General features: G+C 32.5%; 7 protein-coding genes, 2 long non-coding RNA genes and 1 other non-coding gene across 14 annotated transcripts in view; 5 read left to right on the top strand and 5 right to left on the bottom strand.

Moving 5' to 3' along the window:
• The window catches only part of LOC133185197 (glutamine synthetase-like), a 6,213-nt gene extending 5,474 nt beyond the window's left edge, over window positions 1-739 (bottom strand). Inside the window, exon 1 of one of the 2 annotated variants that reach the window (XM_061320292.1) lies at window positions 680-739. The gene's annotated coding sequence lies outside the window, so the exon portion shown is untranslated. Of the gene's footprint in view, window positions 1-417; window positions 460-679 lie in introns of those variants that run through there. The other variant, XM_061320298.1, reaches the window with a different exon arrangement.
• Window positions 740-1,018: 279 nt separating this feature from the next.
• On the bottom strand, window positions 1,019-1,089 carry Trnag-gcc (transfer RNA glycine (anticodon GCC)). The gene has a single exon. It is a non-coding gene; the product is annotated as a tRNA-Gly (tRNA).
• Window positions 1,090-3,411: 2,322 nt separating this feature from the next.
• LOC133194793 (uncharacterized) lies at window positions 3,412-9,059 on the bottom strand. The gene is made up of 7 exons (XM_061330704.1): window positions 8,999-9,059; window positions 8,814-8,837; window positions 6,138-6,470; window positions 5,812-5,919; window positions 5,457-5,532; window positions 4,892-5,050; window positions 3,412-3,658 (listed from the first exon to the last, which is right to left on the bottom strand). Exons 1-7 carry the CDS (start codon window positions 9,057-9,059, stop codon window positions 3,610-3,612), a joined length of 810 nt encoding a protein of 269 aa, XP_061186688.1. The 3' UTR covers window positions 3,412-3,609.
• A 3,466-nt stretch (window positions 9,060-12,525) lies between these two features.
• On the bottom strand, window positions 12,526-23,282 carry LOC133185111 (serine/arginine-rich splicing factor 6-like). Of its 2 annotated transcripts, XM_061320172.1 has the most exons (7): window positions 23,138-23,282; window positions 22,895-22,906; window positions 16,045-16,085; window positions 13,981-14,091; window positions 13,675-13,829; window positions 13,028-13,102; window positions 12,526-12,870 (listed from the first exon to the last, which is right to left on the bottom strand). In XM_061320172.1, the coding sequence occupies exons 1-7, from the start codon at window positions 23,256-23,258 to the stop codon at window positions 12,702-12,704; spliced, it is 684 nt and encodes a 227-aa protein (XP_061176156.1). In that variant the 5' UTR covers window positions 23,259-23,282; the 3' UTR covers window positions 12,526-12,701. The 2 variants fall into 2 exon arrangements, with proteins under 2 accessions (XP_061176156.1, XP_061176164.1); XM_061320180.1 differs by lacking the exon at window positions 22,895-22,906.
• Window positions 23,283-27,362: 4,080 nt separating this feature from the next.
• On the top strand, window positions 27,363-37,167 carry LOC133185228 (ADP-ribosylation factor-like protein 1). The gene is made up of 6 exons (XM_061320334.1): window positions 27,363-27,429; window positions 31,698-31,832; window positions 32,084-32,165; window positions 32,781-32,892; window positions 33,223-33,401; window positions 36,701-37,167. Exons 1-6 carry the CDS (start codon window positions 27,426-27,428, stop codon window positions 36,729-36,731), a joined length of 543 nt encoding a protein of 180 aa, XP_061176318.1. The 5' UTR covers window positions 27,363-27,425; the 3' UTR covers window positions 36,732-37,167.
• Window positions 37,168-49,179: 12,012 nt separating this feature from the next.
• On the bottom strand, window positions 49,180-103,045 carry LOC133187432 (uncharacterized). Of its 3 annotated transcripts, XM_061322840.1 has the most exons (5): window positions 102,974-103,045; window positions 64,285-64,432; window positions 53,406-53,528; window positions 51,679-51,828; window positions 49,180-49,456 (listed from the first exon to the last, which is right to left on the bottom strand). In XM_061322840.1, exons 3-5 carry the CDS (start codon window positions 53,473-53,475, stop codon window positions 49,242-49,244), a joined length of 435 nt encoding a protein of 144 aa, XP_061178824.1. In that variant the 5' UTR covers window positions 53,476-53,528; window positions 64,285-64,432; window positions 102,974-103,045; the 3' UTR covers window positions 49,180-49,241. The 3 variants fall into 3 exon arrangements, with proteins under 3 accessions (XP_061178824.1, XP_061178977.1, XP_061178900.1); XM_061322993.1 differs by lacking the exons at window positions 64,285-64,432; window positions 102,974-103,045 and adding an exon at window positions 64,189-64,233; XM_061322916.1 differs by lacking the exons at window positions 64,285-64,432; window positions 102,974-103,045 and having other exon boundaries at window positions 53,406-53,719.
• On the top strand, window positions 93,224-98,101 carry LOC133187376 (uncharacterized). The gene is made up of 3 exons (XR_009721187.1): window positions 93,224-93,291; window positions 95,080-95,174; window positions 98,014-98,101. It is a non-coding gene; the product is annotated as an uncharacterized LOC133187376 (long non-coding RNA).
• On the top strand, window positions 98,568-99,527 carry LOC133187301 (uncharacterized). The gene is made up of 2 exons (XR_009721177.1): window positions 98,568-98,696; window positions 98,857-99,527. It is a non-coding gene; the product is annotated as an uncharacterized LOC133187301 (long non-coding RNA).
• A 25,662-nt stretch (window positions 103,046-128,707) lies between the features above and the next one.
• Window positions 128,708-130,574, top strand: LOC133194782 (uncharacterized). The gene is made up of 2 exons (XM_061330693.1): window positions 128,708-130,421; window positions 130,549-130,574. The coding sequence occupies exons 1-2, from the start codon at window positions 128,708-128,710 to the stop codon at window positions 130,572-130,574; spliced, it is 1,740 nt and encodes a 579-aa protein (XP_061186677.1).
• LOC133185170 (uncharacterized) lies at window positions 130,470-140,540 on the top strand. Its single transcript, XM_061320231.1, has 8 exons — window positions 130,470-131,627; window positions 132,275-132,469; window positions 132,618-132,827; window positions 133,682-133,882; window positions 134,999-135,348; window positions 139,413-139,509; window positions 139,622-139,701; window positions 140,214-140,540. The coding sequence occupies exons 1-8, from the start codon at window positions 130,604-130,606 to the stop codon at window positions 140,256-140,258; spliced, it is 2,202 nt and encodes a 733-aa protein (XP_061176215.1). The 5' UTR covers window positions 130,470-130,603; the 3' UTR covers window positions 140,259-140,540.
• Window positions 140,541-144,179: the final 3,639 nt, after the last annotated feature.

Here is a 144,179-nt window from a genome sequence, read left to right as displayed (position 1 = left end):
AAAAAAAAAATGAACATTTTATCAAACAGTTACTAGTATTAAAATTTTGTTTGAAATGTCTGCACATATTCCTTTTCTTTTCCCTGCACAATTCAAAACATTGGTTTTACCACGTGGTTTTTGTTCTAGGAGAAACTAAAATAACATTTAAGATACTTTTCTGAATATCACAAAATTTCTCAAAATAATGGATTGTTTGCACTACTACTACTATATTCTCTTCAGAGAAGTGGACAGGCTTTCGCCTACATCCACTTCTCTTCGCGAGCCTTCATGTTTTGATTCTGGAAAATGTGAACAGGTGACGATCTACACTTCAACTGACATTTCGAGTCAAATATGCCTGAATTTACGTAACAGACATGTTATTTCTATAACTTTAAAATAAATACACACAGCTATCACAAGAAAACAAACCTTTACTTGTTGGGTGCATGAGAATATCATTACTTAAGCGAACTACAGGTATTTACGTAACAGACATGTTATTTCTATAACTTTAAAATAAATACACACAGCTATCACAAGAAAACAAACCTTTACTTGTTGGGTGCATGAGAATATCATTACTTAAGCGAACTACAGGTATTAATGGAGTTTCCAATTTTCACTCCCAGTGAAGGACTGTTAAGTATTGTTAAAACGTCACAAAAGCTATAAATAATGTCTTTATTCTTACCTATAACCATGCAAAGGCGATGAATTCTGTCTGTTTTACAAAATACACATTCACGTCTGATAAGCTGATGCACACACTCGTGATTTTTAACCTGCACTCAATATTAAGTAGGTCTCTGCGTTATTTTTATTCTTATCTGTTTGCGGATTGCACTCACACATGAGATATATACAAGGATGATTTTAAGTACAACACAAATTTTGAAAAAAAAAAGTCACTTGATACAGTTTTCTTATAATTAACAATTTTTAATTGTCATTAAGTACAAAACTATTTCATTAGTTATTTTTAAAAAAAGAAATTTTTTTTAAAATTCACATTCATAAAGGCACAAAAAAATGCATCGGCCGGGAATCGAACCCGGGCCGCCCGCGTGGCAGGCGAGCATTCTACCACTGAACCACCGATGCTTACACTCGTTCTATTCAAGTAATGAGAAACAAAAAAAAAGTTTTTGATTGACTGTTCTTAGTGCCTAAGGCCATACGCAGACAGGTAAGTCACAATGCACGAAACTTTTAATTCATTATGTTGTAAACTTCTAAAATATACATTAATTTTATATAATAAACCAATTACGGTAATATAGCAGGAAACCAAGTTTAATGAACATGCGTATTTTTGTGCCCTTGAAAGGTTCTGTCGTTCTGCTTTAATAGAATTGGACAGACTTTCGCCTAGGCGAAAGCCTTTCCAATTCTCTTTAGAGAATATTAGTATTATACATAGGGGCTTGTCTTCCGGATTGTTAAATGTAAAATAAATTTTAAAAATTTTGAATCTTCTTTAAATATACTAAAAAGTTGTTAAAATAAAGATTCTGACACTTTCAGTCAAGAAAAAAAAAAACATTTAAAGAAGACGTACCACACCTACATGTATATACATAAACTCTAGAGTTAATATAGCAGGAAACCAGGTTTGATGAACATGCGTATTTTTGTGCCCTTGAAAGGTTTTGTCGTTCTGCTTTAATAGAATTGGACAGACTAGCATGTCAGTTGTCTTGATCAAGCGTGCCAAACTTTTACACGTTGAATACTACATTATTTATGGATTATCTGTTTGAATTCAATAAAATACATACATACTACTTAGCATATTAAACACAGAACTCCCAAATACCACCAAAAGTATTGACCAATCATATCGAACACGTTGAATGGTTGTTTACTACGGCATTTGTAGAAAATAGTAACAGATGGTAAGTCAAAGCCTGTTTTACGTCCTATAATCATATCATGTTCAAATGTAAATTGACTTGGTTAAGATAATATAGGAAAATTTACAACATGAAAACTAGTAAAGCTACACACCTAACAGTATGCAAGTGAAAGCTAAACATTACATGCATTTATTATTTTGTTACATTTTTTAGTTGATGTTCCCCATCTCTCGTTCAAAAAACTCTTAGCGCTTTGATGTGTGAACAAAAAGTATTGCAATAAAATAATCAAATGTCCTTGTACTATAATGATTCCAGAATTTTAAGGTATGACCATGCTTAGTTCTCAATTAGTCACTGTTGACATCACGTGACTTTAATTGTGTATATATACGGAGACTCCGCAGTCGTTTACGGTTATTCTTCGGATGCAGCCAAGGAGAGAAGACGAATGAAAGTATACTGGATAAAGTATTTTCAGTTATTAATTCCTCGCTTGTTTTCACATTTTGAGAGTGAATTTGGAAGGCCATTTAAGGTTTGCCAAACCAGTTATAAGGCCTGCCACGAAGAGGTTGTCCTCCAGTAAAGAGGCTAGCCATATAGTTTGTGATATCGTCTGCATTGGCTGACCGCTATACTCATTGTCCGTCCTAAATAAGGCATCCTTCAGTGAGTGTAGTGGTTGAAGGGCTATCACATATACTGTCCGTCCTGAATAAGGCATCCTACAGTATATGCGATAGTCTGAGGGCGACTAGGCTCTTATTTTAGTGTTAGGTTAGGACTACCAGTTAATTAATTGTTGCTTGCCTCTGATTATGATGGTGCTTTACTAGTTGATTTTAGGTTAGGACATATTTGTATATTTCGGCAGTCCACTAAAATCAGACCAATTATTTCCAATCATTTAATGTTGAACTCCCCAAACCCTGGAATTGACCAGGTACGACCCCTGTGTTTAATGTAAATACGTTACAGTACTTTGAATCGGGAGATTGATATTACGGGCTTTGAATGACCACATGTTGCTGTTTGCAACATACTCACTCATAAAGAGAATTCAATACGATTGGTCAGTGCTGTCAGGGGTATTGTTGGGTTCTCTGTTTTATATAAAAAGTAGAACTCAAATCACTGAAACCAAACAGTCAAGCGAGAATAGAAGTAGAGCCTCACTCTCTCTTCTAACTTCATAAAATCCCTATATTTCAGCAAAGTATCTTTGCTAGTCGCAGAGAGTAAGCGTTTGAAAAACATTGCGACGAATTGTGCTTTCTTTTTTGTAAAGAAATGAGCATGTTTCAGTAAAAGTCGACTTCTTTAAGAAAGACCACAAAGTTCCATTCAAACGAAAAATTTTACCACTTCAATGTGTATCATTGTAGAACTTGTACCACAAACTCTACTACAAACTTCACTTCTGACAGAAGAAAATTAACCAAGTAATCTTTAAAAAAAATTATTCTGTTTAATTTATTCTTTAATATGTACCGCCGAAATATGGCTGAAATATTGCCGACTCGGCGTAAAACAACAATAATCAATCAATCTTTAATATGTTGTTGAATAATGATAAGGTGATATGTTAAGCCATGTGGCTTAAAGAATAAATAACAACAAACAATAACCATGGCAATCAAGGACAATTCTTCTGGAAAAAAAAAACATTTGAAATAAACGTGGCAATATTACTTTTAATCGGTTGTGTTTTTGGTAAATGTGATTGTATGCCCTGTACACGCCTTTTAGGTAGAGTTGAATATCAGTGGTTGTTGATAGGAACTATATATCCCATATCATCTTCAAACATTCTGTAAATAAAATAAAATTAAAATAAGTAAGATGAAATTTATGATACGATTTCAGATGAATTTTATCGTTATTTGTTTTTATTTGACCAAAATTCCAGAAACAGCATCCATCTTCCTAATATTATCCTTTGGTACCAGCAATTATTCTTTATGTGAATGAGAGAGAATTTCTTGCACACATTACCCGCATTCCCATTAAGTTAGTATTATGTGAAAAAGAATACGGCCTTAACTTCACTTACACCGGTTTTATTTTGAAGAGGCACATCAATCTTATCAAATTAAGGTATGTCACTCGCCAGCTTTTGAGAAAAAATTAAGTTTGGTCAGAACCTCTTACTTCAAAATTATTTATTATAATTCCATTTTTATGACATATTTGAATTAAACAATGAAAATTATACAATATTCAATTTAAAAACTGCTCACAAATTTGTAAAGAAACAAGATTTATGGGGGATTATTTTTTTGTGGAAGAATGATATTTGGAAGAACATGCTTCAAAGTCTACACATCTGTTTGATTTAATATCTTTAAACTTAAGCCCTATATATTCTTACTTGGAGAATTTTTTTTTAGTATTATATGCTAGGAATATTGAATAGAGGTTTTAATATTTTTAAAACAAATTTTACACATTCACTCAACAGAATTTGGCTAAAGATGAAGATATATTTAAAAAGTTAAGATAAAATGTACATTGTTTTTCAGCTGAAAATCTCATATTTTGACCATTATGAAATTACACGATACTTTCAACCGATCAGCATTTAAGTCATAAAAAAGCTTGATACAAGGGAATATTTTATTGTCTTTTTAGATTTTTAATACCTAAAATATGACATTTTTAGTGCAAAAAAAGGTCACACAATAATTTACGTGCATTAATTTGCAGGATTTTTTCCAATACTAATTATTATTCAAAGTATTTTATATAAAATAAGATTATATTTACTGCCGTGATTGATTTCGGTAAAATATGATAAAGGTTATAGTGATTAATCTAAAAGTTACAATTTAAGTGCAAAAAAGTCAAGTGAATTGTACCATTGCTCTGTAAGATGCACATTGGTCCCCAATTTTCTTGGCAATTTTGAGTCATGTTATATGAATAGTTATCTAAAATATACATCTCAAAAATCCTTAATATAGCTCATGTCCCGAGTGACATACCTTAAGTTTTGTCTCTTTCAAATCTTTTATAGTAATTTTCGTCATTTAAATTTTTTTAACCTGTTGTCGTTTAAAGCTGAATATGATCCGTTTAGTTCTGAGTAATTTACAGATAGGTTTAGTTCCGTGTAGACAGAGCCGATTTGTGGGGGAGTCGAATTGTGTTGTTCTGCAGACCCTACATCTGGACCAAGTTTTCTATCTGACTTATTCCACCTTCTGAAAGATATTTAATAGCTGCATCATATTTGAATGAGATAATTTACTTTTCTATTCTTGGCTATTTTCATGAATGTAGAATTCGAATTATTAACTATAAAGTCAAACTGTAATTGGAGACAATCATTATGTTACGTCTTCCAAGGTTTTTGGAAAAATCTTGATATTCGTTTCTTTAATGAATTTGTTAGTTTAGTTCTTAGATTTAGGCATTTTTAAATTATCTCAAGTCATCGTTGATTCTCACATTTTCGTTCCTTTGCCAAAAGCAGCCAACAAAGAAAAGTGAATTTCGTTTTAAGACTCCAAGCTGGTGCAAACTTCATAATACTTGCTGTTGAATAAGCTGAGTTAACAATATACAGGAATCTTTTTAGCTTCTGTAATATTTAACTATAGATGTTACCTTCTTACGTTTAAGAGCACTGCTGTGAGAAGAAACATCCCAATAACAGCAACTCCAAAAAGTGAAGCAAACACAACTGCAATATACATATTAGTAATATAAATGTGAAAATCATCAAATGGAATAAGCGATTTTTATTAAGTGTATAATGCTTTTTTATCCTATAATGCATCGCAGGAAAAGATATTAAATCCTGTGAATTCAAAAATGTTACATTCATCGGTAATTAAGTAATATCTACATAATCAGAGAATACTGAATGCTTCAATTTAAGACACTTTTTCTGAGATTGTGTTCTTTACACAAATATATTTTCAAATCTATTTTCAGATTGTTCGTTTTTTATTTAAATAACCTGACAATCTTCTTTCTGTAGGAGAACCATCTGTTGGTGGTTTCTTAAGAGTTCTATCCTCTCCTTCGTACACGAGACTGCAGGTTACTATGAAATTGTAGGAATCGACTAAATGTAAAGAAAAGTACAGATTTAGCAATGGTTTATTAAGTTGTAATAAAGAAGCAATACTACAGATGTCTATAAACTTATTGAAATTTCTGCACACTCTTTCTCAGTGAGGATTGTCATGACACACTTAGAATACTCATCAAACATTGCATGCGCATCGCATTACAAAAAAAATCATTTTCATTGAGATAAAGCATTAGAAAAATAACATATACCCGGACTCAGCAGAGTGAAGCAGTATCTTGTATTCCCGCTTCTTCTGGAGGGATCTGAAGTTAGTCTAACCGTTGAAGTTCCATTGGGTTTAACAATTAAACTTTCCAGTTTGCCTCCACAGTTCTTTGATTGCTTTTCGATCGTAGGATCTTTGTATTTAATCTCTATTCTTCGTCCACAACCTTTTTGGTCTATAGCCTCGAGCAGGTACTCGACTTTGCCAGTAAAATTGAAGTTAATCTTGCAACTGCATTGATACTCAATAATGCCGAAGTCTATTGATAGTTGATCCCCTGACACACTCCGTCCGCCACAACTGCCCAGAGTAGTTACTGAAAAGTAGAAAATATACATGTGAAATAATTCTTTTGAGAGCATAAGGTTAAAGTACATGTAGTATAAGATAAAGACAAGGTTTTTTTGAAAAAAAGATAAACTTGTATGTTTTTAGTGTGGAAGTACAGATTTAATATTTATCTCTTATGTATTTATTCGCTTTGGGATCATTCTATTCTTCTTTTCATCTAAAGTAATCTTAAATATTTTGTAATATAATTCTTTTGCGCATCGGATTGAGTCGATTTCTATTTTCAATTTCATTGGTTCATTTGATATTATCCTATAGTTTTAATTTACCTTGAGTATAAGTAACCGTTCAAACTAAGCAAAATTGGGCAGTATTACATTTAATAAGGAAACTATCTATCAAGCGTATATCAGCTGCACCTTGTGGTATATAACTATCATATTTATTTATTTGTTACTTTACTATAAAAGTTTTGAGTATGGCATTTTATTTTAATTGCAAAGTTTAAACGTTATTGTATTTTTGCAGTTAAAGTCTGAGTAATTTCTTATATTTGTGTTTAAGTTCAAAGTTCATTTTGCTAAAGAACATTTTTTTCTATCTAATATATGTATGCTGCATTAAACGGTAACTTATTGTCAAAGTTTATGAAACTGTAGTGTAAATTGTATTTTTCTCTAATTTATTCTTTATATCTGTAATAGGTCAATGTCTTTTTAAACTTCATTAAATAAAATGGCTACCAACATCTGATTTCTTCATATCATTCTTACTGCTCGGTTACATTAGGTAACTGTCATAACACACGCCTATTATGTATTAAGGACATATGCAATGTACATGGACATGTACTTTACAAGGTACCTTTCCCACTGATAATTTTCCGAGATATTTTTTAGTTTAAAATCATAATACCATCACATGTTCGTAGACAAAATATCAGCATATATTTCCGGGATTTTTGAACAGATATCAAATAATGAAAATCATTGCATTTTTAAAAGAAAAATTAAGGGGAAAAAGTTTCAGCGGATATCTCTCAAAAATTTGAATCAGGAATCAGTAGTGTATTACGGGACATCATAACATTGCACAAAAATCACTCAGTTATTGTAACTATTAAATTATTCAGGGAATATGAAATTAAAGTTCAAAACTACGTTGCGTATGTCCTTAATATATCAAAGTATATAAATAACTATGGCGTGATTTTGTAGGATGCCATCTACACTTGGGTATCTAAAGTCAGAGACTTTCTAAAAAGATATAAGAGGCGCAAAGATGGGAAGTTCCTTCAATTCTGTTGAGCGTGAATATTGTACATTGTATCGTACTTGGCAATGGAGAACAATCCAAATAACCGAGTGCATGAAAACAGGACATTTCTTGAACTGTTACCGTAGTTGTTCCAAACCATTCTCAACCATCTTGGACTTGGTCAACGTTCACGATAGGCAAGAAGATGGCGTTGAAAATGCCTGAACTAGTTTTTGACCCTAATTTTGCCATTACACAATATTTACAAGACCAGCATACATGGATAACAACACAAGGTGTTTTTTTTTTTTTGCTTTTGAGTTAGTGAAACCTTGATCAGCGTACCTTGTACCCCAATTTTGTGAAATTGTGAATGCGAGAGATCATTTCTATTTTTTTTCAGTCTTCCGAATTGACAAAATCTTTAAGTTCATTTTAAGAATTCACATGTTGAAGGAAAGGTTGAAAAGGAAAATTCATTTCTTCGAATTGCTGTTAATGGAGTCAATTTTTTCTATACAATGTGATCAACGATGAGTGATAGAGTGGCTGCTTTGGCATAGTTGCAGACCGGCTGTTGAATGATAGACACGAATGGACTACATGTACCTACCCCACTTCTGTCACCATTGTTACCAGCTGACCAAGCGTCGAACCATAGGAATGTCCATTGAAAAACAAAGCAGACATGTATTCTGCACAACGTTACATTTTTTCACTGCATTTGAACTTCAGTGTGTTCCTGGTACTACATGTCCGCACTCCCATTGGTTAACAATAATGCTGTTGTCAGAGATGCTTTTATCACCTTGCATTTTGTTTCTCAGGTATCATCTTCAGTAATGTAATTTTAGCAATTGTAATATTTATTATTTCGAAATAGTTAAAAAAAAAACAAGGGGATGCTTATATAATTAACTTTTACGAAAGGGAAAGGGGCACGACAAACGGTTGTGATAAGAGAAATATAAAACAATGCCAAAACTAGATAAAAATGTATAGTCATTCTAGTGGAAAAGACCAATATTATATAGATGTGGCACAAAGAAACAAATCAGGAAATACTTTCTCTGATATTTAAATGTTATTCTTTACCGTTAAGATCACTTACCATTTTTATGACAGGCTCTTTGACCTATAAAAATAAACAATTATAAACCAATCAATCACTAATTTACAACTGCATGTTCTCTTTTCTATTTCTAATTACTTTGACCAGAAAAAGAGTTTCCGAAGTATTGAGAGAGATCTCCACATTTATTTTCTAGGTATCTCATGCTAAATGTCGTCTCTTACCAAATACGTAGTAAATCAGTTTCAATTCAAATAGAAGAAGGCTGGTTACAATCAAAGTCATATCTGTCACTGGCAGACCAGTATAAGAGTTACAAATAAAGTTCTTCCGCTCCTTTTTAAGGGTTGCCTTCAGTTTATCAAGTCCTGTGTTGTTGTCACTTACTAGATCGGAAATTGTTGTTAGTGGACTTGAGTCTGATGTACATACTGGTGTCGACAGGTGAATTTTAAACGCCTTTGCTACAAAATCGCTGGGGACAAAGTTTTTGCTTTGCTCGTCCCATCGTCATTTCGTGAAGTCAGTAGGCACCAAGAGTCTCGCCAAAACTGTGCAAGTTTGATGCCTGTATTAAATGGTCCAATCACAGCTTGTTAAGGCGAGCAAGAATTAGAGAGAGAGAGAGAGAGCATAATATATATATATATATAGAGAGAGAGAGAGAGAGAGAGAGAGAGAGAGAGAGAGAGATTCAATGTTTTGTAGCTGGATATGGGATTTATTTCACGAGTGTGACAGATTTTTTTTTTATTTTCACGAGTGCGAAGTACTAGTGAAATGATAAAAAAAAATCCTGTCTCACGAGTGAATTTCATATTCAACTACAAGACATTGAATTTTCTGTTTATTACATTTTCTTTGATTTTCCCTTTGCCTCTGTCTTTTCTTAACATTATAAGTCTCATAGTTGAACAGTTGAGATGCCATAGCATAGCAATAGTGAGATTGAAAACATTCTAATATGCATTTTAGCAGCATGTTTGGGAAGAAATTGGCAGTTTTAGTCTCTATCGAGACGGTTTAGTTGCTATCTCCATCTTACGACAAACCAGAATTTATTTTTTTACTTACTTTGATATAATGATACATACATCTCCAAATGACATGTTAACAGAATCGGTAGTTTCTGTTCTTTTTTTCTTCCCCGGCAAGCAATCCTTTATCTGTTTATCTTATAATATCTTGTATACGTCTAAATGGACTTCAAGGATTTCTCGGAAAGATGCGAATGTTGTGTCATAAAAGTGTATTTTTAAGGTACAGTGGGTCTTTGCTCCACGTTTTGGTTAACCAAAAAATGTATATTTTTACGCAAACTTTGAGGATAATCTTTCAAATTATGGAACGAAAACCCACTCTTATCGAAAAATTGGGTTATAGAATGAGAAAACGATCCTTTTTGCCCTCTCCAGTGTGTGTATGCTATTTCATAGGCAAATAATTTCAATCTTTGTGAGATATTTGCAAACTGTCGACATTTTACACAAAGAATACTTTATTTTTCGATGAAATATCAAAGAAAATTTTGATATAATTGAGATTTAATTTTTCACCTTCACGTTTGTCGCACTATGGGCCTTGTTCGCCCATCTTCTTTGTCCTAACGATTTTCTAATTTGTTTAAACGAATATCTAATTTGTCCAAACAAATTTCTAATTTGTCTGAACAAGTATCTATTTTTTCCGAACACCAAACAAATACATGTATTTTCTTTGTCCTAACGATTTTCTAATTTGTTTAAACGAACATCTAATTTGTCCGAACAAATATCTAATTCGTCCGAACGAATATTTAATATGTCCAAACAAATATGTAATTGTCCGAACGAATATTTTTAGTCCCCTACCGGTGAATCCGGAGGGGGCTATAGGTTTCCTCTGAGTGTGTCCATCCGTCTGCCTGTCTAGCTGTCCCTCTGTCTGTCAGTCTGTCCCACTTGGTTTTCCGCACTTTTTTTCTAAACGTTTGCAGATATTGAGCTGATTTTTGGTATGCAAGTGAATCTTGATGAGTTACAGATCAAGTTTGCATTTCGTTCTGCTTCAAAGATTTTTGACGGAATTACGACCTTTTCAATTTTTCAGGGTTTTCCGCATTTTTTTTTTTCAAAACGCTTGCAGATATTGAGATATTTTTGGTATGTGACTTTATCTTGATGAGTTATAGATCAAGTTTACATTTTGTTCCGCTTCACTGATTTTTGACGGATCTATGGCATTTTCAATTTTTAACGGGAACCAGATTACACTTGCCGGTAGGGAACTAGTATTCTAATGCAATACTCTCAGAATGCTTGTTTTTATCTAGCCCTCAAGCAGCACCATTTTATCCAGGTAGAAAATGAGAGGAAACGGTCATAAGGGGAAGGAAAAAGGAACGACTTTTTTGATTACATTATCGCAATCATCATAAAAATATTAAATGTAATTTAATTAAAATTTACTAATACTTTGATTACTTGACTGTGGTATGGGGATGAATATAGGGGAAGAAATCATGTTTTTAATAAACATCATTTTGACTATTTTAAATGTAATAAATCTAAAGCTCTTAAAATATAACAAATATCTATGTTCCAATGTAGTATTAATTATGTTGTTTGCTTATTGTTGTTTAACGTACCTCTTGAGAATTTTTCACTCATACGGAGACGCCACCACTTGCCGGTGGAGAGCTGCAAATTTTGAACTATACTCGGCACTCAGGGCCATTGAGCAGTAAGGAATCTTTTTCGTGCCAGCACCTACTGCGACACGGGACGTCGGTTTATACGGTCTCATCCGAATAACCGCTCTCCACGTCCCACAGTGGGTTTCGAATCCGCGATGTAAGGATTAACTCCTTACTCCCTGACTCTAGAGCAAACGCTCTAACCACTGCGCCACGCGGGCTATATTAAATATGCATTACACTCAAATATTAAACAGTTGGTGTACATACAGGTCTCAATTCTACATAAACATTTTATTTTTTTAAATTCAGTTCCAGCAATTTTTGTATTGTGTTAGTTTACCCAAAACAAATCCTTTAATATCGCAAGTAGAAAGGCAAAAGAAGCGTTCAAGTTCTTGGTGCATCGAAGCCACTGAGCAGAATATTGAACAAATGGTGACATGAACATGCAAGACTTTGGTTCAGTTAAAAGTACCTGTTAAATGCATAATTGTCTCAAGGTCATGTTTAAAAATTCATTAGAACTTATGTTTTAACTCCCAGACTGCTATGTAATTTGATTCTACACAGACTACAAATATCCACATCATCTGGTAATCCATTCCTCTTTTTTGTCTACTTTCACTTTCTTGATACTTCAATGACGGTTTGAACTTTACTCATTTGTATAATATTGCCGAGTATGCATTTTAAAAAGATGGCAAACAATTTTTGCACGAAGATCTGATTTTGTTTTCTTTACATTAGTAAGTACCATGCTTTTTCCTCCCATTCCTGTCAGCTGCAACTCAAAGCATGCAATTTACTGCACCAGTTGTTTCAGCTGGAGTATCAAGGCTAAAATTGTTTAAAATCATAGAAAGGAACCCCCTCCCCCTTTCATACTAGTGACTATAGATTTTGTTAACTAACATAAAAATTTTAAAAAGTATTTTTAATTGTCCAGTTTTCTGAATTACTGTAACAGCTTTAAATAGCACTGAAACAGTGTCCTGCAAGACACAACTTTTGCACAATACTTGTTCTGTTCATGAGCACAGTACATGTACTTGCACAAACAAATGGAAAAATAAATTTCATTTAAAAACATTTATTATGAAGATATGTTTCCTAAAATGGTGAGATTTCTTTTTTAAAATGCCAAAACAGAAAGCATGACAATTGATTTCAAATGAAGAAAATGAACCACTGTCCTCTACACCACCGGTCACTACTGTTAATCCTACTGGCTTAATACAGAAACCGCTGGACTATTCGTGATCAGAGGCAGGACTGTTAGATCGTGATCCGCCCTTCGCATCACCACCTTCGTTAACTGGTGACCTGCTCTTTGACCGACTGATAGATCTAGAACGACTGCGAGATTTTGACATGCTCCTTGATCGGCTTCTTCTCCTGTCAGGACTACCAGATCTAGATCTACAATAGTACAGAAAGCTTAGCCTAAAAGGGAGACATCTTTGACACAATTAAAACACTACATCATTAATTCGTGCAACAGACTACCAAAATATGGATTTGAGGATTTCTTTTCTTTCAAGTGTTAATATTTTCCAATAACAAACATATGGCTTACCTTCTCCTATCCCTGCTTCTGCTGCGACTTCTGGAGGGGGACCTTCTTCGTCTGTATGGGGATCTAGACCGTGACCTAGAGATACATAAATACTGATTTTAAAATGAACAATACTCATATCAAAATCCTAGTCAAGCTTTCGGGGAAGATACTGCAGATTCCATATTTTCACAAGTACTTATTATCGTGAAATTACTCTTGAACGTCAAATAGTGAGAACAATAATTCATGAGTGGATGGTTGATCAAGGTATTTTGCATGGATTTTAGCACCATAAAAATAAAGCAATATTATTTTGTGAGTGGTGTTTCTTGCGAAATTACGCGATAATTATTTCCTGGCATATATTTTGGAATCTACATGAATCAAGGCATTTTAATAACATTTAAGAGGAAAAGAACTTTCTTGTACTTCAATTAAAGCCATTCTGGTCTTTTAGGTTACATCACTTTAGTCTTATTAAACATCCTTTAGTCCTAATTATAAACAGAACTTATCAATATCTATACTACAGAGTTATGGCCAACACAGGAAATATGGTATACATACTGATAATTTTTAAACGTTTTAAAGATGTCACTAGGTAAGAGACATGATACAATGTTTAGTCACAAAAAAACTTATCAGTATACAGTATTCATTAGTACCTGCTTCTTCTACGAGAGCCGTAACGTCCTCCTCCCCCACTCCTATCTCCTCCCCCACCTCTGGAGCGACGGAATCCGTAAGAGCTGTCATTGGGGCAGTCTCGTGCAAAGTGTCCAGTTCTGTGACAGCGATAGCATTCATCGTACATACCTCCCTGTTAAAGATTGGAAACAATGAAGAGTTAGGACAATCCTCTATGTAAGCAGTACCCATCGAGTCACATACAATTTCAATTGAACTTCTTTGAATACATTAACCAAACTCAATGTGTATCTGCTCTCAAACATTTTGAAAGACATACTTACACCACCTCCTCTTGATGATGATGAATATGGCCGTCGTGGATTTCCCTTTGCCCATTCCACACGAATACTAGATCCACATATCTCCCTTCCATTTTCATACTTTAGTGCATCCTAAAATAAGATGAATTTTTGTAACATTCTATAATTCTTGTTAATTACAGTCTTCTTTATCATGCAGAGGAGGGAGAATGAGATTACCACACAGCCACAACTGTACAAAGATAATTTTTACATTTTGGTTTCTTAATTATCTTTGGAAATTCTACAGCACAGTAAAACTGTTTAAGAAATATAATTCCACTAGACTCCAAAGATAAGATTGCTTTGAGAAAACAAAGCTTGAAGATTTTACCCTGAACTTTGGCATTGGCAACTATGGCAAACATGGCAAATGGCAAACAGAACATGGCTCATAGGACATGACTGACTAGGAACTGGCTAATGGGGCTCCCTATGGGTGGGCAGGCATAGGAAAGCATGGAGCATGAACTCCCAAATAACTAAGGAACCTGATGACCTGATCAGCTGCCAGGGAAAACAACTCTGGTGGAAGCTATAGTGGCCCGCTACACCAGTTTAAAATCGGTGATGGCAACAATGGGCTAATACTAAATTGTCCACATTCACAGCTAGGCCATAATGGTCGCACTGTCATTTTCATAGCAATCAATATTTTAATATACATACACAATACATTAGATATCTTTATCCTGTAAAAATAGTAATTGTGTGAATAAGTTCACTTACACCCATACACCATTCATCTAATTAAAAACTATTTAATCGCTTATTACAGTACTTCAAATTAATGGTGCCAAGTTTCCATCCCAGTAAAAGTGAAAAGAAAATTTGAATTGGATTAGCACTACTGGTTATGTGAACATGCACTAAAACACTGCCATCAGCACTGCCTTTCAACACACACACACACACAGTCTCTCCCTCAAACAGTTTTAGAATACATGTATAACATATTTCTTCCATGATGGAGCATTGGTTGTTCAAACCTGAAGCTTCAAAAGATTTTAATAAATTTGCTATTGACAGTGCACTTTGTACACAATAGTATCAGAAAATTACTTTTAATTTCTAAATTTAATGTCAGAAAATTATCACAATTTTTACAACAAAAAAAAAAAAAAAAAAAAAAAACATATCGAAAAACTTAACAGGAAAACTTTTTTTTCAAATGGGACTCAACTTGCTGTTGGAGAATGCAGTTACACTAATCCAAATTGCTATCAATATACTAATAAACATACTCCACCCATAAGTTTCTTGCATGACTTTTTTTTAAGAACAGAAACCTGTCATAACTTCCTAAACATACACCTGCACAGATGTGTGTTTCTTATAAAATATGCAATATCAAACACAATTCTTTGCAGTAATTTTTTTTGGCCCAATTAAGCAAAGGGGACTTTATGAAAAAGAACAAGAACTGGTCTACTGAAACATGTTTGTGTCTTTTTTTAACATAAAATTGTAAAAATATTCTCTTTTGTTAAAATAAGAAAAGTATTTGTCTATTCACATTAAGACTTTTACTTTGTGCAGTGTAAGAGACCAATGTAAAACTAATTAGCTTCTTTATCAATTTTTTTTTCAAATTAACATGAAAATTACTAAAAATTACTTTCAAAATTTGCCAATTTTTCGTTTCAAAGTCTCGGTCATTTGGACAGACAAGGGTCAATGGTTCACTGCATTGTGTCAAACTTCTCGGGACAGATCTGCATTTATGTACTTATTACTTACTTCACTAAACCTTTTTTTTTTAAGTCTGAGACAGTTCTTTGACAATTAAATGCATTATTGTACCTCTCTGAATCCCCTTGAAATGTGGTGATTGAACTAAATGCTCACATCCAAAACATTTGGATCACATGACAGGTACAGTAATGCATTCTGTACATCAGTGCGTAAATATTTAAAACCACTAGTCCTTGGGTAAAGCTATTCTATGCATTATAATATTTTAGATAAACAGTAACAATTTGAGCATTGGACTTTGATCAATATGCCATTTTTGCAGCTTTATGACATCACAGTATTGTTTTATACCTCTGCATCTCTTCTGTCTTCATAGTCAACAAAGCCATAAGCTGAAAAAAATAACAACATAATAAAGTGTGAGCCAAACTTAATAACATTTTTTCCAACCATTTTTAACATAGTTGAAATTGTTTATACTAATTTATCTTCAAAGAACTACAATTTCAGTAATAAAGCTCACACTGCTAGCTCTTATGACAAAGCCCGGGCAAAGAGAAAATTCTAGGGATGCGCGATTTTATCGGTATACCGGTATATCGCGATTTTTTATTGTGTGATACGTATCGTGATACGGAGACTAAAATACCTGTATTTGGTACATAACTATAAATTCCGGAAATTATTCATTTATTTGTTCAAACTATTGAATGACATTTACAGAAAATGTAAAAAATGTTGAAAACAGTTAAACAACGGCATCCAAACATGCTTTATATTAAATAAATAAAAAATAAAAAGGTAAAGTTATATGTTTATAGCATATTTTTTAAGAAATATTATGAAAATTCATTTGAAATTGTAGTAGAAATTGTGTGTATAAATATCACGATTTATCGTGATACGTTTGGGAAAAAATCGTGGTATATCACGATACGAAATTTCTGCCGATACCCATCCCTAGAAAATTCAGACTACTGCATTTTAATCAAATAGAATTTTTTTCTGGCAGTAAACTTCAGTACTCATTAGGGCTGTGTACTGACCAAAATATTTCGATATGACATGATACAATATTTTATAATGCGATGTGCGATATATTGGATTCTTTAACAAGTCTATCACTATCAGAAAGGTTTGTAAATGATTTAATGCAAAAATTTGATAAAAAATGGGTGTTTTACCACCAAACTGGAAGTTCATGACTTCATGTCTCACTGTCTTTACAAAGTACACTTCAAATTCAAACTTTAATGACTGTAAAACTAATATGTTAAAATATAGTTGTCTATGTATTTTGCAATAGTTAATTCAGATGTGCTATCTCCTTAATGCTTCTTTCATTATTGACCAATTTTAATTAAAACATAGGTAATCAGAGATTACAGAGCTCATCTCAACGAATGTTGTCTTTAAATAAGGCAAAGTCCCACACTAAACTAATAATCTAGTAGTGAGCTTCCCTAGATGCAACATTTATGCAATTTTGGTCTGATATGGCTTGCTGCTTGGGAATGGACTTATCTAAAAACTTAAAACTAGTCACTCATCCAGAAAATGCAAGTCAAATACAGCATCTGAAGCAAGTTTGAGAGTGTTCGTCCCTTGATGCATCATCCACGCAAGTTTGGTTCAGATAGGCCTTATAGTTACTTGGAAATGAGATCTGCTCCAAAAACTTCAACCTAGTCACTCATCCGGAAAATGTTGGTCAGATCCAGCATCTGAAGCAAGTCCAGTGGTATGCATCATCCTTAGATGTATTATCCTTGCAAGTTTGGTCAATATAGGGCTTATAGTTACTTGGAAATGAGATCTGCTCTAAAAACTTCAACTGGTCACTCATCCGGAAAATGTAGGTCAGATCCAGCATCAGAAGCAAGTCCAGTGGTGTGCATCCTTAGACATATCATCCATGCAAGTTTGGTCAATATAGGGCTTATAGTTACTTGGAAATGAGATCTGCTCAAAAAACTTTAACCTGGTCAGTCATCCGGAAAATGTAGGTCAGATCCAGATCCGAAGCAAGTCCAGTGGTGTGTATCCTTAGACGTATCATCCATGCAAGCTTGGTCAATATAGGGCTTATAATTACTTGGAAATAAGATCTGCTCCAAAAACTTTAACCTGGTCACTCATCCGGAAAATGTAGGTCAGATCCAGATCCAAAGCAAGTTCAGTAGTGTGCATCCTAAGACGTATCATCCATGCAAGTTTGGTCAATATAGGGCCTATAGTTACTTGGAAATGAAACCTGCTCCAAAAACTTTAACCTGCACCAAAACCTTAACCTGCTCCAAAAACATTAACCTGGTCATTCTTTAGCTGAAATTGCAGCATCTGAAACCTTGACTGGTACAATGAAACACACTAGAAGCATCCTCCATGCATCTCTGATTGGTATAGGGCATAGAAGTACTTGAAAAGACAAGAGGCCCATGGGCCACAGCGCTCACCTGAGTAACTTTGGCCTTGCTGTTTTTCACCCGATTTCCCCCCCCCCCCCCCCGTAGTACTTATTGTGGCCCCGCCCTATCCCCAGAGGTCATAATTTGAACAATTGGAATCTACACTACCCCAGCATGCTTCCAAGTAAGTTTCAGCTTATCTGGCCCAGTGGTTCTTGAGAAGAAGATTTTTCCTATATATTTCAATGTAAAACTTGGATTCCCTATTGTGGCCCCGCCCTACCCCCGGGGGTCATGATTTGAACAATTTAGAATCTACATAACCCCAGCATGCTTCCAAGTAAGTTTCAGCTTTTCTGGCCCAGTGGTTCTTGAGAAGAAGATTTTAAAAGATTTTTCCTATATATTTCAATGTAAAACTTGGATTCCCTATTAAGGCCCCGCCCTACCCCCGGGGGTCATGATTTGAACAATTTAGAATCTACACTACCCCAGCATGCTTCCACATAAGTTTCAGCTTTTCTGGCCCAGTGGTTCTTGAGAAGAATATTTTAAAAGATTTTTCCTATATATTTCAATGTAAAACTTGGATTCCCTATTATGGCCCCGCCCTACCCCCAGGGGTCATGATTTGAACAATTTAGAATCTACACTACCCCAGCATGCTTCCACATAAGTTTCAGCTTTTCAGGTCCAGTGGTTTTTGAGAAGAAGATTTTTAAAGATTTTTCCTATATATTTCAATGTAAAACTTGGATTTTCTATTGTGGCCCCGCCCTACCCCCGGGGGTCATGATTTGAACAATTTAGAATCTACACTACCCCAGCATGCTTCCACATAAGTTTCAGCTTTTCAGGCCCAGTTGTTCTTGAGGAGAAGATTTTTAAAGATTTTTCCTATATATTTCAATGTAAAACTTGGATTCCCTATTATGGCCCCGCCCTACCCCCGGGGGTCATGATTTGAACAATTTAGAATCTACACTACCCCACGATGCTTCCATATAAGTTTCAGCTTTACTGGCCCTGTGGTTCTTGAGAAGAAGATTTTTTAATGACCCCACCCTATTTTTGTCTTCTCTTGATTATCTCCCCTTGTGAGGGGACTTGGCCCTTCATTTTAACAATTTAAATTCCCCTTCACCCAAGGATGCTTTGTACCAAGTTTGGTCAAAATTGGCCCAGTGGTTCTTGAGAAGAAGTCAAAAATGTGAAAAGTTTACAGACGGACGGACAGACAGACAGACAGACGGACAGACGGACGGACGGACGACGGACAAAATGTGATCAGAAAAGCTCACTTGAGCCTTCGGCTCAGGTGAGCTAAAAACTGCTCCAAAAACTTTAACCTGGGACGCTGACGCCGAGGGTATTACATAAGCTCCCCCAACTTCGTTGAGGTGAGCTAAAAACAGTTAAAAAATTATCTTTGGTGACTGAAATTCCCAACTTTTTCACAGAATTATAAGAAAAACTGTCTGCCCAATATGTACTGGAAGTTATTTTGTCGATATGATACATTCCTGAATATCGATACATGTTGTTTAATCAATATATTGACACAGTCCTAGTACTCATAACGCACAACAAATATCAAATATAACTGCTTTTGCTCAAACTCTCGTGATATCAATCAAAAGTTCACAAATCTAACATACGATGTCATGTGACATCACTAGACCTCCCAAATGTCTTGTGCGGTTTAAACAGGTCCAGTCCAAATACTATTTTTACCTATGTAGCTACTTATAGCTACCTACGTTAAGTAGGTATTTAAACCTACCCCAGGTAGCTATTTTTACCTACTTTTTGCTTAACCTGCATTTTGTGGCAAAACCCAGGAATGGCGCAATATGGGAAGTACTAAATTTTTTAATACAGTCACAATGACAATGAATACGACAAAAATTTTGGCTGAAAATGATTACTTTCTAATATATGAATTTTGCATAAAAAAAAAACTACATCAATTTTCATTTCTGGTTGCTAACGATCAAAACCAAGTTTAAAATGTCTTACAAATCTGTATCGCTTTAACACTTATCTTCATGCATTCTTAGATGAAATGTTTTTGGGAAATTTTTCATGCATTTGTCTCCATTCTTCACTCCTAAAGTTTTCAAGTTAACACACTAAATTTTGCCATGCAAGTGCACAAGATACTGATAATAAACAACATCTGACCTGTTTTAAATATGTGCCTTATAATACATGTAATTATTATTTAATTTTATTTTCAAAGACAGGTAAAAGTAGGTAGAAGTAGCTACAAGTAGGTTTAAATACCTAGGTATAGCTATTAATAGCTACTAGGTAGAAATAGTCTTTGGACTGGACCTGTAAAGAGGCAGATCTAAGCAGGTCTGGTACAATCACTAGATTTAGCTACGTAGGTTGAATTACCTACATAGCTTTATTTACCTACCTGAAGTAGCTTTATTTAGCTACTACATCAAGCTTATTTCTTAAATTAGCATTTTTTTCCAGAAAGTGCAGAAAATGGCACTTTGATGCAGTGATAATTTTCAACTTTGAACTCATCTGAAAACAATTCATGAAAAAATCACTCTTGGAGATGTGTCTTTTTCTGCGCAATTGCAATCAAAGTTCTTAAAGTTTTGGGGCTATATACAACAGTTAATTTGTGACCTGACAGTAGTGATGGGAAATCGGAAAAAAATCATAATCGATTATCGGTAATAATCGGTTGTGCATAATCGATTAATAATCGATTATAATCGAATTTTTACCTTTAATGAAATAAATATTTAAAAAAGTTAAACTTATTCAGATTTAAGTTCAGACTTTTACAAAAAATATTCATAAATATTATTTTCCTTTTTATAAACTGGAAAATAAGAATTAATTTCTTTACTTTTAATTAAAAAATCTCATTAAAATATTATGAACTGGCATTTATTTAAAAAGAATTCTATTGAATGGGAATATTACTTATATTAGTCCCACCTTGCATTACATGTATTTATTTCTTGGAATTACGAGTTTCGAAAGTAGTTATTAAGAATTTGAACTTCTATTTCCTAATTATAATTACGTTTACAGATCGTCTGTACTGTTAACGTTTTCCTGTGTGTAGAAAACCTCGTAATATCATCCGTTTTCTGTTATTAGACTGACCCTATATTCAATCATGGCGGTGAAAATATCAACATGGCATGGATACCTTCGATATTTTAAACATTCATCACTACTTTGAAACTCTTAGCACGAGGATTTGGTTATAAAATTAAAGAATAAAAATATTATTTTTTGGCAGCGCTGTCGGCGACATATATTTTGTAATCGATTAGTAGCATCGAAGAGCTTCTAACGACCGACAACCGATCGTCGGCGACAATCGGTACATCACTACCTGACAGTTACTTCTTGAGTGAAATAACAAAGAAAACCAGTTTTGGTTAACATGAGCACAATGTGAAGTAATCATACTTATCCACGCCTCATCGCACACAAGGTGGTGTACAGCTACTCAAACTAGCATTTCTACTGAACGCTAGGGGGAGGCAAAGAACGATAACTCTAAATCAGCGGAAGTTGTGTCCTGTTGATATTTATTTGCTCGTGAGTTGACAAGCAATACACCAGGTCGCGAATTCTAGTTGTAACACTTCCCTGGTGTATGACATTGTCCGAACAAGGTAAATATAATTTCTGTAGGTTCAAAGAAAGCTATTTTTACTAAGATTTAATCAATTACAACTTGAAATGTTAACAAAAATCAATTTAAACGTGTTATGAATTCATCAAACAGAAAAAAAATTATTTGCAAAGGTATTTCTGCCTGCTTCAAGTTGCATCACCGATTAAAAGTTGCCAAATATAATTAGATATTTTTATGCAAAATCGCAATTTGAACAGAGGAAGCAATTTTTGTCACTCATTTTTTAAGTATACTGAAGCAGTGATTTGGTGTTTGATTACCTCCCTGTTGTTTATAGTTTTTTTCTATATACGTAACATATTTTCACGTTAGGTATGTTCTTTGCATTTTCATTACTTTAATTAATGGCAACATCTGCTTATGAATAAAATCATATATAGTGAATAAGTTTATTTTAAATGCACGACATTTTTTGATGTTCTATGTTATGCTATACTAGTACAACAAAACTGATTATAGATAGGAGTTATCCTTCCTAACTGAAAATTCATCTTTGCTGTCAGGTTAGATTATTTCCCGTGAGTCACAGATCGCTGTGTGAGGTAGGCTGTACATATAACTTGATTTTATGAAATCCAGAAGGTACTGAAAAAAATTTCATTTAGAATCTACAGTTATATGGAGACAGAGTAATGAAAAATGACATTTGACCTTAAAATCTTTCATTTTAATTTTTAGGAAGAAGTGCTACTCAAACAATGGAAATACATATTTTCCTTAAAAGTGTTCAAATGCAGCAATGTTAAAACTATCTCTGCTTTAGATTGCTTTTTAAATAATACGTAGAATAAATATTAGTCGCATTTACTTGCGACTTTTTGTCTTTTTAAAATAAAATGCAAAATTATGAAAAGTTGCCTTGAAATAGCTAAATAAAGCTACTTGAGGTAGGTAAATAAAGCTATAGTTAGTAATTTTAGCTACATAGCTAAATTTACTGATTGTACTGGAACTGCTAATTACTAAATTGAATACAAAATATAAATATATATACACAACTGCACTCGCCCTAACGGTCGCACCGTCAACATCTTTATTTAGAATGAGTATGATGAGTAATAAAATAATTCAAAAACATGCATGAAAAAGCAAAGTAGTAATTTTGTCTTACCCATTTCAGCACCTACAAAAGAAATAATTTATTTCAGTTTAAGCCACTTAGTGTTCAAATCATATCTTTTCCACGTAATCACACAAAATACAAATTATTAGTATGAGAGGTAATTAAATCAGAGACTCTCTCTCTCTCTCAGACATCATTTTCTAAACAAAACAAAATGGCTGACAAAACGTTGCTTGCACGCAGGCCCTATAATTTTAAGAAATATATTTCCAGACTGATATCTGTACATACCATATTTGACATCACATCTTGCTAACCGTCCGTATGGTTCAAAAACGTCTTCTAAATGCCGAGGTTGAGTGTTTTTACTGAGTCTTCCAATGAACAAACTGCCCTCTCCTCTGCGCGACATTTTGAGTTTGAGGTGTTATTTTCGAATCCAGATAGAAAAGTTTTCTTCGGATATTTACGAACCTACCACACCATGTATACGAATGGAACACGTGTACATGTATGTGTGTGCATATATAATTTTTCTCTCTCTAACATCTAGAATTGTTTTTTTTAAATATACACAAATCGGTCCATAAAGAAAATGATACATTTTTAATTTTCAAGCATATCATGCCGAGAAAGCCTTAGCAGTTTTTATTTGGGCGAACTCATATAGTAGTTGGGCATTTAGCCACTAGGCTCTATATTACTAGAAACTTTTAATTACTTAAATTTGCAATTTACGCTTATCACTTCCCCTAAGAGTTGAGGGGTGGATCCTTGACATTACAGGTTTTAGATAAATTTTTTTTACAATATTGTGAACTTCATTTTAACTAGATATACATGCATGTATTTCATTTTTTTTTTTTTTTTTTTTTGAATTTCATGATAGGTTCAAAATGCCATATTTGATATATTTAGATGTAATGAATAATGAAAATCGTTTTCCAAAGAATGTCTTTACCTTTGTACTTTGCTTGTAAAACCTAAATAATCATTCTATGTTATTTTTATATGTTTTACACAGCTTGCATTTGAAAAGTAAGATATTTTGTATACATGTACTTATTCACTCTAGATAAAACACTTAATTTTCGAAGCAACTAGTTTTTGCTTTAAATTTGAAAAGAATTATACCACGTATAAACTCAGTAAGCATTTCATCTGTCTACAAAGTACATCCTTTTTTCCGATTTCTAATATATTCGTTAAAAGCTGAGAAAAGTCCACAATAAAAATATGACAAAAGCATTTTGCAAAATCCAGTATAGATCTGTTGTTTCAAGTTCATCACACATAATACAGAGCTTCCTTTCAGCGTTACAGAAAGCCTTTAAGCTTTCCTTTCCCTTGACATCATGGCTGTGTTATATATATATATATATATATATATATATATATATATATATATATATATATATATATATATATATATATATATATATATATATATACTCAATTTATTTGCTATTCTCTTAATCCGTGATGCTTTAGCGGCTAAAATTTACTTTCAGTAGGCACGTGCACCGTAATTCTTAGCCCACCTTTCTCGATGCTTTCACTCAATGCTTTTCTTGTATAATCTATCATGTAAATTGTTTTTCAAAATGAAGTTATAGTTATATTTCAAAATATACGAGTTATATATATATATATATATATATATATATATATATATATATATATATATATATATATATATATATATATATATATATATATATATATATATATATATATATATATATATATATAATTTAATAAATGCGATATTGCTAAGGTGTTTATTATAGTACACTTTCCTAAAAATTACTCTCCAAACTCTTATTTAAATTTTTGTAACATTAATTGACAAATGCAGACTCCTGGAGATTAAATACAACTAACACATGCCAAGAAAAAGTACGCATTCCAGTTTTAGAGCGAACTCAATAAAAGCGGAATTAGCGTTAATCTGTGATTTTTCCCCAGGGAGATGTGTGCGAGGCAATTAATGTCAGCAGTCTTGAGGGAAGGATCTTAAGTTTTAATGGTTTTAAATTAAAGCTAGAATACTTATTATTTAGAAGCCTTTACACCTTTTTCTCGTCCTTTTTTTTTGGGGGGGGGGGTCCATGCAAATCATATGCGGTTAAAAAAGTAAAATAGAAGAAAAAGAAAGTAAAATAGATTATAGTAAACTAATTAATTGTTCAGTAAAAATTAGACGCCTTTCAAATTTTTCAGTGTTTCCATATCAAAATATTTTTTTCCTAGTATAAATTAACATCGGGCACGATGAACTTGGTTGTTGTGGAAGTCTCGCGCCTTATTTGTACCGGTAACTGACCAATGAAAATGAACTTAGTGAATTGTAGTTCCATACATATAAAATTATTATTTTTTCCTTTTGAATTTTTTTTTTATTTCCTTCCAGTCTAATTTTACAATTTTACAATTTTGGTACCTGTGTCTAGTGCATTTTACATATTTTGTAAACAAATAAAGGTTTTTAACAGGAACTATTTTTTTTCAGGGCATAGGAGGCTACTTCTTTTGAATTCTTATTTTTGTAAAAAAAAAAAAAAAAAAAAAAAAAAAAAAGTAATGAACTATTTCATATTGGAATAAGAAAATACAATATAATACATTATCAGTTAAGGAACAATGCAAGTAATTTGAAGGCAGACTTACATAGTCAATGTTTATCAGAAACACCAATGTGTGAACACTGTATTGATTCTGTTGAAGATGCTTATCATTACTTTTTCGCTTGTTCAAAATATACATCTTATAGAGATAAACTTTTTCAAAGAATTCAAAATATTACTGATTGTAATCAGGTTTCTGAACTGAAATTATTATTATGTGATAGTCCTGATCATGGACTCAATATTAATATACAAATTTTTGAAGCAGTACATGCATATATAGCAGCAACAAAACGTTTTACTTGAACACTGTCATTTAAATGTATATATAACTTTTGTCAATTTTTCCAAACCGGTACTTCATTGTATTTTTTTCCCGTTCTTTTTCCTCGCATTTTTTAAAAATGTTTGTTCATATGCAGTGTACGTATTTACCTTGACCTTGCTGTAGGGAGAGGGCTAAAATAGGCTATGCCTGCTGCCTAATCCCATTCACTTTATGTGAATGAAATTACATGTATGTATAAATAAAAAAAAAAATAGGAGGCTACTTCCTGGGGTAGAAGTTTATTTATTTTTTTTTACTAAGAAAACGGAAAATTTAGGATCCACCCCCTCAAATCTGCTGCCGTTAATTGTCTCGTCAGCGTTAGGGGAATATGGGTGATTTGCATCAATAACACTTTTATTGACTCCATCGCTGTGGAAAAATGGACGGGATTTCTTGGCATGGTCAGAAAAATTGTGTAGATACATGTATAAGATCATTGGCCTTGTCATGATTTGCTCTTTTTAGGAGCGTTTTTTTTTTTAATTTCTAATTATTTGTGCATAAATGATTTTAGAGAGTGTTACTTTTATCTATTTTTTATGGTATTCTGCAGATTTCATGCATTTCGCTCGACACAGTAAATCAACATTAAGTCATTTTCTGTCCAAATATATTATTTCAAAAGAATTTGATACATTGGCAATGAAATTCAAACAAACAGAAGCACGGAAAGGGGGGGGGGGGAGAGGAGGGGATGTCTTTTACCGTGAGTTTCGTTTTCATATGTGTATATAAGAGATCCGGTTAAACAGTTAAAGGCATTCCGTTTTTCATGTAGAATCATATACTCTACTAAAGCCTGAATATTTTCTATAATCTTTCTTTAAAAAAAAAAATTTCACAGCTGTTTTACAATTACATGTACCACATACAAGTGTATTTGTAGATTTATTTACAGTGGGTTAGAAATGATCATAAAAAGGTTTTTTTTAGGTTATTTTTCGGATTGATAGTATGGATTAGATCACAAATATTTCATTAAAAGATAATTCATCAGAAAAAGAAAGGCCAGGAGGTCTATAATTGGGGGGGGGGGGGGTCCTGAAACACCTGTGGTTGTTAGTCAAACATATAATTATATACATTGTGTATATACATGTACATTGTATATGACACGTTACAAAATATCATTTGCTTTCGGGTTAAAACATTCTATGATATATTTTGTAGATACAAGGTTATGCAAAAAGGTTGTTTGTTTTTTGTTTTTTTTTTAATTTAAAATATTATGAAGTAATTATTTACCACTAAATGGAAAGCTTAACAAGCAATTTAGAAAATGATAGCTAGTACATCTAGCGTGCCCGGCAGTTGTTTTTATGACTGATTTCCGTATTTATCCGATTAATAGTAACTGATAATTTTCTATACTTTTTTTGAGGGGGGGGGGGAGAGAGAGAAGAGAATACAAAAATTTAAATATAATTGTCCATTGACATATCATTGAAAAAGCAAAAACAACTAATGCTATCTTATATACCGTGTATACCGTCGGGAACGCAGTTTTGTGGTTTTTCATTCGAAATAAAGCCTCTAGCTTTACATATCACTTAAGCATGCGCAGAAATTGTGTACACGTTTGACAGATACAACCATACATCATACGATCATCTTCTTTGAAATGGGTAGATAAATAATTTTCTTTATATTTATGCAAACGTCAAAGAAAATTGTAATTCATTTATTACCTACAACCCAGCATATTTGATTTATGTATGCTTTGTTCTTAGCTACTATGTAACCCGAATTATCTCTTGAAGGTAGACAACTCCCCGATTCCCTTGTCCTTGGACTTTTTACATTTATCGATATATATGTACAGTTGAACAGAATAGCATCATACTTGTCAGGCACATTGAATTCAAATAACAGATATAAAATATTGACGGTGTTAATGTAGTTAGAGTAATATGTGTCTCGTGACAAGCTCCCTACCACGGAAAAAAGTCTTATATTTAAGAAAATGAGGTATCATTTTTTAACATCTCTTGAGATATAAATACGGGTTGGTCACGTGATCAAATTCCATGAAGCCGAAATCAGGCTTTATGGAATTTGATCGTGCGACCAACCCATATTTATATCCCGATAGATGTTTAAAAATGATACCTTATTACTTACAAATTAGTTAGAATAATCTAACTGTGTCTTGGGACAAGCCCTCACCACAGTTAGAATACGTCCCATGTACTTGCAATGTAGCAAATCGGAGTGGATCCACTCCGAAATGATTTTGAAGTATACAATAGGAGTTGCACTGAGAATAACTACCAAATTAATCATAACAAACCTTTCTGAGATTGTATATGCCTTTTAACCGAAAAAATAATCCATATAAAGACGAAACTCAACTCATTTTCTCAACCTTTTTTTTTTTTCGCTTCAAATTTACATGCCATGTTGACATTCGGAACTCTCTGGATTGATCATAATAAAAGCACTGAGTTCGAGTTATCACCCATGTTTATTTCGCTACATTGCAAATACACGGAACGAATTCTATCGTTAAACCAGGTCTGTAGGACAATATCATTTTAACGATAGAACGTTCTCTCTACTTAGAAATGTATGTTTACATTTGTGACTTCTTTATAATATATATTTGCCTTAGGCATGTTAGGATAATCTTTAATGCATGAAATGTTTTGTTTTTCAAAACTCAACTACACAAGTTTGATCCATTATGATGTCACTAAGAAACTACGTCGAACATTTATGACATGAGGAACCTGTGTTTATACAGTTATAGATACACATTGCTTAAATAGTGTTATATAAAAGAAAACATTTGCAAATGTAAATAGTTGCATTATAGCAAAACGGAGAAGGGTCATGTTAAATTTCCTACATTGACAACACACGATACGAATTTTATTAAACCGTTTGGGTCTATAGGACAATGTCAGTTTTAACTAATGAACCTTCTGTCTGGGTGTGACCCTTGATGCAAGCACAGAACTTTATGTGTAATTCTGGGTTTAGTGGTTGCAGATTATAGTTTTTGATTGACATGATTTTAGCAAGAGTTATTTCCTGTTGGTCATCATATTGGAAGTATACATGCCCGAATTCCTTCATTATTCAACCAATTTAAACTTGTCATACTGGGCAAATGGGAGAAGATAGCACAATTTTTCTTACAAATTTATGTTAACACAAGCTTCCTTTAATTTGTAAGTTTAGTATTTTGAAGATTTTTGCCCTTTTACTTCTGCCATACAAGTTTAAAATTGGTTGCTCAAAGAGGAAAATTCGCTCGTTTGACCTCCAATATGGCGGCCAATGGGAAATAACTCTTGCTAAATTCAGGCCTGTCAAAAACTATCTATTTGCACTCCAGATTACTCTCGTGTGTAATTCATTAGAAAAAAAAAATTATCAATGTATATTTCATACATGAAGAATGGGATAATATTATATTTCCAAGAAAAATATCAAACTTAACTTGGATGATTTTATTATGTTGACAGTGCAACAGTTAGGGTGAGTGCAGATACATGTGCTTACTCAGTTTCAATTAAGATCCATTCTTCAAACTGCACAGGACATTTGGTACATCTAAATGTAAAATAATCTGTACAAATTGCTTAGGAACACAAGCATCCAGATGAATTAAGCCCAACTGTACTAAACTAGAAATATCATCGCTTGTGTTCCCGAGAAAATTGTCTGGATTTAAAGAAGGGTCTGAATTACTAAAACAGACGTGGTATATATAAATATAAATTGTTCCTCACAAATTTCGTCTGGAAGTTGAAACGTTGGGATAAATGATATGATTTAGTTCAACAGAGCAAATGTACCAAGGAAGTTTGAAGAGATTTGATCTGTTCAGTTATTTTAACATGGCTGAGAGGTTGAAAGAAGAAAAAAACCCAGAATTTTGGACAATGCCATTAAAAATTGGGGGAAAAAAACAGATGTTTTCTTTAATGCACTGACTGACAAATGTATGACATCACCCACAAAGATATGTTATGTACACCAATGATATGGTAGAGAGATTCCATAATATTCTTTTTTTGTAACTCTTTAAAGGTAAGTTGTTTGCTATTCTGTAGCAACCAAATTGCTACAGTGCTCACAAAGAAGATTAGGAGTTTCTCAAATTTTTTTGAATAGTGTGTTGTGTAGATTTGAATAGAATTCAAATTTCCTGTTGGGTCACATTGTCAGTAGAGCGTGCCATGCAGGAGGCACTTTGTGTTGCTCAATGCCCTTGCTTAATATTAATTCCTTATGATTACATGTGTGTTAACAATCTGTTGTAATAAATTTTAGAAAGTTAACATGGTTAACATGGTAAATCCTTACCACCTTTACCCCAAACCATCTGAATTAACAAGCCCAGAAGTACTGCAAAATGTATAATCAAAACCAAGTGTGACATTATCGTAGGTGAAAAGCAGTAAGACCATTATTTCTTTCTCATATTTTATTAATTTTGAACATTATTAAGGAGGGATTCTTGTCTGGTTTCTGATAAGGTGAAATATTCAAAGTATATTTGCTTATATGTCTTATATATTTACATGTAAGTGATTTAAGAAATCATCATAGTTGTACAACTTTAAATAGAAATGGTAAACTAAGTTTGAAATATAGCAGGGACTATATTTTTTGCGGAACAACGGCGTATGAAAAAAATCTCCTTTTCTGCTTCTCAAAATTACCATAGAACAATGAATTTAATTATAAAATTTTAAACAATCAAAGATTTTAAAAAAGTCGGTGTAAGTAAAATTAATAATAAAGGACTGAAGTTTTAAAATAAATTAAATAAATATGATTTTCCAAACAAATTAAAATTTTATTAGTCTTTAAAAGCTTCCAATCTAAGTACAGATTTGAGCAAAAAATCTGTAAAAAGTGTTTTTTCTCCTTTAGTAAACAGTCAAAACTTTTTGTTTTTGTATCAATTTGTATCTTTGTATGATTCCTTTACCATATGTAAAAATAAGAAAAATTTAAATATAGGAAGCATATGAAAATAACTAAAATATCCTAAAAATGTAGGAAAAATAGAGGAAATTCAGATTAGCCAAAATCTCTTTTAGTAGAATTATATGTCGATTTGGTAGTATCATCTGAAAGACCCTTTATGGTAATACCTTTATACGCAAAACAAAAAACATTTAAACTTGAAATTGAAGTAGGCATCTCATGATTGACAACAGTATTTTTTAAAATTTTTAATGTGAAGGATAAAGATATGACCTTGACCTGACCTTGGTTCTAAAATAAAATGGTCAAATTTAATCTAACTGATACCATCACTTAGTGATTATGTCTTCTTGAATCTCTGGAAATTTCATCAATTTTTAAATACAAGAAATATGAGAAGAATCCCTCCTTAAACTGCAGCTGTAATCATTACTTGACCTGTGACAGAAACAGTCTACTATTTTTTTTCTTTTTTTTTTTTACAATGTTCATTGTGCTTTGATCACTTTGACTGACAATTCACTGGTGATATGGAGGGTAGAACATCAGTTCCAGACCAAATTATTTTTGTTAGAATCTTTATTCTTTAGAATGAATCATCAGAAGCATTTAATAAAGGGACCACCAGAATTTGTTTTTGCATCATAGTGTTGCTTACATTAATTGAAGTTATCTAGTTGACTATCTAGTGAAGCCAAATCAACATCGATCTGTACAGTATTTCTGCATGTTTTTACAAATTAGGCATATTTCATGAAGCAAGTTTACAATTTTTTTTTTCCAAAGAAGTAGGGGTGAAACAATTTGACACTAAAATGTAGAATCCATTTATCATGTTTATTGTCTGAGTTTGTATATCTGTGAAAATGGCTACTTTGAACATATAAATATACATGTAGTAAAGTAGAAAGTAATAGTAAAAATTACTGACTGGTTTATGCATTAACAGGTGGTATATGGAGTTACTTTTCTGGACTATTTGGATCAAGAGAGAGGAGGATTCTGATTTTGGGGTTGGATGGTGCAGGAAAAACTACTATTCTATACAAATTACAAGTGGGAGAAGTTGTCACTACAATTCCAAGTAAGTTGGAAAGAAATCATCTTGACTTCTTTTATGTTTTGAAAAAATCTTTGACAAATATTCCTTAAATCTCCACCTTTAATACAATATGTTTTATGAAGGCCATGCATTAATGATTAACACAAACTCTAGGATGTGTTGATCTTCAAGTTATTCAATGAATTCAGCATGTTCATAGCCTTAAATAAGCTAAGATATATATATGCAACTAAAAATACCCTATAATACTGTTTGTTTGTTTATGAATTTAGCTATTGGATTTAATGTGGAGACAGTACAGTACAAGAACTTGAAATTCCAGGTCTGGGATCTGGGAGGACAAACAAGTATTAGGTAAGTTACTATTACGTAAGTAACTATTAGATAAGTTGCTTTTAGATAAGTTGCTATTAAATAAGTTGCTATTAGTTAAGTTGCTATAAGATAAGTTGCTTTTAGATAAGTTACTATTAGGTAAGTTACTATTAGGTACATGTAAGTTACTATTAGGTACATTGTAAGTTACAAAGTAACTTAATAAATTGAATCTTGACAGTTGTGTGCTCCTGTTTTGATACCAGGTATTTGCCTTGATTATAGCTAAAGTTTAGTTTTCTTGGAGCCTTTTACAGTCACATAAAAAGAACATCAAATGGGATCATTGCATTCATATTATGGAACCGTGTAGACTAACCTGACTCAAGTCTTAGTATTGAACAGATAACACTGTTGAATGAGTAAACTGTGCTGTGGTTATTTGCAAGGAGATCTATGCAATCGAAGCACCAAATAGTTGATGACCCTACTTTTGCACTAAATTTTATGCTAAGATGCACATTATACTATACGGTATACTGCAACATGAATATGCTTGATACAAATGATTTATTATGTTAGCAAGTAATCCATAATAGGATTTAATACTTTTTTTTATTTTGAGTTATCTTTCCTGTTTCATGTTTGTTTCAGGCCATATTGGAGATGTTATTATTCCAATACAGATGCTATCATATATGTAGTAGACAGCATGGATAGAGAAAGAATGGGAATATCCAAACAAGAATTATTTTCAATGTTAGAGGTAAGGTCCATCTCAGATATATTATCTCAGTTTCTCTGCTGTCAAAATCAAGAAAATAAAAGACAGATGAAATGTGATTTTGTGAAAAAATATGTTTGTGCACTCTTTATAAGAAATATCTTTCAGAATATATACCTTTTTTTGTATAAAGACTTGTACAGAATTATATGCAACAGTCTAAAGAAGTAGCATCCGTTTTCTTAACAGCAGTTATTTCTGGCTTAACTATCATTGCAGAAATCCAAAGTTTTTGCATTCATTCTAAAAAATGGTGTAAATATGCATGCTACAGCTAATTCTTCTTTAAATATTTTTTCACTGTTTTTACAGGAAGATGAGTTAAAGAAAGCTGTCTTAGTAATATTTGCTAACAAACAAGACATTGAAGGAGCCATGACACCCAGCGAGGTAGCTAGTGCATTAGGCCTGACTTCAATTACAACACATAAATACCAAATCTTCAAAACATCAGCCATTAAAGGCACAGGACTAGACGAGGCTATGGAATGGTAGGTCCAAAATAAAACACTGCTTGCTTGTAATTGATTGTAATGTACATAAACTAAACGTGGAGATTTTTCTGTTGATTAGAAAAGTTCTGTGGTTTCATCATCAAACACAAATTTTCGTTGTTTTCATAGTAGAACTGAACCATGAAATTAGGTGATCAACAAACTACATTTTTAGCTCTACTGGTCAGAGACCAGAAGAGCTTATGCGATAGTAAGGTGTCCGTCGTCCGTCCGTCTGTCTGTCTGTCTGTCTGTCTGTCTGTCCGTCTGTCTGTAAACAATTTTTCAAAACGCTACTCCTCCTACAGTTTTGGTCCGATTTCAATATAACTTGGCACACAAGTAGACTATACTAAGATACATAATTTAGTGCATCGGTTTTTGATTTCGATGGACGGTGTTGCCATGGTTACTAAAAATAGAAATTTCTGTGAAATTCCTTTAAAACGCTACTCCTCCTACAGTTTTGGTCCGATTTCAATATAACTTGGCACACAAGTAGACTACACTAAGATACATAATTTAGTGCATCGGTTTTTGATTTTGATGGATGGTGTTGCCATGGTTGCTAAAAATAGAAATTTCTGTGAAATTCCTTTAAAACGCTACTCCTCCTACAGTTTTGGTCCGATTTCAATATAACTTGGCACACAAGTAGACTACACTAAGATACATAATTTAGTGCATCGGTTTTTGATTTTGGTGGACGGTGTTGCCATGGTTACTAAAAATAGAAATTTCTGTGAAATTCCTTTAAAACGCTACTCCTCCTACAGTTTTGGTCCGATTTCAATATAACTTGGCACACAAGTAGACTACACTAAGATACATAATTTAGTGGATCGGTTTTTGATTTCGATGGACGGTGTTGCCATGGTTACTAAAAATAGAAATTTCTGTGAAATTCCTTTAAAACGCTACTCCTCCTACAGTTTTGGTCCGATTTCAATATAACTTGGCTTACAAGTAGACAACACTAAGATACATAATTTAGTGCATCGGTTTTTGAATTCAATGGACAGTGTTGCCATGGTTACTAAAAATAGAAATTTCTGTGAAATTCCTTTAAAAAACTACTCCTGCTACAGTTTTAGTCTACTTCTAATATAATTAGGCATACAAGAAGACTATACTAAGATACATAATTTATTGCATTGGTTTTTGAATTCGATGAAGAGTGTTGCCATGGTTACTTAAAATAGAAATTTTTGTGAAATTCCCATTAAACGTTACTCCTCCTACAATTTTGGTCTGATTTCAATCTAATTTGGCACACAGTTAGAATACACTACAATACATAATATGTATTTCTGTTTTTTTATTTGAGTGAATGGTCATGGTTACTAAAAATAGAAATTTCCGTGAAATACTTTCAAAACGCTACTCCTCCTACAGTTTTCATTTGATTTCAATATAACTTGGCACAGAAGTAGACTACATTAAGATACATAATTCTAATTATTGTTGCATGTTGCAATGTTTCAAATCCAAGTGCTACTTTTCTTTTGTTATACAAACAGACCAGTAGAGCTACAGTCTCATCAGAGACTTCTGGTTACTTGTGATAAAATAGAAGTCCATAATTTTTTTTTTTTTTGGCCAGTCATGAAATTTGAACACAACACCCCCCCCCCCCCCCCCCCCCCCCCCCCGAAAAATGAATCATAATAGTTTAGTTATGATATAGTGACCATTTGTTTGTTACAAAGTAGAATTTATCCTAGGAACAATAAAATTGAGTTTTCCTTCTCTTGAGCATTCATATTTTGCCATAACTGCAATTTAAAATTACCTGTTTTAGAATTGCATATAACACGAGGACATTGTCTTCTTTTCATATCCACTTTGTCTAAATTAAAACTCTTACTTAACACATGTAGTTTTCATGCTTACAATTAAGACTTTGTAATGATTGCATACATTTCTTATTTATAGAAGTTTTTAGAGAAGGTTTTGGTATACATGTATTAACAATGCATCAAAAAATATAAACTTTAATTAATATTAAGCCAAGTTTTCAGATTTGTTAGCACTTTGAAAAAAAACTGTTTGTATGAGGACCTTTCCTTAAATAGATTATGTTATTGATTTAGGTGAAACTGAAATGGGGAATTCATATATAGAAGAAGGACTAGTATTATTATCTTTTTATACACAATATTTTATTAATATCATGATAATAGAGTGATTGTCACAAACAACAAATCGTAGATGATGAATGTTTATAACATCCTTCCTGCAGACATCCAGCCAGCCTGTAAATTACCCAGTAGATCTCACAATGAGACAGGCTGATTTCTGTTGGAGATTACTTCCTTAAGATGGGGGGTCACTAGCCTCAGTAAATACTGTATTTAGAGATGGTCACTCTCAAGGAAATAGCACATGGCCTTTGATTGGTCTTTATTATTGGTTACCCATTGATTTCATGGCAATAAAACTGTTCACTGGAAAAATGCTCAATTAGTCTCTCATTAGTGCACATGAGCAGTTGATGATACAGGCAATTTAGGGATGTGCAAGCATTTCTATATTAAGTCTGGAATGCAAGATGGATAGCTTAAATGATAAATTGTTTGTTATTGGAAATAATAAATCCAAAGCATTTCAGAATGTAGTCTTGTTTCTTCAAACAGCAGATTATGCTAAGATTGATGAATGGCAAGGTACTACTGATTGACAGTTCATTATTATCTGTAGTATAATAAATTAATTGGGATTGTTAAAGCTTGATATGGAAGTATTATTATGTGCAAACGTCATGGTTATGTACACATTATACAAGATTAAGATTTTTTTTAAGTGTCACCTTAGTCATGACATCCATCACATATTTTGTTGTATAATTGAGGGCACACTTTCATTTACTACAAATCACTTTCTGTGAAATTTATTTTTGCTTAATAATGAGAGACTATCTGCTCCAGAAATTTCATTTTCACATATATTTGTATAAATACAATGTAATTACTTAAGATTATATACAACAATAACCCTAATTTGTGAATTTTGACTTTCTTTAAATGGCAAATAGCTATCTCTCAAAAATAAAGTGTCACACAAATTTAATCTACTCATAAAGAAATACTTTTAGTTTGTTAAATATCATTTGTGTGAAATTACATGGAGATCTGCATCCTGATGAGATAGAATGTTGAATAAAGGTGAAGATCACATAAAGGTTCAAGGTCACATCAGTCAAAATACACTGTACACATACAGCTTAGCCACTTTTGATTTTGATATTGAAAGAAAAATTATGAATCTGAAAATAGTAACATTTTAATTTTTTACAGGCTTGCAAATACTCTAACTCAGCAGAAATAAATTAAAAAAAAAAATGAAGAATTCCAAGGATAGAAGATGTCCTCCAAAAATTGACTGAAGTGGAAAAAAAGTTTCACATCTCTTGCAACATGAACAACAAACCGTGCAACATTATCTCTGTGGGTTTTTAATGCAGATTGTATATTTCTGTGCTATGTATTGTTATATGACAATATTGTGGAATGACAGTGATTCAGTGACCAAGCAGCATCAAGCCTAAATGTTCAGTGGTATCCTTTCCATGTTGCTGCAAGATGTGTGGGGGATTTCTGGTTTGTAGTAAACATTACACTGTGAATTATATTTTATGTTACATTTTTCATATTTATTTGTGTGGATGTTGAATGAATGGAAATTACCATGAATGGAAATGCATTATTGTCATATTTTTTTCAATAAACTTAAACCTAGCATATTTAAGAATTATGTACATGGATATCATTCCTCAAATTGCTTTTTACTTAAAGTATATTTAAACATTATTCCTTTGAACCAGCTTTTTTTAAAGATATATAATTTAAGAAAGATACATGTACATAAAACATGTATTAAAATTGCTGTAAAAGGAAGATTCCCACTTTATTTGGACTTACAAGCAAAAGGAATTTTTGTACCAATATTCATGATTGGTAATCTTTATTTCACTTTGCACAAGTGACCTTGCACTGAAGCAGGAAAAAAAAAACCTCTTCAAGGGTGAGATAGAGCTGTGTTAAAATTCTGTCATTTACACTGAAAAGGATTAAATTGGATGCTTGGATCAGCTTTAAAAACATAACAGTAGCACCTCTTTAAACTGCTTTAATTTAAAGCGCATTAGTATTTCTTTTTAAACATCTATTTTCTAGATGTCAGGAAGTTGTTAAGGATTGACAGTCCATAGTTTAGGAATTCCATTACCCTCTTATTTATACCAGTCTTTATATTAAGTTTGCCAGGAAATGCATGCGTTTTTCAATTCAGTCGAATTCAATTAACTTTGATGGCTCGTACAGCTGTCGGAAATTTAACAGTAAATTAAAGTTGCATTGCCTTATCAATGTTAATAAGGTTTCTTTCAGAATTCTTTGTACATGCAGAACAGGATACGTATAACAGTATAAAAAGGTTGATGAATTGACATGGCCGTCCGGACTATTTAGATCCGAGATAAAAATGGTTTTGAAATGAGATTTTATCAGTTTATTTTGAGATTCAATAGGCTCCGTCAAGAAAAAAAATTAATTTTTTCTGTAAGCGATTCGGACATTAGGGTGAATCGGAGTACGTCTAGCTACATGTTCGCCACTAATAGAGAGCGAAAGAAAAATGCATTTAAAGACAAACTTTATTAATTTCACGTCACTTTATTGCAGATTTATATCTATCGTTTCTGAACTGTTGAAAGTTGGAAATATTTACCTGTATCTAACTGTATTCCAAATTGTGTTTTGGAATTGTTTATTCTTTAAAGTCCATGTACAATAAAATATAGACGAACAGTATTCAAGTTCAAAGTCAATTTAAACATTTAGATTGGGAACAGAGCAAAGGCAGACCTCCAAAAACAGAGGCGGGATCAGTTGCCATTGAGGTATTCAAGTTCAAAGTCAATTTAAACATTTAGATTGGGAACAGAGCAAAGGCAGACCTCCAAAAACAGAGGCGGGATCAGTTGCCATTGAGGAGTGAGTTTCCCTTGCCGACCGGTCAATCCCGCCGTGTGCTCCTTGTCATGATAGGGGAAAAACGAAAAAAAAATCCGTAGATAGTTCAGTGTGTAAATAATAGCCTAACAACTAGTATGAAGAAGTCAGTCAGCATTTGACAATGAAAGGTTGTATTTGCTTACAAGGCCATTGTATCGACCATAAACTTGCGAAATGATGGCTTCAAACGAGACCGTTGATATCACTGTTTCATCAGCTTGTTTGTCAATACAGTACTGTAGCTCGCATCGTTTTAGAAATTGTTCATACGCAGAGCATGCTCTTGCGTATCGAATCAACTGGGAGACAAAAACCCCATATGCAGGTGATAAGGGTATATTGCTACATAAGTAAGGGAAGTTGATGATTGAAAAATTGAAGACATCACGTTTATCATAAACTTGGTTGTTAGGTTACCTTTAAAGTCTTCTTCTAGTTAATTATCCAGGTATGAAACAAATGTGTCAGACTCTGAGGTATCTTATTTCAAGCTTACTGGGATATTTCGAGTCGACATATGAATGAGAGTAACTATTGTTAATTGATAATACGTCGTCAATATATCTAAATGTCGAGTTGGAGATTCTTGTGCTACATAAAAGAGATAAATGATCAGGGCTTAGAGGTGCCTCAGTGCTGTTCAATGTATTTCCCCAGCCTTGCTGCTAAACAAAATGGTTACTAGTATCCTGAAAAATCAACTTCATCTTTAATCAGTCAATTGTACTGGCAACAATGACAACTGTATCGCCGCCCTGCACTCTATTGCATTAAAGGACTTTTATCATATATATTTTTTTGTTGTTGTTGAATTTTTGCCATGAATCCATTGCCTCAGATGAGTTATAACTGGAAATATACTGAAAACAATATATTTGTAGCAATATTATGCACTTTTTAAGATCTGCAATTTAAATCTGGCAATCTGTCAATGACATATGCGCGACTCCTTGGAAGGAGTAGTATAAGAAACTGTACGATCTGGGGTGTTTTCATAACGATTTTTTTCACACTTCGGCTTGCTCAAATGTCATACTTTTTTGTAATGATAATTATCATAAATAACAAATATCAAGTATTTACAGTTTTGTCACAAAAACACTATATCGATTTGAAGTTACGTTTTATGTGTCAAAACAATGCTGTCAAATGGTTTTTCAAATTATCTAACATCTAAAAATATACCCTTGCTTCCGAATACATGTAATAGGTTTCAGTTTATTTACATTGCGTATCCAACATTTAAACACTTTATTTTGAAATTCCTAGTAGCTGTTGAAAATTAGCAATTGAAATTAAACGATCAGTAGATGATTCACGTTTTAAGCAGTTTGCAAGATGAATCTATTGATTAACAATCGAAAATGGAGAAATCAAAGTATTTTCTTTTTTAAGTGCTGCATTTAGTAAATGAAAGTTGGAAATTTCAGATACATTTGTATTACTTCCAATATCGAAAAATAAAACATTTATTAATTGGAAATACACAATGATAACAACAAAGCAATTCAAAATAATTAATACTCAACTAGAAAATAAGTAATTAACATTAATTTTTTTTAAAAACCTGTTGGTCCAAGATATAGATATATCAATAACATAGGTACATGTATAATTATTTTTTCAAGATTTAGATGAGGGAATACTAAGCAAGGACTATCCCCCGCTCTGAGACAATATATTTTTCAATTATCAAAGTTCAAAGAAAGGCTATATTTTTCAACAACGACCAGAAAAAAAATACACTAGTATTTTCTCTTTAACGTGATTTGATTCATGTATTTCATTGAATTATTTTTTTTGATTGATGATTTATTTTTAAATTGACAATTAAGCCTATATAGTGGTACATGTAAATGGGTTTATCGTAGCCATAAAAACAGATTTTTGAATATTATGAATGAGTCAAGTCTCCATTCTGCATAAACGTTTAAATGACTGAAAAGTGAGTATAAAATTGAAATTTTCTACGAACTTTGAAATATAGAAATGTCTGATAGCGGTTGATTGTCCTTTGCCCTGTACACCCTCATTCTTTACAATTAACATACTATAAATTTTGTGTATTTACTTTCACCTGGTAAATTCAAAATCAAAAATATTTACAGAACTTGAAATGAAGTCAGTATTAGATAAGGAACTGATTTTGTAGCAACAATACGAAAACCTGCGATACCATATATGTATCATGAAAAAAGGGCACTTGCTGAATAATCATGCGAAATGTGATACAGTTGCAGAGAAGTCACATCCATCTATGAATTTTAGATCCAAGTCAAAAGACTAGATTTTAGTCAAAAGAAATATTGGTAAATAAGGCTACAGGTTTAAAGTAAGGTAACGCAATTCGTACACGACGTATCTCATTAATTTCCATCAATTGATCTTCTAAATGAAATAAATGTGTTTTTCTCTCTCACGAGCAACCATTATACAGTCTTGTCTCTGGATCTAGTAGCAATGTGCTTCCTCTATTTTTAACTAATTGTTCAATGCAATCATCTATTATTACCTACAAAGTTGTCATCAAATAAACACAAATTATTTGCTCATAAAAATCAACGGTTTAATAACCCACAGTTTCCGCTCGTGTATAATTGTTACAGTAGCCCCTAGGAGACGTTCTTCCGGTAGAAGCTTAGAAGTAGAAACTAGTAAAATCTAAAAGGTCAATGTTACAACCATTGGAAATGTTCAGGAGAATTTTACGACTATTATAAAGTGTATTTCGAAGTGGCAATTGTTTTCAATACAGGTATTGTCTTGTCAATCAACAGTTCAATGGCAGTTTCATTTTCGTTTCCCGAGGGAATTATTTTTTTTAAGCGTAAGACTTTTTCATGTCCCGTCATAAATATGGCCAGGACATATTATAGTGTTTGTGCTGCCCGCCTGTCCTTCCTTCCAACCTTTTGTCCTTCGATCCTTCTGTCTGTCCGTCACACTTTCAATGTAACTGATGAAGATATTTTAACCAAAATTCATACACTGGTACATATTGGTGAGTAAAATACGATAGTGGCATTATTTTCTTACTTTGATCTTTCCTTTCACCTGTACCTCAATATTCCCTATTTTGTGTTTAACTTACTCTCTGAGTAACTATTCAAGATATTGTATCAAAACTCAAACACTGATACATACTAAATGGAAAGTTTTAAACAAGTTTCATTAAACTTCATATTAATACAAATTGGTGAGCGCTATTCACCTGCTTCATAATTTTCTGACTTTGACCTTCCCTATGACCTTATCTTCATTTTCAAAATATATTTATTTAAAGTTACGTATTTAGTAAGAGCAATTTTACCTCTGTCATAATTTTCTGACCATGCCTTTCTTTATGACTTTGACCTTCCCATGACCTTAAACTTTTTTTAAATCAAACTTCATAGACTAAGATATAAATTCGTGAGAGCAATTCAGTTGTGTGATTATTTTCTTATCTTGACCTTCCAATGACTCACACCCAACTATTCTTTCATTTTGTAGTTACCTAAGTTTCAAATGTAAAAGGTAAAAATAACGAACAGTGATCAATCTAAAAAAAAAATCGCAAACATTACAAATATGTGAAGAGGGTATAAAACATGGACCCCTGGAAATTCCACGGGAATCAGGGATCAGGTGCCTAGGAGAAGTATAAGCATCCCATGTTGACCGGCCACACCCGCCGTGAGTCCTGTGTATTGATCAGGTAGACGGAACTATCTGTAGTCGATTCAGTACAAAAACAAAGGTCTAACAATTGGTATGAAACAATTCAGCCAAAATACGACCCAATGATAGGTCATATTTGCTAACAAGGTCATTATAACGACCATAAAATTTACGAAATACTGACTATAAACGAGGCTGTTGAAATCCCTGTATCGTCAACTTATCAGTGAGTAACCTGCCTCGCCTTAAAAATTGATTGTACTCAGAGCAAGCTCCTGAGAAGCGAATAAGTTGGGAGACACAAATACCATAAGCAGGTGATACATATAGTGGAATATTACTACATGTACAGAAATAAGGAAGATGACGATGGAAAAGCTAAAGTCATCTCGTTTGTCATGCAATTTAGTTGTTAATGGCCTTTATCGTCTATAGTCAAAAAAACATCTAAAATGGAACAGATGTGGCAGAATCTGTGGTGTTTTATTTCAAGTTCACTGGGATATATCGAGTCGACATACGAATGAAAATAACTATTGTTAATTGATAAAACATCGTCGATATATCTGAATGTCGAATTGAGGGCCACAGCTAGTGTTTTCCTCTTCTCTTGTAGAAGTTTTTGAATAAATTCTAGTCCGTCCACGGTAGCTCAGTCGGTAGAGCCCTCGCTCCCTGATCGTGAGGTCGTGAGTTCGAATCTCGGCCGCGATTGACCTACGTCGAAAAAAAAAAAATGGGGAGCATCTGTTCCTTCGCCACGCGCTCGGCACTTTGAAGTGAAAGTTGCGGGTCCTTCGGATGAGACCTTAAAGATATACACGCTATAACTTGCGCTAGTTAAAAATAAAGTTGGAAATTTATTTATTTTGTTTACCAAACAAAGTTACGAAAATACTGTAAATTACACAATTGAAAATGAACGCATTATAAAGATCTCAAATTGTAATTATTTATTTTCCTGCTAGGAAAGTAATGCCTCTATTTAAATTCATACGTCATGTGACACCGTTACTACTTTTAGATTGATAAACAAAAATGGCGTCAAGAAAACGAGGTAGGTCGTGTGATATACAAAATAACTTTTGACATGGATGGCACAGTTTCATGCTTAAAGATACTTATCTTTGAAAACAACCAGTATTAACTATCTACTCTGTAATGACAGATATTAACTTTTATTCAAAATCGTAGTCACAATGCAACGTACCTCGTCGTCTATGATTTCCCGCGGACATGCGTGTCTATATCCTGTTTACGCACTTCCTTCATCAATATTCATGAAAAGGCTGAATTCTTAATTGCAGATCTTGCTTAATTGTTTTGTAATTACAACGACTTATATAAAGTTAAACTTTGTGGAAAGTAATTATTTTTTATTACACATCATGTTTCTCAAATCATTTAATCATTTTGTTTCACATAAAAAATAGCGTTTATATAGCGTGTATATCTTTAAAAACCAAGGTCCCGTGTCACGACAGGCGTCGGCACGATAAAGATCCCTCACTGCTCAATGACCCTGAGTGCCGAGTAAAGGTCAAAATTTGAAGCCCTTCACCGGTATATGGTGACGTCTCTATATGAGTGAAAAATTCTCGAATGGGACGTAAAACAACATACAATCAATCAATCAATGAATAAATTCTGCTTCATATGAATATAAAAACAAGTCAGCTTATAAAGGAACACAATGTCATCGAAATTCCAACACTTTGTTGGAAAACTTGGTTCCGAAGACTACAAAAATGTTGTCAATGAGGAACTCCAGCATCCTTTCAATATCAACTTCAGAGTACTTGTGTATACAATCAGAGTGGTTTTTAACGAAGTAATTTTGCTGATGACCAATCACAAGATGTGAAAATTTCCGAGTTCCGTTATTATTTATGAAGCAGTTGTCTATGATATCAAGAAGTCTAGATTTTAACTTATCGCGAGGAATTGTTGTATAAAGTGTAGAAAGTCGTACGTTTTGATGTTATAGACTTTTAAAAAAATTGTTGATTTTAAAGTTTCTAAAAGTTCTTTCAAGATTTTGAGGATTCACACCACTTCTAGAATAAGCTGTAGTACATCTGAAGTAAGGAGATGTATAACAGTAGTTAATGTACATAACTATAACCTTTGAGATGTACATGTATAGGGTAACTGTACATAGCTGTATGGAAATGCATAGCAATATTAAATGTACATACTTGTAAGTGTAAGGAGTTAATTGTACAGTGACACTAACTGTAATTGTGTAGGAAATTTATATATATAGTATTAACTTTAAATAAGGAGATGTATAGCAATAGTAACTGTAAGGGGAGTATAGCAATAGTTACCGTACATAACTGTAGGGAGATGTATAGCATTATTATATACATGTATACATAATTGTAAGGAGATGTATAACAATAATAACTGTACATGTATAGCTGTAGTAACTTAAAGTATGGAGATTCATGACTATAGTAACTTAAAGAAAGGGTATTTATAGCTATAGTAACCTGAAGTAAGGAGATATAAAGCTAGCTATAGTAACTTAAAGTAGGAAGATGTATAGCTATAGTAACTTAAAAACTCAAAGTAAGGAGATGTATAGCTATAATTACTTAAAGTTAAGAGATGTATAGCTATAGTTTGTTAAAAGTAAGGAGATTTATAGCTATAGTTAATTAAAGTAAGGAGATGCATAGCGATAGTTACTTAAAGTTAGGAGATGTATAGCAATAGTTACCTAAAGAAAGGAGATGAATAGCAGCTATATTACTTAAAGTTAGGATATGTATAGCTATAGCTACTTAAAGTAAGGAAATGTATAGCAATAGTTACCTAAAGAAAGGAGATGGATAGCAACTATGTTACTTAAAGTTAGGATATATATAGCTATAGTTACTTAAAGAAAGGAGATGAATAACAGCTATGCTACTTAAAGTTAGGATATGTATAGCTATAGTTACTTTAAGTAAGGAGATGTATAGCAATAGCTATATATATAGTTACTTAAAGAAAGGAGATGAATAGCAACTATGTTACTTAAAGTTAGGATATGTTTAGCTATAGTTACTTAAAGAAAGGAGATGAATAACAGCTGTGTTACTTAAAGTTACATGTATGATATGTATAGTTATAGTACTTAAAGTAAGGAGATGTATAGCAATAGTAACTTAAAGTTAGGAGATGTATATGAATAGTAATTGTATAAGGATATGTTTCTAATATTAACTGTGAAAGGAAATAGAAAAAATATACTTATATACTGTAATCGTAATAAGATGTATTTCAGAGAGCTTGAAAACAAAATTATTTTTTCAAGTTCAAATGTTTAATGACTAAACTTTAATTCTTTTAACAAATGTAGTTACTGTATGTCCATATATTAACAGTATAATCTCATATAAAGGGGAATACATTCAAGATTTAAGAATTCTGATAACCTAAATATTCTTTAAACGAACAATTTTGAAATCTAATTCAGACAGGTAAGTATATTTTTGATACATATTACAGTATGTATAGGCACATTAACTCTAACTGTTAGAAGATGTATAGAAATAGTAATTGTATCGAGTTTTATATTTTTTTAGTTTTAGTTCATGTCTACAGATGTTTTAAACTCTGAATGACTAACATTTTTCTGTTCTGTAGCATTGTACCAGAAACTAGATTTTTGGAAGCTTTCTTCCCTACCAAAAATTCCTATAGTTTACTATAGTTAACTATAGTTTACTACAGTGATAACTTTGACGTTAAGAAGACTACAGTTAACTATAGTGATAACTTTGACACTTTGATTTACTATAGTGATCACTTTGAAAACTTTGATTTACTATAGTGATCACTTTAAAACTTTGACTTACTGTAGTTAACTATAGTAAACTGTAGTTAACTATAGTTTACTATAGTATTTTTGTTAGCGTTATAGTAAAGGTTCAAAATTGTTTAAAGCATGGGCGCGTAAATAAGAGGGAACCTTAATGGAGTGTAAAACTAATTGGGAAAAAGTACAATGGATCTCTCCAAACATAATAAGACTGCGACGTGTTGAATGAACATGCAAACAATCAATATGTACTTTAGGAACATATGTCTTGATATTTCTGTAAATGCAAAAAACTAAAATTTTCTCCTAACTAAAATGAACAGATATTATGTAACCTCGCCTAAAGGGTGGAAATGGAATCAGGACGTGTCAAGGTGCAAGACAGATGATATTTAAAGACCATTCTAAATTCTTTGATATAATCGAGATATTTTTCACCATGTTTAGGATATTAAGGCGATAGGAAATGCCATCCATTGTAATTTTTTTATTAAAATAATACATCCTTGAACGACGTATTCATGTATATGTACAGTATGACTGGTAATTCTACGGAAAATAATATAAATCTGTTCAAGAATGTAAAGTTAGTGAAACATGCATTTCATTAAATCCGTTGGAATTTTTCATCTGTTCTGAACGAGAAACAGATTTAAACACTAAAAGTCATGTATCAAATAAATTTATTATCTAGGTATTTTCTAATTAACCCCCCTCTTTTATATAAAAAATCCCAATCTGAGAACAGAATTCGTTACATCAGAACATCTACTTTGAATTATGCCATCGAAACTTCAGGACTATCCACACTAAATTGAAAGGTTTCGCAAGCATTCTACAAACTGAAATTGTTGCTCCTGCCAATTTCTGTTATTAGAACAAAATAGAACCAGGTTTAGTGACAGAATGGATAGGAACTAGGCTGAAAAAGTATAACATAAATCTCAGTTTATTTAGAACAAACTACCTTCGTGTTATATGAAAATAAATAAATCACAGCTATCTTGATTAAGGCAATGCCGAGACAATGGCGTCATTAGTTATATTTTGAACATTTTTTCTGTTTATTAATCATCGTCAAATAAAAAAAGAACATTTATTGCACGAAAGCCAGAGAAGTCATGCAAAAGAACCGTGTGTTAAAACATTAAGTTGGCATGATTTGATGTTAATGTTGAAATATTATCGCTTTATTACAACGTCAATTTTGTTAATTATGATTATTATCCGAAAAGATTATATCAAGTAGAACGGAAATACTGGATGATGTTTCGCAAAAAACTAACATTTATTTCAGGGAAAGGGTGCGCAATAGAACACAATATACTTTCTATATTGACAATAGTCTGTGTATTTTAAATATTCTATTAACAAGCGTGAAGAAGTCTAAAATTATTGTACCTAAACTCTACCACATAACAGGGCATGCAATTCATCTTGCTTTGAAAGCTACAGGAGTTCATGAAAGCAAGATTTCTAGTGAATTGAATCCAAATGATTTACAACACATACATCGTAACACTTGAATTCCAATTTGATACTTGTTTCAAGTGTCTCTAGTTTTTGATCGTTGGTTGAAATTAGATATGCTAATCTTAGCTTTGCGCTTGAAGTACTAAAGTAGGCAATATTAAAGAACACACATATTTAGTGTTTAATGTTTAATGTCGATGTTTGAAAATTATCATAGAACTTGCTACAAACAAACCTTTTTCAAAATGATGAAAATTGATTCTGAATTTATGTTAATATAAGTAAAATGAATAAGTTTAGGCACATAAACTTTAATTTTGTTTTCAAGATTTCATATTAATGGCGATAAAAAGAGTGAGAACTTCGAACAACATTTTTAAAAAAATGCAATTTCATAATGTTTTAAGAATTTGATATTTTCATCATTCACAAAATTAAGAAAAACATAATATTCAGAAAAGTCTATTTAAATATATCCTCAAAAGAACCACATCATTCTTCGGGGATTAGACCGTATAAACCGAGGTCCCGTGTCGTAGTAGGTGCTGGCGCGAAAAAGATCCCTCACTGCTCAATGGCCTTAAGTGCCGAGTATAGGTCAAAATTTGTAGCTCTCCACCGGCAAGTGGTGGCGTCTCCATATGAGTGAAAAATTCTCGAGAGGGACGTTAAACAACAATCAATCAATCAATCATTCTTCGGGGAGAATTTCAGTCAGTGACAATTGCATTCTGCACTGAATAAGACAGGCTTGGCTCATTTTACTAAAATGTTTCTTTTTCTAGTGGAGTATATATACATAACTCACGTTTTTAACAATCGGAAAGAAAAGATTCCGACAAAAAAATAAATGTACATTACGGCACAGCCATAGAAGCCTGAGACTACACCCAACCTCCCCTCTCGATCAGATGAGGAGTTACGGGCCGTTTCGACTTTTTTCATCATCATTTTATGTTTTTATGATCCAGTCAAAAAAAAAAAAAAAAAAAAAAAAAAAAAAAAAAAAAAAATTAAACAAACATTTCATTAAAAAATCTTTTGAGTTCCATTGTATATTGTTTCATACTTAAAGTTGGTTAGAGATTTTTAAAAAAAAGTTTGTTTTATGATTTTTTCCCAGATTGATGATATGAATTATTTCACAAATACGTTATAAAAAGATATTTATGAAAAAAATCCAAAAGGCACATGGGTCTATATAGAAAGGGAAAGGGGGGTCGGGGTCCTATCCTCAGGCGCCTATAGGCACAGTGTCTGAAAGAGAAGAAAATTGAATGATAGAAAAATGTACCTTGGAAGTAAGGCGATATTCTTCGTGGCACCCACTGCTTTTATAATCTGATCATATCTAACAAATAGATATTTAATATAGACAACATATAAAAAAATGAATGTAAAGGGTGGTATTACATCACAATAATAAGTATAATTTGGCTGGTTAAGATCAAAATTCAAAAACGAATAATTTGATCTGACCATTGATGAGAAAAATAATCTCAAATAGCAGAGGGACAACAGGGTATTATCATTCATGTACAGTCTTATTTCAGTATGTATTATCTCGAACAAAAGAATACCATGTAAGGTAAATATACTGCTTACATTCAAACATTAAGAGGCTATGGAATAGTAATACGCAATTGTTTTACTCTACTTGATTCATTTTGATTACACACTGTCACTGTAACTGATATAACATGATTAACATCACTAAATTACATATAAAAATCCCCTTGAAACACAAAAACACGCGAATACATATATTCGTAAGTAACTGGTTTTCTCTTTTTCTCAAACTCTAGTTTGTTTGCAAGTGTGAAAAATTACAAAATGCAATGCATTTAATGTAAGTAGTGATTCTCCTTTTAAATAAAGTCACAAATGATACAAAAATAAGATAACCAATGAGATCGCTGTTGTAATGCTGACGTAAGGCCAACACGTGCCAGTGGCGTGGTTACAGTAGTCCGTATCACATAAGCAAAGTTTTGCTGCATGTCCTGTGATGTTCATTTGATGACAACCATTTGTCTCGTTGACGTCAAGACTTCCAATCCTATAGCAGCTTCGAATGATTCCTACCCAATGTTCTGTAAAAAAGAAAAACAGGAAAAAAAATCAAAAGCGCTTACGGATTTTTGCATGCAAAGTTGCACTCTACCAACAGCTAGCTCTCTGAAACTCGCCAATGAATGTTTTTAAAATTTGCCATAAAATTTTGTAATTTAATTTTGCATGAACAAAGTATGCAAACTTGAGTAATAGCATATACATGATTGGTTATATGAGTTTCATGACACGGAAAGAACTTTTTTTTGTGCCAAAAACTCATTAAGACATGTGAAAGTTTGCACATTTCTACATTTAAAAAAATCCGATAGAAACATTACAGCCTCTTTGTTCAGTACTATGAGTTGATTGTCTACAAGTGGGGGTCGATGTCGGTAGGTGATTATGGACGAGACTCGGTAACATATTTTATACTATTAGGCATTTAGACGACAATTTCCATATGAGTTAAAATAATGTAAACATGGGTTACACCCGTCGCAAGGAATGGTCACCACAAATGACAACCAAAGGTTGTTACAGACCATAGTTTGACCATTGTTATAAATTGGGTGGGAAATATCTGGAAGTATAAATGTACGTGTACTAGAAATATAGAGATCTCATAATGGGGTGAAAAAAATATATCATTAGTGTGGGTTATTATTAGGGATGTCAAATCGGTCAATTTTTGACAATCGGTTACTCGGACGTTTTTCCGATCGAGTACCCGGGTACTCGGTAAAACTGAAAATTTTCTTGAGCCCGGTTAAGCTCTGTTAAACCCCAAAGCTGTTTTTATCACGTTTATTAATTTATATAAACAGTTGAGTCAAAGGAAAATTATTTTTCGTACTAAATTTATTTATCAAATAAACACAAAAGGCACAGTTAATACATGAAAAATGACAAATGGTTTACAGTTTTTGTTTATGATCTTTTCATCAACTCAAAGGAAGACAATCTGTTGTGCAGGTTTGTGGTGATTAGACTAGCGAAAGGGAAGTAACGGACGTTGTTGGGATCGCTAGTCAATATTATTTCATATGACAATGTCGGTTGTTTCCCCCGTATACACTAAACTTTCTACGCAAACTTACTTTCAACACTTTTTTAATCTTTATTTATTTCTAAATATTTCTTCAACCTTGAAGTGGGGAGCGGCATTTCTATGCATGTCCGATTCGCTACCGTATATTAATTAAAAAATTTAAAAACGATTTGAAGATTATAGACCATACTTAAACTATGTTCACTGAAAACAATCATTGAAGCCATCCAAAAATTAGGATCACAATAGGTGAGAACAGCTGTGTACCAGGTGATTGGTCACTAATTACTGTATATACACAGCCACAGGCGAGAACGGGTGTTTTAAAGGTGTAGATGATGACACGCCAATTATCGTATGCATATTTAAATTATTGATAAGTTTTTGATAAAAATATGTACTTTGAAATAAGAAAAAATACTCTTCCGAGTAACCGAGTACCATTTTTAGTATTCGATACTCGAACGTTCGATCGAGTACCCGGTTAACCGGGTACTCGTTGACATCCCTAGTTATTATATATAGGAACATGATTGGAGTGTAAAGTTTTGCAAACAATTTAAAAAATGTTTTTTTTTTTTTAACTGAACATTTATGACTGCGTCACTATAATGTAATTATAAGAAATAAGAAAGTAAATAATGTGAATACATTTTAAAACGCTTTAATAAACATGATTTTTAAAAAAAAAAAAAATTATTTCTTTTTGAAATGTTAAAATTAAAAAAAAGAAGAATAAAACAAGAGAGAATGATCTAAATATAATCTATCAAAATTTGCTCTCTTGCCTTAAAGTTATTATCCTTATTCTTCTATATAAGAATTTGTTAACATCTAATTCGTAAGAGTAATTAATGAAGCCAAGACTAAGGCTTGATCCTTTTGTCTTGAAATTATTACTTTGCTTACTTTTTCTCTACCCTCAGCACCGAGTTTACAACGAACTTTTGAGCATGATCACTTTTCATTTTTTTCACATTTGATTTTTTTTGTTTATGCCTTGTTTATTTCTATTCTTAATTTTATTATTTTTTTGTACTTTGCAATCGTCAATTAATAAGGAATAATTTTAAGTATAAAAAGCCAAGTGCAGGGCAGTTATTTTTTATCATATTCTCATTCAGAAAACTAATGAAGCAATTGACATCACAGATAGTTTTGATATTTCGAAAACTTTCTGCTTGCATATATATAATTTACAAATTATAATACCTTTTCCTTTGGGAAGTTCTCGTTGAAGGGCACATTTAACGTCTTCCTCTTCTCCACTGCATGGCTGTGCTGTAAACTGATATGGTTTAAAGTACATGCCGCAAGCTGGATTCTCCAAATTATTACAGTGGTAACACTTCAAGGATACGACTGAAAAACATGGAAAAATCTTCAAATCATAAGAATATAAAGTTTAAAAATTTCAGGTTCCGCCAACCTTATTTGTTAAATGTTACTACCTACACTTTATTTCAACAATTTTACGGATATGGTGTCAAGAAGTATTATCATGGAATATGCGTTTTATGTCTCAACCACTCCTTATTTTTTTGTATTAAATAGGTTTGTAATTTCCTATGAACTTAAGTTTATGTTCTGATGACCAAGTGGTTCTTTCATCTTTGATTAGATTGAAGAAAACCATTATTAGTTAGACAGAGTATTAACATTCGCATTCCTCGAAGGTCATAAAGTAGAAATTGCTCTAGGAAATACATGCTGCCTGAAAAGCAGTACTCTAAATAGACTATGGTCACATGATTTTTAGACAAGTGAATAATCTGTCGACAAGCATGTTAGTTATCTGTTGACAAGAACTGTGAATTATTTGTAGGCAAGACGTGTGAATTATGTGTAGACAGGACACGTGATTTATCTGTAGACAAGACGTGTGAATTATCTGTAGACAAAACATGTAATTGTGTGTACATCATTTGAAAAATTTGAACTCGCGAAGAGTCTTTTGAATTACTTATATGGCCTCATACATATGCAACCATGCAAATAATTTTCCCTTTTACGGACATTCACCTTTTCTTTACACCAGATTGCATAATATACAATGTATCGTGTCAAATTTCACGAATTATATATATATATATATCAAGCTCAAGATCAATCTCTCTGAAATATAGTCATATCCTATTTATAGTTTATTTTATTGAACTTATACGCTACAAGTATGAATTGTATTGGGTTTTTTCAAAACTACGAACGATCGAGTATACTCAAATGTTTTTTTCTTTCAAACAACAACCCAATACCGAGCAATTGACTGAAAAGTATGAAGACAGAAAATTAATGTTAATGTTTTTTTTAAAGAAAAGCATAAACAACAAGGAGGAAAATATCGGCCATTATAAAAATGAAATGCATCAGCAAAGGAATTAAGACACAGCCATCTGGAAGTTTATGAAGGTGTAAAGATGCCAAATTGCTATTTATAAGTTCAAAGGCATATAAATCTTACCAACAGAGGTTTTATACATTGTTACTAATTTTATCTGTGTACTTTTACTCTTTACATCGAACTTTCCGAACCCTGAGAATCACAAACACAATAACAAATATCATAGTTGTTGTAGTTGAAGAGTTGAAGAAGTGAAGAGTCCATCAATGCGTTTCTTTTATGAATTATCATTGTAATTTGCAGTCTAAAAAATCATACTTTATTCTTTATAAAATTGAATGATAGATAGATGGATTTAGACTAAGATAATATCAACTGGATTGAAAATGATAATAAAAGCTAGGAAAAAAGTCAAGTTCACTTTCAACACGACATTTTATACAAAAATGTCCACTTCTTTGTGCTCATTCCTTGCAGAGTCATAAAAAGTTAAGAATTTTATCGATAAAAATCTGAATCTGAATAATCTAAATATGAATTCAAAAACACTTCTTCGTACTGTTTTATGTTGATAAATAACCTTTAACTTGATACTTACCGAATTTAATGAAGAAGCTGATAAATAAATATAAACCCCATCCACCATTTATCTGCATCTCACACACCATTCAGATTTCACTTCCGGTTAATCATAATTTATTATCCGACGGCAAGATCAGCCCTGTAAAAACATAAGAACTTGATTCTTAACAGATCAAAAAGTAAAGGCTGGTATTTTACACCATTCTAGGAGTCCTTTTGAATAACAATCAAAACTGAGAATTACGATAGAGCCACTACATGCTACAGTCTGAAAGGCTGTTACTCTGTATTGCAAAGGATGACAAATCAATCATACAGTGTTTACCATTAATGAGGGTGTAGATTTGGTGAGAAATATTGGTGAAAACAGTTATACAAAATGAAAAAGCCTGGCAAAAAGGAACAGGGAAATTGTCAGTTACAGAAGATACTGCAACGGACAACAAATCAACGAAAAACAATTACCATTCACATTTTATGGCGTAAGCTTATCGATTATTTCACAATTTTCAAAATACTATAAATAATGATAAATGAGTGTGATTGTCAAAATAACCATTTAAAATACTCTTTGTTTGTGAATGTGGGGATATTATTTCAAATTGCTTTGTGGCATTTTTTCTTGCCCACCTTCAGTTATGTGTATATTCCAGAATAAATTTGATAATCTGTTACAAATGCAAATTGCTGAGAGAAATATGCTTAAACGTGCTTATCTAACACAAAGAATTGTCATAGACTGTGAAAATAATGAATAAAACATGAGTATAAGTATATGATGAAGCTTCAACAATTTTTTTTTCACGAAAGTTTTTATTTTAAAAAATTAATTTAATAAATAGATTAATTAATGGGGGTTTCCACTGGCCTTTTCTCGTCAAAAATTTCCGATGTTTTGACAACGATCCATGGAAAGGTTAATTTATTTTTGGTTTATGTTAAATTACAAATACAAAAACATCGCCAATACCTATAGTTTCAATACAAATATCAGATACAAACAACAATACCAACAAATATCCAATACATGCAAAGACACTAAGTTCAACCAAAAGTTCGTTGGCCACAGCATAAGGCCAATGTAGAAGTTATATCTAGAATAAAATAAAAGTAAGCATCAATGTGTGCATCATTTAATTCTTCATCAAGTATTCATTAACTGAAGTTTTCCTGTAGCGAAACGCGAAGAAATGATTATGTTTTTTTCTCCTATTATCGCTATACAGGTAGTAACTTGCAGAAGCTTCTCCCATAATTAATTGTTACTTCTCTCTCTCTCTCTCTTTCTCTCTCTCTCTCTCTCTCTCTGTGTTTGTGTGTGTGGGTGTGGTTGTTCATAACATGTACACCTGATGCGATTTTGATAAGCTGCTTTCACCTTGAATGATTCCAATTTTCTACGTTTCAAATTGAACCAAAAAATGTAAGTAATGGGAGAAGCAGATCCCATAACCAATGCTCGTTAGTAACAGGTTTTCTCAAACTATTGTTCCTTACTTCCTTTTAATTTTCAATAGATACTTTTTAAACACTTGGTGGTCCCTTTAAAAATATTCTAAAAAATTAGGAACAAGAGTTTGAGGAAAAAAAAAACCCAGGTACTACAACTCGCGCTGATTATGGAGCCCATATTTCTCAATTTCTATTACTCTGTACATGAGAGATGCAAACGTATTCTGGTCAGTTATATTGGTATCCTTTCATTCAATGTTGAGGACAAATTACAAACTAATTTTTCAGAATACACACATATATATTTATATTTAACGATCATTTTTACAGGGTTTTTTGCAAGTCATTTATAGTTGCCTTCTTGCATGTCTCTGCTAATATTCAGTCCTGTTTAATAAGGCTTCTCTGCCTATACGTCTTGAAGAAAAATAGATGTTAGCCTCCTTATTTGCCCAGGGACTCCTTTACTGTGTAATTGCATGTCTGTAGTTGATATAAATAAGATTTTTGATTATATCGAACGAATATAGAGCACAAGAGAATGTTAAATGTAAACTTATTTGATTTCAGAGAAGTGAAAGTATATATATATATATATATATATATATATATATATATATATATCATGTATATATATTGGAAACCAGAGAGATAACAATGGTAAATATGTATTGGAATATACAGCTTTATGTCAGGGAAGTAGTTTTAACATTTTAATGATGTAAAAGAAATATATCTCACATTTGTAGGAAATTGACATTTAAGTACAGCACTGACTGAAAAAAAAATAATAGCGAAAAACATGCATAGTGTTTCATTTAGTTGTATGTTATCCTAGATTACGAGAGTACTGTTGTGCAACACATATATGGAATTGTATATATATATATATATATATATATATATATATATATATATATATATATATATATATATATATATATATATATATATATATATATGTACGTACGAGTATGGTTTTCTAAACAAGCTTTTTTTTCTTTGACGATTGTTCTTCGTTTACATCTTTCACTCATTAGAGTTATTGTTGCCAAGAAATCAGAACACTTTTCATATAAAGTTTATCATCTTTGCATTTATCCACTTCTTGTAACATTAAGACAAAAAGTTGCCTAAAGGTAGTATGTTCGAGAACTGTGTAGTTTTTTCATAGTAAATATAACTATATTGATATATCATTTATGATGGAAAGGGAGAATTAAAATTCTGTGTGAAAGTATCATGAACAAAGCATGCAAACTGCACATTGCCTTAAATCATCTTTATTGATTTTTTTTTTGTTTTATATTGATTTAATTTCATACAGGAAATTTATGCCAAACTTAAAATAGTATATATCCTATAGGGTATGATTAATGCCTGTGGATTAAATGTCAATTGAGTAATAAATAATTCAAATCAAACAATAACACAAAAACAAAATCTCAGCCCTTATTGGTGAATGAAGCTGACAAGGATTTGAAGTTTGGTAATTGTTTCTCTTGGTGTACATGTATCACAAAAACGAAAACAATGCAATTTCCTGAAAACTTATCCTACATCAAGCGACATTTTACACATATAAAAAACTTGACGTAGATGTCAGGATTTTTTAAAGTAACAAAAGTACTTAATGCAAAAAAATCAAGTATGTAATACACACGTTTTTTTCCAGCCCTTTAAAGAAATCTCTGACATTCATATTTTTGTCGTTTACTAAATAATGAATTATAAGGAAGGGAGGTCAACATTACCGCTACATTGCGAAAAATTTCAACTCATTACGGCTACATTTTCTCAAATTTTCGGGCGATCATTACCGCTACATTTTATCAAAGGGACTTACGTCGACAACAACTCATTACCGCTACATACCGAATCGGCCAACAATGGCACGGGCTATGAGTTCCATTCAATATAATTCACTCAGGAGAATAACAACACAACGGAAAAAAAAAAAAAAAACTGAAAACAAAATATGACAGTGGCAGAATTTCAAAGACTGTGTGTTTTATCTATGGATAGTGCTTAATTTTAAACTTTGCAAAATGTTTTATGAAATTTAGCAGATTTTAAATAAAAAATGAAGAAAATAAAAACATCCTGCTTCACCTCCCCATGTGAGCAGGGGAAACAGGTCTTATGCATATATATATATGTTGTACTGTACACGCATAAGACGCTGGCTAACGAAAGAGGCAATGTAGCGGTAATGTATACTTTTAAATGTAGCGGTAATGTATCCTTTTTTGTAGCGGTAATGTGCATGTAGCGCTAATGAAAATTTTGAAGATACGCAATTTTGAAAATGTAATGATACGCACCCCAAAGGAATTCGATGAATGAGTACTCATTATATATAATTCATTACTTAGTAAATGACACCTTCACTAAGCATCAAAGTCACATAGAATCTTTAAGATTACCAATTTACTGAAAAAGCTTAATATTGCTTTTTATTTAATCTAATTTTTGACACATTAACGGACAATTTTTCGCAGACATTAGCATACTATAATTAATAACCCCTGTTTCATTATACTTCAAATGCTGCACAAATGAAGAAGGAAAAAAATCTTCCTTCCATTCTGAGAAATTCTGGGTTACATTTTTAAAATGAAAGAATGCTTCTTTTTTATTTTTACATTTTAAATGAACGATGAAGTTAAAAGACAAGGGCACTAATCATGTTTGTGATTCTGTTTGAAGAAAATGGTTTATGACAAATATGCAAATTTTGTGATAAATATAGGTATTCTGTGAGATTTTGTTCCTTGGGGCATTTTATGATTTTTAGAAGATTATTATACTGTAGTTGAAAGTTTAATCTAAGGATGAAAAATAATTTTTTGAACAATTGAAATTATAGAAAAAAAAAAAAAAACATTAGAAAAAAAAATCCTTGAAAATTTTCTGAAACTTCATTTTATTAGTTTAATAATTCGGTTCGACTATTAACCTTCCTAATTTATTTGGTCGAGTCTGGTATAACGCACATATAAAAATGCAGTTCTGGCCTTGAATAAAATAATTTTTATGGCCTTAGGTTCGTGACGTAACAATATTGGTTTGTTTGTACACTTGAAATGTACAAGTGCTTGTATGTTGAAGTGCCATAACAATTTACCAAATGGCTACATGTTGGCAATAAACAAAAAAGAAAGGGACTGATTATCCTTGAACTTTTTGCTGAAGAGTTTGGGTTTGTACGTGATGGTTTGGCAATATGAAAAAAAAATCACTTTTATTTTTGTCTTTTTATGCACTTCTAGATTTAATCATTTAATCATTGAGGTCGTATATGTTTTTTAATTTTTGTTTTATTATTAATCTGATGAAAAATTACAACTTTTTTATGCCACTGGTCATAAAAGAGAATGGAATATAACACCTCATACTTGGAAATCGACGGAGAAACAATTCTTGTATGAGCGGAACGAATAACTTCACATTGACAAATCTCTAGCTTTTCATAATAACTTAACAACAACAACAGCAAAAAAAAAAAAAAAAAAAAAAAAAAAAAAATCACATTTCCACGTGATATATTCGAAACTTCTAATTCAAACCTCAACAAATGTTTTCTACTATTACAAACATCAAAGTTAGTGCACAATGAAGATTTTTAAAAAGAAATTTCTGAGTTAAGCATGTTTGAAAGCAACCAAGTGCTTATCAAAAGAGATTTCAGAAATGAATCGGTATAAACAAATATCAAAAGAAAATAAGGTAGTTATCTGCTTGTATCAAATAATCAATTAGTAGCTCATAAAATACAGAGCATGAAAGAGACACACAAAATATCTGAGATCAATGAGGAAAAAAGAAGAAAATTAATCATGTATACTATAAATCTATACATGTTCTTGCTCTTCTTTTTTCAGATATCTTTATGCATATTGTAGCTTCAGATCTTAATGACAGACAGTCACCTGGGGTACTACTGATGTGTACATGTTATGAATTTTATACAAAAAGCTGTCTATATGGTAAAATGGATGAAGCAAACTATCAGAATCAGTATTGATATAAAATTTTGATATGACGGACTGCTCGATTGAAAAAAAAAATATAGCACCTAGAGAAATAAAGAAGAAAAAAATCAATCTGGTTCCATTTTTGAAGAAAAAGACATTGTATAAATTACAACATATATTGATGCAAAAACTTAACCCAATAATCAGGTACATGAAAACGATAAATATGTGAAGAAAATTTCTGGATATTGGACATGTTTCTGATATAGTCTTTCTTATCTTTGTATCCGCTTCACCAAATTGTTATAAATTTAAAAAGACGATTATTATCATGATAGAAATTAAATGTCTTTTACGCATAGTATTCAGTGCATCCCCTTTGAGTCACGGCGGGGAAAAAAAGATACATTTCAGGTAAAATGGAATTAAAATTCGAAGCATATTACACGTTTTAATGAATAATTTATTTACTTGAATTCCTTAAAGAATTTGCAGGTTTTAAAATGAGTTTTTGCACAATAATGAACGAAGGTTTATTGAATTCAAAGCACAAAATGAAAACATGTGCATTTGCAGAGAACATGTTAATGTTACATACTTCTTTCATACTGATCAGGTCCCATACGTTCATTGACATACACATAGAATGATCAAATTGTAACCTTAAAATCAACTTTTACCCCAGATAGATGTTATAACCACAGATGAACATCAGAAAAGTGCAATTGTTTATGATTTCTAATTCAGATCATATGTATCGAAAATGAAAACTCATTCAATTAAATAAATGTGACAACAATAAAAATGGCGAGAAAATTTCAAAGGAGATGTAATAAGCGCTTATTGATTTATGTGCAGGAGATATGCCAAGAAAGTATCATTCTTCTATTCTCTTACTTCCTGTAATACAAATGTCTAGAATTGATTTGCATTAATCAGAAACAATATGGCCAATCATTAGAGAAGAGGGATATCTAATAATAAGACAGGGCACATAGTATAGTATAAGCATTTGCATTAAACTGTACCAAATATCCGTGTATGATGTTTATTTAAAAGCTTTCTTTGATGTTTCTAGACGTTATTTTTAGGATCCATACGATTGTACCTAGAAATTTCTTTGTATCAGTCGACAGGGAATCAAAGTGGTAAATTTCCATAAATTTCCATAAAAGTTTTTATACTGTTTTGATTAACCACTTCAAATGATTATAATATAGTTAAATTAACGCCGTGGGCAGATTTTAAGAAAACTGAAGTGAGAGTTGATAATGGAATACGATTGACTGGGCTTTGTCTCTTGACTTCAGGTTGAATTAACTATCCTCCTCCAAGTATATGAGGATGTTTTGTCAGAAGTTGTTGACACTTTGATATCAACATATCTTCAATACTTGGAACCTTTTTGCTATATATTTTTTTTATTAATGGTGAAGTGTGCATATGGTTCTATCTATCTATCTATCTATCTATCTATCTATATATATATATATATATATATATATATATATATATATATATATATATATATATATATATATATATATATATATATATATATATATATATATATATATATATATATATTAATGGAAGCGTTACTAGCTTGTACACTTTTATATATGTAGTTTCATATTGAATGGCGATTTCCTACATAAATATGCACTTTAATGACAAGGAGAAAAAAGTCCACATTCTTTGATTAATGTAAAGTGCTTGAGACTCACCTAATATAAACACAATTAAAGAAAATCATTATTACTGTAATTATATCACAGCATGAACTTTGTTCCCTTAGGTTTCAGAATAATTGAACATAATTTTGATGAAATATGAAGATAACGAACAGTAATCAAGCTCAAAAGTCCATTGAAACAAAACAAATTGGGAGCAGAACAAATACGGACTTCTAAAAACACCAGAGGTGGGATCAGGTGCCACGGAGGAGTAAGCATCCCTGACGACCAGTCACACCCGCCGTGTGCTCCTTGCCATGATCGACCAAACGGAAAAATCCGTAGACAATTCAGTGGGAAAATAATGGCCTAACAAATTGTATGAAAAAGTCAGTCAGCATTCGATTTAACCACAGACTGTACTTGCTGACAAGACCATTGTATTGACCGTAGAATTTGCGAAATGTAAACTTCAAACGAGACTGTTGATATCCTTATATTACAGTGTATCAACTTATTTGTTAATAGTTTGTATTGTTCTCGAAATCGTTCGTAAATGTACGTAGTGCATGCTCTTGCGTATCGAATCAACTGGTGAACATAAACTCCATATGCAGGTTATAATGGTATATTGATAAGGTATATTGAAAGTTGAAGATGCTGATATACATAATCTTAGAGTGTTTGTTGAAAAAGTGTTTCATATTTTGTGATACAACATCTATTTCCTAAAAGAAATTTCAGATACTCAATACAATTACAAGAACTCTAAATATGGTAAATCATAGGTAATCAGCATCAAGTTTGTCGGTTGAAAGTGTCGGTTATGAAATAACAGTTGTCATTGTGCTCATTTGCATTGACAGAACAATAGGACATTCGTGCAAACTTCATACAGATACCATACAGAGCCCTTTACAATCTAAAATATGTTTCAGGTCTGATAATGTTCTATATCCCCTGAACTGTAAAACCATATCCTTAAGATTTAATATCTGCATTTGCCAGGACCGGAATTATTGATGAATTGTCTACACCAATCTCTATCATTTTGTGTGATATTGCATACTAATATGCAAGCTACAATAAATACTTGGTATGATTTCTCTATGGAAAACATCCCGAGATTGCAATATGGAAATTTAGATTTTCAATTATAGACTTAGGTATATTGTTGATGATACTGAGGTGTGCTCTTTCCTTAACATGTATTTCAAAGTTGAAAGTCACTTAATTAGTGACTTCAAATTTGCATAAGATGTTCCTTATCACATTAAGATTTGTTGTGACCTTCACTGTAAAAAATGTGTTTACAATTCAAACACTTTTCTAAACACTTTCTTGTCACCTCCTTTTTTATATGTTTAATTTCTAAACATGTAAAATTCCTAAACATGTCTTAGAAAGTGTTTAGAATTTAAACACTTGTGTGCTTAGAAATTAAACATATCTAAACACATAAACACAAGTGTTTAAATTCTAAACACATAACAGCAGATGTGTTTAAAATCTAAACACATCATAAGTTTAATTTGTACCTGCAGAAAAACAAAACACTCTCGTAAATTTAGGCACAAAAAGTATATGTTTTTTAAATGCGCATTATTGTCAAAATTTTCAAAATATGTAACCAATATTAATTATTTTCCATAAAGCCACTGAACGTTGGGATATGTATTTAATTATACAATGCAATGGACACTGTGCGATGTACATGTACTTAATTTACACAAATAATGTAGGAGATGGAACTGAATAGATTTGATTAGTCTCAACAATTCAATCAGAATGACACATAATTTATAATGTACACATAGATAACAAACTTTTAATCTTCAAAATTATTAAGAAAATAATATTAAGCTGACAATTTAATATCAAAACTTCATTGAAAATTTTTAAAAGGCTTTATTAAAGAATTGTTAAACTAAAAATACAAAATGTATATTTATAGATATATTTATTATAATCATTATAATTTGAATCGGCTGCAGAGTTTTCCTCGTGTCAATCACAAAATATCAAATTTTATGAACTTTCAGCAAGTCCCAAAGCACCACATATTATAATCTATATCCCATCAATAACTGCCAGAAAGTAACCCATTTCGAATGCACGAGGATACCTAATTGTAAACACTGTCGAATTAACACAGTAGTCTTCAACAAATGAAGGTTTCAAAGTGTTGATTATGGAACAACAACATTGCAATTGGAGATGACACCAAGTACTCTGATACGTTGTATTTTTAGTTCGATCTGGACTACGTACGGTGCCTGTAGGAAAGAAAGCCAGATTTTAGAAAAAGTACACTATCACTGATATTTTACATTACTTAGAAAAACAAAATTGTTCAAGTCTTCGTGAAACTACACTGATATAAATATAGTTGTTTTTAATGACATTTAATATTATTTTCTCTCCTGCAAGTCTATGAACGAATTCAAGATATCTCAAGTCAACTTTATTTATGTTGCTCATCGTGGTTAACTAATGCAAAGAAGAAGAAAACAAACCTTTAATGTATTGCAGTAACAAGATGCCCTTTCACGTATTTCACTATTTCGTCATGGTTATCCCTTGAATTGGGTTGTCATAACTCTCATTGATACATCACCTTAGCTTGTTGTGTTTTCTTTGTTTAGATAGCCGCTCAAATTAACGTTCAAATATATGTGTGTCATTACCGGGAAGATAACTCTGCACTTTACAGTAAAATGTGTTTAATTTCTAAACGCGTTTAGATATAAAACATGTTAAGACATAAGTGTTTAGTTGTTAAACACAATACTATACACGTTTAGATCTAAACATGTAATAGAAGTGTTTATTTCCTAAACACAATTTTTACAGTGTTGGAAATAAATTTTCAAATTCTGGAAAACTTTACAGTAAACAAATTTTATTATTATGGATGACAAGTTGGAAGGAAAAACTTTATATCGACAGTGTTTTATTAATAGCACAGATCTTATACATGTAAAGTTTTGAATCAGACATGCAGCTAATACTTAAAGAATCTGGGAAGATTACTAGAACTTCAACATCTAGTCTAGAGGAAAAAAAGTACTACCGCGATTTAGATAGGACTAATGCTGTACAAAAATGCAATATATGTAAAGTATTTTGTGGGAAAACATCCATGAAAATATTGAAAGTACAATTCATACTGTTTGGTACAAAAATTTTTTAAACGAAGAAATTGTCATGTACTTTGCTGCAATCGTGATCGTTATTCAAGTGAACACCAAAGTGTTGGTTTTACGTCATTGATAAACTGATGAGAATCAAGTTTCTGACAAGCAAATGTCTTATGGTCATATAATTTGTCTTTTTATTTACTTGTTTAACTCTCTTGAACTATTTACAATTCTAGTATGTAAATGTATTTAATTTTTTCTACGTTTCTTTCAACTCCTTGCAACCACCTTAAATGAGAGCTGCGTAGGAATTTTTAATGCTTATTTATGTCGAATGTCATGTTATGTACATTTAATATATTCCGCCTCTAATAATACTTCTCATTAACACAATTCCTCTGAAAGGTGTTCAGTTCCCACGTTATCATACAATTGAAACTATGCTTTACCAAAAATGAATAGAGCTTTTAAAATAATAAATCTTAAAACACATAATTCATGAAAAAATATTCTATTTACAAACGTACCTATTTCAAAGAAAGATTTTTACTTACTTATGGAAAACATAAATCCTACCGTTCTTTTCTCTCACTTCAAATTTTTTTGTTAATACGATTATAGACTTCCAGATATTGCCACAGGCTCTGTACCTCGTTTACAGATATTGCCGCAGGCTCTGTACTCGTTTCCAGATATTACCCCCACAGGCTCTGTACTCGTTTCCAGATATTACCCCACAGGCTCTGTACTCGTTTCTCAGTTACACCACTCCTTAGTATTGGATTTCCCTCTATAATTCTGTAAAAGCAATATGACACATCTTTACTTTTACCACATAATAGATCGATCTGACTTGAGCCAGATTATCTATGTTTAAATAACAGTTAAGACGCAAAGATATTTATTTTGGAATCAGTTCTCTGTACAAGCATATGAAAGCTTAATAATATGACATTTTAGGAGTTCTTACGTGTCAATTGCAGGATTACTGCATGGTATTAATACATGCATCAAGAGTTGCTGTTTAACCCTTTCGGTTCATATGCTGAACGAGTACATGTAGGTTCCAAAAAAATATAATAATATTTTCTATCATTTTAACGAGTTTGAATTTAATGTTGAAATCAGTTTTATAGAAATTAATAAACAAAGCATCGTCTTGCTCGATTTCAATCTTGTGTTCATTCTTCTTCTAAACAAACTATAGAATTAAATCATACATTTCATGATTTTAAAACATTTGTTTTTCTTACATTCCTCATATTGTAGGAAGTAACCACAATTAATGCGACCAAATTTTCGAGCATACAGCATATATAAAGAGTTTTAAGATTAAGGTCTCCCGCACAATCCACAACTGAAAACACTTTCACATGGACCTAAAGCAGGTACATATATATCACGTATATTGTGTGTAATTTTTCGATATTGATTTTTTTTTTTTTTTGATAAAATAAGAAATTAAATAATTTGTATTGAGAGAACAAAAAGGATAGAAAATCAGTGACATTTAATTGAAAAGTAATACTCCACTTTCATTACGATCAATATCATTTCTCAACCTAGGGGTGATTTGCTAAGAATTTTGAGTATTTAATGGCTGTTTAATGAAAAATCTTCCAGTGTATTTGAAAAACCAACAATGAACAGGACATACACACACACACAAATACAAACAAAGAAACAAAAAAAAAACAAAAAAAAAAAAAAACAAACAAACAAACAAACGAAAAAACCCCCCCCCCCAGCAACTTAACAACAAAACTAACAAACAAAACCAGAAAACCCCAATAGAATAACGATTAACGTACGAGGAAAAAAGTGTATTTAATCTTAAAATATGTATTGAAAGAAGCAGACCGCCAGTTCTTTTTTTATCATCAGCAACGGCTAGCACTAGAATTGAAACGCAAGTGGTTAATTTAAGGTCAAGAAAGTATCAAGGGGGCGATTAATGCTTGAGTATCACAGATTCTAAATGTTTACATACTGTTAAAAAATTCCCAAATTAACTTTCCCTTGTCTTAACCAATATTTTGTAGGGTGCTCTCAACTTTCTTTTTGCATGGTGAACATTACAACTTTGAAAATGCATTTTTCGAGTAATATGATTCAACTGCCATACGCAATGAAGAATTCTATACAAAACATACTTTTAGTTATTTACAACAGTCTCTTGATGCTAAGCTTCTTTTTTTGTTGGATTAATGCAGCAAGAACAAATGCATTTTGTCTTAAAAATATACATTTCAACTTTAATTAGAATTCACAACGCTTTACAATTATCTTTTATATATATTCTTTCAGTACCATGGTGCCTAAATGTTAGAAAAACTAAAGAACACACACACAGAGAGAGAGAGAGAGAAAGAGAGAGAGAGAGAGAGAGAGAGAGAGCATTCACCTGCTAATGCTGTCTTAGGTGACTTGTCCTAATACTTCCATATTAGGTAAGCTAAAAAACCTACCTAAAAATGTACCTACCATTATAACCTACCTACCTTCTCTACCTGCGGACAGTGCACGATGTTTTATCGATATTGTTGACATCGCTGTATATAATTCAAAGCACACATTTACACATTCAGCTAGCATTGTCAGCTATTTCAACATCCCAGGTTTGGATGACATCAAATCGACATCATGTCAACATTGCACTCTCCTATTCTGATTACATTGTCGATACAGCAATGCTGAATAATATATTTGTTAATCTCTTTTGCAATGTTAAACGTTATCGAGTTGATATCTTGTCAGCATTGCATTCTTTTTTATTGTTTACATCGTTTACATCGTTGTCATTGCAATGTCGGACGATATCGAGTCGACATCGTTTCAACGTTGGATTCTGTTTTTTTGTTTACATCATTTACATTGTCGACATTGCGATATTGGTTCTTCTTTCTTGTTTACATCTTTCACTTCTTCGACATTTCAATGTTGAACGATATCGAGTCAACATCGTATCAATATTGAATCTTTTTTTCTTTTTTTAAATCGTTCACATCGGCATTATCGCAGCGTTAGACGATGTAAACTCAGTATCAAACCAACATTGTTTACAGCGATGTTGACGATGTAGACATAGAAATTATAAAATTGTAAAGATGTACACTCGATATCATATCAACATTATCTCTTATGCGATGTCGATGATGTCGGCATACAATGTAGAAATGATAACAATGTAGACGATGTACATGTAAACTCGATATCGCATCAACATTGTCAACATTGAGATGTCGACGACGTCAACATAGTGAATGAAAACAATGTAGACGATGTAATAATGATATCGATGTCAATATTGTCAACTTTGTGATGTTGACAATATCGAATTGATAAAGTGAACTGGACAGGAATGCAGTCATTGGTTATAACAGAACCTCCTTCCAACTTCGGTGAAATTCTCTATAACTAAATTTACAGTTTTAGATTGTAATACATGTACCAAAATTTCTATACAAAATAAATGAACCAAACAAATTGGAATGAAATCAGTATATCAGGCTTTAACACTATAGAAATTGTGTTAAGTGAATGAAATCATGATTATATTTGAAAGAGAGATAAAATATATTTATGGCATTAACAATTTACTATTTTACATACTTTTTATTCATTGAAGGAGGATAAGATATGGTGTTCTAGTGATGAGAGGATTATGGAAAGCAATAAGCAATTTAATGGGTAACTGGGCTATCAAAATACTTATTGCATTGATATAAATGAAATCATGATTATATTTGAAAGAGAGATAAAATATATTTATGGTATTAACAATTTTACCTGACTTATAATCGCATTTGTAAAGTAAATTTATTCCTTTGATATCAGTTTGAGTCTGTTTTTGTAAAATTCCTCGATACTATCATACATACATACTAATCAATATCACAAATTATCCAGGGAAAAGTACGTCCGTCACAATTTTAAACCATTAATTCAACTCTGTTCCAGTCTGGTATGTATGTGTCGAAGACACCCTTTTTGCAGATTTTACTGATAATGAATAATTATGAATCAAGATTTATTTTTTAAATTCTCCAAAAAAATTTTTTACGAAACAACATTTATTTTTACCATACCCTTATTATTAATTTTCTTTTAGGTCTCTTGGTTAAACATCAGAAAATATTATGCACTGGTATAGTGTCCACTGCAAACTTTTTTTTTTACAATGCCTCTCCTTTAATTTTTGTCTGATTTCAATAAAGATTGGTATATACGAGGGTCTTTTTATAAGTAATGCAACATACGATTTATCGTAATTAATGTAGAACTTTTTTTTCACAGTCGAGAAGTACTATTTGATGACTAATAATCATCGAAAACTGCATCCTTTTTCTTACAGTCTTCGCAAATAAATTTACTTTTGAAGTAAGCATGGTCGTCACTATAGTGAGTTGAAAACTGTTTAAGAATGTTAATCTGTATAAAAATGGTCTCTGCCAAGAAGATGAAAATGAGGGCGTACATGTATGTAAAAACAAAAATCGCTGACGAACCAATATAGAAAAATGTGGTTTTGATATCTGAAAAGACAAGTTTATTACGCTGTACAGTGTTTAGATGGATTAAGAAATCCAAAAATGGCAAAGGAGTGTTACAAAATCGCAGTTTAACTGGTCGATCAAAATCTGCAGGGACACCAAAAAATGTCGATGCTGTGAGCAATATGATATCTGTAAATGCCAGATTTACTGTGAAAGTCACTTAATATTTATTTCATCATCATAGTTTATAGAGTTCTGACAAAGGAATTTAAAAAGATTTCTAATTCTTTCCTTAAAGATGCCTAAGAGAATGGTCTATCAAATAATAAACATTATCTTTAAAGAAGTTATGATAAACTTGGGAGATGGGTATCAAAACACTGGTGCATTTTCTTTTGCATAAAAGGAAGAACAATAATAAAAAGCGGAATCAGAGAGAAATCTGTCTCTGATTATTGCAAGGAAAGAGTTCCAAACATGTTTTATACCGGTTATTTCTTTAGTAAAAACCGATCACGGTAGCCTAGTGGTAGGGCGCTCGCTTCGTGAACGGTAAGCCCGGGTTCGATTCTCGTTCGCCGCGCCGCGTCAAACCTAAGACCTAAACATGTGAAGTGTCTGTTCCTTTGCCAAGAACCCGGCATTCACTAAAAGTGAAAGTCACTCTTTCGGATGAGACCGTAAAAACCGAGGTCCCATGTCACGGTAGGCGTGGCATGATAAAGAACCCTCACTGCTCAATGGCCCTGAGTGCCGAGGATACGTCTAAATTTAAAGCCCTTCACCGGCATACGGTGACGTTTCTATATGAGTGAAAAATTCTCGAATGGGACGTTTTAAGCAATATTCAATCAATCTTTAGTAAAGAGGTCAGGTAATACACGAATCTACACCTAAAGGAAGGGCTATCAATGATAGTTTTTATGTTAAAATTGCATTGAGGAAAATCCAGCAGCTTTTCTGTGAGGGAAGTCCAAATACCGGTCCCCAAGTTAATTTTCCCCAAGTTAAAATTCTTTGATTAATTGCATAGATTTCTGATTGCACGTGTGTAGAGTCTTCCAAGCACAGGTGTGTGTACTGTTTGCTGGTGACGCAAGACTGGTGACAGTATTTGCTACGGACATGAAGAACTATCCCTAACAAAAAAAATACTTTAGTAAGCTATAGTTATCAATGATTAACAATATTAAATCAAAATTTCAAAGTTATCACTTTAGTAAATAAAAGTTTTCAAAGTTATCACTATAGTCTCATAGTGATCACTATAGTAAATCAAAGATTTCTAACTTATCACCATAGTAAATCAAAGTTTTCATAGTGATCTCTTTAGTATTTCAGAGTGTCATAGTGATCACTATAGTAAATCAAAGCTTTCAAAGTTACTAGTATCACTCAAAGTTATCACTAAAGTTAACTTAAGTTTTCATAGTGTCAAAGTTGTTACTATTGTTAACTATAGTAAACTATATCCAACTATAGTTAACTATAGTATTTTTTAAGGATACACCAGTTTCATAACAAGTGCAGTAGTTTTTCTTAAAAGATCAGCTGATCACAATGAAAATTCAAGTAAATTAAAAGTCGAATATCTTGGATATGGGGTAACCCATATATCTATTCTTGCTAGATCGCATTTTGCATTACTTTGCATTGAACAACCCTCGTATGTTATATGCATCAAAATATAAAATTCTATGTATCTAAGTCAAGGATGTTGGCATGGTAAATAAAACAAAATAACTGAATTTATTTTTTTTTCAAAATGCAACCTTATTTTTTTCAAGTATCACTTTAAATCAGACAAGAAAAATGATTCTATTCCTTAATTTTCAAGCACACGAGTTTGCCTTACTTACTAAAGATAAATAATTTAATTTACTTCGTCGTTCTGATATTTTTTATCATCTATGGCAAGTTTATTCATATTTTCAAGACTTCAAAACGAATATATGGTTTCTAGTTCAACGTTAACACTTTTCGTTTGGGTAGAATAAAACCTGGTATATATTCATCAAGGTACCGTTTCTTCATATATCGATTTTTACGTCGATAGTTAGTGCTATGTTAAATTATTCTTGTTTCTTTCATATTTATTTACACACTGAATTAATTGCCTACGGATTTTTCCGACCATGACAAGGAGCACACGGCGGGTGTGACCAGTCGGGAGGGGATGCTCATTCCTCCATGGCACCTGATCCCACCTCTGATGTTTTTGGAGGTCCGTGTTTGCTCTGCTCCCGATTTGTATTGTTTAAATGGACTTTGAACTTGAATACTGTTCGTTATCTCAACATTTTAACTATTGATACAATCCTTATTTTCATGTTCAGGAAAAAACATTTATCTTTCGTATATTTATAATCCTGATTTGATGAATAAAATTGACTGCAGTTCCCGTTATATAAGATCTTTATATAAATATACATCCAGTCACAACTTGAATAGCACATAGATCATATAAGAGGTAAAAAATTGTAAACAGTATAATATACAATCATAAAATATAATTGTATCGAAAAAAATATTTACGTTCGGATTATACACGAGACTCTCATTACGACATTGAATTAATTCCATAATCCTTGGCTTAAAAAGTCACTCATTTATCAAGTTAACTTTAGGAGCCACCTGCTGTTGTCATTGGTAAAGACTGATTGAGGTTAAGATTGTCAAGGCTTGCCCTTAAATCTTAATTATGAAGCACTTCTTGACAATTTGACACAGTCAAATCAATATAAAGGTATACTCTTGCTGTAAGGGTACGGAAGTCAGTTCATTTGATGTATAGGTAAAGGAAAAAAAGAAATATAAAATATACTGTTCTTTAAATGTTCTGAATGCCTCTTAAAGATATTGTCTCTCCATAAATTCATTTGATTGCTGTCACCTTGACGTTCTTATTTTGATAACACCCAGATGTGTAGTTCGTCATTAACATTGTGTGTTTTAAAACTGAAAGAAAATTGGATTTTATATGTTATATGCTAAAACAAACAATAGCGTATGTCATTCCGAACTGATCTCAACGTTGCAACATTGGAGTTGAAAGCTAGGTAACTATTATTTTAAAGTTTTGTTTTTTATTTTTCATTTTTACATGTGCACATCTTAAATGTTTGTCTTATAGATTTAAGAATATTTTCGCTGTAATATTTCAAATTTTCGAAATTTAACCTTATTTGGATCCACGAAAGCGACAGACAGTCTTAAATTTTAAATCCCAGAAACTTATGAATACATAGACACATGAATATTATTCGGTTTGAAATACCTTTAGATAAGGGAATATACGGTGTATATTTTATTGAAATATCCCTCTTTTGTTTTAATGGCAACAATGGCAAAGTTTGTCGTACTGATATACAATGTATTGTACAAATACAGCCATTTTATGAGGTCGATCCGTAGATATATCGACTTAACAGAAAATCATATCCACTGAGCACGAAATGCGAAGTCGATGTGATTTTCTGTGAAGTCGATATACTTATGGATTGACCGAATCAAAGGGCCACAATTGTTACATTATAAGAAAAATACAAACGAATTCATTATGTAGGAATTTGTAAGTTTTACGGCTTTTTCACCAAAACAAACATATCTTTGGATCTTTCCTAAGTTATTTTGAGTAATTCAAGTCAACTTGATGGCAAGCAAACTAATAAGATGTTTTGAAATACACAGTAAAAATACAAATCCGGAGCAGAGCAAACACGGACCTCAAAAAACATCAGAGGTGGGATCAGGTGCAATAGAGGAGTGAGCATCCCCTGCCGACCGGTCACACCCGCCGTGTGCTTCTTGTCATGGTAGGGAAAAACGGAGAAATCCGTAGACAGTGCAGTGTGTAAATAAATATGACAGGAACAAGGATATATATATATATATATATATATATATATATATATATATATATATATATATATATATATATATATATATATATATATATATATATATATATATATGCTGAATGTATATCGGTCGGTCTGAATCGAACAAATATTTTTTTCAGTGTAGTTCACGCATTCAAATGACACTTGATTTTCATGCTGCTGAATTAATTCTTTAACCTATTTAAAAACGATTCTATAAGTGGTGATCACAATAGCAATAGCATCAAAACCCTCTTAAAATACATGTATTCATTTAAAACAGAATCTTACTTACTCATACACTGTTAGATAAAGCCTGTCCTTTCGAAAAGTCTAAAGCGTTTAATCATCTCATAAATATCATTTTTCAGTATGCCATTCCCGTTCACACGTTTGGTATTTATAAATAAAACCAATATATAAAACCAATATATATATATGAGACACCTTCATACAACAAAAGAAAGATGTGGTCAAAATTCAGCAGCTTCTGTCAATAGTTCGCACTGCACAGGTGTCAAAAACAGATGATTGTATAAACAAACTGAATATAGTTATCGATTCAATCTTATAGGGAGTGGCCTAATCTTTAATTTTATTGATTTTTAAAGAAATCTGTGTAAGGTGTGTAAAATACCGGTACCATAACTCTCTGGTATATTTTTGTTTAACTTTGCACGTAATATGAATTGATGTGTGGGTTTTTTTAAATGAGGAATAAAGTTGACGTCATAATTTCACGTTTCAATGATCTAATATTTAAAAAAAGTAGTGTGAAAGATGAAAATGTACTTTAACATGCATTACAAATGTTAACTTCAATGTCATGTAGATTTTCCCCTTATTTGTAAGCGATTTACATTCTGATTGATTGTGTGTTGTTTTACGTCCCGTTCGAGGATGTTTCACTCATATAGAGACGTCACCATAAACTGGTGAAGGGCTTCACATTTAGACCTTTACTCGGTACTCAGGGCCATTGAGCAGTGAAGATTCTTCTTCGTGCCAACGCCTATCGTGACACGGAGCCTCGGTTTTTAAGGACTCGTAACTTTCAATTCAAAGTGCCGAGTGCTTGGCGGAGGAACAGTTGCTTCCTATTTTTTATCGACTTAGGTCAGTCGCGGCCATGATTCGAACACACGACCTTCCGATCACGGAGCGAGCGCTCTACCGACTGAGCTACCGTGACGGTAATTTGTATTCTGTAGATATACATGTACTTGAATTCAACTGCAGAAAGCATTATGTCTGAGGAGAACTAGAACACAAACTATGACTATACTATCTTTTGTCAATCAACATGACCCAAATTTGTAATTGCTAAGAGCGCATGTTAAAGACTCTAGTATTAAGTGAAAATAATGAATGAAATTATTATTATTATTATTATTATTATTATTAAAGAATATTGATAAGAAAATCAAAGTAACAACACTATTTTCCGACTTAAATGTTTTTCCCCTCTTGTCATTATTTTGCTCTGTCACTGTGGAACATGATATGTGAAATTGACCTTAAAAGACCATTTCCTGTCAAAAACTTCGCAAAAATAAAAATAAGAAAGAGTAGCATTGTTTTGCTAAGGGAAAAGCAGAAAGAGCAGAAAATTATAAAGCTACTGGAACATGATATATACGATGTCTATTCTGTCATCAAATCGTTATTTCTAATGATTTTTGGCATTTCCACTTCAGATTAGGACATAATTTTTGCAATCCACCAATTGATATTTTTAAAAAGCCCATTTTAACTTTCATCTCTACAATACTGACCAAATCTATTTATTTAGGAGCATCGATATTATGAATTGTGTAGGGAAAATACCACCACCAAAAGATAAACACAATGAGTAACTATCGATCCTCTTCAGCATCAGCAAAGTTTAAGAACTTTTTTGCTTAGATCTGATAACCTTTTATTGTTTGTTGTTGCGGTTGTTAATTAAGGTATTAATGGTTATCAGCCGAAACATGTTCATTAATATTGTCCGAGGAGCGTTATGAATCTGATATTATTAATCAGTTTGAGGCTTATGTTTTACTTTTAAAAAACGTATCTCAGCTGTCTAACACATATTAGACTGCTACAGGTAAACTAAAATTATATGTGCTTAGCCCATGATACTAAATTGTGAACTTACTAGTATTTTTAATAATATAGACATCTTCGAGTCACTATTTGTATCTTCATCATGTTAATTTTGTTTGGTATATTTAATGCGTATTGTGACATTTTAAATGTATACTTAGCACTAGGCATGCGTAAAAAGTTAGCTCTGATATACCAATAATAATTCATATTTAACATCACAACTTAATGGATGAGAAGTACATATATGTATAGGATTATCCTCAGATTTTCATGATGATAACATTCTAATTTAATGAACAGAAGTTAAATGCAAATTTAAGTTGTATACTGTAAAATCAAAAATATAACTGATGTTTCAGAGTTTGCAACAAGAAGAATCTTACCCCAAACACTCCCTAAGAGCCATTACAGTTACTAACCTTATACAACGTAGGAGTGGACAAACAAATCACAAAAATAGGACACAAATAACGATCCAAAATTACAGAACAAATGTAATCGAAAACCGGGTAGAAATTTTGAGTGGAATAGTTCGAGGCATGCAGAAAAAAATGGATGAGTGCAGGAAAGTACATGCATTTGATTTGTCTTTTGTCCTTCGTTTCTATGAATGTTCTACCTTCAAGTGTATCAACAGGTATGGAAGCTAATGATAATGAAAAATGATTTAATGAAATTTTAGGTCATTGTCTTGCATACGCTTTAAAATTTCAAATAATACATTAAGATGAACTTTGATTTAGTATGCATGCCAATTTCAAGAGGAGTATTTTGTTTAATTCAAAATATTAATTGACATTGCTAATTTCCTACATTGCCCATGCTAAAGTATTGCAGTCTATTTAGTAATATTAATTATCAGCATTATCACTTTCTTTTTATTTCAATATGACCTCTACTTGTAAAATAAGCTGAATTTTATTGGACTCCTAATTTAAAAGCAATTTATTGGATGCAAGCAAACAAATATGAGATATAACAATGTATGACGTCACAGAAATGATTGAATTAAAATAATGTACAGATAACAATACATGAAAGAGATGTTTTCTCTCAAAGCATTCTTATATATCTTCGTGTAAGTAAATAAACTATAAAGCAAACTTCTCAGTAACAAATCATTTGTTGAATCCCCCTACATATTTCTGAGTAATCTTTTAAAACCCTCTCTGGAACCTCTGCAAGGTTGAATTAATTATCTTTGTATCTTTTTACTGTTATATTCTGAATTTAATCAATATTGTAGTTTACATGTTTACACAAAAGTTAATAATTTTATTTTGTTTGTTTTATTTACAGTCATATTCTTTCAGGTATATTCATGGTACTTTATCATCACAAACTAAGCGTAAATTCGTTAAAAATCCCTTAAAATGGAGAGTGGTAGTATTTACTAATTTCAACACCATGATGCATAAGAAATATGCGGGGGAAAACATAGACGCCTATTTATAAAAACCCAACTCAGATATACAATTGTACATGTACCAATGATATGCACACGAGTTCGTTAGACGTAGGGCGTGATATGGCAAAATTTTAACGACAAAAGAGACACTAGTGCAAATAAAAAATACATTGTATGAAATTTTGAATTCATTCATGACCCACAACCTAATGATGAATAATACATGTATATCAATGTGATATAATTTTTTCTCAGGTAGTTAGAAAGGTCATTGTAGTCATGAACCATCCGGAAACAACTTTTGAATATTAAGCAACGCAGCTGTATAATTGAATAAGCTTAATTAATTTTCTGTAGAAGTAGAGTTTTCAAAATAAAACGAAAATCAATTTATCAATTCATTACCAGAAAAACAAAATGCGATTTTCTTTTAATTTCCGAAAGCATAGCCTATTGCGGTCCACCATCAATCATTTTTATCGAAACTGAAAATTTCTACACACGAAATGATTTGATAGCGATATAGTTTTTTACAGCACTGAGCGATAAAATCTCTTTTGGCGGGAAATGAAGTTAATGCTTCATTGATATACAGGATATGCCAAGAAGTCATCCATCATCTTTAAATCCGTTTGACATCGTGTTGTACGAATGCATGTATCTAAATTCTAAATCCATATGCCAAACCAGAGAGATCGATTGGAACAGGTTATAGAAAATATTTGAAATAGTCCACAGGCTGCACTAAGAGAAAATTATTATCATTTTCTATATAAAGCAACCAAATATGGTAAAGGTATGACCTGTTCAAATTTTTTTAAAGAATTTCATTAATTTTAGTGTTACAAATGACAAAAGTGAACAATTGATTTTTCTGATACAAGATTTTGTCTCAATTCACTCTTGCAGCATTTAAGACTGGAAAAAAGCTAGTACTATAATGTGGTGAATCAATTTCAATGAACAGCTGATAGTATGTACAATAATTTAAAATGTCTAATAAAAAAAATAAGCATTTTTTTTTCAAAAAAACTCAATCGTGGTGAATTTTGCATTTTTTTCTTCCAGTTATCGAGCCCATGTGAGAGGCGTCTGAGGAGCTGATTATTGATAACACGTAAAATTAATATTCTTAATATACCATTGAAAAGATCTAGAAAACATGAAATACTATTCTCGTCATACGTCATTCTACGGTCAGTATACTAAGCACACATGATTATATAGTTATTTTAGCAGTAAATAAATACACGTTAAAAAAGAAATCAAGAGACTTTACCATATATACATACATATTTACGGATTTTTTCAATAATATCGATATGAACTTCCGTTTAACGTTTAACATTTTACAAAACAATTATCAGAACTTTTCAAATATACCAATGCAAATATAGAGTTTGAAAATTTTGAAGAAAGGAAACTCGGCAAGTCGGAGAAAAATCTCAAAAAGATACATTCAGGATTTCATGTTGATAATTCACCCAGGATGTATATGAAAAAGGAAGCATTGGTAGTCCTTCAAAAATTCAAAAGAAATTTACAAAAAATAAAAAAAAATTAAAATTCTTTTTGTTTTCAAATTCCTACATATTTCTGCATTGCAACTGTAAAGTTAACGTTAACCTCCAAATAACGATCTGACAAGGAGTAAATAATATTATTTATGAATCCATTTACGAGTTTGTGATACTGTTTTAGGAAGCTGTTAAAAGTAGATCTGATACGACGGTAAAATCAATGTTACACTTATTTATGAGAGTGATCCTGATGTGGCAACAGAGGATAAAAACAACATTAATCTCTGCAAACCTTTTAGCATTTACTTTATTTCACTGGGCAAGGCGGGTTCCAATAAATTACAGAATTCTGGTGATCATAAACAGCTTTCTCCAAATAAATCATTAGAGTTGATGCAAAATTCTTTGACCTCAAGCTTAATATCTGATATCTTTCTAATTAAAAGGTTTATTTCTGGACGCTGAAAAATATAATTTTTTTAACCAAAAATCGTGGAAATATCTTTGATATGAAATGTTAAGGAACGTCTTTATAGAAATTCTGGGGCATGGAGAAGTAGTTATCTATAAAAGCAAATAGTTTATTTTTCCATTAAATATCATTTTTATAATTATGAAACCACAATAACGTAGCTTTTAGTTGTTTAGACAAATTAAAAAAGGTTATTTTTCAAACTGGTCAAATTGACAACTTATAATTTTGATAAGGATATATACTTGTCATGTGATTTAATATAAATATCACATCTTTTTCATGTCAATCGGTGCTAAAGTTTCTAAACATGCTTTCTTGCTTACTATCTATCCAAACTTAAAAATGTTTATTTTCCACAGAGGAAACGAACGGATTAAAGGATATGCATGAAATCCGCAACAAAAAACTATGGCGTCTGCTATCCTTGAATATTTCTGTAAAATTCCGTCAGACGGGATCTTAAAATCAAATCATCATATATTCCTTTCCTATGCTACTTTGAAATTAAATTTTGATATTAATTAATTATAGTAGACCCCAATGAATTTGTATATTGATTGGTGTCTTAATCTTGTGCATAAGATACCAACAAATGAAATAGCAACAAGACGTTTTGACTAAATTAAAACTAGAAAATTATTCTTTCATCTCGATGGAAAAGGGTCAAACAATTGTTTGAATAAAATCTAGATATGTAGTTTTATCAGATTATTTTCCTGTAAGCGTTGTAAACAAACCTTTCAATATATAATTGCATATAAAAGAACTATTACTTGCGTGTATAGGATACAATTACTGGATTTTTGATTGTCATTGTCTTTCACCTTTTACAACTAAAATAAAAAAGAAGGTTATTTAATGTAAAGTACTGCTTTCTGGTTCTTGAAAACTGGTTATTGTTGTTGACTTAATATCTGTAATTAGAAAAGGATTTATATTTACAAATGTACAATGTTTAAGGGTTATTGTATTCCTCCTTCTGCAATGGGAATTCGGAAACATTAAATTTTGCAGAAAGACCTTCAGAAATTTCACCAGTATGGTATGTGCTAAAAAAAAAGTTTTCTTTTCATTAGAAACTGAATCTAGAAATTACAAGAAATCAATATGAATAACCAAGAAAAATCACAAACAGATATATCATTTAACGTGAGATGATTCCCATTAAGACGCTACGGTGTATGTTTTTTTAATGATGATAAAGCACATTAGCTCTCACTTGATATCATTGTGAGCCTGTTGAAAAGACATAATCATACACTGGACAATCCTGACTGTTCGAATGTAGAAATTTTAGTATTTTATTAGCATCAGCTTTTCTATTACAAGCACAAAAAATATTTTATATATATAGGAAAACGATTTTAATAGCAAAAGACTACCTAACTCTATCATTTTCATTTAGTTGCATACTTTGATGAAGCAATTATAGTAATGAGAGCAATGATAGGGTAAGCCGTGGACTGAGGAAGTCTACTCTCTCTCTCTATTGATATTTCAAGTCAGGTTCGAGGACTTGCAGCATGTTGTTAGATCTGGTAAACAATAATAATCAGACAAGAGCATACATCAATCATTATACTGGGTGATAAAGCTACTTGGCAAACAAAATCAATGAATGGATTCAAAAATTGTATCTGAGATGTCAGAATCTTTTAGAGCAGGTGCCGGACGCAGACCTTCCATGGCTATCGACCTTTGTTTGGGAGTTGAGAAGTCTTGCATGACACTTATTAATCCAAAGATAGAACTGATAAATTTTGAAAAATTAACGGAAGAAACAAACCGAAAACAACCGGAAACTTACCAAGAGTAATAAAAGCCATTTCTTTCTTCTTCTTATTTTTTTTAAAATTGACAATGTTGAAAATCTTTTTTTTTTTAATATAATGTAATTTGCATGAAAAAATGTGACAATAATACACCGCTTTCAGTGAAACGGAAGTCAACACTTCGTTGGTAGGAAGGATTTACATGGAAAACAACATCCTTAAATTGCGAACTTTTCTGTGAATATACCATGTAATTAATACGTATACAAAAAACCGAAGATATTATTATAATAGGGATGTATAATATTGGTGAAAGAATCATACTGAAAGGTGTCAGTCTGGTTTGAAAACCTCGAAATAAATAATGAAAATTTTCATCTGACACTTAAGTTCTAGAAAAGCAATAGCTAAATCTTTATTTGTACCTTTTTGTGGGTTTTTAATAAATTTATTTATTTCCATCCCTTCAATCCTCATCTTTGAAGTTTGAAATCAAACCTAGGCTAATAATCGCGTGAAGTAAACATTTTTATGAGATTTATTAAAAAAAATGTCTTTCAAATGTCTTGGGTAAAAGCTACATGGGTTGAATGTTTCTGCATTCAGTCTTCATTTGTCAACAATTATCAATGGTAACTTGATAGAGTCTTTGTTCTTATTATAAAAAAAAAAAACATTGACAAAGTATCATTCATTTCTTCTATGAACAGGTCAATTTATTTAATGAATATTTACTGTTACAGTTACCTACTATGTTTATCATTTCATCAAGAAAAACAAAACTGAAACTTTACTGCTTTTTCAGGAGGAGAGCTCCGTGGGATAATTTCAAGCTAGAACAAATTAATTGAATCGGAAACGGAAAAAGATTGATTGATTGTATGTTGTTTTACGTCCCATTCGAGAATTTTTCAGTGATATAAAGATGTCATCATATACCGGTGAAGGGCTTCAAATTTAGACCTTTACTCGGCACTCAGCTAGGGCCATTGAGCAGTGAAGTATCTTTATCGTGCCAACGCCTGTCGTGACAAAGGCCTCGTTTTTAAGGTCTCATCCGAAGGTCCCCCAACTTTCAATTCAAAGTGCCGCTCGCTTGGCGAAGGAACAGTTGCTACCTATTCTTTATCGACTTAGGTCAGTCGCGGCCGAGATTCGAACTCGCCACCTTCCGATCACGAAGCAAACGCTCTACCGACTGAGCTACCGTGTTGGGGAAACGGAAAAAAGTATCTTTGGTGTATATGAGCGTTTTGTGATATTTATTTTAAGGAGGATTTCCTCTGATCTTTGCTATATTTTATTTAAATTCCCTGCTGATTAAAACAAATTCTAAAGATTGAGTAGAGCTAATTAAAAACAGCAACAAAAATTAAAAGTTCAGGTCGCCCGCGTGGCGCAGTGGTTAGAGCGTCTGCTCTAGAGACGCGGCGTAAGGAGTATATCCTTACGTCGCGGGTTCGAATCCCACTGTGGGACGTGGAGACCGGTCCTTCGGATGAAACCGTATAAACCGAGGTCCCGTGTCGCAGTAGGTGCTGGCACCAAAAAGATCCCTCACTGCTCAATGGCCGTAAGTGCCGAGTATAGGACAAAATTTGCAGCTCTCCACCGGCAAGTGGTGGCGTCTCCATATGAGTGAAAAATTCTCGAGAGGGAGGTTAAACAACATACAAGCAAACAATAAAAGTTCAGGGAAATACTGCAATGTGTGATATATTCACAGTAAATAAAAAAAAACCCTTTTAGGTACAAGATGCAACAATGTCATTTGTTTTATATAAAGATGATCTAAATGAAAATTATGGGTGATTTCATTTAGAGTTCAAAACCTTTTTAACTTAACAAGAGGCTACAGGGCCTTAACGGTCAAAAGAACACAATACAGCATTGTAAATGATCCATAGAAGTACATGTATTAAAAAAAACAAAATAAACGATACCTGAAGCCCAAACCAAGAGAAATAGAATGATGAGGGATCAACAAAAAAGATTAGTCTAGTAGTCAATAGTACATCTTACAGTAGCCCTATTTACTTGCCAGACTTGCCCCCATTTGTCCTTATTACCATGCAGACTAAACAAAATTACAGTGCTTGAACACTATTACATGTAGTAAGCCCATTTCATTCTCTTTCATACTAGCCTCTCCCGGTCTTTGAAGAACATTTAAAGAACATTTCATGTACAAAGATCCGTCATTTTGTCTTATTTTTCTTTATCTATTATTTCCAAGTCTACCTGGCCATTAAAAACTATGAAAGTCCTTTTTGTATTGAATTAATAATTTATATATGTTTATGATAAAAAAATATCATTGACTAAATGGTTTCCACGTAGATTCCCGATATGGAAATAATCAACCTGTGGTTAACCCCCAAGTTTCCCAAGTTGGGAAACTTTGGAAACATGCCTCAGAGGTTTCCCTATATATTCCCGACAAGGAAACAGTTAACCTGTTGTTTCCATCATGTTTCCCATATGGGGAAACTTTGAAAATATACATTACTAACTTCCACCCAGTTTCCATTTTAGGAATCTTGTACGATATGTTTTACACTTCAACATTTCCCCGATGATAGACATTTTAAAAATTTTACCAAAATTTAATTTGACTCTAATTTACCCTTAATAGAACTGTCAGCGTAATTCTGCATAAGAAAATTGATTATGTGGCCGTAAATTCAAACAAATTGTAAATTAAATTTCACATTTTACGCTCAATAAAACTCATATAAATGCATGAATTGAAATAGAGAAGTGCGTTTTTTTTTTTAGAAATATCAATTGCAATGTAAACTGATAAGATAAATTGCACTGGCCCTTGTGGTTGCGGACATCTCTCCTCATGTGTCACAGGTGGGGACAAGTATCGCGAAAACACCTGTTACTGTGTTTGTGTATTTTTTGTATATTGTATGTTATTTGAGACTTTTTTTTTCTACATAAGGGGAACAATGGGTTGTCCTCAAGCATGTACATACGCTTAGCCTCCACGAACTCAGAGTAAATCCGGATGGCCATTGTTGATCATCGATTAAAAAATAATTAAAAGTTTCATATAAAACAAGAACAAAATATTGATAAAATGGGTTATATCAAATTTAATTTTAGATGTTTAAAGACAAGTAGAATAATAGAATTAGGTTCCAATTTTCATTACTATTTGAAAAGAAATAATTCTAACAGTTAAGAAATTATAATACTTTTCCACTGGTCTAGTATAAAACTAATGATCGAATATCTTATTTTTAATTTTCATTGTATATTAAATCAAAATCATTTTTTAAACAAATTTACGTGGATATTAAAATAAGAAAATAAATCGGCCGGGAGTCATGATTTGAACAAACTTGAATCTACATTACCTGAAGATACTTCTGTATAAAAATGACTAATAATAATAACGGCTTAGCTGTTCTTGAGAAGAAAATTTTTAAAGATATTCCTATATATTCTTATGTAAGACTTTGGCACCCTGTTGTGGCTCTGCCCTACCACCAGGGCTCATGATTGGAACAAACTTGAATCTACTCTACCTGAGGATACTTATATAATAATAATAATAATATGATAAATCATATTATATAATCATAATAATATAATGATATAATATATAAACATAATATTAACATAATATTAACATAATATATAATTATATAATCATACTTATATAATAATATGATAAATCATGACTTTGCTGTTCTCAAGAAGAAGATATCTAAAGAATTTCCTATATATTCCAATGCAAAGCTTCGACCCCCCCCCCTCCCTTGCGGCCCCGCACTACCCCGTAGGCTATGATATAAACATATTTGAATTTAGAGTTTTAATAAAGCTTTCTCACATAAGTTTCATCTTTTCTTGCCCAGTGGTCGTAGGAAGAAGATTTTTAAACCTTTCCACCAAATTTTTACGTATTCTTAAACATCTCCCTTTGAAAGAGGGCGTGGCACTTCCTGTGAACAAACTTAAATTCCCTTCACCGAAGGATGATTTGTGGCAAGTTTGGTTGTAATTGGCCCAGCGGTTCTTGAGAAGAAGTCGAAAATGTGAAAAGTTTACAACGACCGCACAAACACTCTTTGATCAGAAAAGCCCACTTGAGCCTTAAGCTCAGGTGAGCTAACAAGTGTAAAGGCACAGCTTCGTGAATATTTAGGGAGCGAAAATTAATCTATAAAAGAAACATATATTAGAATGAATCCTGTCACTAATAATTTTGTTTTTTTTTTAAAGTATGTGTTTACCAGCAATTCAATACAATACCCTTCATTACATGATTTACATGAAACAAATATACATGTAATTGTCTAGCCATAGCAAATTTATGTCAATGAATGTGCATAGTTTGTATTTAGTTTCAATTCGCTTTGCATGTCACTTTTGTGTCAACGTAAATAAAAATCTGAAATTACATAAAATGTTATTGGAAGTTAATGAGTGCCACGTTGAAATTTTTTCTCTTCAAATTCCAACTTTATCGTTGGTAAATACAACTTTAAAAAAATGAAATTCCAACATTAAAGTTGGTTTTTCCAACTTTTACCTTGGATTTTTCATCTTTAATTTTGGTTTTCCAACTATAAAATTGTTAATTCCAGCATTAAAGTTGGTACTTCAAAATATAACCTTGGCATTTCCATTTTTAGATGTGGCTTTTTCAACTTTGATGTTGGCTTTTCAAATTTCAAGTAATTCCAATTTTTAAGTTGTTCATTAAGTTTTAAGATGGTGATCCCAACCCTGAAATGGTAATCCCAGTATTAAAGTTTGTTTTTCCAACTTAAAACATGGAAATTCCAATCGTTAATTCCAACATTAAAGTTTAATCTTGGCTTTTTCAACTTTTATTTTGGCTTTTTGAACTTCAGATTTGGTAGTTCAAACCTGAAAGTTGGTAATTCCAACATTACAGATGGTAATTAAAACTTTGATTTTTGTTTCTTTTTTAGCTCTACTGGTCAGAGACCAGAAGAGCTTATGCGATAGTAAGGTGTCCGTCTGTCTGTCTGTAAACAATTTTCAAAGCGCTACTCCTCCTACAGTTTTAGTCTGATTTCAACATAACTTAGCAAACAGGTAGACTACACTGAGATACATAATTCTGTGTATCGGTTTTTGATTTCGATGAACGGTGTTGCTATGGTTACTAGAAATAGAGATTTCTGGGAAGTACTTTCAAAACGCTACTCCTTCTACATTTTTGGTCTGATTTTAATATAACTTAACACACAAGAAGACTACACTAAGATACATAATTCTGTGTATCGGTTTTTGATTTCAATGAACGGTGTTGCCATTGTTAGTAAAAATAGAAATTTCTATGAAATACTTTCAAAATGTTTCTCCTCCTACAGTTTTGATCTGATTTCAGTATAACTTGGTACACAAGTAGACGACACTAAGATACATAATTGTCTTTATTTATTTATTTTTATTTTGTTGCCATGGTTACTAAAATCAAAATTTCTGTAAAATTCCTTTAAAAGGCTATTCCTCTTACAGTTTTGATGATTGCAATAAATCTTGCCACAAAAAGAGACTAAACCAAGGATCATTATTCTATTTATTGCTGTTGCAAAGTTTCAAGTCCAAGTGCTACTTTTATCTTCTTTTGTTATAAGTACAAACCAGTAGAGCTACAGTCTCATCAGAGACCTCTGGTTTAAATTGGCTTCTTTAACTTTGAAGTTGGCTTTTCCAACTTTCAAGCTAGTAATTCTAACTTTTGTTAGTTATTCCAGCATCAATGTTGGTAATTCCACCTCCAAAATTGGGTTTTCTAAGTTTCATATTAGCTTTTCCAACTTTAAAATTGTTAATTCCAACACTAAAGTTGGTTATTCTAACTTTAAAGTGTGAAAATTGATATTTAATTCCAATTTTATTATTCCATTTCGGCTTCACGCGTGTTAATTGTGTGGTTGCATACGCCTTCCATACTGAAGACGTCGTACTGCTCTTTAATTATAACCGAGAGAAAAGATTTATATTAAAGAAATATAGAAAGGGTCAAATAAAGAATAAAGAAAAAAAAGAAAAAAATATCTTCATTTATCACCACTGCAAGTTGATATACATATATATGCACATGAGACATGAACAAGGAAAACATTTATTAAAAATGACAACTTGTATTCTTCAACAAATGAAGTTGTTCTCATGTTAACACCGATAGTCTGTATATATACATACGTAGGAAGATATAAACATTTATTAATATTAAACATTTTAAGAAGTTGGATAGAGCAATCATGTTTGGACTAATGCTTTTACACCTAAAAAAAAAACCTATAGAAATTATAGAATAGTATGATTTTTCAGTATTTTGAAATCCTCTATCCTCATTTACTTTTCTTTTCCGCAAGTCGCCCTCGTGGCGCAGTTGTTACATGTAGAACGTTTGCTCTAGAATCGAGGCTTAAGAAGTTGATCCTTACGTCGCGGGTTCGAATACCAGTGAGGGATATGGAGATCGGTCCTTCGGAAGAGAATGTATAGACCGAGCTCCCTTGTCGCAGTAGATACTGGCACGAAAGAGGCTGCTCACTGCTCAAGGACCGTAAGTGCCCAGTACATGTCTAAATTTGCAACCCTCCACCGGCAAGTGGTCACATCTAAATATGACTGAAAAATTCTCGAAGGGGTGTTAAACAAACAAGCAAACGAATCTTTCCCGCAAAACATTGCATGAGCAAAACTGAAAATAAAGCCAATTTAAAGTTGAAAAAGCCACCTTTAAAATTGGAAAAACCAACGTTAAAATTGGAAAAGCCAATTTCCAAGTTGGAATTTTAAGGTGAACAAAATTCCAACGTAGTACTAGTATGTGCCATAGTACATGTAGCTGTTAGCACTGCTTTTGTAACGAGTGCCACCAGCAAAAATGGTTATGATACATGTAAAAAGTCATGCTCTTTCTTTTGAGTAACTTATTTCCTAGTTACACATTAAAATTTGTTAAATTGTTAATTAATTAACTCATCTGCATTTCATATCCTTTTATTTCCATTGTCTGGTTCGTAGAATAATCGATGCATTAGGTTCAATTTGGATCGAGCCAACATAAACATTAAGAACAAACAACACTGAAATTCTTTATAGAAAAGTTTACAAGAAACCTCGTGCTTTTAATTAAGTTTAATTATATAAAGTTAATAAATATTCATCATTCGGATCCACTGAGTTAAAAGACGGAAAAAAGTGATTATCCCGTTTGTGTCATGAAAATGATTCGCATAATTCTTTTTCTTTTTTAAGAAAGGTTCTTATCTATCTTTAACTATGAATGTCCGCTTTGCTAATATCAGATGCATTATCTCTTCTGCTTGTTTTAGGATTGATTTTCTTACAGAGCATTTGTTTGCTGGAATTACTCTGATACACGCATTCCCTACAAAGAATGAATTTATATGAATTTCTTGAGGGTTCAATCTGGTTAAGCTAGGATAAGAACTATTTGATATGAATTAAAACTTTTAAAAGAAATCAAACAAAAAAAGGTGAATACCTTTAGCAAGGAACAAATAACTTTTTATTTTATTGTTTACATCCCATGTAAGAAATCTAAAAATAGTTCGAATGACAATCCTACCATGTCATATCTTGCTCCTTCTTCTGATGTTTAGTCACAATAGATTAATTTTAACTCTCTTAATCAATCACTTATGATACTTCTTATATAAATGGGCAAACAAAATTTTTAAAAGGAATTGAATTTTCTTTTCAGTTACCTTACATATTGAAGTTTATTGGTGTCATATTGTAATTTTTGAATTTACCGGGTGGCAGTAAATACAAAAATTACAATATGACAACTTGTAATTTTTTATTTACTACCACCCGGTAAATTCAAAAATTACAATATGACATTGGCCTCCTTTTTTTTTCATTTTTTGCTGTAATTAACATTAGAACAGGGAGAAGCGAAAGACTTTCAAAAATCAGATCCGACCGGAAGTGTTGAATAAAATATAACAGCTGATATCCACCACACGTACATGTATGAGAGTGACTAATCACAATCTTTGGAGACAAAAATAGCACGGATTAAATAATATACCAAACAGAGAAAAATTTGAAGACTTTCTCATGACAGAAATTGACTTTACTGCTGATTTTAGAACCTTAGGGGAGGACAGTTTTAATCATTTTTTATCTAATCATAAATTTCCTATATGGCTGACTACTGTGAGTATTTTATTTTCTTATAGCACTTTGTTCCGGATTCATTTTCCTTTTTTTTATTAAATGACTGACTCTCTTGCCTTCAGCACAGCTAATGCGATAATTGCTTTCACATTTTTCTTGAGTTCATTGCTGGTCTTATTGTAAAGAAAATCCTGATTAGGATCTACATCAAGAGAGTTGGAAGATTTTGAAGCTCCAGGAGATATATCTCTCTTGCATTACCGACATCATGGCTTGTGACATTTAGCATTTCAGTGTCAAAACCATTCTGCGCTTTAATAGTCACAATTGATGTTGTATGAGTGTATGGAAATTTCAGTCTTGTGTACCATATTTCCTGCACTTACCATTACTATTAGGGTATAAATTCCAAGTTCTTTTACATACTAATGGGAAATTGAGATGACAGGCTTCAAAGGAATATGCAAAACATTTGTGACAAATAGAACATGATGTAAAATGGGAATAGAAATTTGTAGATGGTAGATTAAATTTGCCTTGCCATTGCATTTTATAGATTAATGCTATGTATTCTATATTTCGATAGCAATATTGTACATTGCATTCATTATCTCATGCGCAATTTTTAATTCGTATATGACTTTCTAAGTACATGTATATATTCAATAAGGCTATAATATAAATGGATTTTTTTTTTAAAAAATCAGATATGAATATAATACTTTACATTTAAACTTGGAAGATGGAGAAAATAGACACACTGTATGGAGAAAACAAAAATAGAATACACATATAAGCATTGGCGATTAAGTAAAAAAAATCTCAAATATATTTTCAGGAATCGCGAATAAAGGCACCGTATTATGGAAGGTACAGAAGCCCATTTAGGTATATAAGAGATTAAATTCGTTATAAAGAATTCAAAAAATTGTTATTACGATTTAAATCTATACTTATAAATTAATATTAAATTTTGCTAATAAACTCCGAAACGGGTGCACCAGAGTTCTTACTAACTCCTCTTTGAATACACTAGATACAAGATGATGTCCGTAAGCTATATTCAGATTTCACTCGCATAGTAAGTATCGTACATTAGATTAAAAGTCTACTTTCATTTTCGATAAATAGCCATGAAATAGCAAAAATGAGTGTATGGTGGTGGTTCCGGTTGGCAGATCTAAGTAACTGGAAATTTTTAATGAAACTGACAACAAGCAATCGTTTATTTATTTCATAAAACGCCATCACTGAATTATTCAATCAAAACTTGATTTAAACGATATAAAAGAAATAAGTTGTGATAACCGATTTAAAAGGGAAATGTGCAAATTATTTTCGTCATTCACCGATCTTAATATTGACGGAAACGTCTAGAACATCATATAGCATCGAGCCCGATTTTAAAAAGAAAAACGAGGCGATTATAGCTGCATGAACATAAAAAAGAAAGCTGTTGTGTAAATGGTCATTGAAATGATGGTAAATCATTGATAACACTATAAGTTGTGAATATATTTATATATCGAAAGACTATTAGTAGGTTTTCCTAATAAATTTATCGGTAAAATTTGTATATTCCTCACTGAGAGCATAGTTGCAACGAATATGAAGTACAATTTGTACTCATTTGTATTCAATTTATCATTAAAATGTGCATATTCGCTGCTTTTATCCTTGACAGAAATGAAATAAGAGCACCTTTAGTACAATATCCATAACATAGTATAACAGGTTTCACTATAAACGTCAATTAATGAAATTTTTTTTTCCAAGTTTTTACAAAGAGGGGAGGGGGATGGTGACGTACATCTACTTTTGCTCCAAAGCTAAATGCGGGATTTTGAACAAAGTATATCTTCCCGCTATAAGCCTGTAAGCTGTCATCAGAAACTACAATATATATTATTGGAATTTTTCTGTCGGTAGTGGTATAAATTCAATTCCCCGCGCTTGCGCGGGATTTCATCTAGTTTGTTATAACAAATTCAACAATCTGTTATATCGAATTCAAAAATATTTTGATAGGTCCTAAATGGGCTTCCGTAGTTATGCATTTTCTAATACAAAATTGATAAACAAAGATATTTTGGATTTAAAAAAAAACCCATAGGTATCCAGGAATTTGGAGGAAATTGCGTGTTTTTAATACTTATATGGTATTTTGTTCAATTATACATACTACATGGTGTAAAAAGCTTGTGCCATCATTGCAAGACATGCCATATCCATTTTAATTTAGATCGTGCTAATAACCATTGATTTTTAAGGCTTAAACTTTTTACAATACCGTTTTTTAGACTTCAAAGAACCTTGGAACAAAATGATATGCATAGAATGAATATTGTTGCACGAAAAGATTTCAATTTTAAGCTTCATTTTGATACTTTTTAAAATAAAATTATAATTTTAAAAGTTATCCCTCCATGTTGAGGAGCGGATATCCTTAAATGTCCACGATTTGGTCGACTGGTTGGTTACGCACATAGGAAAATGTTACATTGAAGTACCTTGTCATGTTGTAATATTTAAGTCTGCTTATCTCATTAGTTATAATAGCAATTGTAATCTTAAGACTAAAAATAAATAATAAACACCTATAAGATAATATGGTATACATGTAAATAGAAGGAATTACATTGAAGTTTCAGAAGGTCGGTGCTTTCGCTCTCGGTGCAACTGAACCAAAATTTATAAATGGGTAAAAAAATTTAAACTGGCAAACGACTTGATTATTTGTATAAAAACATAATAAATGCTCCAACCAAAAACTTCTCAATTCCTTAGTGCTTTAATTTAGACTGGTAACTCATACTACTGAGCTATCATCGTTGCACAAACAAAGTGAATGTTAAAAATGACAATGAAGCAACACATTTAGACAATGGGATCTTTTTTTGGAAAAAATATCACTTTTTATGGTCTCTGGAAATGTTTGCTCGTTTCTTTGAATTGTAATGCTCACAACATTTTAAAAAGGAGATAAACAAGATATAGCATATTTTTAGAAAAGTGTTTTAAAGTGCATCATTTGCACCAAATGACTTATCTAATCGTATTTAATAGAATATTTTTCCGAAAAATAACAAAACATGTTTTGGATGATAAAAGGCCGCAGCTTTAATAATTGTTTCAATGACAAATGTCAGACAAGCATTTAACAATCATTGGGTGCCACACACCTAAACTGGTAACGAGCGTAATGGCACCTCGCCTTCTAGAGTAAGCCATTGCAAGGCGTAACAATATGTATTAATCGACTCCTAGGGTACCCCTTAGCGAGTCAGCTGGGATATCAATGTAATTGCCTCCTAGGGGATTCCTTAGTGAGGCTACTACCTGTTATACCGAACAGGTAAGCCCACTATACCGAGTAGGGCAAAATAAAACCACCCGTTATACCGAACGGGGTACGAGGTTATTGTTATACCAAACAGATCCCTCACACAAGCTCCCAATGCACTCCATAGCGACCTTAATGTTAATTTTATTTAGCAAATCAAAACATTATATCGGGGAAATATCTCTATTTCCTATTTCACAGGAACCCAATACATCAAAAGAATTAATGTAATGTTAAAATTTCACGTTTCAGATCCATGAAGTTTTCACTTTTCAAGTATGCCCAGATTCCTGCCAAATGCCAATCAAATGCACCCTCGTTCTTTGATGAAATAATTTCAAAACTATGTGTTCTTAAAAAATATTAAGTGCTTAAAAATTGGTTTGTTACAACTCTCCAAGTGATTATCAAGGATAGCGCTATAGAGAATGACAGCTAGGAGGTTAAGAACAATTAAAAAGAAAGCAAAGGCAAGTTAATGTTAATCCTCTGTTGTATTACTTAAAAATAAGAACTTATAAAAGTAAGCTCTCTTGTATCGAAGGTTAAAAGCTTGCAAGAATTGAACATGCATAAGGAAAGAAAAAGAAAAGAGGCGTACGCGTGGGGAAGAGTTGCAAAAAACATAATTATACATTATATTACATTTTACATTAAAGACTTTAAAAAATGCCTGAATCTTTCTTTTTGTCACTAGTGACACATCTGTTTCTTAGCATTTCGCTATGGCTACCAGTATGGCGGAAGGGTTACGAGTATTGAGCCAATGCAAAGGGGCGCATGACTTTTGATGCATTTAGAGTTAAAAACAACCAACACGAAAAGTAACATTAAAAACTGTCCACTTTTGCAGACTCAAAATATTTAGCTTTACAAAATAAATGTCACAATTCGACGTACCCTTGTTAAAAATCCAGTACTTGGTGAGAAGAACAATGGTGATTGAATAGGATATCCTAAGGTGTTATACTCAGTAACGATTTATAAAGATAAAGTAGCTTACGATACTTCACTTCAATCGTCTTTATCAAAAAAAAAAAAAACTCGGCTGAACGAATAAACAGGCAACAATACATATCCTACCAGATCGCGTGATAAAATCTATTTCCCTGGAAAAGAAGCCAATGCTTCATTGTCGCGTTTAATAATCCCTAGTAGGATATCAACTTAAAATTCCTTTGTCTACGTATTGTTCAGATACCTTATCTTTAATGCCTGAATAAAGGGGAAAATATTGTTTGTGAAAGTGATAAATGTGATTTACACATTAAAAACAAAAATTGAGATTGACATCCTCTCCGGATAGTAGCCTGTATGTACTTGTTTTTACTTACAGAAAATATACAATGAAGTGAGGGATTATAATTCAATCCTATCAGTATCACTATCAACAATGTATTTTATGTAGGGTGTTCATGATAAAGCTCACTAACAATTGCTTCAAATGCGGTAATGTGCTAAATTCCACTACGTACATCATAATTACATATGAAATAGTTAAGGACAGCTCTAAAATAAGTCCTACCAACTCTGCAATTACATGTACATATGAGGCGCCGTTTTGGTATTTACTGCCAAAAAGTGATATCACCTATTCGAATAGGTGATATCACCTATTCGAATAGGTGATATCACCTATTCGAATAAGTGATATCACCTATTCAAATTGAATAGGTGATATCACCTATTCGAATAGGTGATATCACTTATTCGAATTGGTGATATCACTTATTCGAATAGGTGATATCACTTATTCGAATAGGTGATATCACCTATTCGAAATGAATAGGTGATATCACCTATTCGAATAGGTGATATCACCTATTCGTGCTGAATAGGTGATATCACCTATTCGAATAAGTGATATCACCTATTCGAATAAGTGATATCACCTATTCAATTTGAATAGGTGATATCACCAATTCGAATAGGTGATATCACCTATTTGCATTTCTTACAACAATAAATAATGAATGCTCCCTTCCTCAAGATTATCTACATTTTCATTGGAACCAAGCAAATTCGGGCTGCATTAGGGTCTGTAAGTCTCGTCACGTGACTCGCGAGATTTTTCGATAATATTAACTTCCGGGTACCTCACACATGGAGATGCAAGATGTGTATTGGGTTATGCATGTTTATGGTTTACACAAAGCGTATAAGGAAAGTTTAAGCAGTTGTACAAAGCCGAAGGGTTCTCTGACTTACGATGGATAAATTGAGTGTCATAAAAGCTTGGGTGCGAGCAAGTAGGAGGAGAATTTCGATCGAAGTACAGGTAAACAAGTCAGAGAATGTCACCTGCTTCTTGGGTATTCTTGGGTGAAATAGAAGTCTTATATTATACATTTGTATCTGATTAGAATAGTTTTGTTATAATCATTACAACTAATTTATTAACAGATTTTTCTTGAATTCGAGGATAATGATGTCATTACCAGCTGATTAAGGAGGAGTAGTGTAAGTCTCAGATGGGTACGAACGTCATCTTGTGACAGCATCACCTTTGTTTGGGTAAATAATTTGTTCAGAATACGCTTCATTTATCAACAGAAATTAAGCTGTTGCATGTCAGTGGGTCTAGTTTTATAAGTATTCAATGTTTGAAAGCACTTATCAGGTCCAGTACAATCTTTTGATTTAGCTATATAGCTTTATTAAGCTATTCAGAATAGATAGAACGTTCTATCGTTAAAATGATATTGTCCTACGGACCCGGTTTAACGATAGAATTTGTTCCGTGTATTCGCAATGTAGCAAAATAAACATGGGCGATAACTCGAATTCTCTGCATTTTGTATGAAGAATCCAGAGAGTTCCGAATGTCAACATGGCGTTAAATTTGAAGCGAGGAAAAAAAGTTGAGAAAATGAGTTGAATTTTCGTATATATATGGATTAATTTGTAGGTTAAAAGGCATATACAATCTCAAAAATGTTTGTTATGATTAATTTGGTAGTTATTTTCAATGCAACGTACTCCTTTTGTATTCTTCAAAATCATTTCGGAGTGGATCCACTCCGATTTGCTACATTGCAAGTATATGGGACGTATTCTAACTGTGGTGAGGGCTTGTCCCGAGACACAGTTAGATTATTCCAACTATATTCAGAATAGCTTAATTTAGCTATTTTATATCAGTTTTTCTTAAATGTATACTTTTCTCAGCATGCACAAAAAGTCGCACCTTGGTGCAGTGATGATACTCAACCTTGAACTCATCTGAAATTGATGCATTATAAAACTCACTCATTAAAATCTCCTTGCATTCATGTAATAATTTTTAGGCCCAAATACTGTACAGCAGTCCTCAAAATACTGGAATTTGGGTGAAAATACTGTACATTGTTCATAAAAAAACTGTAAAAAATATCAACCAAAAATCAATGTAAGAGGTTCATTTTTAGCTCTTCTGAGCCAAAGGCCCAAAGAGCTAATGCTATGGCCATTTGTGCGGTGTGCGTAAACTTTTTAGAATATGGGCCATAACTCAAGAACCCTTTGGCCAATTATTGTCAAATTTGTCACAGGGTATCCTTGGGCCAAGGGCTTCCGTTTATACTAAAACTAGGGTTGTGACCCTTAAACAAGGGGAGATAATTAGGAAAATAGAAACAAAAGAGACTTTGTACTCAAAGTTCTAAAAGTTTTTAGGCTACGTGCGCAATTGATACAGTTACTTCTTCAATGAAATTATAAAGGAGGCCAATTATGGTCAAGAAGATAATTGATTGGTAATAATTCAGTACAATGAGAAGCAATCATACTTATCCATGCCTCAATGCACACAAGGTAGTGGACAGTTACTCAAATAATAGAAATTTATCTTTTGCTTAAAAGTATTCAAAAGTTGCAAAGTTGGAGATATCTTTGATTTTGCTTGTTGTTTCGATAGCCCATAGCACATATATGAATGGTCAAATACATGCAACTTTTTGTCTATTTCTTACCAAAATAATTTTTGTGAAAAACTGCATATAAATAGCTAAATTAAGCTATTTTGAATAGCTTAATAAAGCTATATAGCTATTTCAAGCTATATAGCTAAATTAAGAGATTGTACTGGACCTGCTTATTTCCCAACGATAAGACTTTCTTTATGTATTCTGCAAATTCTCTCTGCATTTATCATTGAACAAAATTCATATGACTGCAATTATATGACCATACTCTTCAGTTTAGAGAGCATGTTATAGAGGATATTTTGGTTAAAGTTTTGGTCTGTTAAGGTTTCAGTCTGTTTCAGTGTTTGAAATATTCTTTCATCTTACACAATTGTATACATTAAAATTTATTTTATAGCTAAAGTACAAGAGAACTGCAGCATGTAAGACTACATGTACATCGACTTTGAATAATCTACCTGGTATATCCTCAAAAAGGCAACTCAAATACAGGTATGAAATTGATGTCACAAAATAAGTTTTTGGACTTACATTTACTCTTATAATTCATATACATATAAAGCATATAAAAAATAGAAAAGAATTAAAGGTTCATCAGGTGACAGCTCAATCATGTATGGAATATTATTAGGCCAAATAAAAAAATATGTGTGGTTCCCGTTACCCGACCGTCCCTATTTTAGATCCCCGACCCTTAACTTTTTTCTGGCAATTTTCATATTTATTTTCCGGAATTTTCTGTGATTTCCGTCATCCACTTCGGTATTAGTTTTAGTTCCAGCAATGGCGACCTCCATGCAAAAATCGTTTCAACACGTAGTGCAAGTGTTTGATGGTGTTAAATCTAAAGCAAGCTAGCATGGCGCAGCAGAATACCTTTTTCCAGCGCCATGTTTTTTGTTTGTTTGTTTTTTGGTTGCCAAAATTAAATAAATATGCCCAAGAGTGGCGAGATTCAGTTAGTTGCTCTGTTTACAGCTGGTTTATAACAAGTGCATGCTGATTAGTCCCTTTATTATTAATGCACGCAAAGGTGTGAAGTCAGGATAGGAAATCACTTCTCGCTTGAAAGCACACAGACAGCTGGCCAGGTAACGTTTTTTGGAGTTAGAGGGAAGATAACATGAGAAAACATTTATTTGATTGCATTGATTACGCAAGAATTAGCCCAATGTGTAAGATAGATTAACTTGTAAATTATTAAATAATTTATATCAGGATCGTTTCTTTTAAACCGAAAGTAGAAAAAAAAACAGTTCATGAGGAAACGTGAAAAAGAAGACTGCTGATTTCACCTGAATAAAGTCAACTTGCAAAACACCAATATATATGAGAAATGAGCTTGGAAGTATGAAGTCTTCAATGAGGCAAAAAGGTTTCATGAAAGGATTTAAAATTTTAATAATATTAAATATTTGTAATTCTGACGAATTTGAATCATTCTATGTCATGTTGCTTAGGTGATTTATTTTGTTTTAAACATTACTGTACAAAGTATAGGTGTCACATTCTTTTCCTCTGACAGCTCTTAAAAGTTTATCGTTCAAAATTTATTATTAAGTAAAATAAGAACTATTCTGGATAAAAGTAATTAATTTCATTTATAAACACTGATTTTAAACAAAAGGATGTTCACCTTGGACTTTATTTTTTACAAAAAGAAAAGATTGTGTTTTCATTATTTTTATGCCCCTGGATTGAAAGATCCCGAGGGTATATTGTTTTTGTCTTGTCTGTCTGTTTGTCTGTTTATCTGTTTGTCTATCTGTCTGTTGTCAATTTTAACCTTGCCCATAACTTTTGATTGGTTGGAGCTATGACTTTCATATTTCACATGTGTATTCTTTGTGACAAGACCTTTCTTTGGGTACCATCATATTTGACCTTTTGACCTTGACGTTGGAGTTTGACCCACTTTTGCAAAATTTTATGAGACCTTAACCTTGACCATAACTTCTGAACAGTTGGTGCTTGGGGTTTCGAACTTCACATGTGTATTCTTTGTGACAAGGCCTTTCTTTGAATACCAACAACTATGACCTTTTGACCTTGACCTTAGAGTTTGACCTACTTTTGAAAAACTTTAACCTTGGCCATAACTTTTGAACGGTTGGAGCTAGGGCTTTCATACTTCACATATGTAATCCTTGTAACAAGACCTTTCTTTGGATACCAACAACTTTGACCTTGACCGTGATGTTTTACTTACTTTTAAAAAACTTTAACCTTTGCCATAACTTTTGAACAGTTGCAGCTAGGGCTTTCAAATTTAACATTTTTTATCTTTTGGCCTGGATTTTGACTTGCATTTGAGAAACTTTAACCTTCGCCATAAGATGCCATACGGGGGCATCAGTGTTTCACAAACACATCTTGTTGATTTAAAAATATTTATTTCATATTCATAACTAGGGTGCCCCCTACCAATGTTGACTAGTATATTTCACGCCACATCGAAATGCCACTTATTTTCTCCTTCACTCTGTTCATCCACAAATAAAACATTTCTTTTCTGAACCATAGTTGGAAAAGACTGAATTCAAAATAAACAAAACATTTTACTATTAGTTATGATTTATATACTCAGCTCTTCACAAAATATTTCTGTTTTTTCGCATTCTATAATATACAATTTTAGATTTTATATACCTGTATAAAGACTTCCGCAGCAGATTCCGATGGAGAAATCATGATCTATATTTAAGATTTAATGTATAATGCTTAAGATATCCATTAATTTTACTTATAATATACAATTCTGAAATTAATATCATCCTTTAAAAACAAGGACAGCACTTATCATCTTCGTAAAAACTTAACATTCTAAAAAAAGAAAATATAATATCCAAATAACAGTTAAATAATTCAATTTGCTCATGCTGATTTTCTGGATGAGTATGAACTCGAATGAATAGAATCAGCAAACAACTGTTTAAATACCCAAGACATTTTATTCACACATTAAAGCACATATCTAATCCATATGCTTAAGAGAAAACATATCTAACACTCTACACATAAAATAGTTCACTTATGCTAATGAAAAGAAATAGGTATTATTTGGAAAAATTTAGAAAATCAAATCCCTACCCACCTTCCCTATTTTTTTTGGAGGTGTAACCAGAACCACACATATTTTTTGTTTGGCCTTAATGCTGGGTTTCCAAATGTCAAAATTAAGGGTATTCGATATATTCCATACAAGTTGTCAATCATTTATAAGTGATTTGTACAGAGGTTCATTTGCATATAAATGTTGTTAACATTGTTTTATTGTCTTTATTAACTTGTATTACTAAATTTTATAAATTGACAAATTCATTCTTTTTAGAAAGTGCATATAATTTGGAAAAGAGACCATCAATCCACTGGGGGCTATCGCATGAAAGCAATGATTATAGAATATTGTAAGGTTGGAGGAGTTATAGTACAACAGGCAGGCAAGTAATGGTACTTTGTTCTGGAAATTTTTTGCCCCAGTTAAGGTTTATTTTTCTCATTCTGCCCTCCTTACAAGTAGGTGAATTTAAAACGGGACAAATTCGAAGAAGGCAGCATATATCTTTTAAACACAAATGTGTCTGATCAAATTTTAAAAGGGCAAAATTGTTTTCAAGGGTGAAAGAGTGAATATTTTAAAAATTAGAATGGGGTGAAAATATCCAATAATACAGGTTATATGTATTAAAACAGTACATATGCATTTCTCTTTTCTTTAAAATGAAAATAATTTGCTCTGTAAAAGGACAAATTTTGTTCTGATTTGTATCAAATAAATAAATATGTGCCAGATTTATTATTTTGCAGGCACCTAAGATACCATCAGTTGTGCGTCAAGCTGTGCAAAAATTCTATGTCATGTTACAGAATCTTTCTTAAATACAGGTATATGTCTGCTCATCTGGCAATCTTAGGACATCACTGGATGGTTTTGTTTAAAAAGATTACAGAGTTAACACACACTTCCAGCATGAAGACCAGCCAGTTGCCTCACCTGTCCTGACATTGTTAAAGGTAAATGGCCCTTTCAGAAAAGGATCTGACAATGCAAAGGCTTGCTAATCAATTAAAGATTTCTATTTACTAATAGGTAATTAATTTGAATTTCTGTAGCTTAAAAATTTAATGATGTGAATTAAAAGAAATATTTTAATCAAAATTATTTTTATTTCAGTACTTTGTGACAGTGAAAAGACATGGCTTTAAATTACTGCATCAGAGATCAATCCAGGTTATAAATCTGAGGAAAACAATAAAGCATCACTTCGAGCTACTTATATCACTGCCTTAATAAGTTGTCTGCATGTGTAACTAACAAAGGACAGTGACCAGTTGTACCTATGATATCAGAGGGCATCCTGAAAAACACTCATCACTAAGAATAGAAAACTTCAAATGACTTTTGTATCAATCCTTTTGAATTTCATCTGGCTTGGAATTTCAGTAGCCTTTAGCATCCTTCAAGCATTTCATGAAGTACATGTACCAATTTGCAGGTATAAAATGTTTGAAACAGATTGCTTGTCCCAAATAAAAAAAAATAAATTTTCTGCCAATTAATAGTGTCATAAGCAGTTGATTGATATCACAGTTCCACTGGCATAGTATTTGTAGTTGAATGGTGCCATTTTTAAGAAAACTTTTCACAAAAACCTGGAAAACATCAGATGGAAAGGAGCATCTACAAGAAAAACAGTGAACACTTTCTTGAATATTAACAATGATATGTCATGTCCATTTACATCCTTTATATAAACTAATTAACCAAATCATAGAGAATTATGTACAAATTTGTCCTTTTGTGTATTCATAGTGTATTAAATTGATTTTACTAATTTATAAATATTTATGTTTTTCACAGTCATTAACATTTAAAAATAGAAGTACATATAACATGAAAATATTACATGTTTAGTAGGATAACGTGAAATTGTTATACCACAAAAACCATCGCTGACCTCGCCTCGGTCAGCAATGGTTTTTAAGGGGTAAGAATTTCACATCACCCAAAATAAACAGGTAATATTTTTCTTGTTATAGAATGCATTTTAAAGAAAACAACAAGGTGAAACGAACGTGCAAACATTCTGCACAGTTAACATTTTTTATTACTGTATATACTGTTACCCGTAGTCATGCATTTTCAACCATTGGGATGTAATGTCTGGCATGCAGTATGGTAATAGTACTTGTTAACAAATGTTTTTTAAACCAATCAAATTTGACTATTTAACATGAAAGTGTATAACAAATTTATCTAGCATAATGTTGTTGTAAGTAACGATGGAATGTGAGCTTGTGTGAACTTGATCCTGAAGTATTAAGTTTTGAATATTGTAATAAAGAATTGTGCAGCCTAAACTTTAACTTGTACCTGATTTAAATGGAGTTCCGTCATTAACAAGTTGGAAGTTGTTACACTCTCCATGAGTATAATAACTGGGGGATCTGCTTCATTTGCAGATACATGGATAACACATATTCACTCAAAGCGCTGTCTCTTTTTCAGTACCTTGTGCAGCCCTGTAATATGTTATGACAAATAGAGAAAAATGCCTATTTCAAGAAAAAAAAAGTCTGTCTCATAATTGTAGAAGTATTGGAAAGGGGGGGGGGGGGGGGGGTGGTCATGAAACTTAGCAGTTAATACAGTTTGTATGTGTAAATGAAAAAAATGCCTTCTTCTTTGTAGAATAAAAAATAATTATTTTTTGAGTGTATGTGACCATTTTTATTTCTGAATAGACAGGGTAGCCTACAGAATGACCAATTTTGAGCTGACCATTTTTATTTATTGTAGTAATTAAATTAAAAAAATGTGTTTTCTACAAAGATCATATGTTATCGACGTGGTATTCAACTTTGTATTCCCATGGTCGATGCATTTGGGTACATCTATTTTTTTATTTGCTTTCAATGACATCGCATTCAATATCCCAATCTCATGTATACCTGTCCAATACTCCAAATTATACCATATTGTAAGCTAAATCAATGCTTTAAATTTATGAAACCAATCTGTAGATAAGCGTACCTTTTGAATACAGACGATTTTAGAATAAAAACGATTTAATTTTCCCTTTATGCTTAAGTATGTTGGCTAATCTTGGCCCCCTCGGAATAGCTTGTGTTTACGTTATGTAATGAAAAAATAAAGCAATTAAACGCTATTTACCTGCATCTATCAATCCATTTTCTCCTCTTCTTTGCAACAATCGGGAATCAAAACAAACTACAAGTTTAATAATTCCACTGCGATGCTTACAACTTAAGTAATCCATTGTCTCCAAGAACGCTGAGGTACCCGGGAGTAATAAAACGAAAGTGAAAGTCAACGAGACTTACAGACCCTTTGAATTTTCCTATAGTATACATGATAGATAAGTGTAATAAATATAATTTGTGAGCAAAACAAACTACAAATTCTACTGGTCTGCTTAAAACTAAATGCGAAGCTGTAATCCATTGTCTGCAAGAATGGTAAGTTATAAAACGAAAGTGAAAGTAAATGAGAATTAAAGGCTATAGTCTTGGGAGCAGTTGTTATTTCATAAATAATTTGAATAGGTGATATCACCTATTGGAATAAGTGATATCACCTATTCAAAATGATTAAGTGATATCACCTATTCGAATAAGTGATATCACCTATTCGAATAGGTGATATCACCTATTTGATTTGAATAGGTGATATCACCTATTCGAATAAGTGATATCACCTATTCAAAAGGAATAAGTGATATCACCTATTCGAATAAGTGATATCACCTATTCGAATAGGTGATATCACCTATTCGAATAGGTGATATCACCTATTCGAATAGGTGATATCACTCATTCAAATTGAATAGGTGATATCACCTATTCGAATAGGTGATATCACTTATTCGAATAGGTGATATCACCTATTCGAATAGGTGATATCACCTATTCAGAAGCTGAATAGGTGATATCACTTATTCGAATAGGTGATATCACCAATTGAATAGGTGATATCACCTATTCGAATAGGTGATATCACTTTTTGGCAGTAAATACCAAAACGGCGCCTCATATGTACATGCCACGTTTTTCCTTTTCTTTATACGACTTAACTGCATTCTTCCCTGTTATGAGTTAAAAAATATACTCGTATTTTCAAAAATCACACATGTCCTTTGAAATTGGAATTACCGGATACCATATATGACTGAGTACATGACGATGCGGTATCGACATCGATCCTGATCTGTAAAACTTATTTTCAAGTTAATGTATAGTAAAATTATATAAGAGCCCAAGCAAGCGATGTCGATATTGATTCATTTTTTTACATGAATATTTAAATGAATAGAGAGTTAGGGTGAAGGTTGGTAAAAACATGTCTTGAACATTCATGATTCGATATCGATACGATACTGTAGATATCGACGATGTCGACAGTAGGACAAACTTAGAAAGTACAGATGCATAAGTCTTGCATAAAGAAATACAAACACAAGAGCGATGACAAAAATTACTCAGTATCGAAACGATATCGTCGATATTGACAATATCGATGGTAAATACAATCTTTGTCAATGTAAAGTATTTAAACAAAGACACACATATACCACGACAATTACAGTACCAATCAAGGGTTGAACAAACATGATTTGATATCGAAGCGATATCATCGATATCGGTGATCACGATGATATAAGGAAAATTTCATAAAGTGATAGTATTCAAGTACACTCACATGTCAAAAAGCCTCAGATTTTTTTTTGGTGGGGGGGGGGGGGGGTACTATGATTCATTGAAAAATCATGATTTGATATCGATACATTGTGACAGAAAGGAAAACTTCGTAAACAGAAAGTATTTAAATATACACATAAGTATAAAGAAATAATGTAGCAAACTATGAAAAAAAAGTATTCTATCGATATTGTAACTACATCTTGTCTAGAACATAACTCTTAAAAATAGATATTCCCAAATTTATATTTAGCAATTCAATAGCGATTTACTTATTTTAATAAGGTATTCCGAAACATTTTTCTATTTTACAAAAGGTAATAAACAATAGTTATCATATATATTTAGTTAATATCTCTCTATTTTGAATGTTGTAATTTTTTAATCATTTTCACCAGTCACTAAATCTTTACAAAGATTAAATATATATAGGACGACATCTACTGAAACCAGTCGGACGCTTCTTAGTTTAGCTATATGCATGGCATTTTTCTTAGTAAATAGACTTGACTTAAAAGTAATTTCGGACAAAAAAACTTTGATTCATTTAAAATATTAAAAACTGCACAAACCTTGAGAAATCCTTCTAAATTTGCGAAAAAAACTACTTCTATTCCTTTTCGATCCAAGATCCTGCAAACACACAAATTCTACACTAATACTGTAGTTAAGCGAAAAAAAACTCATAAAATCAGTAATGATACAATTAGGCGGTATGCGATACTGTTTTAAGGGGTTGGTGTAATTGATTTTGGTAGAATCTGTAAAAATCGATGTGTCATGATAAGAGATGTTCTCATATGTTATAACAGTAGCAGGGTAATGCATTGGACTAGTACGCTATTCTATCATCGTTTATTTAATTTTGCACCGAAAAGAAAACAAATTGCAGAACGATTCTGTTACATCTCTTTCCGATAAATCCCCGTACCATTTGATAATCACTTTGACATGTCACAAATGCTTCCTCTGTTAGAAAGTAGTTAATTCCTAAAAACTAATAAGCCTAAGGGCATGTTTTTTTTTAATTTAAGTTTAAACAAACACTTTTATTCTGATGTTTTTCTATGACATATTTATAGTTCTTACTAGTTTTTTTTTCTCCATTTTTTGATGATTTTTGAGAAGTGTTATAAACTGGATAGACAGGCCTTTCAGTATATTTTTTTATGAATATATACCGTCAAGAATGAAAAAAAATATATTGAAAAGCTATACGTCAAATTAATTTTTCAAGATATTCATCTCTGTCTTTCTTTCAATCAACGTATCAATTTATAGTTAAACAAGTTTGGAATGTTAAAGAAACTCCAAAAATACTCTTTGTAATGAAGTATAGTCTCAGTAAAAGTCGTTTATAAGTATAGTCTCAATATAAGTCGTTTATAAGTAAAACAAATTAGGTATGTTAAAGAGACACAAACAGATTTTTTATAGTAAAGTACAGTCTCAGTATGCGGTATGTGAATTATACATTCAACACAATACATTTTGCAGACTGAAGAAAGACTTTTGAAATGCTTCAACCAAACATTATGTTCTTTAAGATTAATCATGTCACCTAAAGGCTTATATCAATATATTTGCAAGAATGTGGATTTTAGCTAATGTCTTCTGCGGGTGAAGCTGACAATATTAAAGTTCTGAGGGATACATTGTTTGTTCCACGTGAATTTTGAATCCCTCTCTTTTTTGTTGTTAGCTTTTAGAACATAGAAAATAAGTCATTTAGAAAATAATGTATTGAACTTAACTTTGAATATAACTACAACACTGCAATGGTAATATGGGAGAAATTTTTATTAAAATAATGGATATTGTTACACAAATCAGAATCTTGATGTCGGTATAATTGGCCAGTGTATTTGCTCAATATTATATAATTAAAAATCAAAACATTATTACAAAACAAATTTGATACCACAGATAACTTCAAGCGAATTTTCAAATGTACAATACCCATTTTGATATGTGTATTGTCTATCAAAAATGACGTTTTAGATAAGCATGCATATTTGTGAGAAAAGAAAGTTTTAATTATACTCTACAGCGAAAACATGTAATAAATGAGACTGAAAAACATGACTTCTTATTGAACAAGTTTCAAATGAATGAGTATTCTAGAGAGATGTCGGGGTACACTGAATCCACTGACACCCGAAACGTAATATGATTCATACCTCCTTGTGCGGTCAACACAACGACCTTTCCTATTGTTTTTCCTGATACACTTTATTTTAACAAATAAAATATACAACATGGATAGACATGTTGTATATTTTATTTGTTAAAATAAAGTATATCAGGAAAGACACTATCTACACTTCGAGAATACTTTACCTTATCCATATGCAGTTGTTGTCTCGCCAGACGTTCTGAAAACACTTCGGGTATTATGATTTTCTGAACGCCGAAAAATGAAAGGTTCCGAACACATTCGTAGGCGGAGGAAAAATATGTTATTTTGATGTAAATTTCGGTAAGATACTCATATAATTTTGATCAATGTTACCGAATAATGTTGTGAAGGCTTTCGTATTGAATAAAAGTAATTTTCTAGCCCGTATTGACTTCATTTAAAAGGAATATTTCGAAACAACAAAGAACCCAATACATCGGCCCTACCCCCCAGTCTCTGATATTTACAATTTTGTTTTCCTTTACCCTTAGATGCCATTTAGCTAAAGTCGTTGAAATTTGTTCAGCTGTTCCAAAGAAGAAGCTGAAAATGTTCAAAAGTTTACGACCGACGAACACCGCACGACACACGATGACGGACGAAGAGATACAATAGGTCACCTGAGAGATATAAGAGTTTTGTTATGCAAGTAAGAATTGGAAATAACCCCGGGTATCCGAGATGTGAACTAGTTATGGTATCACTTTGAGATAGTTGACTTATATAAAAGTGCAATGCATGCTGGTAATTTGTTAATAATAACGACGCCTCTGTCATCAGTTGGATCAGAAAATTACAAATAATTTCATCTCTGAGAGTATTCATATTGACAATCTGTCTACTTGATATGTTCTTGTTATTAATCATTTGGTTGTATTTTTATAAGGCCTCTTCAAGTATCTGACAGTAATTGCTTGCAATCCACATGTTCAAGGCCAGTTTTCATCATAATAAATCTAATTTTATTAATATCTATCACTATTGGAGGTTTTACTGACACCTTATTTGGTCTTCTTGTCTGTTTACATTACATTTTTATTTTGAATGTGTACGTAGGAAATATATAAATTTAAGGTGTATGACTATAAATTTTGATTTTTTATAACATTTTTATACCAATGCATTTTCAGCTGTGAAATGTCAAACTAAATGTTCTCTTTTTTGTACCCAATTTTTGATTTTCAGATTTACAGAAAGTGCTTACATATTGACATTTTTAAAAATATTTATAGGATTTTTGAAGACAATTCCCATCTCCTCGATTCAGGGTGTCTCGATATATTCACGGCAAGACAATGTATAAATTGATATGAGATATTGTAACTTGTTAAATCTAAACAAAAATTTTGTGGATTTACATTGTAGTCTCATTTCTACCATTGGCCTACGAAACACGAGAATGGATATTCCAAAACTAACGGCTAGAGATAAAATTGAAGAAATATTATAATTCTATAACATTATATCTTAACTGCAATCGCGATTAATATACTTTTGCGTATTATGAGAACATTCTTTGCAATTGTTATTATGTTGGAATACGTTTATTTTATTATTTTTTTTCCAAGACAATAGAAAATATAATTGGGAATTATAATTTTTAACTACAAGAACTGAAAAACAGGCTGTAAATATAAATACCAAATATCTATCTCGCGCAATTAAGTTGTCACGAAAACTTGGTGATCTACAGTAACTAGCTCTAGATCTAGTAATTGTGTTATGTATGCTAAAAAGAGTAAAATTTACAAGAGAATAGCATTATACGATCTTTAATTAAAACCAATTAAGAATACATGTAATTGATTATAATGGTTGGCACAACCGAGGAACTTTCCTTTATTCAGTTTTTTACTGGAACATTGTTAGTATTTGATAGCGGAAATGTTGAGAAAATAGATCAATTTAACCAAGATATTGCGACGATTTCAAGGACTCGCCATAAACTATTTTTATAGAAATTCTAAATAGTAGTTCAAAAATCAATATGGCATATTGACACATTGGGCCCTTAAACTATTTTAGCACTGCTGTTTTCTGGGAGCATCTCTTCGACAGTTCCCCATAAGAACGTTAACAATCACTGATGTCAGAAAAGAATTTAATAAAAGAATTTAAAACTTAAGACTTATCTTCATTATCATGAGAAAATAGCAACCATGTTATCTTTTTAGATAACATTTTTTCTTCATTACCTTCAGATTCGTGATGTGATACATATCTTTCTTTTCTAGAATAGAAAATCTTATTTTTTTTCTTATTGTTATATTCTAGTACATGTAAATAATGCTTTTTTAATAATTAATTCTAAATTAGTTTTTCCAAAGATGAACGAACGTTGCTTCAAAATATCAATTAAAAAGCAAGAATTGTCGATACAAAAAATACTGTATGACAAGCAAAGCCTCGATGCTTCTATCGCATAATAATTCCCACGAGTAAAGGAAAAACTTCACTTTATACATGTATCAGTTTGAATCTGTTGTTGTTAAATTCTTTGATAATATCATATATCACTAATATATCATTAAGAGTACAGAACAACACAAAGAAAATATTTTTCAATGTGACAATGACTGATGTATTTACCGTTTGTATTTATCAATATGCCAAGAGGTTTTAATGAAAATAGCATATCAGTTTATCCTTTTTTTCTTCCAGAAAAACAGGGACAATCATACAAAAAAAAAGCATGCCTCAGATCAACTCTAAATGCGAAACAGGGAAACATAATTTTTAAACAGCACAATATCTCGATCGATTGCCTACAAGAAGAATTCCTTTGTGCGCAAATGTGGCTTGAACAAGGTCCTGATGAACATTAATTACAGTATTTAAAGTCTTCCGAAGGAAATGTTGCATTTGCAGTGTGGAATTCAATTTTGTTACTGTTGGATTCGGGTTTCATTCATAAAAGAAAGCCCTTTTTTATGCCCCTGTAATCGAAGATTCGGGGGTATATAGTTTTTGCCCTGTATGTCCGTCTGTCTGTCTGTGTATCTGTTTGTCTGTTTGTCCGCAAAAACTTTAACATTGCCAATAATTGTCTCGAGGAATAAACCTGTGAAATGTGAAAGCCCTAGCAACAACCATTGAATAGATATGGAAAAGGTTAAAGTTTTATCAAAAGTATGTTAAACATCAAGGTCAAATGGTCAAAATTAATGGTGCCCAAGGAAAGGCCTTCTCACAAGAAATACACAGGTGAAATATGAAAGCCGGACCACCAATCGTTCAAAAGTTATGACCAAGGTTAAAGTTTTCCAAAAGTAGTTCAAACTCCAAGGTCAAGGTCAAAGGGTCAAAGTTGTTGGTATCCAAAGAAAGGTCTTGTTAATGTTTTCCAAAAGTAGGTCAAAATCTAAGGTCAAAGGATCAAAGTTCTTGGCATCCAAAGGAAGGTCTTGTCACAAGGATTACACATGTGAAGTATGAAAGCCCTAGCACCAATTGTTTAAAAGTTATGGCCAAGGTTAAAGTTTTTCAAAAGTAGGTCAAACTCCAAGGTCAAGGTCAAAAGGACAAATATGGTGGCATCCAAAGAAAGGTCTTGTCACAAGGAATACACATGTGAAATATGAAAGCCATAGCTCCAACCAATCAAAAGTTATGGACAAGGTTAAACTTTTTGTGGACAAACAGACGAACAGACAGACGGACGGACAGGGCAAAAACTATATACCCCGAATCTTCGATACGGGGCGTAAAAATCTGTCATTCATGTTCTAAAACTTGCTATAATATTGATCATGTTGTGTTTTATACACACTAATCGTGATTTATATGCGAAAGAAGGCGTCATATATATGTAACAAGCTTTTATTTATAATTTGTTATGCCCCGTATCGAAGATTCGGGGGTGTATAGTTTTTACCCTGTCCGTCCGTCTGTCTGATTGTTTGTCTGTTTGTCCGCAAAAACTTTAACATTGCCCATAATTTTTGATTGGTTGGAGCTAGGGCTTTCATACTTCAAATGTGTAATCCTTGTGACAAGACGTTCCTTTGGATCCAACAACTTTGACCTTTTGACCTTGACCTAGGAGTTTGACCTACTAGTGAAAACTATAACATTGACCATAACTTTTGAACGGTGGGTGCTAGGGCTTTCATGAAATATATGGAGATAACGAACAGTATTCAAGCTCAAAAGTCCATTAAACAATACAAAATAGGAGCAGAGCAAACACGGACCTCCAAACATCAGAGGTGGGATCAGGTGCCATGGAGGAGTGAGCATCCCCTGCCGATCGGTCACACCCGCCGTGTGCTCCTTGTCATGATTGGGAAATAACGAAAAATCCGTCGACGATTCAGTGTGTAAATAATGGCCTAACAATTAGTATGAAAAACGGCAGTCAGCATTTGACTCAATGATAAATTGTATTTGTTGACAAGGTCATTGTATCGACCATAGAACTTACGAAATGATGACTTTAAACGAGACAGCTGATATTCTTGTTTCATCAACTTGTTTGTCAATAATTCACCTCGTTTTAGAAATTGTACATACGTACAGCATGCTCTTGCGTATTGAATCAACTGAGAGATATATCCCCGTATGCAGGTGATGAAGGTATATTGCTGCATAAGTAAGGGAAGTTGACGATTGAAAAGTTAAAGTAATCACGTTTTTCATAAAGCTTGGTTGTTAGATTACCATTAACGTCTTTTTCAAGTAAAATATACTTCACATATGTAATCTGTGTGACAAGGCCTTCCTTTGGATACCAACAACTTTGATACTCTGACCTTGAGATTGGAGTTTGACCTACTTTTGGAAAACTTTAACCTTAGCCATAACTTTTGAACGGTTGCTGCTAGGGCTTTCATACTTCACATATGTCATCCTTTTGACATGTCCTTCCTTTGAATACCAACAGCTTTCACTCTCTGACCTTGACCTTGGAGTTTTACTTACTTTTGAAAAACTTTAACCTTGGCCATAACTTTTGGACGTTTGGTGCTAGGCCTTTCATACTTCACATGTCTATTCCTTGTGACAAAACCGTCCTTTGGATACCAACAATTGTAATCCGTTAACCTTGACCCTAGAGTTTGACCTACCTTTGAAAAACTTTAACCTTGGTCATAACTTTTAGACGATTGGTGCTGCGGCTTTCATATTTCACGTGCATTTCTTGTGAGAAGGCCTTTCCTTGGGCACCATTAATTTTGACCATTTGACCTTCACTTCGATGTTTGACTTACTTTTAAAAAACTTTATCCTTTTCCATATCTATTCAATGGTTGTTACTAGGGCTTTTGTATTTCACAGGTATATTCCTCGAGACAAGACCTTGCGTTGGGTACCAACATATTTGATTTGTATTTGAGAAAGTTTAACCTTTGCTATAAGTTGCCATACGGGGGCATCAGTGTTTCACAAACACATCTTGTTCGCATATAAATTAAAAGATTTTGCATATAATTTTTTTTTAAGTTAAAACATACATTGCTGTCAGCAACGTAAATAAGACATGACTCCCTTTACGATCTGATTATAAATTAGCAATGAACTAGCGGTATTTGTTTCTAATAATCGAGGAGAATATGCTCTACTAACACAGTATTTGAATAGCAGTACTTAATGAGGGATTCTTCTCATATTTATTGTATTAATAAATTAATGAAATAATCACAGATTCAACAAGCAAATCCAAAGAATTGTGATGCCCTGCTTTCGGTGTTTTTGTGTTTGGATGCAATGATTTTATGGCATATTTTAACTGTCTTGTTTGTGTGTCCTTCAAACTTATAGATCAAGTTTGATATGTCTCTCTGAGAGGTGTTGTCATAGGTAATGTACATGTAAAATATGAAAGCCCTATTTTCTCTGATTCAAATGTTCTTACAAATGTAAAAAAAAAAATGAAAAAAAAACCGTAGGTTAAACTTAAAGATCAAGGTAACGAGGTCAAAAGTAAGAGTACATTCGGAAAGGTTCGGACACAGGTAATGCACATGACATATAAATGCACTATTTTTTCTCGTTCAAAAGTTATCAGCTCTATTAAAATTGAGGAAAATTAGGCCAAACTTAAAGGTCAAGGAAATGGGGTTAGAAATCATAGTACGTTTGGAAAGGTCTTGTCACAGGTAATGCACATGTCAAATATGAATGCTCTACCTTCCCTCTTTTAAAAGTAAGCAGCAATGATAAAATTTTTGAAATCTTATCTTTATCTGTATGTTCACCCAGAAGAAAAAAATGGCGACTTTTTTGAGTTATCTTTCCTTTCATTTGGTAAAGATATCAGCCACAGGATTTTTTTCATGTCCTAATCGATGTCACGTAAACCTCCTGTGCTGGTAACATATGATGTCTGACTGCAACATTTTGTTTATACAGAGATCACGTACAATCAAGCAGCCCATGTGATGTCAACAAATACTTTAATTTACAGCATATGGGTGGATTAAAAAAAAATGACCAAAACACATATCTATCAACGTGAACTAAAACCTAAAAACAGGCAATGGGAATAAATTTCTGTCTCAGCATATGTCTTTAGATAGTGTCTAAATACCTGCCAAATATCTCATTGATATCTCAATTAACAAAAAAAACTATGCCCAAAAATGTCAGGAGTACAACACCTTTTTGTGACATTTAAATTTTTTTTTATATTTTTTTGAAGATCTGTGAAATAAATAATAAAATAATAAATAATAATGGTTAATGTTGAAAATAAAGACTTTCCTGATAATATTCAAAGTGTTGAGCTTTAAATGTAGTATGTAGCAACTTTTGTTTGACCAAGTTGTGGTCATGGCTGATGCTGAAAAAAAATTTATACCACGTCAGGAGTGCAACAGAAAAAAATGAACTGTTGCCAAAAAAAACATCGATTTTAAAACTCTGAAAGACGATTAAGTCAAAAAAGTATTTTCAAAGTGTAAAATAATAACTGATATACAATTTAAAACTTGAAGATGTTATATAAATCACAAGCAGCATTAATGAGAGTTACGTATCTGGGCATACCCAATAAAGTCAGCAGTGCAACATTTGATGTTTTGCTCCCTAGTATGAATTTTTAAAAAAAGTTTATTAGTATATGATTCTTTGATTTTTATATTGGAGAATAAAGACACAAAGAACATATTTACCACATAGATTTATCAATTGCAGGGTCTATCTGTGTTTCAGATCTATGTTTCTATGGTCAGGAGTGCAACACTTTTTTTTTAAGATTCAAGTTATATGGTGAAAAGACTTTATGCTAAGAAATATTCTTAATTAATAATGATGTATTTGAATAATTTAGTACTAAATAATTGACAGTTTTATTATAAAAATCCTTCTCTTTTTCAATTTTATCAATTCAGATGTGTTTTTATCTTTTCTTTTTAATTTTTTTGTATGAATGTAAAAAATAAACACACGGAAAAATTGTTAAAAAATTCAAGTAATTCCACCTCAACTTCACAGAAACAACAGAACAAGTTCTGATGTAATTTCACCTCACAATTCTACTTTAAAGACTCCCATGCTCTTGGTCAGGAGTGCAACAAATATGTTAGAAATATTGATGATCAAATATGAATAAATATAAAGATAAAAATGATGATTAGAATGTTTCTGGTTGACCTCAGTTGCTTACAATGTTTGTCTTGAAGGAAAATATACTATAAAATATATTCTATCTCCTAACTATATATTGTAGCTTCTTTTTTTTTTTTTTGGATAAATAGGGAATAATTCAAGATATAAAGCCAAGTTTAGATACTTTCATGAGTTTTAATTACGAATTAGGACTATAGATATTGCACAATTTCGTTACCACTTGTCGTTGCCAACACTTTATGATTTTTTTTTCCAGATCTATGGTTTTAATCTTTTTAATTTTACTGCAATCAGGAGTGCAAAAAAACTGTTTTATAAATATCAATGGTCTTTGCATATGGGGATAACGTCTTTTAAACAGAGTAAATCATCTCAGTCTTCCCATACATGATCATAATAAAGTCCTATCCCAACTCCAGAACCCGTTTCAGGGACGATGAAATTCGCATCATAAAAATCCAGCGAGTTTCTCTGCGGAATGGTCAAGAGCATAGAGAAAGATTTTAAAAGAATAAATTCATTTTCACAAGAGCCCCGCCCTAACTACAGAACCCCTGAACACAATCATTTATTTTACAATTATGGAAAAGGCAATCCATGCACTAAGTTTGTCTTCTGAAAACCCAAGAGCCTATGAGACATTTTTCAAAGAATATATGCATTTTCAATATATGATCAATAAACCCCGCTCTAACTCAAGAATCCCTGAACAAGGAATTTTGAATTTCACAAATTTGAAAGAAGCACTTTGTATTTTAACTACCTAGGAGGAGAGAAGAAGATTTTCAAAAAAATGATGCATTTTTTATTATATGAATTTCATAATTTTGAAAGAGAAGAGGCACTTTCCATTTTCATATCTATGTACTTTGCTAAATATACAGATGGAGAGAAGAGGATCCTCAAAGAATTTACGTATTTTCGTTATGTGATCAATTGGGCCCCACCCTAACACCATAACCCCTGATCCTTGGGCATGAGTTTCGCAATTTTGATAGAGGGTTCAGGCTCAATCATGCCAACAAATTGACTAATTGATGTCTGTTTGTTAAAAAGATTTTTAAAGATTACATTAATTTTGATGGTTGTAGCACATGCCCTCGGGCTCCTGAGGACAGGGACCATAAAATTCACAATTATTTTTCCCTTCACCCATAAATGTTATGTGCAAAAAAATGGTTGAATTTGGATCTGTGCTTTCAGAAAATGTTCAGATGTTAACGTAGGACGCACGACGACGGACAAAAACAAATAGTAATTGGTCTTCTGATTCAGGTGACCTAAAAATATAAAAATACAATTAATAATAAAACTCTTAACAAGCAAATCATTTTAATCCTGTTGTTTCACTTTTAGCTCAATGAATTTGTCACCAGTAAGTGCTCTAAATTCTTCGTCAGCATACAAAGCATGAGACATAACGGTTTCGTTTTCCATTTGAGCGAACTTGTTGGCTAGAGCGGCATAATACTTTTTATCAACATATACTGCATAAGCATGGTCATTGTCATCTCGTTTTGCACATGGACGTACACATTTGATTAACAGCTTCTCATTACAATGTTCAATTAATACATCAAGATTATCTTTTGCGATGGTCCAAAAGAGAATGCGCTCTACTTCTTCGTGTGTGATCTGATACGTGTTACCATCTTTTCCTGCTTCTATGTACAATTCAATAGGAAGAGGGGGATATTTGTGTTTTAATTTGATAAAAATAGCTGTTCTCAATTTCATTTTAAAATCACTTATTTTAAAAAATCCACAGTTAGCATCATTTATAGGCATATATCCACCTTTCATCATTAAGGTAGCAAACAGGATAAATTTTTGTTGTTCGGAGACGTCCTTTGAATACATCATGCATTGAAGGTCATCAGCAATATTATTCAGTGGGTTTTCAAGAAATGACTCCGAAGTTTTGGAAAACATGAACATTTGACAAGCCATATAACATTCTTGAGCGTCTCTAAGTTGCTTTTTTATGCTGTATTTGAAATGATGAATATTGGACGTAGAAAATTCACAAGAAGAGAGACAAAGGTCTACAAACTTATCATTTTCTCTCTCCGTCAACTGCACTAAATGTCTTCTTTCTTCCGAAAAAACAGGACAGTCTTTAAAAATATGTTGAAATTTTTGCCATGCTGTTGAAGTTATGGTAAAGATGACATAATTTTGCCTCTCCTTTGTTTTTTCTTTTCCAGAGGCGTTTTCCTCTTTCTTTATGCAATCTCTCTCTATGTCACAAATAATATCCTTGATTTTTTGTACATGATCGACATTGTGCCATTCATGGAAACAGTCTTTAAAATGCAAAAGTTTAGATCCCTTCATGTTAGATATACTTTCATATTCAGAAATATGACTAGTGGATATGATGAGATGTTCACTTTCTAATCCGTCTGTAAATTCCTCCATCATCTTGCTTATCATATGCGAGCGAGCAAAATCCCAATTGCTTACAATGGAAATCAGTCCGTTTATTTTTAGACTTTCGATGATTGAAGCGTAACAGTCTAGTGGATGCATCTTATCACTCACTGTCCTGAAATCTAAGTAGAATAAGTTTAAGTAGTAAACAATCGTGTTTCTGCATGATATTTTTAATCAATTGAGCCATGGAAATAACTCAAAATGAAAAAAAAAACCCATTAATATTGGCACCTGCAAGTTACCTGCAAGTTCTGAGAATACTATAGCTCTTCTGGTCTGGACATAATATTAACGTATGGAAAAAGACATTTATTTAAGTTTATTATCATGATTACCTGTGTTACATATCAACAGTGAAATACTGTAATTTATTTATTGAACAAAAGAGATATTTTGTCAGACATGAAAGAATATTAAAGGGATGTTCTATCACAGAAGAAGCAAAACTCGAGATTTTCCTTTCCTTTATGAAGAAATTTTGTAAAAAAAAAAAAAAAAAAACAAACAAAAAAAACTTCCTGGTAAGTTATAAAAAAGAGTAAATAAACCATCCTGACAGAGATTAAAATAGCCAAAGTTTCTTTTATTATTGAAATCCATCTTTGAGTACAATGTTTTCAATCTCACGATCTCTTAGCTATGACGTCTCAACTTTAACATCACAGTCTATATGACATTGTGTCAAGAGACAAAAGGGAAAATCAAAGAAAATATTATAATAAACAGAAAATTCAACATTTTGTATTTGAATAACATTATGGAATTTATTTCACGCGGGAGACGGAAATGTTTTATATTTTCACTCGTCCTTCGCACTCGTGAACATATCAAAAAATCGCAATATTTTATTTTTTATTTGCACTAACTACTGCACCAAACTATTTAGAACCGAAAATAAACGCAAAAAGTAGTGGCATTTAACGATAAAATCAACTAATCAACATTTGTTATTTATCGGAGCCATTTATTGATAAAAATGGATTGAAAAAAATGCGTATTGGTGTACATGTTTTTTATATATCCAAACAAAAGAACCTGTTTAAGGAGCATTTATAAAAAAAAAAATCTATAGACGAAATTAAAGAACCATTATCACATTTTATACTTAGGAATAACCTGCTTCATCTTTCTCTCGTAAACCAAAATATTTTTGGACGATTTTGTAAAAAAAAAAAATTTACCTGGATGAGTTGACTTGTGGCTTATTAATAAATCCAACCTTTCAGGATCATCTGAAAAAAATATGGTATTGTTCAAAACTGTATCATTGAAAAAAGAGTTACAAGACCATATTGAAAGTAAAAGTTCAATATACCTTTGTTTTCTCTTTTCTTTGATTTTTTCCAAAATCTGTACAGGAGAAGAGATACAAACAAACAAATTAGACTGACAAGGATTCCACCAACAATGGGACCAATTATAACCTTGTTGTTTCTATCGATCATATCGCCAACGGTAGAATTTGGTAACAGTGTGATGTTCATTATGTCTTCTCTGAAAAAAAAACACAAGCAACGTAGGAATGTTTGAATTTTAATATGATTTAGCGTGCCCCTAAGTCCCACTCTTGAATTTTTGTTCTTTTTTAATTGTTTTTCCTCAAATAAAATTTTGAATCTTTATCGTAGCTCCGAGGAGTTCCTGGGTTACGATTTGAAAAAATATGATCCTGCAGTACATTGGTATACTCTATAATCATGGCCCAGTGATTCTTGAAACAAAGTTTTTAAAATATTTTTTTCCGATCTATCATCCCATTTAAAATATAGGCCCCCTATTGTGATTCCATCCTATCCCCCGATCATGACTCAAATCCACTTAAATATGAGACCCAACCCTTCCCGGGGGCATAATTTGAAGGGGAAAATGATGAGGATGCTTGCTAACGACTAATCATGGTCCTGCTGTTTTACGAAGATTTTAAAAGGACCTTTTTTGGCCTAATCTTTACCCCCAGGGTATAATAATTCGACAACCATATATCTCCAATATATCGGGGAGCTTTCACATTTTTTTTTTAAATTCTGGTCCATGCAGTGGTTCTTGACAAGATTATTTTCTAAAGACCCCGTCCTCTTTTTGCCTTTGCATGGAATATACTCCTTTGAGGGAGGGTATTGTCCTAAATTTAAACAAGGAAGAAGGTATAGTTTTGGCTTTATTATTCCCTAAAAATGTTTTCAAAAAGTTTTGAAATTTGCTCAAATACAAGTTGAAAAAGATAAAGCATGAAAGAATTTGTTATAAAAGAGGACAGTTCGAGAAATATAAAGTCATGACTTCGTTACATTTCTAAGTTAAAGAGTTATTTTCTTTTAGAAAATACTCTCCACAGTCGTTGACCACTTCAATTTTCAGATATGTTGTGTTAACTTTTTTGATAAATCACATTTTTAAAAAAAATCTTTGTGGGCGATGCATGTGGCCTATCTTGTCTTAAAGAAAATTCCACTGAAAATGGATGTCATCTGCAACTTTTTAAGAAAATACAGAAAAATTCACAAGTTCATGACGACACAATTGGTATTTAGGAGGTCACATAAGAAAAAATGATTTGTATGATCTTATTGCATGGAGTTTGAATAAATCAGAAAGAATGAGTTTTAATTTCTCACAATTTCATATTTCAAAAAATGTAGTGCCAGATTTATATTGAAAGCATATCTTCTTTGAATTCCCTTAAATCGCCCAAGAGTACTCGATCTTTGCTTTGGTTCAAATTGGCACAGTAGTTCTAGAGAAGAAGGCAAAATTGTACAAAATTAATAGACAGACAGAAGGTAGGCAAATTTCGATCAGAAAAAAGATCAGTTGAGTATCTGCCTCAGGTTATCTACAATTATAGCTATACTTTGTTGCCTTAATGAGTATAAACACGCCAGACATACCTTAAACTGGGTCTAGGAAAACAGGAGCTGACTGAAAGTAAAATCATGAACTAAAATCAAAGAAATAGTTGTTTTCTTATGAATTGCTGCTATTTTATACAAAATACTTTATTTATTACATTGCATACTGAAAAGGGCCTTGACATACATGTATTTGTTTGTTGTACCAGGATGGAAATATATATATATACTTACTCGTTACTTGTACTAATAGTAACATGTAGTTTTTAGAGGAGAAACCTAGTCCTTGTATTCCTTATATAAGTTCTTATATAAGATTTTAAGTCTACATTATGTCTGCCTCTCATTTTTTTAAACGTCTGAATGTTTACACAAGTTGCCCAATTTTTTTCAGATCTGTTCTTGAAATTATATCATTACAATATATACATGCATATAGTGTCAGTTTTTTTACAGCTTTGTTCCTCATAATTATATACATGCACAAAGTGGTAGTTTTTGCATAAGTAAGGTGGCATTATCTTGATTCGGTGTCATCTCTCAAAGTTTAATATCAACAAATAAATAATTTAATATTGGTAATTCCAATGTACATAGCTAACGTTAAAGTTATATTGTCTTGCCAAATTTTTGTTTAATTCATGGATTTTTTAATCCTTTGTACATATTCTGTAATAAATATATTTTTGTCAGTTTTATACATATCCTCTACTCTTTAGTCGAAAATCACTTACACTTATACAAATCATTAGATCGGTAAACATTTGTAGGGCATTCATCACCATTACAAGGAACTGTGTCTAGCTTTGCAGCACCAGAATTGTAAACTGGGCATCGCCCTGAAAAAAAGAGACTTTCTAAAACTAATCAGCGTTGAAAACTAGCTATTTTTCTATATAAACACTATCATAAAGTTTTTCTCTAGCTTGCATTATTCATCCTGTTGTATTCTAAACTTGAACCAAGTTCAACTGCTATCGCACTAAATCTGTATGAGGAGTAGCGTTTTAAAAGAATTTCACAGATAGGTTTAGTTATCATGGTATTCATCAAAATCTTAAACAAATCAAAGAATTTTAATTCATGGTGTAGTATTGTTGTATGCCACATTTCATTGAAATTGAATCAAAACTGTAGGAGTGGCATTCACAGAAATTTCTATTATTAGTAATTTTCAGTAAAAGGTTTAAACCTGTAAAATAATAGGAAGAGGTAATCAATTCCATCTTAATTTACAATGATATCGTGCCCCCCTCCCCCCCCCCCCGTCCGTTTATCTTTCTTATTTGAAACAAATTGATGATACTTTAGTAATTTAATATTTCACCGAGTTGAACGATTAGTGATTAAAAGGTACATTTCACCCACACCTTCCAAGTTGTCTCAATTTGGACTTAAATTTTGAAAAAGGATGAGTGTAAAAATAAAAACATTGTCAAATATTCCTCTTCAACGTTTGTTTGTTAAGGTCCCTTCAAGAATTTTTCACTCATATTGAGATGCCACCACTTGCCGATGGAGGGCTGCAAATTAAGACCTGTATTCGGAAGTGAGGGATGTTTTCGTGCCAACATCTACTGCAACACGGGACCTCGATTTATACGGTCTGTGACGGTACATATTGTCGTTCTGTCCATATTGACGTCGGCGACAATATGTACCTACCCTCACTGCACATATTGTCGTCCAACGGTACATGTTGTCGCCGGCGACAATATGTACCAAGACGAGCCTTATTTTCCTCCTGCTATAATGGACTACAAAATGTATAGTCAAGCATCGGCACATATTGTCGTTGACGAAGGATGGGACCACAATAGGGATTACATTGGGAAAAATCTTATAAACTCTCCTTCTTAAGACTCGCAAAGTCATGATGAATCAAAAATTTACATACGAATACATGTATATTTGGAAAAAAATCTTATGCAGAACAGCAGGGCCAAAGTTTCTCATGTGAGCGTTGTGGCCCATGAGCCTCTTGTTTAAAAGTCTTCTCATTATACCTCCTTTGGTAGTTATATGAAATTGGTTTAAACTTTTAGTGCACTGGGTATTAGTGTATTCTTTTTAGAGTTAAATTATTATATTGATACAATTCTGATAAATATTCAAATTAAAGAAATCATAAGGGTATACGCATATCTTGTCGCCACCTTCAATATGTAAAGCCAGCTGCAATATATACCGAACGGAAGACAACATGTATAGGACGACAATATGTACCGTCACAATTGCGCTGCATGAAATATCCTAGGAGACATGTCTGTGTAATTTACAAACCAATTATATTCACAAAACTACAAAAAATAATGCACCTCTCACTGTGAGGCGACAATATGTGCTGTGAGAGTAGACACATAATGTCGCCGGCAACAATATGTACACGTATAAACTCTTCAGCCTGCGACAATATGCACCAATGGGTGACAATTTGAGAAAACGCTCTAACCCTTTTTCTCTAACCACGAGCGTTTCCTTTTCTTCGTAAGCTACTTAACATTATACATTTGTTTTTTTAAGTACATAAAATGATAATAAAAGAAAAAGAAGCAATTCAAAGGTCAAGTACCTGCTTCTACCCACATCGCCTGAAAACACCCATCAACAAGCTGACTGTAGTCATTCTGTAAGCAGTGATATTTCTGATTGGAGGTGCATCTCGTCGAGGACATTTTCGTCCACTCTAATGGCAGCATGCTACAATTTTTCACTACATACGCCGACATTTTGTGTACAGTATTGATCTGATGTGTCCAGTAGGCCTATCACAAAGTATTTTATCTCTGCATCGTTATCAATATTGTGCATACACATGTTGCACTACAATAATAATTTAATCAATGTTATAAATTGAACTTTTAGATAATGTTTCATTCTCCGTCCAGAGTTGTCGTTCCCACTACGCTTTCACATACACACACATTTGTCAACGCTCGTTCGTTGTACAAGAGTCTGGAAAAATTGTAAAAAGTGAACAATTGCATTAAAATTCGTTTTTATTCTTTTATATTGTCTGTAAAAAGGATTTTGTTTTTAATCTATCATCCCTTTAGAGGATTTTTCTATGTTTCAATTTTTTACTCCGCAAAATACAAAAAGTAGTTCCTTAAAAAAATTGAAAATAAATTGTTTAAAGGACGATAGAATAGAAATAAGTGATAAATTTTAATTTTTATAGATAATTACAATTATTAGTAACGATTTTAATTTCAAGTATTCACAGTTTAAAACTTTACAAGAATCCTGTACAACGAGCGTTGGGAAAAGTGTTTGTGGGAGCGTAATGTGAACGACAACTCTGGAAATATTTTCCTAAAACGTGTTTCAATGTCTATCCGAATGTAAAAAAAAAATTAAAATTAAAAAAAAAAACTTGCTGATTAAATAATGGCATATGATGACTGGGAGAAATCGTGATAGCCCATTTTTAGCTCTTCTCAGAGTCCAGAAGAGCTTATGTGATAATAAGGTGTCCATCGACAGTCAGTCTGTCTAGCTGTCTGTCTGTCTGTAAATAATTTTTCAAAATGCTTCTCCTCCTACAGTTTTCTTCTGATTTCAATATAACTTGGCACACAAGTATACTAGATTAAGATACATAATTCTATTTATCGGTTTTTGATTTTGATGAACGGTGTTACCATGGATACTAAAAATAGAAATTCCTGTGAAATACTTTCAAAACGCTACTACTCTTACAGTAATGGTCTGATTTCAATACATGTATTACTTTGCACACAAGTAGATTACACAGAGAAACATAATTCTGTGTATCAGTTTTTGATTTTGATGAACGGTGTTACCATGGGTACTAAAAAAAGAAATTTCTGTGATATACTTTCAAAACGCTACTCCTCTTACAGTTATAGTCTGATTTCAATATAACTTGGCATACAAGCAGACTACACTAAGATAAAGAGTTTTCATTTTGATGAACGTTGTTGCCGTTGTTACTAAAAATAGGAATTTCTGTGAAATACTTTCACAAAGCTACTCCTCCTACAGCTTCAGTCTGATTTAAATATAACTTGGCACACAAGTAAACTACACTTAGATACACAATTCTGTGTATCTGTTTTAGATTGCGATGAACGGTGTTGTCATGGTTACTGTAACGTGAAGCGAATAACGACCGATTTTGTGGATAAGTAATAAGTTCCCTCTTCAAATTATTTACATTATCATAAATGTAGGAAAACGAGAATGCTGTTGTGTGAAGACTTTAATTATTTTAATAGAAACCAAACATGTACGCAAATAATTAAATCCGAATCACTTACAAAAGAACGAACTATCAAATTTCCCTATATGATTTCTTCTTTTTCATATAGTGTATAGAAATTAAATTTTAATTTCACCTGTAGATATAGAAACTCCACACAGAAATTGATAACATGCTTTGTAAATTCAATATTTCAAATTTTATCAAACAAAGTAATGAACGGTTTTTAGCTTACCTGAGGATGGGCTTTTGTGAGCTTTTTTCATATCAAAGTTTGTCCGTTGTCTGTGGTCATCGTTGTGATAAATTTTTCATAATTTCATCATCTTCTCCAGAACATCTGGGGTAATTTCAACCAAACTTGACACAGAGTATCCTTGGGTAAAAGGGGACTCCAAGTCAAATTTGTTGAAATAAAGAGCCACAACCTCTTTCAGGGGCCTGGACACAGTTGGTGCTGTTTTATTTACAATTTTAAATTTCTACTTTTATTTAAAAGAAAAACTTCAGTTCAATGAATTGAACTTACATGTAAATTATTAAAATTCAATGACCTCTATATTCTTCATAACATTACGTCAAACATCTTTTTTACATGCATATTAAGGATAAATTTTACTTCGTGAAATTACCGTCACGGTAGCTCAGTCGGTAGAGCGCTCGCTCCGTGATCGGAAGGTCGTGTGTTCGAATCACGGCTGCGACTGACCTAAGTCAATAAAAAATAGGTAGCAACTGTGCCTTCGGCAAGCTCTCGGCATTTTGGAGTAAAAGTTTCAGGTCTTTTGGATGAGACCTTAAAAACCGACTGTCATGGTACGCGTTGGCTCGATTAAGAACCCTCACTGCTAAATGCATGGCTCTGAGTGCCGAGTAAAGTTCTAAATTTGAAGCACTTCACCGGTATATGGTGACGTCTCTATTTGAGTGAAAAATTCTCGAACGGGACGTAAAACAACACACAATCAATACTTCTTGAAAGTGCAAGGTTGTGTGTCAATCAAACGTGTGGAGATGACCCCGAAATTCGACGTTTTAATAATTTTCAAATAAAAGAAGTTTCTAAACACGCTTTAATAATATATTGGTCTGAAAAGCTCTAGCAACATGAAAATAATGCTATTATACCAAAAATTTTTAGAAAATATTAACTTAAAATCTACCGTCAAGGTAGCTCAGTCGGTAGAGCGCTCGCTCCTTGATCGGAAGGTCCTGTGTTCGAATCACAGCTGCGACTGATCTGAGTCGATAAGAATAGGAAGCAACTGTTCTTTTGCCAAGCGCTCGGCTCTTTGAAGCGAAAGTTGAGGGTCTTTCGAATGAAACCATAAAAACCGAGGCCCCTTGGCACGGTAGGCGTTGGCACGTTAAAGAACCCTCTCTGCTCAATGGCCCTAAGTGCCGAGTAAAGGTCTAAATTTGAAGCCCTTCACCGGTATATGGTGACGTCTCTATATGAGTGAAAAATTCTCGAACGGGACGTAAAACAACATACAATCAATCAACTTCAAATCTGTGTCCAAGCCCCTTTAAAAGCTCCTCACAACGTCAGTGGTCCTGAGAAATTTCATTCGTTTTATTTGGGCTTGCTTCTCTCCTTGAGAAGCAATAATCAAATTGAGGTAGACAGATAATGTAAACAGAAAAGAATTAGTTGACTCCTAAAATGCAAGTGTTACGAATTTTTTATCACCAAAAAGCTTTACATGATTGATTGAGATATAAAAAACAATCAAAATTTGTAATTTCCCGAAAGATGTCGCTGCAGTCAACCCGCAAGATATCGAATGAAATTTGTCAGGAGTCCAACGGCAACGTGTTGACTAAGAACCCTGACGTTGTGAGAATGCTTAAAAGAGATGGCAAAAATGGGGCGCGTGTCATAAAAAATCTTCTCAAGAACCACTTGGCCATGAAAAGTTAAATTTGTATAATACAAGTCTCATGACACACTTCTACGTGTACTTCTCTATACGAATACGGCACATTAAAGATTGAACAAAGTTACAAATTATACGACATGTCACTGCGAGCTCTTAAAGCAACGCCTGGGCGAAGAGAAGATTCGGACTTTGCACATTTTAGGGGGGAGGAGGAGAGAAAACCAAGATTTGAATGAGAAATTTTCTTTTGTGTTCTTTTCTTTGACACTTATTATGATGATGGCACTAGCAAAGATCTAAAATAAGAAATCCCTGATAAATTTTTTGTCATCATGCGAAAACCATCTACATGTATATAGTTTAACGACACGTTTACACTGGACAAAATTGACAACATGTCCCAAAAAACGGCAATAGCGTACGAATATTACTGTAATTGATTACCTTGGGTGATGGATGGGGTGGTCATTAAATCAAATTTGTATTTTTTGGGTCACATAAATTAATTACAAGATAATAGGAGTTGTAAATTGATATGACCAAAAAATTGCACATTCGTATATTTATAGATGTTTACTTACATATTAATCATAAGACTCCACATGGAGTTTAGATAAATTAACAAAAAATATGGAGCATAAAATTCGGCATCTTCTTTTGACCACAATAAAGCTAGATTTCCGTTCACAGAGAGACTTAAAATCTTTCTGATCAATAAAAAAAATATTCATTTCAAAAATCAGATTTGAAAAAAAAAAAATCAAAAGAAATTTTCCTAATGTTTTGAAAAATAGATATATTCAAGGCTGTAGGACCATGGGGGGGGGGGGGGATAATATTGCCGATGTATAGTATACTATAGAAAACATAGCTGTTTTATGTTTGTGCCCCCTAGTAACGTCAAAAATAACGTTTGGTGTCTTTTTTGCTCTCTATTTTTTGCTTGCCAAGGAATTTTTGTTTGATAGTGCCCGCCCCCTCTCCAACTGTAAATATTTTGTTGTGCCCCCCCCCCTCAAATTGCCTCCTACGGGGCTGATATTTATTAAATTGTAAAGTACATGTAATAAATTTCCTTCACGCATATACAATGGACTGCACTTCTATCGTTAATTTTCTTTAAGCAATTCTATTAAGGATGCATGTTCAGGACTGTACAAAAAGAGTAGAAAACATGTATTGAAAGAACATTATCTCATCTTTTCCGTATATAGTGTCGACATGATGAAGAATGACCAAAGTCACCTAGTTCTGGTCATTAACGAGGAAACATCTAGGCTTTTATTACTGGTCATCAGTATAAAATGACCGATTAGTAAACATCTTGCCTTGACCTTCAGATAATGGTTAATAATACATAAAGTGTAACTCTTCATCTTAGTTTTTTTTTATTGTTTAAGATACTAAAAAGTAATATGCAGAGATACTTTAGTTTATTGGGTAAATTCAGTTCATTTCGTGTTCCGGATTTCTGCTGAATGGAAAAAGCTCTTCCCGTACCACTACATTTTTCTTCGGTGTCGTCTGTTTTACGACACTTCGCTGTCAGACGACAGAGAGAGCGAGGGAAAGGGTGTACGTTTGACAATACTGTCCAGTTCCGCTGCACGCTAACAGACACCTCGCCTGACATTTTTGTGGATTTTTGTAGGATTAATTAATGAAGCGTAGCCAAGACAAATTACCTTTTTCTAACTGTGGAACGATCGAAACTCTCCCATAAGGCACATCAATTACATACTGACATGGAGCCCTTTTCCAGCATGGGACCCACCTCAGTGATGACGGTGATCTTCCGATGTATCAATCTATATCGATTAGGATTTCAACATTCGAAATTTAATTCAAATAAATGATGGAACTTTGTTTAAGCACGGATTATTTTCGATTAAGCCATGGCAGTGCAGATATTACACATTGGTGCCGTTTTATCGAATATAATTTGTACTAAAGTGCCTATCCCAAATCGTCCGAACTGTTATAGGGATACTTTGGGTCCATTTCCTCACAGATTCAAATGCTGTCCATTTAGTCATGTTTTTGTGAACTATGATCGGATATGTAATTGTGTACCTTCAGGATATGGTAAGAAAATTAACTGCTTCCTGCTTATATACTCTGTGCATTTGTATCGTACACTTACATATCCATGGTTTTTTATGAAAAAAAAATGAAAAAAAGAAGAAAGAATTTAAACGTGAAATTTTCCGTTTCTGTAAATTACCGAGTCAAAAAATTGTACTTTTTAGCACTGATTTATGAAGTCATGAGAATATTTTTCATGTATTCATAAATTGAGAGGCCAATGCATCAAAGTTAAAAAACTGAACTGAAAGTCAATTTAAAAAAAAATAGAATCTTTTATTCATGAATGCTACATTTTTTTAAGGTATTAAAAGACCTTATACCCCCTTTCTGTAGCAAAAAAAACAAAAAAAAAAAAAACAAAAAAAAAAAAAGAACTAAAAAGCAGAAATCTAGAAAAACGGAAATAGACAAAAGAGGCTTGTAAAACATCATCTCCCTGATCTGCCACTTTTATCAATTCCATTGGTAATGCTGTATAATTTACGTTGAAAATCTTGAAGCAGGGACCCCTGTTAATATGATTTTGTTGGTGCTTTATATATCGTAGATGACAAATCTCTACAACTTAGCAAAAACGGTTAATGATATCAGATATCAAAATAGGTATGATAGGCTAGAAATTTATGTATTTTTATAAGTATTCACTAATCGTGTCTAATAAAAACTTTCAGAAGCGTGTGTGTGTGTTTGGGGGGGGGGGGGGGGATTACACCATCCATTCGTCAGGAGCCTGTGGTATCACAAGGCTTAAAATTTTATCTTTTACTGAATAAATATGATATATAGATTTAAAGACACAATTATATTTTTTATTTTTTTTTAAATCTATTTATTTTTTCTTTTTGGTTCCATTCACGACAAATAATGGCGTCACATTCGGATTACTCAGATATCATGAACGTCATAGAACAAAAAATCGACATGTTTAATAGACAAAAATCCCGGTAATGCTGCATCATTGGTCAATAAATGAAATAAAATGTCATATATAAATCCTAAACCCTTCCTCATTCTTGTCAAAAATGATCATACAGTGTAAATTTACAGCAAGTTCTCAGTAAAAGCGAAACATACCATTGCATGAATTTTCGTGTCAACATTTACTTTATTGTCATACAAATGTAATAAAGACGTTACATTGTTACCTGGATTGTGTTAAAGGGAAGGGAAATATATATGGAAATGTCTGGGGGAAATGTATAGATATCTCACGATAAGTTCCATCACTCAATGATTTACTATGGTTTTTTAATGATTAAATAATTATATTTATCTATAGTATGGATTTTACAGCAGTTACTACCATATACATGTATTGTGTGAAATGTGAAACATAACTTATTATCTTTTTTGTTAGTTTGTTTGTAAATTATGTTTATTTCATTGATTGTTTTAAAATCAAGATTAATAATAAAATATACATGTACATGCAGTCGTTTAGCCTTTTCTTGCAGTTTCCTTCAATATGAAACTTTTTAGCCAAAAGGAAATGTGGGACGAGAGTGGTCATTGCTTACAGAACGCCGATTAATTTGAATGTAATGCATCAACAAAAACAGTTATTAGAATTTACATATTTTTTCAGCACTACAACTAAAGAATGAAAAGTTTAAAAAACATTTATCTTACGGCAAGTCCTACAGGAACAAAGGTACACGTAACTATATGTAGTGTATGTGTAACTATATGTAGTGTACATGCACGGTAATATGTTGTCTTTACGTTACTTTATGTAGTGTACACGTAACTATATGTAGTGTACATTTTACTATACATGTATGTAGTGCACATGCACGGTAATACATGTATGTTGTGTTTACGTTACTATATGTAGTGTAAACGTAACTATATGTAGTGTACATGTTACTATTATGTATTGTACACGTAACTGTATTTAATGTACACGTTACTATTATGTGGTATGCACGTAAATATATGTAGAATTTTTTTTAACGGCCTTCACTAAATGTCCTTGATACTCAGTAGTCAGTAAATTCCTTGATCCATGATTTTAAACATTTAAATTAGATATTGTATTATAATTCTCAAAATAGATAGGTTTGGATAATTTTTATTAACGGTTACAATGTCACTGCCTTGTCAAGATTTACAAATCTGACCACCTTGTTGCACTAAATTACATGAGGATGCTTCCTGAATTTTGACATGGAGGGGCGAGTTGCATGTAAACAATCTTCGCTAGCCAAGGGTTTCTGATCCGCTACTGTTTTGTGAAAAGAGTAGCGGATCAGAAACCCTTGGTAAGCGAAGATGCATTAAAACAACCAAAGTTTCTACTCATTCTTGGCAAGGAGACCGAATTACCACCCAAGTCATTATGTTCTATCAACTGAACAACGTTCTAATTTTTGTGTGTAAGAAAAAAGCATGTTAGGTTAAACTAAATTCGAGTCATGAAAGAAAAGGCCCGTTATGTTACAAATTTATTCTTGTATATAATTATATTAACATGTACTTGTGAACTGATATATATTTATTTAGCTATAACTTTCCTTCCAGGATATCACCGATATAAAAAGTATGGCTATGGTCAGAAGAAAAAGAAATATAACTATGGATATAATCTATCTCGCAGCAGTCCAAGAAGACAACTTCAGTATTCAGTAAGGCCAGCAGAAGCAATTTCAAACAAAGTGAAAGTGACTTCAGCTAAAAATACATTCAGGAAAAAAGCTAACCAGCTTACAAATTTTAAGAGTAGAAATCGAATACACAGGAAAATGTTACCATTTTCTCAGAAAAATATTGAACCTGCCAAAAGAGTTATTATACCGACTTCAAAACGAGGCTATTCTAGTAAGACAACAAAGAAGTACATTTCTTTAGCACAGAGGCGGAACCTTTCAAATTCAATTTCAAAAATAAGAAATCTACACAATCTACAGAAACAAGGCAACGCATCACCTACATCTTCCTCATCTAAAAATGTCAAGAACAACCATAAGAAAGTTATCCAGAACACAAAAATTACCAAATTGACATTACCACATAAGAGCGCAGAGATCCCTTTGAAAACAAATGTAGTAAAAAATCTTGCCGTATCTACAAAGAGCAAAATGCAATCTAATTTCAAGAAATCACACTCAGAAGCAAATGTGATGAAACCCAAGAAAGCAAACCGGGGCTCCTCTAACGATTCAACGCAGCTTTTGATCTCAAATTCCAAAAACTCTCAAAGTGCTGGAAATATACCGATATATTACCTTAACTACGATTTTCAAAACGGAATTGTCGTTAGAATGCCTGTTATATATGAATATCATCTAGTGCTACCCCCTGGAATAGATAGAGCTATTCCACTGCCAAACAATAAAGGATTTCTTGTGCCTTTTTCTATTTTTGTCCAGTCTTCTGGGCGTTTCGTCTACAACCCTGCTATACTTCGTCGCCACCCCTCATTACTTTCTCACATTCGTTTGGCCAGGCAACGTGGAATTACACTTGAACCTATTCCACTCAAACGAGACACAAACACTATTCAAGAACTTTCTTCTTTCCTAAATACACGTTCCCATCGCTTCGATGATATAATATTTGAAAATAATATGGCAGCTGACCAGTTGCACAGTGTGTTTCCATTAGAAGGACAAGATCCAGCCCCTCAATTACATTTCCTTGGAAGTGGTCATGGCACCATTCAAAGTAACGCTCAAAATATAGTAAACGAAAAATTCCATTCTTTTGGAAAGATTCATAATCAAAACCGTCTTCAAACAGTAGAAAAAGGATTTATACTTCCAAATAAGATTGGACATATCAATTTGCAGAATCCCAAATCTATAACTTTAAATTCTTCTAGCATTCCCCGTCTTGACCAGGGGAAAATAAATCTTCAGCTCCAGAATGTTCGAGTCATTTCAAACAGAGATTTTCTACACAAAAAAAGTAACATAAAAAAAACCTTCCACCCAAACTGGATTCCAGATCTGGATTTATTTAGAATGATAACTAATGGTCAACCTTTTCTGGAAAATCAATTATCATTTTCCAAGTTGAAAAGTAATTTCCATAAAACAGGTAAAAGCAGCAATGTGGATCTCCACAATGTACTTTCAACCATTCCATTAGATTCCAAGTTTGATCTGAAAACTAACAATCTTGACCGTCCACTGCCAGACATTCCTGGTCCGTTATCTTTAAGAAAAGCAGCAAACAGTCAGAATCCACTTTTACAGTTTGCAGGACTCCGAAAAGGCCCAGTTATCTTTCCATCAACTAGAGCCTCGTCTGAAGGTATAACCAATACATTAAATGGATCCTTACAATTTCATAGGAATGGTATGGTTCAATATCCAGAAAATTCAGTTGCCATTCCATCTGGTGGCTTTGTCTTCAACGTAACTAAATCAATAAACGGTTCACCTACAGTTAAAAACAATCAAAGATTTCTCGATCCTGAATTGCCAAATATCATTATTCCAAATGATCCTCCACTCGATCAGCAACAAAAAGTTACCTTAAATCTTAAAGAAATGTCCGTTAGAAAGCTAATTCCTCAAGAAATGGCTGTAGCCAAGTTGAATCAAAAGCAACTTAATACATCAGAAGGAAAAGTTGGACTGAGCACATCAACAATTCTTGTAAACCCAGTTAAACTTTCCAGTTCAGATACATCAAAAACACTGAGTAATGTGGTGGATAGAGTTGGTGCAAATGTGGAATCAATTGGCGTCATTCGTCCAAGTACCTCACAAGTCCACACTTCTATAGGACATATCGGATCAAGGACATCAAAAAGCCCAGAAATATCATTTGGGAATATTGGTTCAGGTACACCAAAAACAATAGAAAATACCATTGGACATATTGGATTGGACATAAAAAGACTAGAAAACCCAATAGGGCTTGTTGGTTCAGACCTACCAAAAAGAGTACAGAGTCCATTTGGATTTGGAAGAACACCAGTTTCAGGCAACGATTTAAAAGTGTCGGTTCAAGAGACCAAACTTCAGATGCCATTCAACCCTAGAATTCAAACTAACCGTGGTCCCTTTAAGTTCAGAACATTTTTCAAAATACCTCCCAGTTTTATAAAAACTGGTTCTAGCCCGCATGGGAACAATGTAATTGGTATTGTTAAGACCAATGCTAAGGTTTATCCGATACCTATATTCCCAGGGGCCATCAGTGGAAATATAGGGGAACCTGTTAATCGACAGACAGATAGTGGATTAGATATATTTAATGGTAATGAATTTAGTGCGTTCTTGGATCCAACTACCAATCTCCCAGTCGGGTTTACTGTAAAGAAATTCGATTATGAAGTAGGCAGCGTTGTTGATCTGCTTCAAAATAATAAACCGAGGACTGTGAAGGAAAAGAAAAAGGTCGCAGTGGTGTCTAAAGAAAACAAAAGAGAGGGGAGTGGAGTACTTAAGCTCTTGGACAATGATGCCATTGTTAAAAAGATTGTAACTGTACTTCGCAGAAAGGGCCCTTTGAAACCAAATGAAAATGAGTTAGTAATTCCACCAAATATTATTGATTCAAAGAGTAGGAACAACATAATCTTGTACTTAAAGGATTTAAAAACGAGGAAGCACAACAGTACACCCAAAATTCCTTTAGATTTAATAAAACTCCTGAAAAACCCAGTTTTCGTTCGTTACATAAAGAGAACTAACCCTGTAACAAGCAACAATACAATGAACATTCCGGAGACAAACAAAGTAGGTTTGATTTTTGACAGAATTGGTGTATCTGGGGAACCTATTCAGAAGAAAAAGGAAACACTAGCATCTGAATCTAATTCCTCTCCCACCACGAAAAGCAATACCAAAGTCATGACTTCCAAATCCAAGAAAGCTAAAGCATTCCTCAACACAAAGCAAATGCCTCCAATTGTGCCGAAGAGTAGAGCTAGGGTGATCAAAAAGAATGAACCTGTAATTTCTCTTCCCCCAGTCCCAGTTCTGAAGTTTGATAGTATTTTAGACCTAAAGCAACGGAAACCGCTAAAAATGAATCTTACCAAAGGTAATTCTTTTAGATTTTAGCCAATATTTATCATTTTATCAATATTTCCATATTTATTAAGTAAATGTAAAAATATCCATTTACAATTTATATAAATGGAGGTTTATTTCTTTTGTATTTCATTTTTAATTAAAGTCTTTGCAAATTTCATCATATATTAGTAGACAGTTTAACAAATTGGCAATGCAAATAAATTCGATCTACTCATTGAAATTTTGAAAGAAAATGACGTTCTGGTAGGAAATTGTAAAAATTATACATTTCCAATTAAAAACTAGTGAGGGCTCTACATGTACATGTAGGTCTTAAAGATGTATTTGGGTTTATGTTTACTTTATTTATTTGATTTATACGGCAGTAGGGCGCATGAAGGTTTTTCCAGGTGCATTCATAAAACTAGAATACAGCGTGCCATTTACAAGCAATAAATACCGGGCTAGTGGGACAATCCTGATTGATTAATCATTAAAGATGACCATAAAGAAATCGTTTCACGTTTTTCCACAAGAAAAACTCAAAAGTTATCTTAATTTAGAGTATAGTAAAATACTTTTAAAAACTCTGCAAATTCCTGGGGGGGGGGGGTCCTGCCCCCCCCCCTTTAGATCCAGGCATGCAGTTATGAATTATTGATATTCCCATTTCAGAGATATGTAGAGGCTGTACACTAGATGGGGGGTTAGGATACGCTAACCATCCCAGTCGCTGTGATCGCTTTGTCGTCTGCTACCCGGGAGAGGGCGGGAATCTTGTTCCAATAGAACAAGAGTGTGCCTATGGTTTGTTCTGGAGTCAAACTGCTTTAACTTGTCGGCTGCCTAAAGATGTGCTTTGCCCTTATGGTGAGTTATGAAGAATGAAATAAATTGATGTTTATTTCTTTAAAGCTAAAATAAAACTTTGAATACGACTATATTAGAACATTTAATAAGACACGGAACGTAATATTGAAACAATAGTCATAATTAAGTATATATTGCAAATTTAAAGATAAATGCCGCAAAAGTGCCGAGAAACGTCAATACCCCCACGAAGGAAATTGCAAGGCTTTCTGGGAGTGTCGTGACGGATATTCTGTCCCCCAGTGTTGTCCCTCGGGAATGGCATTCAGGGAGGGGAAGGGATGTGTGAAAAATGTCGGATTTTGCAAAAGCAGGTGCCCCATTGGCGAGAGTGAAATACAGCCAGTATTTTGGCAAGGTAATAATTCATCTTTTTTACTGGGCGTTATTGGACATTCTGTCAATTTGATAACTTATTCCTTTTCTTATCCCTGATGAATGCCCTTTGTAAACGGTTTTATAAAAGCAAAAATATGATAGTTTGTAATATCTCAAGATTTATATGCCTTTTTATAAGAATCGCCTCGCAGTAAATCATGATAGTTTGATGATTATTTTTTCAGGAAATTTTATGATGCCTATTAGGGGTTTGTTATTACTTAATATGTTTTACTCACTAAGTGTTCATAATAAACAAAAATACAATGTATTTATCTACCTGTATAACGTGCCTCTGTATAATTATGTCAGTTTAACTAAAACCCACTATGTAACACCCATTTTTACACTTGTATGTGCACAAACAGCAAATCATTAATATAAGAATAATTTCACATACGGTACCCAGTATATACATGTACTTATTAAAGATGTTTTATTTATTTTTCACAGATCTTGTATTTAAATTGATATATAAATAATCAAGGAAAGTAATATTTGATATTATTTAATACTAGATACTATGTGAAGTGTTTCTGTCGTTTCTCCTCTTGATCCTAGGATCATGGATACTGCATTATACTTTTAAATTTACATGTAATGTCTGTAAGCGTCTTTACCTTGATTAGTTTATACATGGCTAACATTATAACATTAATATACAATATGCTTTTAAAAACATAACGCAGTAACTATAATGAAAATACACATTTCTTGAAAGCGAATATGCTCCTATATTGAATGAATAATCTTTTCGGGAATATGAGGATTCTGTAAATGCAGTGTACGAAAAAAAATGCATATTGCTGATTTAAAAGTGTGATGAAATTCTAGGTGAATGCGACAAACGTGCAGTTCCAGGAAGTCCGGACAAATTCGAGCGCCATGTGTATTTCCAATCAAATCCAGGTGTTGCCGGGCGGATCCAGCAGGAGTGGATGGTCCAGCAGTGTTCACCAGGCACGGAATTCCGGCCTGAGGTCTGTGACTGTCGGGCCTCAGAAACATTGACAAATCTTTTACTTGGAAAACGAGGTAATTAAATAAATTAATTAAATTCAAATAAAAATACAGTACGAATTTGTGTCTATCTATGAATAGGCATGAAATACAAAGTATGACTGTTTGAATATATTTCGTAGAAATCGCAGGCAGTCTGGCAGGGAAACACTTTCTTCTTAAACTTATAAAATACACATATACATGTATAGGCTGTTGTAATCGGGAAGCAATTTTAAGGAATATTTCGCAGGAGCTTAAGGCATTTTTCATGACCCACTCTTTGCCATATACATGAACATATTCGGTGGTATTCGCCCACGCTTGTGCTCCTCTGTCATTACAATGAACAGATTATTATCTTTCATCGGATAGTCTATTCTGTTCATCAAAAGTTATTGCAGAGCACTATTAAAGATGATGAATTGATGGTAGACCTGTCCGGATTCACGTGTCGTTCCACACAGCAATAGCTCAATTCGTGATTCTTTGGTTGCGGTCTAAACCAGTGTGGTTTTCAGTCCAAACCATTTTTTCGTTCCAAGTGAGACCCGAAGCATCCCACACTAAATTATTAGCATAATTACCAGCATTTTTATGCAAATTTATACTGTGGAACAGAGTCTAGGTATATAAAAAACAAATTTAAAAACAAAATGCCGTTTCTCTCAGGATGCTTCACTGAACTCTGTGTATTATACGAATTGAATTTTTATAAACCTGTATTGATAAAACCAGGGACCTATATTTTTGTTAGTCCATGTGTATAGTCCCAGATAACACTGTTCGATCTTTGCTCGGAAATGCTTTGCACATATCGGAGATAAACATCGATTTATTAGCCGGTACATGTAGCTCTCCTAGTACAGTGGACTTTTTATTGTAATAAAAAAATGAAAAACAAACGTACTGCTTTGCTCATTTTCAATAATTTTTGATAAATTGAGCATCTGATTTTAAAAAGTATACGTATATAAATTGAGAATAGGAACCCACGATTTTTTGTACATGTATGTCACTATGCTATCGTGCAAAAAAAAAATTACATAGAAAACTTAATTTGAAAGAAAATAATTACAATTATAGACTATTGGTCTTCAACGTAGTCAGTATTTGAATAGAATTAACAAATACAGGTCTATTATCTTGCAGTTTGTTCCCCTGATGTGTACTTACCGTTCACGCACGGCTTGAGTGACGAGTCCATTGCCAGAACACATGTCCGTGCCGACAACGTTACCATGACAACCAGCGGCACAGCATGCTTCAGTGGGCAATCCGTATTGGCAATGGCTAGGTTTGCCAATATGGACCTTGGTTCATATCTTTACGTAAAAATAAGATATCGGCATGTATTATCTAATCCAAAGAACGAAGTACTCCTCTACAATGGCGACTGTGAAAGGAAGCCATCTTTGATTCTGGGCAGTACTGCGGATGGAAACTTTGTTTCTGTTTTGTCAACTACTGGAGAGATGCACACAATTAATGTTAAATCCCCGGTAAGTCTGCAAAGGTGTAGCGACTGCATGAAATGTATAACTTTTTGATTATGCAGATGTAAACTTACAACATATTTAAGCTTTCACCATGTCAAAAGGAAAACATATATGCTGACCATTTTCTATTCAGAGTTGTCTTCTGCTACGCTCCCAACACCGCTGTCAACGCTCGTTGTACAAGATTCTTGTACAAGTTTTAAAAATTGAATATGTAGAACTCAAGTCATAAAAAATTAATGTAGCTTTCAATAAAGATGATATTTTATCATTTATTTTAAAACTATCACCCCTTGGAACGATTTATTTTCTCGTTTATTAAGGAACTGTTTTTCGGAGTAAAAAATTAAAAACGTAAAAAAAATCCTTTAAGGGGACGATAGATTGAGAATAAGTCCTTTTATTGATAAATAAAAAACTTTTTAAATATAATTTTTTACCTTATACTATTTTTCCAAGAATCTTGTATACCAAGCGTTGACAGAGGTGGGAGCGTAGCGGGAACGACAACTCTCGATAGAGAATGTATGCTGACCAGTACATTTAATTGCTGATCTTAAGAATATATATATATATATATATATATATATATATATATATATATATATATATATATATATATATATATATATATATATATATATGTGTGTGTGTGTGTGTGTGTGTGTGTGTGTGTGTGTATAAACTGGTAAATAACGATGCACCTATGCAGCTATTTTTTTTTAAATGCAAAGACAAGGTCACTGGTAGCCTATAACTTGTGTTTATTATTATAGGAAAACTTTGTGTTGTGTGTGTGTTTAAAAAAGTCAGCAGTGTTGCTGAAAATTAAAGTAACTATTTCTGTTCTCTTTAATTAGCTTTATTTAACTCATCACTTTTGAAAAATGAGGTGTTATCTTAAAAATGAGTATCTTTCAGTGTATTATTTCTTAGTGTACACTTATCAAACCCTCCGGGCAGAGGAGCGAAAAGTTTGAAAATAAAAGAACGTGCAAAGAATTAAATTAGAAGCAGACTCGAAAATCTACCCAAAAAATTATAATAAATATTAGATAAATAAAATGGAAAAAAGGACTTTTGATTATCAATTTGTTAAAGTACAGTTATATATAGCTGTGATTCTTAAGGGCATTTCTTTATATTTAGTCAGTTGCTTCTCAAAATTAATTTTAAATATACATGTATATATATGTAAAAGCGAATGATGGAAGAAGTTTTTTTTTCATAATTTAGGTCCATAATGACATTGTATATGCAGGAATTACTTGATACTGAGGGTGCGGGAGAGTGAAAACTTGCATATTTACATATTTCTCTACCGTCTAGAGAAAAGCGGGGGGGGGGGGGGGGGAGTAAGATGGACCTCCTTAATACAGAGTTTTGTCGGCACAAATACAAATTTATTTTGAAATTCATATATGACGAAATCCATACTCTAAATCCTTATGTATGTGAAGATGTCAACAGGATTGTGTATATATTTAAAGCATAGCCGTTCCCCATCTAATTTCTTAATGACAAAAGAATAAGTCTGTATATGTCGACCCCTTTATAAAGGGGTGGAACTATTAGGCATTCTTTTGGTATAGTAATAAAAGTAAAAATGCAATAAGTGAGTATGAGAGTGACTGCATTGGCAAGTTATGAACAGCTAAGCTTTGAATCCACTTGCCCCCCCCCCCCCCCTTTCGGGATAAACTTGTCAGCAATGAGACAAGATCGATAGATCGTACATGTAGATAGCAAAAGAATTCACTTGAAGATTTCTTTTTTTTTCTTTTTTTCTTTTTTTTTTTGTAATTTTACTTATTTATTTTTTTATTTTTGTATAAGAGGTGGACAAATTAAACAATAAATAGAATAACCCAAAGACTGATCGAAAAAATTGATGCACACATGTTGACAGTATTGTAATAAATGACTACATATACATGTAGTCATTTATTCTTATTGAGGTTTAAGTTAAAACACATTGTAAAAATGCTTAACCCGGGGTATGTTTCTTTAAATTCTTATTAAATGCCTATTATGCATAGATATGATATTTTTGTAGCAATTATTGTTCCAAAATACCTTATCTTAAACGTGAGTATTTATTTGCATCGTATGCCCTTGAGCCAGCACGATTTATTACGCTTCCTAGTCCGTGTGACGTTATAAAGCTACGTAATATAATAATGTGTATTCATGCATGCAATAATCAAACATATTGTAGTATGACAATCTGATGTTAAAATAATATACACATGATGACCCAATCTGATGAACATCAGCTGTTCTGATACGATTAGTTGCTTCGTAAGCTGTATGCTAAGGGGAGGAAAATATTTGAGTATATTGGAGTTATCTCTCGTTTGCGTCTCCATGTGTATGGGAGGTAACTCAATCTCGAACTTGATTTCCAGAGTTTTGGGGATTTTATTTATTTTTCTTGAAAAAAATGAAGATTTAATTAAAAATCATGAAAAGATAACGAGTAGATTAAATTTCTTAATGTCTTATAAATGTTTTCGAAAAGAAAACTGAAAAATAATGCATCTAATAAATTGAAAAATAATTATGAAAATATTACATTGAAAAATTAGAAAAGTTCAAAGCATACACGAATTACCAGTATATAAGATGATCAGATACAAATACCAAACATAACCGTTGTTCGAAAGGGTACTCTATTCTAATCTCTCTAGAAGGCAATTAAAGAATTGCCACTTACATAAGGTATAAGGAAAACTATCTCGCAAGTTGCTCTGAGTCTGGCAAGTTTAAGGTTGAGTGGTTTTGGACAGGAAGTCAAAAATGTGGTTTAAAAAATAAATCAGACATCATACGGACTGAATGTATTTACAATTTTACATATATATCTTATTTAAATCTATGTGGTGATAAATGACTTAAAAAGATTTGTATCAAAATTTCAACACCTTACTGCCTAGTCACCTTGACTTCTAGAATTTTGAATGAGGGTCCCAAAGCCATGGTCTGGACAAGATTTTTCTCTCTGACATGACGATCGTATGTTACATTTACAGGTATCTTTGAATACATCAAAATTATTATTCTCCACATTTCTTTCATATTTTGAGAACTAGAAATCTCAATAAGGATAATACTAATATTTTGAGTTCATTATTATAGAAATAATTACTTGTACATTTTTTTACCTCAATATGAGCAACAGGGACTAATTACCTAAAATTTAAAAAAAAATCGTGTGCTATCGGCCCCTCTGATATGAGCAGCTAAGGGTAGTCTAGAAACAATCATTTTCGAATTTTCAAACATACGATTACGAATAATAAAATTTCTTCTAGTAGAGTCTTGAATATCCTCTTAACCAATGTTTTCATGTCAACGAATGTAAATGATGAATGTGCATAGTTTCCTAGTACCTGATTTTATTTTGAGACGGAAACGCAAAATAAAACATTATTTACTTATATTATCTTGATTCAAATTTTATACTTGGTAAGTCATGGGTGTAATGTAATTTTGTATCTTAATTCAGATGGCTGGTTTCTAGATGCCGACGCTATCTTAATTCGATCATCAAGGAATTATAAAGTACTTTGTAATTTGGTTTTATAAGGGGTCATTTAAAATTTGGATATTAGTAACATCATTTTTAATCATATTGAGAAAATTTACTTTGATGGTTTCTTAGTAAGACAGGGTAAATTCTTGCGAAAATATTTACACTTATGAAATAGAATATTTTTGGGTAATGAGGTTGAAATGAGAATCATTCTGCCGTCTGTCTACATTTAGTCGTTGCAACTACTATATTGAAATCGTTTTTTTAATTCTTATGATAACAGCTGCATGTAAAAAATCCAAAATGTGCAATTAATATGCATCTCAAATATACAATTTAGCGAAATATGTCTTAGATATTTGTTCTTTAATGAAATCATTTTCACAAATTTGCGTGATTGGGTGTGAGGGAATGGGGGATAGGAAAGTGCAGGTGATGGGGGCACCTCCAAAAGTCTCGGAAGTTTTGTTTTATATTTCTATATTTTGCCCCATTCTCCTATGCCTTTGACAGAACTCTTTTTTTTTTTAAGATTCCAGCAATAGAATGGAGAAGAGTTGCCCTGGTAATAGATAACGGTAATATCAAATTGACGTCAGATTCACAGACGGCAGAAAAGAATGCAGTTGGTGAGTTCATGCATAAACTTTGAAAAATTAAAAGACATTCTGTATAATTGCAGCGACTGTATAAAATTATGCAATAATATAAAAGTACGAAATATTGAAATTTTTATTACAGGCGTGGTAGAGCGTGCTCAATGCGGTATGAAAATCGGATGGGGAGAGGGATATGAACATTTTAATGGCTGCATCGATGACGTAAGGAGACCGATTTTATATGCATGTAGTTTATCACGGATTGTGCCCTAGAGGGTTCTTGAAAAAGAAAGATAATCATTTACTACGTTGTGTTATAAGATGCTAGTGAATTAAAATGCCACTAAATATGGCTTTTAAATTAGTTGGTAGTTTGTCTAGAATATAAAATATATCTAGGTCATGATAACCTTAATTTTTGAATTAAGATCAATTTATACCATATCATCTTTAGCTCTCTAGTATATAAAAATCTTTGGCCGAATTTTATTTCCCAGAAAGCTACAGTTCTGCAGCTACAGTACATCAACAGGGTTGAACACTTAACATTAAAATATAGATCTACATCCTATTTTTATCTGCAAAAATTAATTTTAAGAGCTTTTGCTCAATCCCATTGTATATATTTATTACAATAAATATATTATGTTCAAATCAAATTAAATATCTTCTCTTTGTTACACATCATGTTGAGTGTCAAAAATATACAATGTATTTTATTCTTTTGTTTACAGTTTACCTTGTACAGATGTAAACCAGACAGACCAATCGGCAGCTAGGACCTCTCAGTGTAATAGCCTCAAAGAAATCCATCCCCATCTTCATTGATACCAAGTGAAATTAAATTCGCTGAAAATTTATATATTTGAAACATTATTTATTTTTGTACCTAATTCATTGTCAGTATTTTTGTAGAACCTAACAAACATGTGTACATTTACGCAGTTGTACATGATTTTCATGACGTTATAATATACATTGTATGTTGGATTCTGAAGTATTATGTAAATATAAAGTTAGGGAGTTTAGCCAATGAACAGAACTTTATGGTTGTATTTAAATGTGTATAAAATGATAAATAAAAAAATGTTTAATTTGATGATCACTATGTTCAATTACAGACATGACATGACGACCATGTGTCTGTGTACAGACTCGTTGCAAGGTTTTTCAGTTGGGAGGGGCAATGTGACAAGCAAAAATTAAAAAAAAAGAAAAAGAAAACAACTAAATTTCCCAAATTCGAAAATCCTTTTTCATGGGGAAGGTGATAGGATCTTTCTCCAACTTATCGGTATTTTTTTTCGGTGATGCAAGAATTGCCAGAGTTCGGCCATACTACGACAAAAAGTGGGTGAGTCAAGCAGCCTATAAATGAACTTTTCATATTTCTACATCGAAGGACTTTTGTCTCCGAAAAGGGGTGCCCTATCACTTTTATTCAATGGATAAATCAAAGTAAATGTAATTATATATATAAAGAGAGAGAGAGAGTATTCTCTTTCTTATAACCCATATACGAGACAAGTAAAATCGGTCGATTCAAAGGGGACAAACTTGTTTAACGATAAATCCCTTAAATTGACATCTCTTCCAAGAAAATGCATAAAGGAGTATATTGTTTAGCTCGTCTGGAGTGAGTAGGTCTATCCGGGTATATTCTAAGTCTGTGACGTGTTGCACTACATGGTCACCCACTACAATAAAAGGCCAATCCTTGCATCAATAATTTATCTAATAGCGTGATGAAGTAGGTCTTGAATAGGATAAATAATAGATAAATATTCCACTAGGTAATTATTGAAATATTATTTTACTCTCAAATTTTTGCAAAATATGTATGATTGTATATGTGAAGAATACCTCAGGTTTCGAAGGTATGACTTCAGCTTTTATACATGATCACGTGTCTGAGAGAATAACGAACGACAACTCTGCAAGGGAGATTTCATGAACATCGGGGTGTTCCGGACTCCCCCTAGAATTTGCAGAGTTATTAAAAGTATATACATGTACTGCAGATGATAAAAAGTGAATTTGGATCCCCCTCCCTGGAAAACGTATACCCCAAAACCACGACCACGAAATCGGGTTTTTTTTCTACCCCCCCCAACTCCACCCCAACCTGTAGACAATTCCTGGATCCGCGCCTGAATGTTATTAATTCTGACTGTATAATTACGTGTCCAGGATTTTATTTACATTACATAGAGCACAAGCTCGTCAGAGCATGTTCATTTAAATTAATGTTAAAATAAACTACAAAGAAGAAACATTTAATTTAAAGAAATCAGAATGCTTATGTCGTTGGGGTCTAAAACATATTTTTCATACAATGGAGGAAACTGAAAATGTAAGAATAAGAAGAAATAATAATATGGAAACTGGAATATCATTCAAATATTATAGTCTTTTTTTAAAAAAAAAATTTAAAATGAAATTTTATCAAGTAAAATTGAATTAAAATGCAAATAATGAGAAGAAAAAAATGAAAAATAGGGTTTATAGAAGAAAAGTTTATTTTTAATAAAGTTTTTTTTCTCTCGTATTTCAAAATAAAACTTATAGACTAGTTAAATCATTTGTTTATGACTACGTCTCTGTGTTCACATTATAAAAGATAGCAAGGGTTGTCTAGTAAAAACAACACAATGATGCTGTGGATTATTTTTGGAAACGCGCACACCATGTCATGGCAATAATATCTAAATAAGGTGAAGCTTGAATCACTGCATGACAGCGTAAATGGCAATTCATTGCTTTTAAAGTGCACAATTTTACTTTACTTAAGTTTTTTTAAATGAAAGATTGATTGAACCACGTTAAAGCTCTGCATGCTTCTTTTATTGAAACAAAAAATGTATACACCAAAACTAATACTTTTCTATTGACGACCTAGCTGATGTCCTTCACCGACATGTGCGCCAGGAATTGATATGTAAAATATGTTACATAAGCAAACAGCAAATGACTTTTTTTTTCATGAATTCCTGAACGATGACAGAAGATCGAGGAGGGTAATTAACATATGCATGCACTTTGTAGTTAATGAGATAATGCAAAGGATTGTAATTACTATTTAATGGGATTAAATCTGAAAAAATATTATAAAAGAAATTTTATCTTTGTTCAGATGCAAATGATTTATATAACATTACACGCAACATTACATTACATTTCATCAATTCTCAGTCATGAATGAGAGGTGATACATAGTTTCAGCAATCTAATCAATCGTATTTATAAATGAATAAATTTTGCAAATTAACTCCGAAACACTTACATCAGAGTTCATACTTCCTCCCTTTGTAGTCGCCCGCGTGGCGCAGTGGTTAAAGCATTTGCTCTAGAATCACGGAGTATGGTGTTGATCCTTACGTCGCGGGTTCGAATCAACTGTGTGAAGTGGGGACCAGTCCTTGTAATGAGACCGTATAAACCGAGGACCCGTTTTTTTTTTATATATGTATTTCCTTTTTTATTCTTTGATATAGAAATGGAAACAGCACGTAATGGAAACGAACCTGCATACAATGTATGTAAAAATATTCTTACATGTGCACGAAGAATCATTTTTTCAAAGTGGGGAGCCAGTCTAAAAAAAGTGCCCAAATAATTAAAAATAAAAACAAACCGAAAGCTGATCAAAATTATTTAGATAATTCTATTTCGTGCGGGGAGGGGGATATTCTTATTCTCGATACAAAAGAAAGCTGATCAAAATTATAACTATATAATGGTATTTCGTGCGGGGAGGGGGGTATTCTTATTCTCGATACAAAAAGTATTTGAATACAATGACGTGAGAGCTTCGACCTTACTCAAAGAAAAGGTCGGTGTGACTGTGTGAAAAGGGGGGGGGGGAACCGGCCTTTCAATGAAATTTTCCATAATAGATTACATGAAACAGCATTTTCAGAAGAAGTTGGAAACTCCTCCCCCAACCCCCGATACTCCGTTCCTGCAACATTCACTTCGAATTAAGTTAATAGATAACAACAAACTTACAACACCTACAAGGCCGCTAATTTATTAAATGTGTATAGTGCGCTCGTCAATGAACGGGAGATGACACACATTATCAAAATTATATCGGTTTCTTGGTGACATTTACATAAAGTATCACTTAAATAAAACATTAACTTATATAAATTTATTTATTTTTATTTTTTCATTTTTACACTTAAAAATGTTAGGTGTGAGAATATTCTTAATTTTAAGATGTAGTGCTTTCTAGATACTTAAATTATTTGATTTCGATTGCAGAATTATGAATTACTCTACATTTTTAAGAAGTCATTCAACCTTTCGTTCAAGTGCGCTTTTGTAACTCATTTCAGATCTCTGTCAAATTATAGCCGACTCACGAAGAAAATTCACGTGTCACATTAATTCAAAGCAGTTTACTACGTATCCCGGATCTCTAGTACCATTAATATTACTTTTCTAAATCATTTGATGATCTTCTATATTTTTGTACGCACTTGTATATTCCTCGTTATACCGGTATAATAAAAAAGAAGGGGTTTTTTTTTTAGGTGCTTGGGTCCTTCAATAAAAGGACTTTAAGATTAGTTGTTAAATATTTTTTCAATACATGTATCTACACATATATGTAGCTTATTTAAAAATTAATAACCAAAATAGGGGTCAATTTTTCATTCCTTCTAAGCATTTGATATGAACTTTCTGCACTATAA

Source organism: Saccostrea echinata, unplaced genomic scaffold (genome assembly GCF_033153115.1).
Source record: "Saccostrea echinata isolate AGI-Se365-2 ecotype Australia unplaced genomic scaffold, CSIRO_AGI_Sech_v1 ptg000001l, whole genome shotgun sequence".
Classification (NCBI taxonomy): Eukaryota; Metazoa; Mollusca; class Bivalvia; order Ostreida; family Ostreidae; genus Saccostrea; species Saccostrea echinata.
The sequence above is the reverse complement of the archived record's forward strand: the minus strand, read 5'-3'. Positions and strand labels throughout refer to the sequence as shown.

Excerpts from the sequence above, each read along its gene's own strand:
- LOC133185170 (XM_061320231.1), top strand. The coding sequence starts at position 130,604 with ATGCCATTCAACCCTAGAATTCAAACTAACCGTGGTCCCTTTAAGTTC. Across the intron at positions 131,628-132,274 it reads AAAAATGAATCTTACCAAAG|AGATATGTAGAGGCTGTACA; the intron begins GTAATTCTTTTA and ends TTCCCATTTCAG. Across the intron at positions 132,828-133,681 it reads ACAGCCAGTATTTTGGCAAG|GTGAATGCGACAAACGTGCA; the intron begins GTAATAATTCAT and ends ATGAAATTCTAG.
- LOC133185228 (XM_061320334.1), top strand. Across the intron at positions 31,833-32,083 it reads AGTTGTCACTACAATTCCAA|CTATTGGATTTAATGTGGAG; the intron begins GTAAGTTGGAAA and ends TTATGAATTTAG. Across the intron at positions 33,402-36,700 it reads CTAGACGAGGCTATGGAATG|GCTTGCAAATACTCTAACTC; the intron begins GTAGGTCCAAAA and ends AATTTTTTACAG.
- LOC133194782 (XM_061330693.1), top strand. The coding sequence starts at position 128,708 with ATGCAATCTAATTTCAAGAAATCACACTCAGAAGCAAATGTGATGAAA. Across the intron at positions 130,422-130,548 it reads ATTTGGGAATATTGGTTCAG|AACACCAGTTTCAGGCAACG; the intron begins GTACACCAAAAA and ends TGGATTTGGAAG.
- LOC133187432 (XM_061322840.1), bottom strand. The coding sequence starts at position 53,475 with ATGGTGTGTGAGATGCAGATAAATGGTGGATGGGGTTTATATTTATTT. Across the intron at positions 51,829-53,405 it reads CAGCTTCTTCATTAAATTCG|TCGTATCCTTGAAGTGTTAC; the intron begins GTAAGTATCAAG and ends CATGTTTTTCAG. Across the intron at positions 49,457-51,678 it reads AGAACTTCCCAAAGGAAAAG|AACATTGGGTAGGAATCATT; the intron begins GTATTATAATTT and ends TCTTTTTTACAG.
- LOC133194793 (XM_061330704.1), bottom strand. The coding sequence starts at position 9,059 with ATGACTTTGATTGTAACCAGCCTTCTTCTATTTGAATTGAAACTGATT. Across the intron at positions 6,471-8,813 it reads AAGAGCCTGTCATAAAAATG|TAACTACTCTGGGCAGTTGT; the intron begins GTAAGTGATCTT and ends TCTACTTTTCAG. Across the intron at positions 5,533-5,811 it reads TACAGAAAGAAGATTGTCAG|TTGTGTTTGCTTCACTTTTT; the intron begins GTTATTTAAATA and ends TGTATATTGCAG.
- LOC133185111 (XM_061320172.1), bottom strand. The coding sequence starts at position 23,258 with ATGTCGCGCAGAGGAGAGGGCAGTTTGTTCATTGGAAGACTCAGTAAA. Across the intron at positions 13,103-13,674 it reads GGCTCTCGTAGAAGAAGCAG|GTCACGGTCTAGATCCCCAT; the intron begins GTACTAATGAAT and ends ATGTATCTCTAG. Across the intron at positions 12,871-13,027 it reads AGAAGCAGGGATAGGAGAAG|ATCTAGATCTGGTAGTCCTG; the intron begins GTAAGCCATATG and ends GTACTATTGTAG.